This window comes from Sturnira hondurensis, unplaced genomic scaffold (genome assembly GCF_014824575.4).
Source record: "Sturnira hondurensis isolate 20B ecotype Veracruz unplaced genomic scaffold, ASM1482457v3 Scaffold0002597, whole genome shotgun sequence".
Classification (NCBI taxonomy): Eukaryota; Metazoa; Chordata; class Mammalia; order Chiroptera; family Phyllostomidae; genus Sturnira; species Sturnira hondurensis.
The window spans coordinates 1,148,981-1,262,412 of NW_028075228.1; the positions used below are offsets into that span (position 1 = coordinate 1,148,981).

Here is a 113,432-nt window from a genome sequence, read left to right on the forward strand (position 1 = left end):
GTCCCAGAAGAGCTACCCTGAGCCTCTTGCCAGGGGAGACTCCTATACCCCATTGTCACCATTTAAAGATGTATTGTCGGCCCTGGCTGGTGTAGCTCAGTGGATTGAGCACAGGCCTGCGAACCAGAGGATCGAGGTTCGATTCCCAGTCGGGGCACATGCCTGGGTTGCAGGCCGGTTCCTTGCAGGCCAACTCTCAGCAGGGGACGCATGAAAGGCAACCATACATTGATGTTTCTCTTCCTCTCTCCTTCCCCTCTGAAGACAAATAAATAAATAAAATCTTTAAAAAAAATAAAGATGTATTGTCCACACCCAGAGTCTACCATGAAGGGTCACCCTTTTCTCCTAAACCCACTCCTGCCACAGCCCCTGTCCTGTGCGCCACCTCTCCTTCCAGTCCTGCCTCCTCTGAGCCCTCCCTTCCATCCCCACCCTCCCCAGTGAGCATGGAGAGTCCATCCCTCCCAAGAGGAAGGACCACAGGGCTGTACCCAGCCTCCCTCACTCCTAGGCACAGCCGTGTGACCCATGTAGCCAGTAAACTAAAAAGGGAGAACTACCTGGAGGTTCTGGGAAAGATTTTCCTCATTGGATCCCCTCCTTCCAGCCTTGAAAGCAGTGGTCAGAAATCATGGCAGTTGAAACTACAGCAGCCCACTTGGAAGCCTGAGGCAAAGACAGCGCACCAGAAATGACGGAAGGTGGGATGGGAGGAGCCAGGGTCTCTGATGACATTGGTGACTTTCTGCACCCTTCCTCTAGGTTGCCAAATAATTAAATGTCTATGTTTGTTAAACCACTGTTAGCCAGATACTCTGGTACTTGCAATGGAAAGAATCCCAACAGAAATGCAGAGCTTTGTACCCGTGAGCCCCTGGGCTCAACCTGGGCTATTGCCATTCCTGCTTGAGGACCAATGATGGAAGTAGAACATGAGGAAGAGAACAAGATGGCTCTGCCCCTCACGGCCTGGTGACCATTGGCAAGTGGCCCATTCCCTAACTGGGCGTCTTTCTCCATTGGAAATTGGGGAGGGCCCTGTGGCTCCCTAGGGGACCGTCCTCTAGCACACCCCAGTCTGGAACCATGACACTGGGCCATCTCAGAGGGTTTTGCTACCTTAAAATCACCCTAACCTCATGATGTAGGACAGGCCACTTCAGCTGGATGTGGGGGAAGGGGCAGTGCTGGGCATCCTAGAGAAGGGGATTCACAAAAACCACCCAGAACCACATACAGAGGATGGTTTGCACAGGGCCTGCCTGGAGTGCTGAGCTCCGACTTGGCCTGGCTTCAGTGGGAAATGGTGAGGCATGGACTGCTCTTGACTGGAGGAATGTCATTGGTCCAACCTGAGTCCTAATTCTGTGTCCATCTTCCAGGGTTCCCGGGCATTTCTCAAGCTCTGCTGGAAGGAGGCTCAGTCTGGTGGCAGGAGGATGCAGGAATTCAGAGGCCTTTTGTGTGACCAGGGGTGGGGGTGCATCTGAGCCTGTCTTCTTCCTCAAGAAGATGAACCTGCGACAGGCCATCTGGTTTACCCGCTGGGCCACAGGCAAACACCTGGTTCTTCCCCTGATCTGGATCAGAGCCAAGAGTGAGAAAGAGAAAAATAACAACAACACTGCTTGGGGGCTGCCAGGCACATCACTCATTGTGGCCAGCACTGGGCCCACCTCCTTGCACCGCCCTAATCCTCAACACCAGGGCTATAGGCTTGGTCATGCCCCATTCAGCAGATGGGGAAAGTGAGGCTTGCGGAGGTGACAAAGCAGCTGGTGAGACAGAAGGTCAGGACTTAGGCCCAGATCATCAGACCCCAGACACTCCCAGGGCGGGGGCCCAGCAGCCACCAACTGCTGACATCCTGTCCTGTGCATGCCTCCTCCCTGCTGCCACCGTCACAAGGAAGAGAGGCAGCTTGAAGAGAAACCATGTGGCCCCGATTCCCGACTTCCTGAGATACACACAGGAACAGGACCTCATCTCCCAGCTACTCTTGTGGCTGCAAATATTTACATCCAAATACATCCCTGTATGCCATATTTTTGCCTTAAGCAGCCTGGGAGTCTATCCTCACACATTGGGAGGAGGTGAGGCCTGGCATAGGAGGGACTTGCCTTCCAGGGGAGCTGATGACAATCTTGCAAAAGTTATAGAAGGTTGGTTTGTGTGCCTGAGCCAGTCTCCTCCCCTTTCAAGCTGCTGACAAGCCCAAGACAGGATGGAGAGGAGAAAGAAAGGGCAAAAAGGAGAAAACTCTATCAAAGCCCAGATGAGGCTTCTTTCTGTTCTTTCTGAAGCAAACACACTGTGCCCAGGTCGGCCAAGTTCATGGCCTTGTGGACTCGAAGGGAATGCAGTTACAGCCCATCACTAAAGCAAGGGCCGGATGCGGCTTCTCTGCAGGCAGGGCAGCTTGGCCAAGGGGCGTGGGAAACTTTAGCCCAAGGAGTCAGAGAGAAACCAGGAGCCAGGACAGAGTCAGTGCCCAGCGTCTCACCCTACCCCTCCCTCCACCTGGGGCTCCTCAGAGGGAAAGTGTTGGAGAGGGGCTTCCCCCTTTGAAGCATGGCTGATCAAGGGAGCAGAGTGGGCAAGACCCCAGGACCCAGAGGATGGGGCCTTGCAGGCACGTGGTCTGAGGCCAGGCCCATCCCCCACCACCCCCAGGAGTGCTGGGTCATAGGGAAGTAACACTCTACAGCATCCTTCTCTGGGCCTTGGTTTCCCATTCTGCTGAATGGGCAGCCCTGCCTGCCTGCTCCTCCACGAGGAGCTGAGTGACTGGTGAGGAGCAAAGAAATCTAGGGTGGGGCCAGAGGGGTTGTGTGTGGGAAGGTTGGGGTCATCACCCCAGCAAGATCCTCCACCTTGTTATCTGGCCACCCTTCAGGGTCTGGTCCAGATCCCCCCGGCTAGGTCCCAAACCCCAGCTGTCTGAGCAGGTGACATGAGGAGATTGCTCTGAGCTTCTTAGTGATGGGGTGTTAACAGCTCCAGTCTCCTTGGGTGCTTGGCAGACTCAGCGAGACCTCAAAAAGCTATCGGCGCATTTCGGTGCTCAGTAAATTGGAGCTTTACTGTCATAGCTGTCACTGCTAGCATTTTCATTTCCTTTCTCTGACTTGCTCAGGCACAGGTGTGGCACCTTCCCCATGGCTCCGAGTTTGCTCAGCGGCACCCTGAGCTGGGGAGTGGTGCATGAGGCATCCAGCCCTAGGCTGCCCTGAGCAAGAGCATGGGGCAGGTTTTTCCTGCCCGGTCCTTGTCACCAAACACCACCTGATGACACCTCATTCGGGACCTGGACACAGAGTTTGGCTGCCTACTAGGCACTGGGTTAGAGGGTGCTGGCCTGACTTGGCTCACATGGAGCTGCCCAAATGTCCCCATTCAGCCTCTTCCGGAGCTGCCTGGTAACTTATATCCCCCTTGGGGGGCTCTGGGACTCTGGGATGTCACCCCTCTAAAGAAGCACCCTACTCTTTAAATAGGACCGGTATAAGATGTCCATTGCATTGTGTTTCCACTGATGTGTTCAGCCATCCATCCACCCATCTACCTATCCAGCCAGACAGCCACTCACCCATTTACCTATACATATACCCTCCCACCTACCTATCTGTTCATCCATCCACCGTTCTAACCATTATCCATCCATCTGTCTACTCACCCACCCATCCACCAGTCGACTATCCAGCTACCCACACCTCCCATCCACCCACAAATCTATTCATCCCTCCATCTACCCTTCCATCTACCCACTCCTCTACTCAGCCAGCTAGCCTGCCACCCACCCACCCACCTACCCACCCACCCACCCCTTTCTGTCACTTACCCATTCATCCATCCATCCACTCAGTCATCCATCCACCATCATGAACCCATCAACCCATTTACCTATTCATCTACCCAGCAGTCCTGGGACTCCTGTGTGCTTGGAGAAAAAGCAGAAATATGAAGCCCAGTCTGATGGGCTTCCCTGCCCACCTCCATTTAGGGTCACCCCTCCTCTGGCTTCCCTCCAGCTCTCTGACTTTTTTGAACCTTTCTGAAAGCCTGAAGGTGAGACCATCTCAGGGCATCTCTACCTGGGCTCTCCCCACCTCCCTACAGGCAATTTCTAACTGATCCCTCAGTCACATCTTCCAAATCACCTCCACTAACACCCTCATGGGCTGCACCTGTTAGGGGCTTATTGAGCAGGAATAGGGCTGTCCTGGGCCCAGGTATGACCCCAGAGTGGACCCGCATAGTATTTGTAGGAAAATAGGCAGGAAAGGAAAAAGTAGGGGAGGTGGGACAAAAGGAAAAGGGGAGGTCCCTGGCCCTCTTTACTCCACTCCCCCTGCAGATGGCAATGGTCTCTGAGGGAGCAGCTCTCGGACCAAGAGAGACCAGCCCAGGACCCCTTTGCACCACCTCCAGCTGCAGCGGCTTCCTCCTCAGCTCCTTATCTCCCAGGCTGCCCAGCTCCAAAAGCCACAGCCAACGTCTGCTTCCCCACAGACACCAACCGCCTGGCCCGGGGCAGGGGGTGGGGAGCTGGGAGCAGGCAAATACCCCCAAGGAGGCCACCAAGGGACCAGGGCAGACCCCACTCATGGGAAACTTTCTTCTCCTTCCGACCCAAACTCGGGAAGCCCCCATAATTAAAAAACCAGGCAGGACGGAGGACTTATCACAAAAGTGGAAGTATCCCATCTGTGAGGGGTGCTCCCGCAGGTGCAAGACACCCAACATCTGCCCGGAGCTGGGCATGGGGGCTGCCCCACCCAGGCTGCTATGCTGTTGGCTTCACAGAGGGCTTCTCAGTTCCCAACTCAAAAACCCACCCCCCACCCGCCTCTTGAGGCCTGGAAAACAACAATGACGGTGACAAGAATACTAATACCAGCTCTCAGAGTCACAGCTGCATCGCTGCAGACTACGTGGTAGACCACGCTCAGAGTTTCAGTGCAGTGCCTCCTCTCCCAGGAACAATCTGGGAGCTGGGACCACTGCAATCACCATGTCGTGCCAAGGAGGACACTGGCCAGGGGAGGGCACCCTCAGATCCTGAATCCCAGTCTGAGTCAGAGCATGGGAAGCTAGGAAGGGCCATGAGGACAATGCTGATGCCCAGGGGCTGGCCAGGGGGCTCACAGACCCTCTTCTGCACCTGAGCTCTGGAGCCAGGTAGGGAGGCCATGCACGTGGCAGTCCCTTCCAGGAACAGTTTTGTCCCTGCACGGGCTCTAGAAGGATGCCCAAACTGCTGTGACAGAACTGGCCCCTGAATAGTGACAAGGAGGGGAAGTGTGTACTTTTCTCAGTGCTTCCTTCTGCACTGTTTGAATTAGTCACCATGTGCAGGTATTACCTAAAAACTCAATTCAATCAAAATAGCCCAGAAGCCTTCGTGCCAGCCCTGGGTCTACAAATTGCTCACGGTGGCCTGGGTGAGGCCACTGCACCTGCAGCTGTGGTTGGTCCCCAGGGAGTGGGCCACAGGACTAGCAGAGGAGCATGGGTAACAGAGCATATATCTCCTTTGTGAAGGTGCTTCTTATCTGCTGGCTTCCCACAGTGGTGAGCTTTTTAGTGCTTATGATATGCTTCCTCTTTGCCAGTTAGGCGCACAGAAGGGAGGGGACTCCAGGCACCCCCTGGTGTCCGAGTGGTCACAGAGGGCTCTCATGTGGTTTGTGGAGTCCCTCAGACTGAGGAGCAGCCCCAGCTGCCCCAGCAATTCCATCCATGAGCCAGACTTGGCCTATGTTTCCCCAATGTATCTACTGAGATGCGTGTATAAAGGTCTCAAAGGAGCTCCCAGCCAGGAGGCCAGGACCCTCACAATGCTGTGCAGGTGGCCAAGCACAAAGAGGGGGCTCCTGGCAGACAGTACTTCCAGAGAAGTGGGGCCAGCAGCCCCAGGCAGCTGCTGCAGAACCCTGAGTGGAGAGGGGCTGGCCAGAGCACCCGGACCAGACCAGAACTCATCTTGAGATCTGGCTCAAGGGCATAGCCCATGCCAACAGAGGGTTGGCCCCAACAATGGGGTTTAGGAAAAATCTAGCTAGAGGAGCAGGAGGAGAGCCTCTGACCACTCCAGGCTGAAGGCAGGGCCGGGCCAGGGCCAGGCGGGTGGGAAGACAGGTGGGTGGGGCTGGCAGGTGGAGACTCAGTCAGGATGCACACTGACCCCATGTGCTACTCTGAGCCCCCACCTACGTCCAGAAAACACACCCAGCAGGCCAGGGCCCAGGTGGGTGGGGTGTCACCGGTCTGTGGTAGGAGGAAGTTATTGGAAAGTCAGACCGGAATGGCTGAGAGGGAAGGCTGGGCAGGGCCGGGCCCAGATGGTTCCTGTTGAGGAAGCGGTAGGCACAGCTGCATGGTTGCTTCCCTGTCCCTCAGACACACTATCATGGTGACACAGCTGGCTGCCTCGCCTGCAGGCTGCAGGGAGACCTTCCCCCACTGCCAGCCTCCCCAAGCCCGCCCCGAATCACATGAGCCCCTGTGGCCTCCCACCCCTTCCCCAGGCAGGCGACAGCGGCTGCCTGAAGGCCCAGAGCTGACTGGGACACAGAGGCCTCTGGTTCTCAGAAACCCCAGCTGGCCAGGGCCCCTCATCTCACCCTTGAGGCCCCACCAAGTCAGTAAACACACTTACAACTAAGCTTGACCCCAGCCCCACGCTGCCCCTGCTGTCCCCTGGAGGCCTGTCTGCCTTGCACTCAGGACTCAGTCTGCCGGATCTACCTCCAGCTCCATGTCCTACGCATCCCTGGTGCTGGATAGCAGGCTCCTGGCGTCTGCCAGCTGCTCGGTTCCCCAGGGTCCCAGGAAGGGCAGCCAAGGTAAGGGGATGGGGGGAAGGGAGAGCAGCTGGAGCAGGTGGCCGGAGAGGGTGACATCTCCAAGCTGCTGCTTGCCCAGCTCTGTTGACAGCTCCAGCCTGCTGTGTTGACTCACCTCAAACATCCACACAGCCTCCCCACAGGGCACATCCCACACAGCTGGGGCAGGTGGCCCAGAGAGTACCCACCAGGTGCCAGGCTGGGTGTGTGGGTCCCGCCGAGAGGCAGATGCTGGAGGCAGGGGCTGCTGAGCCCCATTAGGAGAGTGGGCTCTGTGTTCCTCACTGGATAGGGTCCTGGATTCGGTGAAAGAGGTGATGTGCAGCAGGCTGGGGTGCACAGAGCCCTTCTCCTGAGAGACTCCAGGATGTGGAGACTGGATGAGGAAACTTAGGCCAGAGGGGAGAGGGCCTAGCCCAGGGCCCCAGGAGCGAGTGGTGGTCCACACTGGACCCTGCCCCTGTCCCTGCCAAGGAGCAGCCCTACCAGCATTCCCTCCCTTTTCACCCAGTGTCAGAAGGAAGTGGAGGGCCACGGAGAACCTGGCCTCTGTCCTTCCTGACAACCCTGACTTTAGCTGTTAAGTCCTTGGGGGCCCTGCAAGACGTCATTCCAGGACGCAGGGGCTGGAAAAACTGCAAGCAGATGGCCCCCTTTCTTAACCCACAGCCACATGACCATGCTCCAAGGAGACTTGGAAACCTTCCAGAGCTCACGGCCCCAAGCCTCACTTCTGCAGTCCTTTCCAGGGACCAAGCAGGCCCCTGACAGCCATGTTCAGCACCCCAACCCAGGGGCAGCCCTCCCTCCTCCGTAGAGAGACCACTTTCCCATAGCAGGTTCTTACCTGCTGCCACTCAGGGGCCCAAGGGCCAACCCTCTGTGTTGGGACTCAGCCCACACTGGAGTGGCCTGACTTCACATACAGTAGCGAGCATGTTAGTTGGCTTCTCCTAATTGAGGAGCAGATGCCTACAAGGAGATGCCAGGTTGCTGGCCTGGGGATGCTCTGGTCCAGTCCCGCTCCTGATCGGCACCACGAGCAGCCATACCTGACCCCTCTGCCCTAAAATTAGCAGCCCAGTTCTGCCAACCGCCGATGTGCCCTGGGCCAAGCTCTCCTCACCTGCGCCTTAGTTTCCTTGTGTGTCAACCCCCATTCTCCTGCTTCCTGATGGAGTGTAGGGGTGGCTCTCACAGGCCAGGGCAGAAAAGAAGGGGAAAGGAGGGTGGGGTGTGCATGAGAACTGCTGGCTGCTATGTCGTTTGAACGGCAGCAGAGTTGGGGGGTAATGACTTGTGAAAGAGTTTGAGGCCCAGAGGTTGCCATGAATCCAGCTGCACTCGCGTCACCTGCCATTTTGGTTGGGCTGCAAATACCTGGGGCCAATGGTCTGGGTGGACCTCTGAGTCAAATTCTCAGCCATGGGTTTATTGACCTCATGGTCACTGTGCATCCCAAGAAAGGCACTGCTTGCTCGGGATGGGGGTTCATGGAGAGGAGGGAAAGCAGTATGTATTTGGCTAGTGGGTTGGGTTGAGGGCTTACCTGAGTATGAAGGTCCCAGCCTTGTGACACTGGCTTTTAGGAGCTCATGTCCCATCTTCTCTAAATGACCTGACCCCAAAGACAGCCAGTGGGAAACATCCTGCCCCCCCCCCTCGCCCCGGGTTCGCCCAGGGGAACAAATGCAGGTCTCTGTGGTGCCTGGAGGCAGCACCAGGGAAGAAGCTGTGGGCTGGGCTGCAAGGAGCCCTCCGGGGGGCTTGGGGTACTAGGGGGCCACAAGAGGGCTTCAGGCTGCATAGCTTCCTGTACAGCTTCCTCAGCCTGCAGTCTTCCCCAGCGTCTATGAAAACCTTTGGGACCCAAAACCACATTCAGTGGCTCCAAACTCTGGAAAGAACAGCAAATCCCATCTTTTAAAGCTGAAGTGTAAGATTCTTTCTGTCTGAGAACAAACATAAATAAATGCTGCCCTGCTGTTTGGTAGTGAATGGGAGAGGAAGGGGCTTCAGGGCTGAAGATGGGGGAACCATCAGACCCCACGGCCAAATGCAGGGCAGCCCCGAGCAGCCTGGCCCCTCTCTGGCCAATCACCTCAGAAACTAGGGTTCTCGTCAGCCCCACTGTGGCAGAGGGTCCAGGACCCACCAGGACCCCACAGTGCTGAGGAGCCGCCAAAGGCAGGAGACAACCTGGGGGAGGAAGGAACTTCATTTAGAAGAGAGTTTGCTGCGCTCAGGTTTGTTAGATACCTACTGTGTTTACTAGGAGCTATGCAGGAACTGGGGGCTTGGCCCCACAAAACCACCTTCCAGATGCGCAGACCGAAGGTCAGGGTGCTGTGTTCCCACAGAATGGAGAGGTGGGCCTCAGGACACCTGGGAGAGGTACAGGGAGTAGAGGCCTTGAAATCTGCTCATGATTTAGCCTGAGGCAGAGGAGGCAAGCGCGTGCGCGTGCCCGTGTGTGTGTGTGTGTGTGTGTCTGTCAGGGGGTGAGTTTGGGGAGTAGTGACTACCCTGAGACACACTTGCTTGGTATCACCTGAGAGGCTAGCATGAGATACAGGTAGCAGAATTCAGCTTGAGCACTGGCATAGTGGGCATCCTGGAGAGTGGGCATCCATAGTACCCACTGGAGAGTGGGCATCCTGCCATCGGAGGATTCCAAGCAAAGGCAGGCTGAGATGTTCGGGGTGTCAGTCTGAATCCCATGGAGGGTGCTGTTCTATGAGGAAGCCCGAAGCTGCCAGAACCCAGCCTTGGGTCACCTGATCCAGAGGCAGGGTTCAGAGGCCACCACAGTCGCCGAATGGCATGGACTTCTCCTCCCACCTTGCCTTCCCTCCCCCACGCTGCTCCTCCCCCTCTAGCTGCTACCTGACCACAGGCTTTTCTCTGGAATGTTCTCTGCCTGGAATGCTCTTCCTGCTGTATTAATTTTCTGGGGCCCTAGAACAAATTACCATAAACCAGTGACTTAAAACAACAGAAATCTATTCCCTCCAGTTCTAGAGGCAGAGTCCGAAGCCTGGTGTGGGCAGGGCCGCACTCCCTGGTCCTTGGTGTCAGGTCCTTTCAGCCTCTTTCCGCTCCTGGGGGCTCCAGGCGTCCCCGGCTTGTGGCCAGTTCACTTGTCTCTGCTTCCATCATCACGCATCCTCTCTGTGTGTTTCTCCACGTTCTCTCCTCTTATAAGGACATGTCACTGGATTTAGGGCCACTCCAATCCAGGTGACCAGTGCTCCAACTGTCCTGCCTGCATTGCAGGCAGCAGGATTGGGGGCGGTGCCCAGAGCCTGCACAGCCCACACTTCCACCACGTGTGGCTAGGGAGTGGGCACATGGCTTCCAGCTATAGGGGAGGCTAGGTGCCTCCCAGGGAGTGAGCAATCTGAAGCCAGAGGAGTCTCTGTCTCAACAGGTTCTGCCCCACTTTTGATTCAGCCCTGGCCCCTGTGGGGGGATGGTCAGCTGTGGATGCTGGTGGATTCACACAGGGAAGGCCCAGAGCACCTGGGATTAGAGCGTGCATGTGAAAGGACGTTAGAGTCACAGCCTCTCTCTGCCATGAGGGACTGAACGCAAATCCCACAGTGACCGTCTGACCTGTGACATGCGAATGACTATCCATCCATGCTGTGCGAACTGCTGTTAGCACTTACTTGACCTTGACTCTACTGCCACTCTTGCCCCTACTCTGCTCACTCACCGCAGGCTTATTCCCACAGTGGCCCACTTCCTGTCCCCTCCTTGTTGATCACACAACGTCGTCGGGGGACCCTCTGTGAGGACCAAAGCTCAGGGCCTGCCAAGCCGCTGTGACTGCCACCACAGGAGGCACTGAGGTTCCTAGGGGCACACAGCAGGCAAGAGCAGAGGCACTACTGAGCCCAGTTCTGCCCACCCCGAGAATGGATGCAGAGGCACGCAGCCTGAGGGCCCATTTAGGGTGGAAAGCTGGCCCCAGAGTCTTTGCCAGACCAGGTGGTCCTGGCAGAAAACCAGTAGTGCAAGGATGGGGCAATAGAGTGTGGACAGCTAGCAGAGGAGTCATTTTCAAAGGCCAAAGTGAGTGGTGGGGACAGCACAGAAGTCTGGGAGGGGGGTGAGTGGGAATAGAGGGGGGGAGCCAGGAGAGGGAGTAAGGCTATGGACGTCCAGAGAGCCAGGGCACTCCCAGGGAGGTAAACTGCAGAGCAAACACCCACCTCTCTCCCGCCCCAACCCCCTACATCTCCCGAAGCCCCTGGACAGTCCCCAGGACCAACTTCCAGGGCACAAAGCAGGGGAGCAGGGGTTCAACTTTGGGACCAGTGAATGTTCTGGGCTAAGTCCCACAGCCAATTCCAAGTACAGAGTCCCCACCCCCGTGTCCTTGAGTCAGGAAGGGGAGGAAGCCTGTGGAGGGAGGACTCTGCTCTACCCCAGACCCTAGGAAAGTGGGTCTCCTTTCCTCCCCTGGAAAATGTGGAGTGTCCTTTCCCTGGGACCTGCAGTTTCTATTGAAACTTGCCCATTACTTCGTCATCCCTCAAATCCTCAGGGCAAGCCTTTGGGTCCAGTCAGCAAGAGGCCACTGACCATCGATGTCCTCCTCAACCATCAGACCCTGAATCTGAGCCTAGGAAGACAGGCCCATAGGGCAGGGTGTCATCCAGGGGAACAGGGTACAATCCAAGCCAGCTTCCTGGAGGAAGTGGTCCCACAGAGGCAGCTGGAGGAGGCAAAGAACACTTTCACTTCTTGACTAGTCCTGAGAAGAGAGGCACACTTAACCTGCCTGCACTGGGCTGCGTGGAGCTTCCTCGTGCACTTTCACTTCCGTGACTGCAGTTGACCAGAGTTGCACAGCCTAGAAGAGCAGCCTGGGGAGAGACCCAACCTGGTCGTAGCTCAGCCAAGACTCCCCATCCAGTGCTCCGTCCTCAAAATGTCCACTTGGGATAGGGCTGGAGGAGGGGAGAGGGCCAGGGGCAGGCATGGTGAGAGAGAAGAGGGCTTCTTCCAGCACCACCCACCCTGTAAGTGCACTCCAGGCCGGCCAGGCATCTGTGGACTACAAGTCATTCATATCAGTTGTTACAGAGCCAAAGCTGTTTTGCTGCAGGCACTAATGAAATTCTCATCCTCAAAACCACGTGCATGTTCCACTGGCATGTGGCTCTTTTCCTATCCCTTGTCCCAGTGCCCCCTTGGTCACAGTGCCCCAGGGTGTCTGGGTCAGAGGCCCATATTTGCACACATCTAGAGCTGGCAGGTCAGCGGTATGGGGTGCAGCCTGCCCTCGGGTGCGCTCACCTAAGTTGACACAACTGAAGGCGTAGACACCTGCAAGCGTCCCTGCTTAGGTTCAGCTGCCTCTACTGCAGGTGGGAGGACTCGGGTGGCATTTCCAGGGGCTCCGCAACACTTGGATGACTAGCAGGGAATGCACCAGGACGCCCGTCTCTCGAACAAGGCAGGTCGTCTGAGTGGGCCATGATCTGCCTCAAACTCAGCAAACCCTGACTGAGGATGTGGGAAAGGGCCTCTGTGGTTGTTCCCTCCACGTACAGGCTGCTGGAGGGGAGGGGACAGGCAGAACAGGACTGGCGATTCCATTCCAGGCTCCTTTCTAGCCCCAGGTATGACTTCCTCCCATCCATACTTCAAGGCATCATTGACTTGGTTGTACAGGGCAGAGCACAAATCAGAGAAGTCAAGGAACCTGCCTAAGGTCACACAGCATTGCTGTTAGGGCTGGAGACCTCCCCTTCTGCTGAGCATCCTCTCCAGGAGGAGATGTAGCGCAGGTGGGACTTGGGATGGGGATCCCTTTTGCACCCACAACGTCTCTTGTAAAAGCCACCCCATGCAGTCCGTACCCGCAGCTGGACCCTCCAAGAGCCTTCAGACCCTCCTTCAGTAGGGTCTGCCTGCTGCACACCAAGGAGCCCAAGGCAGGTGCTGCCTGGTGCCCACAGCTGACACCTGGATTAAGCACATCCCAGCTGATGGGGCCCCACAATCCTTGGGGAGCCCCTGCCCCTCTGCTGGTTGCTGTCTTGAAACCTCTTGAAAAGTGGGCTCACCCCTGCCCAGGCTGAATACCACCCTCCACTGAAGTGTACGTGGTGTTGGAGTGCCCACTCCACCAAGCCGAGAGGGTTCTAGGGGATGGGGCCCTCTGAACTTGACTTTCACTCTCGGTGGGGGGCAGGTGTGGAAATGGCCTTCTTGAGAGGGCCACTTGCCAGCGTGGCACTCACAGCCCTGAGGGACATGTGACCATACCCCTTCCCTGGGTCTGCACAGCTTCACAAGCACGTAGAGGGGATGGAAGGTGAAGGGCAGCCGAGGAGGCCTGAGAGGAACAGGGAGGGTCAGAGGAGGCTGCTTGAGGACGAGACCTTGGGCAGGGTTCTGTGCTCTGGTCTCTGTAGTCTGGCTTCCCTGAGTCTCGGTTTGCTCCTCTGCAAGGGCATCGGGTTGGACCGGAGCCATAGGTGAGATGGGAGGGCTGGGCTAGGAGCCAGCTTTGACACCGACCCATGACCCAGGAGGCTTGTCTGGGATGACAGCCAGCACCCACAGAGGCTAGGGGATGGTAAGGGACACCCCCTTTACCTATACCCACCTGGCCCAGTGCCCAGCTTGCCTTCCAGAACCGCCTTGCTCTCATCCTCATGCCTATCCCTTCTCGGAATCCTGGCTGTGACCCCCTGCAGTCCCTCCCCCAGCAAAGGCCACTTGGTGCAGCTGAGAGGGAGCCCATGGAGAAGGAAGTGGGGAATTTACTCTGCCCTGCGGGCTCCCAGGGCTTCCTCCTTCCTCCCAAATTGTGTACATTTTGAGTGTTGTGGAAAGCCCCAAATTCACAGACCCTCGGAGGGGGGAGTGGAGTGGGAGGAAGGACAAGCAGGAGGGGCAGGAAAGACCTTACACACTGGCCCAGCCTCCAGGCTGCTGGGTCCTGGGATCCGAGGCCATCCAGGGCCAGTCCAGCCATTTCTGTCTGAGGCTCAGGGCTTCCTCAGAAATGGGGCCCCTCTGCAGAATTCTGGGCCTGAGAACCTGGGGTTTTCTCATGTCTGGGTTCTCTTATTCAAAGATTTCAGGTCTCCAGCTGCTGCTCTGGTCAGGGCTGCTGCCAGCCAGGCCATGGGACCCCAACACCCAGAGCTCAATCCAGAGCTCCGAGAGGTTGTAGCTTGCCTGAAGGCCCCAGGCCCCACCTCCCTCTGGACCCCCCTCGCTGACCTCACACCTACTGCTGTCTCAGCCAGGAGAGGAAAGAGTCTTCCTCCCTAGAAGTGCTGTGTAGCCCAACTCCCTCCTTCTCCCCACTTGTTTCCCAGGGATCCTCAGTGCAGCGTGTTGTCTCTGTGTCCTCCCGGCCCTGAACAGACAGACAGACAGATGGAGAGATGTCAGAGCCCATTCTTTCCCCTCCACCACCACAGCATTTTCTAGACCAAGGTCGGGACCACACAACCTAAAAGCGGGTGAGAGTCAGGTGACAAAAAGTGCAAGTCAGAACCCATGTCACTCCCCTGTTTGGGGCCCTCAAGGGCATTGCACCCCGAAATTCTCCAAGGCCCAGGAGGCCAGCTGAGGGGCTGAGCTTGACCCCAGACTCTCAGCCAGGACTTCCTTGTCTGCAGCTGGAGGGACTGTCCCCACCTGGGGGGCTCTCCAGGCGGGGGCTCCACCCAGAACTTCGGGGCAGAGAGTGCAGCTGCTGCAGGGGAGACAGGAGCAGGCAACTTCCTGTCGGAAACTGAAACTGCCAGGTGCTTCCCTCCCTCCTGAGGTGACCCAGAGACAGCTGGACCCGAAGTCCTGCAGCCCCACCCCTCAGGGGCTGCTGTCCCTGGTGGGGCCAGGAAGCTTCCCCTTCGGGCAAGCACCTGTGTCCACCCTGACTTGGCCTTTCACTTCTCCCCACACCATGCACCTCTGAGCCTCAGTTCACCACCTGTGAGATGGACTGAGGTGGCCCCTGCCCCCTGGGGAGGGCAAGTGCCGGAGCCTCGAAGCCCTGCCTCCATCTGGGGCTGCCAGTCTGATTTGCACCACCCTCACGAAGGGTTCCAAAGTCTTCGGACAAAACCCAGGAAGCAAAATACCTTAGTCATTTTAACGCAAACCCTTGCAAAAATGATAGCACTTCAGATAGATCAAATTTAACAGACTATTGAAGCCAGTTTTTGCTTGTTTCTCCTTACTCCTTCACTATGGCTGCCAGAACACGAAACATTTCACACGTGCCTCGGGTTCAAGTCCTGCTCAAGGTGCTGCTTGGAGTCCACAGGACTCGGGAGACAGGAAACGCAGCGCTCAGCTGTCACCAGCATCTGGGTCTCTAACGTGCCCCTTGTGCATCTCACCCCTTTCTCTTTGTGGCCAATCTTTAATTTAAATTATGAAATAGTTCGCGCGCACACACACACACACACACACCAGAAAAACCCCACCAGGGAAGCCAACAGGACAAGCAAGCTGGCTCCCTCCCTGCCCCTTTCTCGTTAAAAAGGAATTTCATAGACTCAGAGCCCCTACCGGGACACCACGCCACTCTGGGGTGGTGAGACGGCTCCGCTGGTGAGCTGTTTCAGGCCGCTCTGCTGGGGCTGGACCCAGCTCAGGGTCCTTCGGTGGGCCTTGGCCACGTGGCTTGGCCCCAACCCCCGTCTCCACTCTCTTGTCAGTAGAGCAGAGCCGGTAACGCTTATCAGCACTCAGAGCCACTCTGTGTGTCTTTCCCGGGTACATTGTGACTTTCCGTGTTTTACACTGTTATACATTCTATGCGTTCTTTTGCAATTTTCTGTTTTCTCTCCTCACAGTCATTTTACAGGGCATTAGTGCCAGTGGCTCCTTCACAGCTGTCCCCATGGTCGTACAAGCCCAGGCGGGGCCAGAGGATGGAGCAATAGGGAGAGTCCCTCCCAGTTCTGGGGGAGAGGCCTTCTGTACAAAGTGTCTAGTAAAGTTTCTGGAGGTTGTGAGCGTTAGCGCGTGGCTCCTGGGGGAGTTCCAAGCTCTCCAAAGCCTAGGCAGGAGGCAGGGCACTGAGTGGGGCACCTCTGAGCACACGAGGGACCTCAGCCAACTAAGCCTCATCTTTTCTGAACATAGGTTCAGTAGTCAACCCAGGTGAGGACGTGGTGGGAAGTCCAGCTTTGACGAGTAGGTGGGAGGGCGGCCAGGGAGACTGGGCACCCAGCCCTCTCTCCGCTCTGTGTGCAAGCACTCACAGCAGCTGGGGCCCTCCATGGCTCCCGTGTGCTCCTGCTGAGGACGGGTTAAACCTGCAGTGCTCTGGGGGAAAGTCCTGGCATCATGAGAGATGTGGCCTTTGAAGCATGAGGCCTCCGAGTGAGCTGGAAAACCCCACTCCACTCCAGGAGGCAAGAGACAGGGTTCCAGGGGGTCAGGGGAAAGGCCTTGGCCCTCCGTGGTGCTAGAAGGAAGAGGAGGCTGAGGGGACTTCTGCAGCTGCTGTTTGCTGGCCGAGCCTGCAAACCCCACCAACAACAGCCTCCTACCCCACCAACAACAGCCACGGCAGGAACGAGGGGGCCTTGGCCTGCCCTAGAAAGGTCAGGAGACTGAGCTAGTGGGAGGGCACCCCTGCCAGTCCCTTGATGAGCCCTGGAACATGTACTAGAGCAGTGTCTCATGCTGCTGGTAGGGCTGCCCCAGCTCCTAGGATTGGGCCTGGAGTGGGCAGCACAGGAGACTGCAGCTGCCTCTGACATCACAGCAGCCAGCTGGGGCATGGGGGTCTGTGGGAGCCAAATGGGGACCCTGTGGGGGTCTAGGCCAAGGTGGCAGTGGTTGTAATCACATTTCCCAGTCACGGAGCTCTTAGGGACGTGCTTTCCTTCATCCTCTGGTGTCTGTGAGGGAGGTGTGTTGGCACTCAGCTTTGCCCCTACACACCAAGACAGCACAGTGGCCACTGGGGGAGGGGGGAGGAATCTGCCACGTGTTGGGCCTCAAGGCCTATTGTCGAGGCCACTGGTTCAGTGTTTTTACTTGGTTTTGCCTGCAGGCCTTCTGACGTGTTCTTGAAAAGCCAAGTCCCCTTTAAGGTGATATTTCTTACAAAATGGCCTCGCTCTGCTCAGTCACACCAAACCCTAGGGTTGCCTCTTTTTTGGTGGATGACAGTGGCCCATGGATACCAGAGAAGTTTGCAAAAGTAACAATGAGCTACATCCCACAACCTGGCCACAGACAGAGTCAGGACTTGGCACTCCCCCACTGTCCCCACGAAGCCCCGAGTTAGCGAGGGCTGCACAAAGCCCACTCCTGTTTCACTCACCTTCTGCCCTGGGGGCAGGCACCCGGCCCACTCAGTATGAATCATGGCAGCGGAAGGGCCCAGGAACCCTGGGGGTCAGGAACTGCGAATATTGTTCTGAACCAGCACCTGGGGGTAGGACCCGTGGCCACGGTGCCCGCGAACCAGTTTGCAAAATCTAAGTACTATTGTTTAAACAGTCACAACAGTGGTGTTGTGCGGTGTGCTGTGCATTTTCTACCATACTAAGCACCTATTTTATGAAAACCTTGAAGCCACAGATTTAGTGCTCTTGATTCATGGAAATGTCGCCACAGAATCAAACTGCCGGGCCGGTCTGCTCTGGAAACCATTCTAACCAGACCGATGCTTGTCTGCTTTTCATTCCAATGAGTCTGTTTTTAAATGATGCAACTGTCTCACTTCGGAATTCCAATTGTGATATAAATGGACGGATTCATGGATGGATGGAGGGGTAGGTGGTGGGTTAGAAGGATGGATGGATTGATGGTGGATGGATGGATGGATGGATGGATGGATGGATGAACTGGTAGAAAAGAAAGAAAGTAGGCAGACAGGCAGGAAGAAAAGTTCAAAGGATACCTTTCAAAAAGGTGAAAAGCGTAAGTCTTACATGAACACGTGTCAAACACGTGTCTCTCTCATCGACAAGGGAACAGCAGAGGGCAAAGTTGATTCCAGGGGGGGTAATCTGCATGAAGACCGGTAAACCAGTCAGTAAAGCACAAACGTTTCTATGGAACAAAAGTAGTTTGCCACTTGTCCATTTCTTACGACTTAACACCTAACTGGCAGAGTCTGGGACCCAATCAGCAATAAATAGAAAGTCAACATAGGCATATCCCCTAAGGGCCACCAACCCTTGGCAGCTGCAGGCTTGACACCAAGAGGACATGAGGAAGGTGGGGGGTGGGGGGCATGGGGGGGCTTGGTGCTTTTTGTGCCTTGAGGCAAAGCATTGTGGTTGGATTTGGGCTGCATGCAGAGAAGAGTCAGGAGAGGCGAGGTAAAAAGCAGAATGGGCAGACCACTGGCCCCTTTTTTCCCAGGGTAATCTGGAAGTCGAGGACCCCTCCGATTCCTTTAAGCTTCCTTGCTCAGGTACTTGGAAAGTCCTGAGTGCAAGCTCATTTTGAAGGTCCCAGAAATAGGGTGAGGGACTTCCTGCCTGCTGCATGGGACAGGGCTGGGTGGCCAGGGTGTGGCAGGGGTTCTCTGTACTCTTTTCACTGGAAAACAGAACCCCTATTCTTTCTGAGGACACCGCTGCAAGCCAACTGCCCTCCATTCAGTGTCCCCTCTTCATGGTGAGGAAATAGGCACTCAGAGAAACGAGGAGCTCCTCAACCTCTGGGCTGGACCCCAAACTCTGCCTGCTGCCTCCCCGCCCACTCTCTGCTACTGTCTGCAATTCAGTGGAGGTATTGTCATGCAGGTCTGCATTTTGCCTGGTCATTTCACTGCCAGAACAGTGAAGTGGCAACATTTGCTGAAAGAATTTGTGAGAACAAGTTGGTGGAAACATGGATGAACCTGCAAAAATTATACTAAGTGAAAGAAGCCAGACACAAAACGCCTCATTCCATTCATACAAAGTCCAGAACAGGCAAATCCACAGACACAGAAAGTAATCAGTGGTTGCCAGGGCCTGGGGGAGGGAGTAATGGGAAGTAGCTGCTGAAGGGGGTGGAGTTCACTTTGGGGACAAGGAAAAGCCCCGAAACTAGGCAGAGGTGACGACCACGCAGCCGTGCGAATGCACCACTGCCAATGCACCGTTCTTTTAAATATTTTTGTATTGTTCTTTTTCAAGTGGCTAAAAGGGTAAATTTTATATTCTGTGTATTCAATCACAATAAAAAAATCTTCCATTTCTTTTTCTAAAAAAGCATGGAAAGGGAGCACTTCATCCAGGCTTCAGGGGTCTCGCTGACCCACCCAATGCGTGTCCTGCAAACAGGGAACAGTGACTTTGCCCCAGGGAATCCTGTGTAACCTTCCCCTCTCCAGGGCTGTGGCCCATTATCTCCCTCCAGCTCTGGGCCTGTGCAGCTTCCTCTAGCTTTCCCTCCAGATTCCAGATTTGCTGTGGGAGGAGCCAGCCCCCAGCATCCTGCTTGCTGCCCTAGCCAGGTGCTTATCTGCCCAGGAGCCCCTCCGCTGCCCTGGGGGGTGCGGCTAAAAAGAGAGGACGCAGAGGCCCCTTCTTTATCTCCTCCTCTGCAGGCAACAGATCACGTTTGATCCTGCCTGTGGTCCAACCTCCCCAAGGCACCTCTGCACACCTGGAGTGCAGGGTGCACACTTCTATCCCCTTCTGAGCAGGAGGGATCAGGGTATACCTGTGTGCAGAAACCAGCCAGGGGGCTGGAGCCTGTGACTCTCAGGGTGCAGGACACCAGGGTGTGTCCTCCCCATTGTGACACCAGGCTTCTGGGGGCATCTGTGTTGGGGGACTGCTGAGTGCCTCCAGCGGGACGAGGAGATGCTGAGCGTGATGGCGCCCTGAAGGGCTCAACCAGTAACACGTCTGAAATGCAGCTGCTGAGAACACTCAGACATCTGAGTCCAAGTCCACCTCTCAAGGGGCCTTGTGGGTGAGTACCTGCACCGGCTGGTCTGAGCTGCAGGTGTGGCCAGTTTGTCACCGTGCATTTCTGCCGAGCTTGGGCGAGGTCACATCATTCTTCACAACACAGTACTCCCTGCGTTGTGCTCCTGGGCCGGGGTGCTTCCTGCAGGTCCCGGGTCAGTAGTCATACACTATCCACAGGGAACCGTTGTCCACCCCCTACCCATGGGTGACTGATACTTTTTAAAATGCAATTAAAATGTCACATCACAGCAAGTTGCCATAGAAGTACCTCTCTCTCCGCTCTCTTTCTCTCAGACTTTCCGCAGTTCTCTTGTCTGAGCACCACCCTTAGTTACTCTGTCCTGGGTGAGGAGTCGCCTGGCCTTTCTAAATCCTCTTTATACACCCCTTATGGCAGCTTTGGTTGAGTGCGGGCCTGAGAACCAGAGGGTTACCGACTCCATTCCCAGCCAGAGCACGTGCCTGGGTTACAGTCCAGGTCTCCAGTAGGCAACCACAGACTGATGTTTCTCTTGCTCTCTTTCTCTCTCCCTTCCCCTCCCTCTGAAAATAAATAAATAGAATCTTTTTTTAAAAAGCGTAGTTTTTAAAAAAAGACAGAGAGCACTAGCGACATCAAGCAGGGTGGAAATAAGGGAGGCCCAGGACAAAGAGGACACAACCCCCTCCGCTCAGGACAAGGCCCTGGGCAGACAGACCTCTCTGGGTTCTGAGGCTTCCTCCAGAAAGAGAGCCGCAGTGGAAGTCAGAGTCCAAGTGAACAGAATTGCGGTGTGAGTACATCCCAACCGCTGACTAGGACACACACTGAAAATTCTTCACTGCTTATCTGAAATTCTAACTCAACGAGACATCTTGTGTTTTTATTTCTTAAATCTGCCAGCCCCGAACATGAAGGATTTGAACCCCGTATCCATAGCAGGGTTGCCTTTAGCTGCAAACAGCAGAAAACGAATAGCAGTATAAACAGGGCTGTTTGGTTTAGCCCGTATAACAAAAACTCAGAGGCAATTCGGTCAGGCTGGTACAGCGATGAAGCCATCTGGTTGCAGGGTTGGTTTGTTTGTTTCTTTTCTTTTTCTTTCTTTTTTTTTTTTTTTGCTCATTCTCTTCTGCCATCCTCTGATTTGTAGCTTTCTAGTTGCAAAGTGGCTACACTCCCTCCAGACATCACATTTGCCTTCCACACAGGAAAAAAAGAGCAAGAGAAAAGGTACAGAAGACAAAAACTGGGCTAGTCAGTCCTTTTTTATAAGGAAACTTGTAGACACCCAGCTCAACAGACTTGCTAGGGTCCCAGTCCAAATCTCTAAGGTCCTTCTCACACCAGGACTTCCTGGCTTCTAACCTCACATCTCCTGAACTGTATTCAAACAGTCCCACACCCATAACCCAGCTGTGGCCCCACGAAGTCAGCATAGCAGGTGACACTATGATCGTTTGACAAGTTGCAGTCCTCACTGAACCTGGAGGAGGAGGAGACACTGTATCGCCTGCGGCCCCTGCTCCAAGGGGCAGTCACCACGCCGCTCTTATCTAAATGACCATCCCAAGAGAGTGGGTGGTGGCAGCAGTGACCTGAGGTTCCCAGGCTCTCCCCTGAAGGGTCACATCTTTCTCTGCAGGTTTCTAGTGAATATCATCCAACGGAGCCGCAGACGTGTCTCCCCTGGAGTTTTACTAATCTTTTTAAACAAAAATCCAGTTGTCTGCCCGCCCTGGGGCTGGGACAGTGGGGGTGGGGAGTGTTTGGATGCCAAAGCTTCTCTTTCCCAGTTTTCTTTCTAGCACCTTCCGAAGCTGCCAGGGAGGAAAGGGGAAAGGTGGGAGCTCCCCTGGGGTCCTTGTCTCCTAACTCTTCTCTTCTTCAACGCTTTCCTTCCACCCTGCTCCGCCCTGGCTTTTCTGGCAGTCACGGCATTGCGTTGATTCATTTCTAGTACATTCTCGCCTGTGACTCAGCTTTAGTGGGGTGGCACGCCCCATGCCGCCCCCTGCCTCTGTCCTCACCAGCGGCCCTCACGATAACTCCCCAGGCCATTAGCCTCCCCTCAGGCCCTGAGCACCCCATGCTCCTTCCAGGCTCGGCTTTGCACTCGCACTCTGTCAGCTGCATCCCTCCCCACAGACCCGCCTTCATCTGCTAATGTGACTTTGACCTCCATCACCAAGGAGGCCCCCTCTGCTCTCTGACGGGGAGGTACCCCCGACTGTCACAGCCCCCCAGTGATCACAGCACCTATCCGTGTGACTGTCCGGTTTCCACCTGAGCAGGGTGGCATCAGTCCCACAGGTCAGCACCCTCGGCACCTGGCACACAGCCTGCCCTGGAGTGTCCGAGAGTCAACAGCTCTGTGAGTGACCCCACCCCTGAGGGAAGGGTCTGGGACCCACTCCTGCTTCGGTCCTATTGAACTTGAATGCTTTTTAAACATGAATGGCAGGAGGTGAGGTTTTTACTCGGCTCACCTTCGGTCTCCAGCCCTGGAGGGTGCCTGGCCCAGCTGGGCACTCAGGCACAGGGGGTGAGCAAGCGAGCACCTGGAGGGCCCGGCTGGGGCAGGGGCTCGGAGAGGAATCCAAAAGGTGGCCTCAGTCTGCGGAAGGTGCCAGCAGAGCTGGCTCTGGCCTGATACAATGGAGCCTGGGGCACCCCAGAAATAAATTTGCCTCCCTTCCTCAGGCCAAAGCAGACTGCTGAAAGGGGACTAAGCTGGACGCTCCATCTGCCCCCGCCCCCCCTCACTACCCCACCTCACTCCAACCCTGCATCTGAGAAGTGGGAGTCTTTCCCCCTCTACCATCAGGATTCTTCCACAAACAAACCCGCATGTGGTGCCCAAGGATGTTCAGAACTTGAGTGTTTCCATGTGAGAAACCTTTCCTCCTCCATCCCCACCGCCATCCCCTGCCTGGCTTCACCCTCACATCCCTCCCTAATAAACTTCTCCTTTCCCTCCAGGAGGAGTTCCCCATTCGAGGCGACCACACCAGCCTCAACTTCTCCCTGGAGTTTCAGGTTCTTAGTTATTTTAGGTCCTCTTCCCCACACGGCCGGCTGGCGCACGGAGTGCTTTCCTCTCCAGGCGGGCATCGTTGCTGTGGTTCCTGGGACTCCTGCTCCCTGCCCCTGGGTCTTCCTTGAGCCTCGCTGCCTGGTGCACTGCTGGCTGCACCCAGTCCCTCCCCAGCCCTCCTCCCTCCCCTCCCCCACCTGTTCCCTGGCTTCTCCCCTTGAGCAAGGGGGAAGAATGTGTGCTTTAGAAGGTGCTTTGGTTCTGGGTGTACTTTGATTTTAAAACTGCTGTCTCGAGATAACTCACATAGCATGAAATTCAGCCATTGAACGTGTACAATTTCTGTGACGGCAGTACAATCCAAGCTGTGCTTGCAGCATCATGATCTAATTTTAGAACATTTTCATCTCTCTTAAAAGAAACGGTGTAGCCTTAGAAGTCACCCCCAGCTCTTGCCAGCCACCCATCTACTTTCTGTCTCTGGGTCTGCCTGTTCTAGACACCTCACATGAATTGGACCATAGGATAGGCAGGCTTTGTGTCTGACTCCTCTCACTCAGCATGATGTTCCCAAGCTCCCTCCACACTCCAGTGTGTGCGAGGGCTTCATTCTCTTTCTGGCTGAATCATATTCCATTGCCAGGACTGTGCCAGCCTTCGAGTTAGCGTTGCTTGGCTGGGGAGCCTGGCATCATGGGCGTGAACCAGCCCTGCCACTTGCACGTTGTGTGCCTCTCTTGCGAGTTACCGGCCCTCTCTTGGCCTTGACTGGCAAGTTGTGTAACGGGGACGGTAAGAACAGCCACTCAGGACTGGCTTGAGGATTTAGTGGGGGTGGGCAGGACGCATGGGGAGTGGCCTACCAGTGCAGGCAGGAGGTGACACGCTGATGCTAGCTGTCATCTCTACCACCATGCTATCAGGGGTGACCGAAAGTGCCCTGAGTTTGCGCTGTGTGCACAGCACTGCTGTCCGCATTGTGTCCCAGCCCCTCAGCAAGTATTGCGTTTGCTGCCAGAGGGGGGCCCAGGGACCAAAGCCATGAGACGGAGGTGTTTTTAGGGAACAGGCACAGCAGCAGTTCTGGTGAGGGGTCCCAGCAGTAGTCTGGGTTTCCTGGCTAGCGAGCAAGCTCTACGACCTTACAGAGCACCTGGGGAGAGTGAGGATTCTGGGCTCCTGGCAGAAACTCATCCTCCATGGGTCTGACCCACAGCTGCCATGGGACACGGTCACGGGGCTCAAGTACAGGGGTGGCTTCCTTTCTGCGGGAAAGTAGGACAGGGTCTCGGACAGGCACTTTAGGCTTCAGATACTGCCCTGGGAGTGAGTCGTGTGTTCTGGGATGTCGGGTTCTGCATGTACACCCTGGCTGATGCGCAGCAACTAGCCAGGAGGTAAGCCCTATGGGAGCGAGTGGGAGAGCCTGCAGAGCCCCAGCCTTTGCCCTGGACCACCTGCTAGGGGCTGCCAATGCTCCGGGGAGCAGGGTGGTCCCTGGGGACAAAGATGACCTCAACATCCCCCAGGAAGAAGCTGGGGGTGCTCTGCGTCCCACGGGGCCAGGAGGCTTTGCTCGTGATGACTTTCTTGTGATGAGGACTGGCATGCACAGCAGGCCCGACTCAGTGATTATCCCCCTGTGCACAGAAGAAATGCAGCCCTGCTCCCCAGGTGTTCCGGCCTCTCCACTCAGAGGGGCTGCTGAGCCTCTGGGGGCTGGGGGCCCAGGCCACGGTCCTCTCCACCACACTGCTGACACCCCAGAGCCCCTCCCCAAATTCCCAGGGGACGGTATATTGTGCTATCCTGACCTGCTGTCTGTGGCCGAGGGGTGGGGCCACAAGGTAGCTCTTGACTGTTAGTGCGACGGAAGGTGGGGGGGTTCGTCCTCATGGGTGAGAACCGTGTCATATTGTTTGGCCTCCACTGTGGTTGGCAGCACCTGTAAGAGGCCTCGGCCACACTCAGGCAAGTGTGAGCTGCGATGCATACAACTATCACTAAGGAACATGACTGTTCAGCTCAGAATTTGGGAAAGAGCCTCAAGCGTGTGAGCAGGGATGGGTGCCTCAGGGTCCTGCTAACCCCCAGTCCCTGCAGGCTCATTTCTGCCCACCAGCACTTGCCCCACCACAGGCAGGCAGCACTGGCAGCCCCCATTAGAATCCCCCTGATGAGCAGCACAGTAGCAGAGAGGCTTCTCTGCCACGCTCAGTATCAGACCCCAGGAAGGATCCAGGTGTTGCCAGCCACCCCACCCTCCACCTGCGGGAGGCCAGAGTGGAGGTGTTTTCCCAATGGCCCTGTCTGGCCAGGGGCCCACCTCATGGCCAGAGGGCAGGTCTGTTTCCAGAAGAAAAGGGGTGCCGTGCCATCTGAGCACCCAAACCCGCGTGTCTCCCCATGCCCAGTGCTGTCTGCACGCCAGCGTAGGAGCAGGTGAAGAGGCGTCCACGTCCCTGGGTGGCAGACAGAGACTGAGGCTTGGAGAGGCGCTGGACTCCACGAGGTCCAGAGACCAGAGAGAGGGTTCCTTAGAACCCTCCAAGGAACCCCACAACTTTATGCCGTTAAGATTTATGAGACTTAATCACAGCAAAACAAACCCAAATATTTATTTTCCCAAGAGGAAATTAAGATTTTAATAGGCAGAGATTCCATTCCCTGAGCACTGCGTAGCAATGGAAGCAGCTTTGCCATCCAGCTCTCACACACAGCCCAAACACAGAGAAATTCACCTGTCAGTGTCCCTGCCCCACTCCCCAGGTGGGCCCCTGTGCCTGTGCTGTCCCTGCCTGGCACTCCCCCTCCTGCCCTGCAGTCAGGTCCTGTCCAGATGCTCTGACTTCCAGGCTGGTCTGGAAATCTGCCAGCCACTGAAAGCAGCATCTCAGGGCAGGGTCCATGTCTCCTCTTTCTGGGCGGACACTGGCCGCCCTGAATCAGCTCTTCCTACACTCATTCTTTCATGCACTCATCCCTGGCGCTGCCTGGCCCAGGAACATGGGGCAGGAGGCAGAAGTAAGGTGTGGTGGTTCGTCTGCTGGGGGTATCCGGCTTTGGGGACCCAGGGCTTGCTTCTGGTCTTTTCCGCCACCCTTTGTCTTACAGGTGCCCTGGCAGGGCAAGGAGAAAAGGAGGAGGGGCCCTTGCCTCTATAGCCAGTCTCTTCTGTTAAGAAAACAGCTTTCCTGGCTGTGCCTCGGCCACAACGGGTGGGTGGGAATGCAAGGGACAGCCTGGGTCCCATGGTCAGACCCTCTGCTGGATGGGCTCCTGTTCCTTTGAACAAGTGGGGGGCCCCATGCCCCATCAGACCCCAGCAGGGGCTCTCCTCGCAGAATTGAGGCACAGGGACTGGGTGGAGGGAGCCGAGACCCCTGGCCAAACCCAGAGTTTCCCTCTCTGAGGCTCAGCCTCCGCGTCTGTGAAGTCAATGGTTTCACCTGGCAACCTCAGGGGTCTCTTCTCCTGTACAAGCCCCCTCCACCCTCCCATCCTCAGAGCCAGGACAGCCCGGCGAGTGGCATCTTTCCTTCTCTGTGTCCTGCCATTGAGGGTCACAGACGGAGGACAGTAGTGGCAACACCCTGGATAGGGTGTTGGGATAGGGACGTGAGGGAGATCTAGGGAGGCCAGAGGACAGGAGGGCGCACCACCAGCACACACTTCCTGCTCTGCTTCCTCCGCCCCTAGTGTTGCTCCTCGGGAAGGGGCATTTTTATGGGCGTATTTAAGGGACAAACGAGGAACAGGTGGCTTTCTCTTTGCCGGCAAGGATGGCCATTCATTTCCTCAGCCACTCATTCAGCAGCAAACAAACACAGCTAGCTCTCTGTGGGTTCAGGATTCTTCATACCCCAGACCACAGTGGAGGCAGTGGAGTCCTGGGGGGACCCAGGAATAGCTGTGACTGGGCTGTTTGAGGGGAGGGCTTGGTGGGGGGCTCTCAGCAGCCCTGGGAGGAGCAGGATGTTTTGGAGGCAGCTGTGTGCTTACCTGAGGGGGCTGGAGCTGGAGAACAGTGAGGTGGGGGACTTTATCTCAGGTGGAGTGACAGGACCAGATTCATCTTGTGGAAAGCTCTCCAGGTGCCCTGCAGAAGGCCCGGAGGCCATCCCGGCTCAAGAGATAATAAACGGCCCTGTCGGAGAGGGAGATGGATGTGGGCTTGGAGATCATCCATCCCGGGGCCTGCCCAGGTCTCAGGCTGACAAATGGACCTCTTCCACCTTGGACCGCAGCAGGCAGGCCTGTTCTTATTGCTCATGCTCACAGAGCTCAGCAGCTTGCAGCAGCTCCCAGCAGCACCCAGCTGCTCCGGCCCAGCGCTCAGTAGGCACAGCGGGGCTGCCAGGGCTGGGAAGTGCCGAAGGGGCGGGGGGCACAAACTACTTCCCCCATAGGGGCTTTGGGGTGAGGTGTGTGTCAGGACGTGTGGCGGCAGGTGACGGAACACCCCTGCTCCCATGTCTCTCAAGGGAGCGCAGGCAGGACCCAGGATCTGAAATGTGTTGGCTGGAGGAACAGGCTCCAGGAAGGGCAAGGATGGGACTGCCTCAGGGCCCCCAGGTCCAGCCAGGGTGCTGCAGGAACACCCTCCCTGCTCTCTCCAAACAGACTCGGCCCAGCGGTTCTAGGCGTGCCTCCTGAACGAAGAAAAGAGACAGGCCTCTGTTCCAGGTCAAAAAATTCCAGAGAAGGATTGTAATTGGCTCAGCTTGGATCAGCTTGCCCTTTTTTAAAAAAATTATGTTTTATTGATTATGCTATTACAGTTGTAGCAATTTTCTCCCTTTGTGCCCCTCCACCCAACACCTCCCCCATGTCCTCAGGCAATCCCCGCACCATTGTTCATGTTCCTGGGTCAGGCATATAAATTCTTTGGCTTCTCCATTTCCTATACTGTACTTTATATCCCCATGGCTAATCTGTAACTACCTAATCTGTAACTGCCTTTGTACTTCTTAATCGCCTCACCTCTTCACCCACTCCCCCACACCCCCTCCCATCTGGCAACCATCTAAATGCTCTCTGTGTTGATCATTCTGTCTCTGTTCTTCTTGTTTGCTTACTTTGTTTTTTAGATTCAATTGTTGCTATATATGTATTTGTTGCCATTTTATTGTTCATAGTTTCGATCTTCTTTTTCTTTTTTAAATGTTATCTTTTAAATATATTTTATTGAGCATGCTATTATAGCTATCCCATTTCCCCCCACTTCATTCTCCTCCACCCACATTGCCCCCCTTTACTTCATGTCCACATGTCACAAGTTCTTTAGATTCTATATTTCCCATACTATTCTTGCCCTCCTGCTGTCTATTTTCTACCTACCATCTATGCTACTGAGTCTCTGTACCTTTTTCCCCTCTCTCCTCCCACTCCCCTGTTGCTAACCCTCCAAGTGATCTACATTTCTGTGATTCTGTTCCTGTTCTAGTTGTTTGCTTAGTTTGCTTTTGTTTTAGGTGTGGTTATTAATAACTGTGAGTTTGCTGTCCTTTCACTGTTCATATTTTTTATCTTCTTTTTCTTAGATAAATCCCTTAAAACATTCCATATAATAAGGGCTTGGTGATGATGAACTCCTTGAACTTGATCTTATCTGAGAAGCACTTTATCTGCCCTTCCATTCTAAATGAAAGCTTTGATGGATAGAGCAATCTTGGATGTAGGTCTTTGGATTTCATGACTTGGAATACTTCTTTCCAGCCCCTTCTTGCCTGTAAGGTCTCTTTTGAGAAATCAGCTGATAGTCTGATGGGCACTCCTTTGTAGGTGACTGTCCCCTTATCTCTTACTGCTTCTAGGATTCTCTCCTTCATTTTAATCTTGGCTAATGTAATGACGATGTGCCTTGGTGTGTTCCTCTTTGGGTCCACCTTCTTTGGGACTCTCTGAGCCTCCTGGACTTCCTGGAAGTCTCTTTCCTTTGCCAGATTGGGGAAGTTCTCCTTTATTATTTGTTCTAATAATTTTCCCACTTGTTGCTCTTCCTCTTCCCCTTCTGGTAGCCCTATAATTCGGATGTTGGAACATTTCAAGATGTCCTGGAGGTTCCTAAGCCTCTCCTCATTTTTTGAATTCTTGTTTCTTCATTCTTTTCTGTTTGGTTGTTCCTTTCTTCCTTCTGGTCCACTCCCTTGATTTGAGTCCCAGTTTCCTTCCCATCACTATTGGTTCCTTGTGCATTTTCCTTCATTCCACTTAGTGTAGCCTTCATTTGTACATCTAATTTGCAACCAAAGTCAACCAATTCTGTGAGCATCCTGATCACTAGTGTTTTGAACTGTGCATCTGATAGCTTGGCTATCTCTTGATCATGTAGATTTATTGGCTCTGGGGGTTTGATCTGTTCTTCTGTTGGAGCCACAATTTTTGGTCAGGTCACACCTGTTATGTATGAGGGGCAGAGCCTTAGGTGTTCACCAGGGCGGGGGCAACCCAGTAGCTGGGTTGTGACAGTGTATGTGGGGGCGGGGTCCGAGAGGAAACAATGGTGCTTGCTCTGCTCTCTCTTGGTTTCAGTCCCTTCTGCCTCTTCCCACAAGCAAATTGGGCCCTTCTGGTGCTGGTTCCTGCGTGGGTAAGCTTGTGTACATTCTAGGACCTTGTGGGTCTCTCCAACAAATTCTCCTGTGAGGCTGGGAGTCTCTCCTGGCACCTTTTCAATCAGTGCTTTTAGGCTTTGTTTCCGGGCACTGGGGCCCTGGGACCCCTCTCCACTGGCTGCCAATTCAACCCCTCTTACCAGTCTGGATGAATGGTTGTCGGACTTCCATACAGTTCAATTTTCTGTCAGTTCTGGTTGTTTGTTTTTGTTTCTAAATCTTTGTTGTCCTTAATTTTGGTTGTGTGAGTAGGCACAATGTCTACCTATGCCTCCACCTTGGCCAGAAGTTCTGATCTTCTTTTTCTTAAATAAGTTCCTCTAACATTTCATGTAATAATGATTTGGTGATGATGAACATAAACTCCTTTAGTTTTGTCTGGTCTGGGAAGCTCTTTATCTACCCTTCGTTTCTAAATGATAGCTTTGCTGAGTAGAGCAATCTTGGCTGTAGGTCCTTGCTTTTCCTGACTTTGAATATTTCTTGCCAATACCTCCTAGCATGCAGTTACTTATGAGAAATCAGCTGACAGTCTTATGGGAACTCCCCTGTAGGTAACTAACTGCTTTTCTCTTGCTCATTTTAAAACTCTCTCTTAATCTTTAACCTCTGGCATTTTAATTATGATTATCTTGGAGTAAACATCTTTGCATCCATCTTGTTTGGGACTCTTCATGTTTCCTGGACTTGCATGTCTATTTCCTTCACCAAATTAGGGACGTTTTCTTTCATTATTTTTTCAAATAGATTTCCAATTTCTTGCTTTAACTTCTCCTTCTGGCACCCCTGTGGTGTAAAGGTTGGAACTCTTGAAGTTTTCCCAGAGGCTGCTTACACCATCCTCATTTTTTTTATTCTTTTTTTCTTCTCGCTGTTCTGGTTGGTCGTTTTTTGCTTCCTTGTGTTCCAAATCATTGATTTGATTCTTGGCTTCGTCCACTCTGCTGTTGTTTCCCTGTAAGTTGTTCTTTATTTTGATTAATATATCCTTCATTTCTCACTGGATCTTTTTTATGCTGTTGAGGTCCTCACTAAGGTCCTTGAGCATCCTTATAACCAGTGTTTTGAACTCTGCATCTAATAGATTGCTTATTTCCATTTTGTTTAGTTCTTTTTCTAGAGTTTTGATCTGTTCTTTCATGTGGCAATGTTTCTTTGTCTCATGTCTTTGGCTGCCTCATTTTGGCAGCCTCCTGTGTTTGCTTCTGTGTGTTAGGTAGAGTGGCTATGACTCTGTGTATTGGTAGCATGGCCTGATATAGCAGGTGCCCTGCAGGGTCCAGTGGTACACCCTCCTGTGGGCTAAGTACACCCTTCTTTGTAGTTGAGTCTTGATTGCTGTTGGCATGTCAATAGGAGGGATTTACCCAGGCCAGTCAGCTGCAAGGACTGACTGTGACCACTGACCACCAACCTTCGCCCTCTGTGGCGGATCAACCATGCAGGAGCAGGGTGGCAGTGCTCCAACATGGCCTGTAGCTGTTCACTGGGTGTGCTGGCCCTGGGGTTTCCTGGGAAGTGTGGGCCAAGGTCAGCCCCCACCTGTGTTGCCTGGGGCTACCCTGCATGAGCTATAAAGCAATCTGAGATGGCTGCTGCGTGTGCTGAGCTTGGAGGTTTCCAGGTGAAACCAAGCTGTGAATTTAGGCTGGCTGCTGCTAGTGCTGGCCTGGGGCCACTTAGCAAGAGGTAGGGGGCTGGCTGTTGTTTGTCAGAGAGGATTTAGAAATTGTGAAGCATGAGGCAAGACCAGCCCTTCATATGGAAAACTCACTGTTAACAGCTTGGGTGAGCCTGTAAGCTGGGTAGAATGGAATCTCAGGAGACCTCCAGGGCTGGGCAAATAATGTTAGCCAGGTTGGTGGAGTCTCAGATACGGTACTCACCTGACAGCTCTGTGGCTTCTTTGGAGGAGGGTTCAGAAAAGGAACAGTGGCCTCTGCCCCACTTTCTGTCTGGGAGAAAGCTGTCCCTCAGGTCTTCTCTTGATGCCAGATACTTCAATTCCTCCCCATATGCCACTGGTGCCTTTCAAGCTGCTATCCTGGTGCTGAATCCTAGAGACAGTGAGTCTGAGTAAGTCCATGTGTGGGTTCTTTAAGGGGAACTGCTTGGGACTCCCAAAGTTTCTTCTACCGACTCAACCTCCACTGGTTTTTGCAGCCTGAAGTTGTGGGGAATTATCTTCCTGGCATGGGAACCCTGGCTGGGGGGCCTGGTATGAGGCTGGGCCTCCTCACTCCTGAGGTATCCCTGCCAAATTTTTATCCACCACATATAGATGAGGGACCAACCCATTCTACATCTGTGCCTCTCCTATCTGTCTTTATGGATGTGGTATCTTTAATTATGTAGTTGTCAGACTCCATTCAACTCCGTTTCTGACCATTCTGAGTGATGGTTGTTCTAAAGTTTAGTTATAATTTTGGTGTGGTAGTGTGAAGAGGTGAGCTGTGCTTACCTGTGCTGCCATCTTGACAGGAAGTCTCCACATGCCTTCTTCTTGGCCCAAGACTGTGGTTGTGGGAGTGGAGCTATGAGACTGGCCTTCTGAGCCCTGGGGCCTAGGAGCAGGCTTATGACCTGAGTCGGGGCTGAGAAGCCCAGGCCTGGCACTGGCCCATTACATACTCCAAGTGCACTTTTAAAACCAGCTGCTATTTTCCTTATTTTAAAAAAATAGAAATAGCTCCTACTGGTGTGGCTCAGTTGGTTAGGCATCATCCTGCAAAGCAAAAGGTTCAATTCCCGCTTAGGGCACATGCCCGGATTATGGGTTTGATTCCCAGTCTGAGCACATATGAGAGCCAACTGATCAATGTTTCTCTCTCACTTCAATGTTTCTTTCCCTCTCTTTCTCCCTCCCTTCTCCTCTCTCTAACAATAAACAAGTAATTTTTGAAAATAAAAAATAAAACAAAATATAAATCCAAATATGCAGATAGGAGGAGAGAAGGTGAAAATAAAACAAATGGGGAATAGTAATACCTCTCAGAGAGTTACATGAAGGTTGAATAAAATCACACCATCACTAAAAAAATGCTCATTGAGAGTGCACTCCTTAAGAAGCCCTGAGGACATGATGGTAGAGACAGGCATGCCCTGCCTGGGGAAGAAAGAAATAGTGAACAAACAAACCACAGACAAGTATGCTGGAAGTGCAATGAAGGAAGGGAGGTCCCACAAACCAGCTCAACGAGAAGACCCCTTGGCCTCTCTGAGTCTGCAGCAAGGGGCTGTGAGAGTATTTTTGGTGGAGGGGGTGGTCTATGCCAAGGCCCTGAGGGAAGTGCAGGTGGGCTGGCAGAGAGGCCACGTTCCAGTGCAGGGGGAGACCATCAGAACAGTAATCGCCATCACTGTATCATGGTCATCAGACCCAGTCCGGCTCTAGTCACTAGTTCTTAAGGGAAGTTTGGGAGGAAACCCTAAAAGTGGAAGTTTATTGTTTCTTTTGTACTTTTTCTTGTAAGATACACATATTAATATATGTCACCCATTTTATCTTGGATGTTTATGTTTTTCTTCTTTGTAGCGATTTTTGTATATAAGTGCTATTAGTCCTTTGCTATACATGCTGCTAATACCCCCTCCCAACCTACCCCTTACTTTTTAGGCTGAATTATGGCCTCTTGGGTACACAATTGTTCGTGCTCATGTAGCCAAGTCTATCTATCTTCCCCCACCCAGGTTTCTGGCTTTCCTCCATTTTAAATGAATATTATATGATGCCCTATATTTTCTTCTAATACTTTTACTGTTTCGCTTTTCACAGTTTATTCTTTAACACTTTAAGTGGAGTTTATTTTTTCCAAATGAAATGAGGAATATATGTTTCCCCCCCCACGAATGGAATGGTGAGTTGTCCCAACAGCATCTGTTAAAGAGTGCCTGCTTCTCCCAGGTCTTTAAATGTCCTTTGTGCGCCATTGACACGCTCTTTTACATGTACACAGTGGTAGAGTTTGCCACCGAATAGCCTGGCTCTCATCTGCAATGGAACAAAAGAGACAAGCGAGAACTCAGAACTCATGTTTGGGCCACCCGACAAATGTGGGATGTGGTCAGAGGAAACAGGCTGAAAGAGCTTTGGTAACTCACCTCCAGGCGCGTCGGGAGAGTGAAGGAAGCGAGGAATGAATGTGACCGAGGCTGCTTCCCAGTGAGGCTGCCTCGTGCTGCAGAAACAACGTGCTGTTTTCTAGAAAAAAAAAATCAAAGAATTCAAGGAACACAAAGTTGGGGGCAAGGTTGGCCCCTTGAGCACAGAGCCCTCAGGCAGTTGGACATCCCCTCCAGATCCTTACGAGGCCTCCACCTCCACACAGATTTGTTCCTTAACCTTCATCTGATGGCAGACATGAGCAAAGCCTAGGGCGCTCCCTTGTTAAGTAGAGGGTGGCATTCCCCACGAGGGACTAGGATTTACCTATCTACGGCTTTCAGGTGGATGTTTGTATGGCTTCTAACTTTCATTGTTACACAGTGCTGTTTACATAATAAACATCCTCTGTAGATAAATCTGAGCATAGAAAAGCTGGGTTGGGATACAGCTCTTGATAACTGTTGCCAAAATGCCCAGTGAGGAAATATTACCAATGAACCTCCCTGCACCGTCACCCACCATGGATAGCTTCATTTTTAAATCTGGCCCTTTCTATAGGTGAAAAACATTACCTGAATGTTTAGCCCATGGTCTTTTGAACTGTGAGGTTCAATGTTTTGCCACACCTTGTGATTCGGGGTCCTTCCTAGGTGAGAAGTCTGTGAAAACCTTCCTTCGCTAACTTCACCCAGAAGCCCTTGGGAGACCTGGGGGTCAGCATGCCACCAGGAGGGCAGGGGTGCACAGAACCAACCGCTGCAGTGAAAGTGTCTGGTCCTGCCCGAGGGGGTGGCCAAGGGCTGTGCTGGAGCTGCCGCAGCTTTGCACGGATAGCCACCCCGTGCAGATGCCACATCTAGGCCTTCCCACCCTCCACACCAGCTCCCGGCCCCTGGAGAGCTGCCTCCTCCTCAGCTGCTCAAGCCTGGTTCCTTTCTGCAATCTGGAAGGGAGGCAAGCCACCTTCCACAGCCTCCTTCCTGGGACCAGAGCCCTTGGTGCGGATGGGCAGGCCAGAGAGGGGCAGGGCTGACTGGCCAGACAGCAGGAGGACGGAGCAGGGTAGGGTGTGCAGCAGAGCAACACAGAGGTATGGGCTGCAGCCCTGGGCAGAGTTACCTCCATTCCAGCAGAGCCACCTCCCTGCAAGTGCTGGGTCTTCTGGGCCTCAGTTTCTTACCTGTTTGTAACTTGCCACAGGGCTTGTTCCAGGATTTGAATGAGAGTGTTTGAAAGCACCTAGCAATGTACCTGCACAGATGGAGACAGCAGGCGGCTGCTCTGCCCAGGAAAGCTCCTCTGAGGCTGCCTGGCTGGAGGCTGTATTTGGCCTGGCCTGAAACTGGGATTTTAGCTGCCCGGTTCACACACACAGTAATTAAGGACTTTGCTGGGAGAACTCGACTCCACGCCTCTCTCAGCTGGACCACCATCCTGCTTCTTTCTTTAGTGTTCCTAACTAATGCTTAGACGTAGCTAAAAACACATGAACTGGAATCAAATGGTTGGGAACCCCAGAGGCGTCCCCCAGGACTTCAAGATTCCAAGGGACACTGACTTAGGTTGGGGGGATCCACATGAAGGAGGACCCAGGAGTCTGGGCTGGTGAGGGTCTGTCTAGGCACTGCTGATGCCAGCTGTCCCCATGCCCCAGCCATATCCTTAGTCCCTGCCCACATGCCATGCCCCAACTTCTGTGGACACCCTCTGGCTCCTGGCCACCTGCCCCTCTGCCCTCTTCTTTGGCTCTCCTTGGCCACTGCATAGGAGGATGCAGGCAGGGATGAGGGCCTGGGCAGCCCTCACTCAGAAGGGGCAGGAGCTACTGCATAAGTACACTTCCTTCAGTCTCTCTGGTGATGGCTCTGAGGGCCTTTCGGGGTCTCTCAGGATCCCCAGAGGATGGAGCTCTAGTAGCCCTAGGAGAATGGGCTGCCTCTGGCGGCTCCCTATCTCCTGGCTCCCTCCCACTCCCCTGCCTGGGCCTCCTGGCAGCACCCACTAGGCACCTACTAGCTTTGTCCATTTCCGCCTCTGGGGGAACCAAGGAAGACAAGTGCCCGGCCACTGATTCGCTTGCTCCCTGCCCTGGATGAGGCATTTCATCTCATCTCCTAGAGCCCGCGACCCATTCCCAGAATCCAGGTAGAAGTTTAGCCCACCTGCAGGGCGGGTGTGAGGGGAAGGGGGAGCCTGCCTGTGAACAGCTTGAGACTCCTTTGGGGTTGTTTCCCAAATTCTGGCCCGAGACCACCCAGAATAACCTGCAAGAAAACACAGACCGATGATTGATTGTGAGAGGCAGGTTCCTGCCCTGCCAGCCCTTTAATCTCCTCCCAGGGGAAGAGGCTGGCAGGGCCAGGCTGAGCCATCTGTAATGGAAATCCTGCCTTCACTTAACGTTTTGATATTTCGCTCATCATGAGTTTTTTGTCATTGATTCTAATATTTTCAGTATTGGGTTTAAATGTGATTTATCTCAAATAGTGAGTTCTTTGGTGTCTCCTTAAATTTTGCTGCGGATCACTTGCCACCCTAGACGCAAACCCGCTGGAGTCTGCATTTCACGGTTGCTCCAGGTAATTCGGCTGTATTATAAAAGTTGGGGACCCTGTGCATCAAGGGTGATAATTAAGAAGTCACAGTGGCCCTCAGATGGCTGAGATCAAGGAAGCCATATTGTCAGGGTGCTTTTGGTTGCAAGAAATAGAAATCTCACCAAGCCATATTGGATAATAAGGAAATTTATTATCAAAATAGCAAATCCAGAAGTAGGGTGAGTTTCAAGCTTGGCTGATTCAGTAACTTGAGCAGTGTTCTGAGAAACCCCATTCTTTCTGTCCATCTGTGTCCCCCACCCCAAAGTCAGCATCATCCTCAGAATAGTAGCCACAAGGCAGTGGCAAGTTCAGGGTCACCTTCAGACACTACAGTCCAGGAGACTGCAGTTTCCTTCCTGCAGGTTGGAGCGAGGAAAGTACCCAGAAGCCCCTCCCCTCACATCTTACTGGCCAGGGTTGGATCACATGCCCATGCCTGAGCCATTCACCAGCAAAGAAATGAACTTTTTTCTGAACAGCCAGAAGGGTGGGAGCTGCCGGTCAAGGGCTGGGTGGAGTCCTAGAGTGGCTAGAGTAGGGAGAAATGGAGACCAAAACCAACTGGGAGTTGTGCTTGCCAGAAGAAAGGAGGAGATAGTGCAGGGTGGTATGGTGCGCCAGGGCCCAGGCAGATAGGGTTCCTCATGGACACCCAAGAAGGCATTTCTGATGAGTCTGACAGCCTATTTCTTGCTTACGAGCAGAAGCACCTCTGTGCACTCAGAGGGAGGTGCTGTTGCTCCTGATGCTGCTGCACCTGCCCTTCCTGACCTGACCGTTGGCTGGTGCAGTACAACTTAATGCTGCGGCTCTGATGCCAGGTGAACAGGCTGATCCCATGACCCTCGGCTCAGCCTTCCTGGTGTGTCTCTGCCTGGGCTCTGGATGGACCTCCTCTTCTGCATAAGGGACCATACCCTGGATCCTGGTTGGGCCAGTCTCGGGCAAGGAGCCAGGGGAGAAAGCCAAGAGATGCTCCTGGGGTCAGGAAGCTTCCTAGCTAAAGACAGGACTTCTGCTTTAAGTTTCTTTCCCTCTATAGTTGACCTAAAGCCCTGGAATCTGATGTCCACACCTGTTGGCAAGGACAGGTGACTGTCCTTTGACTCCCTCCCCCCGTTCCGCCTGCCCCCACCACCACACACAAACACCTGCCTGAGCATTGTCCCTTTTCCAAGAATCCTTTCTATAGTCACCCCTCCCTCACTTTCCAGAAGAACGCCTGGACCCAGCCACGATGCCTCACCTCTGTCTCAGCGATTGCAGCAAACACATCTGTTAGCAATTCTGGAGATTTTCAGGCTTTGCTTGCTCCAAAATCGAAGGGGAATGATGGACTTGTCAGCGGATAGTCATTCAAAATCATTTTATGACCAGTCACCATGTGGTTCAGGGCATTCAACTGTCAGAAGGAAGCCACAGTGATGTCACTAGAGCACAGCAGCCTTTCATCCCGATCTTTTTATGTGATTGAGGTTTCCTGGTTTTTCATATTAAAAATATACCATAGAAGTGGAATTAATGCCCAACCCTATCTTTTCCTAGAAATAATGTTCATGCACAACCATACAAACTACTTAAAAACAAAACCCCTGCCTCATCCATCTTTTAATAAATATTTTCAGTAAAAATATACTTTTTGTTTTATAACTCTCAAAATGCATACTAAATTTACATCATTTGTATCAGTTAAATACTATTGATAATTGTGATAATTCAATTCAAAAGACAAATTTAACATCTGAAAGTGTTTAAATCTTTTTATAACATATTTTATTGATTATGCCATTACAGTTGCCCCATTTTTCCCCCTTCATTCCCCTCCACCCTGCACACCCCCTCCCACCCATATTGCCCTCCTTTAATTCATGGTCATGTGTCGTAAGTTCTTCAGCTTCTACATTTCCCACACTATTCTTGCCCTTTCCCTGTCTATTTTGTCCCCACCGTCTATGCTACTTATTCTCTGTACCTTCTCACCACCTCTCCTCCTCCCATTCCCCTGTTGCTAACACTCCATGTGATCTCCATTTCTTTGGTTCTGTTCCTGTTCTAGTTGTTTGCTTAGTTTGCTTTTGTTTTAAGTGTGGTTGTTAATAACTGTGAGTTTGCTGTCCTTTCACTGTTCCTATTTTTTATCTTCTTTTTCTTAGATAAATCCCTTAAAACATTCCATATAATAAGGGCTTGGTGATGATGAACTCCTTGAACTTGATCTTATCTGAGAAGCACTTTATCTGCCCTTCCATTCTAAATGAAAGCTTTGCTGGATAGAGCAATCTTGGATGTAGGTCTTTGGATTTCATGACTTGGAATACTTCTTTCCAGCTCCTTCTTGCCTGTAAGGTCTCTTTTGAGAAATCAGCTGACAGTCTTATGGGTACTCCTTTGTAGGTGACTGTCCCCTTATCTCTTGCTGCTTCTAGGATTCTCTCCTTCATTTTAATCTTGGCTAATGTAATTATGATGTGCCTTGGTGTGTTCCTCTTTGGGTCTACCTTCTTTGGGACTCTCTGAGCCTCCTGGACTTCCTGGAAGTCTCTTTCCTTTGCCAGATTGGGGAAGTTCTCCTTTATTATTTGTTCTAATAATTTTCCCACTTGTTGCTCTTCCTCTTCCCCTTCTGGTAGCCCTATAATTCGGATGTTGGAACATTTCAAGATGTCCTGGAGGTTCCTAAGCCTCTCCTCATTTTTTGAATTCTTGTTTCTTCATTCTTTTCTGTTTGGTTGTTTCTTTCTTCCTTCTGGTCCACTCCCTTTTTCTAAAAAATTTTTTTAATTTTTATTTTTAATTTTTTTAAAAGATTTTATTTATTTATTTATTTATCTTTAGAGGGGAAGGAGAGAGGGAGAGAAACATCAATGTATGGTTGCCTTTTTGTGCGTCCCCTGCTGGGAGTTGGCCTGCAGGGAACTGGACTACAACCCAGGCATGTGCCCTAACTGGGAATTGAACCACGATCCTCTGGTTCGCAGCCCGTGCTCAATCCACTGAGCTACACCAGCCAGGGCTTCACTCCCTTGATTTGAGTCCCAGTTTCCTTCCCATCACTATTGGTTCCCTGTGCATTTTCCTTCATTCCACTTAGTGTAGCCTTCATTTTTTCATCTAATTTGCAACCAAAGTCAACCAATTCTGTGAGCATCCTGATTACTAGTGTTTTGAACTGTGCATCTGATAGCTTGGCTATCTCTTGATCATGTAGATTTATTGGCTCTGGGGCTTCGATCTGTTCTTCTGTTGGAGCCATAATTTTTTGGTCAGGTCACACCTGTTATGTATGAGGGGCAGAGCCTTAGGTGCTCACCAGGGTGGGGCAACCCAATAGCTGGGTTGTGACAGTGTATTTGGGGGCAGGGTCCAAGAGGAAACAATGGTGCTTGCTCTGCTCTCTCTCAGATTTTGGTCCCCTATGCCGCTTCCCACAAGCAAATTGGGCCCTTCTGGTGCTGGTTCCTGGGTGGGTGCATTTGTGTACATTCTAGGACCTTGTGGGTCTCTCCAACAAATTCTCCTGTGAGGCTGGGAGTCTCTCCTGGCACCTTTTCAATCAGTGCTTTTAGGCTTTGTTTCCGGGCACTGGGGCCCTGGGTTGCGAGGTCTGTCTCACTACCCATTTTTGCCTGGTTTATCTGCACGCGAATATGTGTCTGTGGTCCATCAACAACCTTGCACTCCTCACTGGGTCTGCTCGTTGCCACCCCATGCCCAGGTCCACCAACCACCGCTTTTTCCTGCTGGGACCCCTCTCCACCACCTGCCGACTCCACCCCTCTTACCAGTCTGGATGAATGGTTGTCCGACTTCCATACAGTTCAATTTCCTGTCAGTTCTTTTTTGTTTGTTTGTTTCTAAATCTTTGTTGTCCTTAATTTTGGTTGTGCGAGGAGGCACAGTATTTCCACCTACGCCTCCATCTTGGCCAGAAGAAAAATGTTTCAATTTTGACTTCTGAATTTATTTACATAGTTCTCTGTGATAGGGAGTCAAAGGGCTTTCAAACTAAAAATATATGAGGATAAAATTCTATCAGGTGACAGGGAAACATGCATGAAGAGAAAAAAGGAGCTGTGTGAAAATTCAGGTGTTAAAGAGGCTATTTGTGTGTGTTTTTCCAACTGCATATACCCTTTAAAATATCATTGATATCTCTTTTTAATTTGGTCTGTTGCCTTTTTAAATTAATATAATTTGTTTTTAGAGTAGTTTTAGGTTTACAGGATATTTTAACAGAAATCATGGAGTGTTCCCAAATTCCACCCCCACCCCCCTCAGTTTCTTCTATTATTAACATCTTTCATTGGTGTAACAGCTTGTGATAGTGAATGAGTCAATACTGATACATTATTACTAACTAAAGTCCAGGGTTTACATCAGGGTTCACTCTTGATATTGTCCATTCTGTGGGTTTAGACCAAAGCATAATAACATGTATCCACCATCACAGTATCATACAGATCAGTTTCACTGCCCTCAACACCCTTGTGCTCCATCTACTCATTCCTTCCCTCCCCAGCTCCTGGCAACCACTGATGTTTTTTTCTTTTAGGGAGGGGAAGGGCGATAGAAAGAGATCAGTGTGGGAGAGAAACACTGACCGGCTACCTCTCATACACTTCTTGACCAGGGACCAAACTCGCAACCCAGGCACGTGCCCTGCCTGGGAATCGGACCAGCAACATCTCACTTTGGGGGACAGCCCCCAACCCACTGAGCCACACCGGTCCGAGCAGCCGCTGATCTTACTGTCTCCATAGTGTTGCCTTTTCCAGAATGTTATTCAGTTGGAATCATACAGGATGTAGCCTGTTCAGACTGACTTCTTTACTCACAATATGCACTTAGTTTCCTCCAGGTCTTTGCATGGCTTGATAGCTCATGTCTCTTTATAGATGAACAATCTTCCATTGTCTGGATGGAGCCGAGTTTGTTTATCTCTCTACCTTTTGAAGGGACTTTTCATTTTCTTCCAAGATTGGGCAACAAACACCCACGTGCAGATTTGTCCGTAGACGTGTGTTCAGTTTTTCTGATAAATAGCAAGCAACATGATTGCTGAATCCCATGGTAGGAACAGTTCCGTTTTGAAATTGCCAAACCCTCCTCCGAAGTGGCTGCACTGTTTTGCGTTCCACCAGCAGTGAGTGAGAGTTCCTGTGGCTCCATGTGCTCACCGGCGTTTGCTATTATTAGTGTTCTGTACCTTGGCGATTCTGAAGGTGTATAGTAGTATCTTGTTTTAATTTGCATTTCCCTGTTGACCTGATGTTGAGCATCTTTTCATGTGCTTATTCGCCATCTGTGTATCTCCTTTGGTGAGGTGTCTGCTCAGATCTTTTGCCCAGTCTTAATGGACTTGGTGGTTTTCTTATTGCTGAGTTTTAAGAGTTCCTCATATATTTTAGGTAACAGCCCTTGATCAGAAACGTGTGTTGCAAATATTTCCTCCCAGTCTATAGTTTGTTGTTTCATTCTCTTAATAGTGTCTTTCACAGAGTAGACGTCCCCTCCCCAAAATGGAGTAGGGGGAGGGCGCGGCACTAGATGCTGGTGGAGAGCTGGCTTCCCCTAAGGAGGCCACAACCCAGGAAGATAAGAGGGTAGCTCCTCTTAAGTGACTTAGACTCGTGCCTCTGTGGACACTGGCACATTGGGATGCAGGGGCCAGGCACTCACTCCCAGCTCCACTGCTCTCTGCTGCCACCCGCCCGCTCTGCACCCCTCTGTCCAGCACTTCAGGGTGGTGCCTTGTCTCGATGCTACCTTGCCCATGATTGGGTCTCCTGGTAAATGCATTTTGCCTTGCTAACTAGACTGCATATATCTTTGGGGCAGGGATGGGGTTTTTCTCCCTAAATGTCATCTCACAGTGCCCAGGAGTTGTGACCGGGCCATTGTAACGATATAAGCCAGTCCACGGGAGGCAACAAGGAGACCAAATGGGTGAGGAGGCAGCATTGGTATTCAACCTCCACTCGTGTTGGCTGTGTGGCTGAGAACAGTGGTGCATCCTGTCAGAGCCTCGGTCCCTCCACCTGTAATGTGGAGGTGCCAGTAGCATCTGCCTGGCAGATGGGCAAGAAGTGGGAAAATGAAGAGATGGTGCTCAGCTCAGTGCCTGCCTCTTGCAAAATCTCTTCCATGCTGGACAGCTGCCATCAGGACTCTCCAAGGCTGCAATGTGGCCAGACTGGACTGGCAGTCAGTCTGACCTGCCACAGCAGAGGAAGAAGCACTGCCTCTGTGGGCTTTTTTCTTCCCATCAGGCACCGTTTCCTCGGGTGGGGACGAGGGAGCCCTTCAGATTGACAAAGGGCTCAGGGCATGGTCTCTGTGGTTGCCGTTTTATTCTCAGGGTTCAGTCGTGTGTCAGATGGACATTGCAATCGGTAATTTAGCACAAAGAACTGAGACAATGATGTGCTGTTTATAGGGGTCAAGTTGCAGGGAACCCCTGGCCCAGGTTGGGTCCAGCTTCAGCTAATGCTCATGGGAATTCAGTGGTTGTCTGGGGAGGCGCTTACCTCCTTACCCAGCTGAGATCGCCACCCCCCCCCCGCCCCCGGAAGCTGCTTCAGACTGTTCACCGCTCATCACCCCACCTGGCCCACATTTTTGACATCTCTGAAATCTAGACACATCTAAGGGTTATAACGTGGAGCGTGTTCTCAGTTTCTTAGAGGCACATGAAACACTGGTGCACTTTAAAATCAATGCTACCTCGGAGTCCATGGAGTAAGGGAGTCGGCGTCAACAAACACTGGTGCATAAAGCATTTGGCCTTAAGCAACACGCCCACCCCTTGTAGATTTGCATTCTTCCCTGAAATGGGCTCAAGACCCTCTGCTCTTCTGCAGTGACTGCACTGAACCCAGAATGAAACACATTCTGAAAGTCAGGGGTAACAGTAGATATCAGAGGTTGGTGTTACAATTAAGTCCTTCACCACACCCCCTCCTATTTCTACAAGGACTGAGCCCAGAAGGTCGAGGGTCTAGCAGGGGGCCATGCGACCACTTAGTGACTCAGCTAACCAGACCTTTGCCCAATGCCCACAGGTGGAGTTGGGGGCAGGAGTGGGGGTCAGGAGCAGTCCTCCCCTCTCCCAGAGCCTCTCGGTTGTTTCTGGTCACCTCCTCCACCCAGCTTAGCCTTGGTGGGCGGAGCTCAGTCAGAGAGACCAAGGGTTGGAGAGGACCATGGCGTAAGTCTGGAAGAAGAGGGGCATATTTGGCACACCGCCGTGTTTTTATACTTGAGAATTGGGGACCTTGAACCTTCGCATGCAGATTTATGCCAAATGAGATGCAAATCAAGGCCCTGCTCTTCTGAAGTTCTGGCCCCTCTGTTTCCTAAGACTGTGACCCTGGGACCCTCACTTGCCTCTAAGAAATAAAGTACGTGTGGGTTGGGGAGAAAGGGAAGAAAAAGACAGTGATTTTACTAAAATGTACATTTTACTAAAATGTACAACTGGGCAAAATACATCAGGTATGCCACAAATCACATGAGGTAAAGGGGTAAAGCAGGTGGGGATGGGGAGGTGAGGGCACGCCGAGGAAGAGGAGTGAAGTGGGGTTTGCGAGGTCCCCAGGCAGCAGCCCGGGGCATTTCTGCGGGTTGGCAGTAAAATGAATGATATGGAAATGAGCGCAAAGTACGTGCAGTTGCCGGGGCCTCTGAGGCCTAAGAGCATGGGATTCTGCGCTTCCTGCATTTTCTCCTTGATTAACTCCCGAACCTCCCGCCCCCCACCCCCACCCCTCTCCATGGGGTAAGCAGACCCAGGCAGGCGGCAGAGGGAAGGCGCCCCCTTCTGGCCCAGCGCAGAGGCAACCCGGCTGTTCCTGGGCCACGCAGCGGGCGGGCAGGAGGGCGGAGGAGGGGCGCGTGCTGCTCGCTTCCCTCCGGGACGCCAGACACTAGGACTCCTAAAACTGAGGGGCCGGCAGTCGCCAACTGCCAGAGGTGGGTGTGTGCAGCTACGCGCTCAGTTTCAGGCCCCAGCTCGCTCGCCCGGGGTGCGGCCTGTGGAGCCGTCAAGGGTGGGCGCAAGCGTAGGGCCCGCCACGCACCGCACCTGCGCTCCCTGCACAGCGTCTACAGTGCTACCCCCAAGGCACCTGCGTCTCCCCCGGCAGCACCCCGCGCTCCCGCTCATTCACTCGGCGCTCCCCACTTCGCAGCACTGAGCGCTACTATCGCGGGTGACCCGCTTTGGAGCAGTGCGCATCCCTCTCTCCACCGCACCCCGAGCTCTCTCACTGCAGAAAAGAGCTCCCCCCAGGACCCCGCAGCACCCTCCGAACCCCACCCCCGGCACGGCACCCAGCGCACCAGCACACACACCCCACTCCCACTCGTTGGAGCAGCCCTCACAGGGCCGCCAGCTGTACCCCTCCCAGAGCCCCTGGCACAGTTGGTAGGGCGCGCCCGGAGGTCCGCGGCTATCCCAGGGCAAGGACCGTAGACGCAGCGGGCTGAGGCCCTCCCCCCAGCCAGTGTGCTGCACTCGGAGCCCGGGCCCCTCTTGGGCGCCGGCGCCCTGGGGCGGAGCCGAGTGCAATGGGCGCGGAGAGGGAGGCAGGTGGCGCAGCGGCGGCGGCGGCGGGGGGCAGGGGGCGGAGGCGGAGCGCGAGGGGCGGGGGCCGCGGGGCCCTGTGAGACAGTCGGGCGAGCGCGCGGCAGCCGGAGCCGGGCGCCCGCGAGCCAAAGGCGCGGCTGCCGGACTCGGCGTGGCCGCGAAGGCCAGAGACCGCCTGTGGCGGTGCTCACGCTTTGTTCCCGCTCGGGCAGCCGGGCGGGCAGAGCGAGCAGCCTGAGCCGAGCCGGGGTATGGCCCATGCCGCCGCCCCGCACACCTCGGCCACGCCGAGCGCCTGATTCTGGCAAGGCGGTAGAAGACGGAGCGTGGATAGCCCCCAAGTTACGGAGGTGGGGACCGAGTTCGAAGGAAAAGCCACTTCAGGAGCCAGCTCGCGACAGTGCGATTGCCTCCATCCACAGGACCTCCGGACCGTAAGTGCCCTGTCCATCCTGTGTGCCGCTGTCGCCGTCCCTATCACCATACTTCGCCCGTGGCTGCTGTCCTGGGATTGTCTTGCAGCCCTTCTTGCAACCGCGCCGAGTGCACCGCTGGCCCTCAGCACCCCCCTCCCCACTTTGCAAAGTTGGAGCCCGTGTCAGGGTGGGGCCAGCCCACTCAGCGCCCACCCACTTAGGCTGACTGTCATCCCCACCGCCATGCCCCTCAGGTGAACTGAGAGCTTGACCGCCGGGGATGTGGTCAAACTTAAGGTGGGAACTGTGTTTGGAAGGTGGAGAGTCCCGTGGGCTCCCCTGACATATCTGGGCTTCCTGGCAAAGGCCCTGGGCCAGGTGACAGGTGACTTGGAGGGAGTGCAAAGGGTGACCCTAGAGTGATAGAGGTGCCAGTGACCTGGCTGAGGAGGGTGCTCAAAGCTCTCTTGAACCCTTCCTTCTCTTGTTTTGGTCCCTGGCTCTGTCCTTCAGGAGAGTGGTGGTCAGGAGTTTAGACTGTCTTGTGGTGAAGTCTTCTCAGACACTCCCAGGGGGTCCTGCCCCCTCTGAATGGATGGGGAGGGGCTTGAAAGCTTGGGGGGGCGTCCTGACAGCCCACGTTGCCTCCCGGCAGCCCCGTGGCAGTGATTATGCTCACACCCTTTGGGGCCAGTCCATCTGCGTATAGGGCAGGCTGGGAGCCAGGCTGTGGGAACAGCAGGGAGGAAGGTGTGAGCCGATGTGGGGGGACAGATGGCTGGAAATTCAGCCCTAGATGGGGTTACATGAAGCAGAAGACAGTGGGGCTGGTGGCAAGCCACTGGCCTCTGAATACAACCCCAGCTGTCCCTCCTTCCAGCCCCTGGGAACTGTGTGTGTGCTGGGCCCAGGCACCACAGAGAAGTGGGTAGACCCCTGTGTGTGTGGGAACCCTTGCCTTGCCTTCCCCCCAAAAAACTGTATTCCCCTTTATTAGAGACAGGGCCTGTTCCAGAGGCCAGGGAGAAAAATATTCCCTTTAAGAATAGAGGAGACCTTATGCGCTGGTGTATAGTGAGCTGAATAATCACCAGGCCCTGTCTTTGACCCTGTGGCCAGGATACTGCTTCATTATGTCTAACTGGGCGTGTGTTTCCTCCCCTAGACCCAGAAACAGGAGGTTCCCGGGGCGTCCACCCTCAGAGGACAGGGGTTTGCTGGGAACAAAGGGGGGTAGCTATTCTGTGTCCTAGCATTGCAAGTGGTTGCAAGGTTCGAGAAACTTCTTGAGGTTGAGACCCCAGGAGAAAGATGGGCTGTGCCTGAGAGGGTCCCTCCCTTACCTATGCCAGATGCAAGGTGGCCCCTGGGACCCTGGCTGCAGCACAGGGACAGGAAAGTCCTGCTCTCAGTTCGTGGGCGCATTTGTTCATAGAAAGCTGGCACTGTGACACGCACTGGGGTCAAGCTCTGTCCTTTGCCCCACCCCACCCTTCTATCCTCTGGACAAGGGAAGCTGAAAAACTCAGCGGCGCCCAGGAGGCAGAGGGTCTGTCCTGTGCAGCCCGTGCTGTCGTGCTTGCATAGCAGCCCTCTCAGGTGGCTGTGTGGCCAGGCTGCTACTCGGATGTTGAAAAGGAAAAGGAGAGAAAGAGGATAAGCTTAAGCAGTGGGGACAGATGTGGCATTCCGTGCTCCCCAAGAGCTAGACAGACGCAGAGAGGGAGGAGAACATCACATTAGGGCCAATTTTCTGGTGGAATCCGGCTCTCTCTGGTGGTGCCTTGATCTGTGTGTGATGGGAGGAAGGGACAGTCACGTGCATGGTACTTGCTTGCCCACAAGCCAAGCTAGGGCTGGTGGGCTGGAGGATTTCAGCAAGATGTCTCCCTCCAGGACCCTCTGGGGCTGCCGCAGGCCACCCACCGGCCCTTTTGGTCCCCACACTCTTCCTCTGTCACCAGGTTACCCACATAATTGACTTACCACCTCCAGGAAATCTCTCTGATTTGGCTCCACATACTTTCATTTCTGCATGACTGGAAGAAATTAATTTTCCTTCCTACGCAAGGATCTGGAGACTCTGGAAAGCTGGGTCACTAATCCGAAAGATTCGAGCCAGCAGGGCTGCCACTTCTCAGAGGACCAGCCAGCCGATTATCCCCCAGGGCAGCCGGAAGGGTGGGGTCTGAGCAAAGCATTTCCCTACTTCCCAAACCCTTCCTGGGGCACCCAGCCTACCTCGCCTTTCCCTGTGGCTTCATGAGTGAGTGGTGTTTAGGATCGTCCGATTCATCCTCAACCTGCTGTGGCACCAGGATGCTCAGGATAGTGGTTGAATTCAGCTGACCCGAATTGCCTCCCCTGTTAGCGAGTGGGGTGCACGTGTGTGTGTGTGTGTGTGTGTGTGTGTGTGTGTGTGTATTAGGAGTCCAAAACAGGGATTAGGCTTTGCAATGCACCTCCCTGGGGTATGTTGAAGAGCCAGCTGCGAGTAGTAGGTGCTTCATTAAGGAAGCTCTCAGGGAGGGACCTGGCATTTTCATGGGGCAGCTCTGTCCTGCTGGTTGCCTCCTGCACTCGGCTGCCCACTGCATTGCTCTGACCAGTCCCTGACGTCTGTCTGCCACAACAGCACTGAGTGTAGTGCCTGGTTGAGCGGTGACTATTGGCCAAGCCCCTCTCAGCACTCCCACTCACTGTCTGAGTCTGCACAACACCTGCCAGGCTGGAGGAACCTTCCCTATTTCACAGATGCCCAAGAAAGGTGCAGGTTCTTGAGGCCCAGGAGGGGAGTCTGGGTTCTGACTCTTCCCTCCCTTCCCCACACAGCATGAAAGTGGCCACCTGGCTTCTGACCCCCACTGCTGTGCTGGTTTCCCTTTGCCTGAGGCCCTCCTACCCTCATCCCTGGCCTTCCTGTCAGCATTCCTTCTACACCTGTGGGGACAGGTGGCTGACTGCTTCGTGTTGACAGAGGTTAATGCCTCAGATATCAGAACTCTTACCTGGACTCGCATCAGGCATGGGACGCACAGCTGGGACGCACAGCTGGGACTGACACAGAGGGTTCCTGAGGTCAGCGGGGAGGAAGAGCACCTCTGCCCTGGCCAGGTCACGGGTGCCCAAGGCCAGCCCCCTCCCAGCTGTTGCCAGTTTACACCAGAGCCGGGAGAGAATCATTGCTGTTCAAGACCCCCGAGAGGCCGCTGGACATCGTCTGGCATCCAAACGCAGCATCACATGGATAGGAAGCTCGTCTGGGCAGCTGGTGTCACCTCCCAGACCTGGGAGGAGGCAGGTGGCCTGAACTCTGTCACTTGTAATGCAAGAGTACAGCCTCGCCATGATTTCACTTACTGCCCAGAACTGGCTCCAGGAAGTAGCTGTCACCAGCTGCCCATTCACTGAGCAGACGGTGAGTGAACACCTGTGCCGTGCCAGGCAGGGGCAGAGCAGGAATAACTCGGTACCAACAAAAACTCACTGTGCTGGGCTCTGTGCTGGCAAGCTCCCTGGTATTTGACCTCATAACAACCCTGAAGGGGGTACCCTGGCTGTCTCATTTTTCTCATTTTCCAGTCAGGGATGCTAAGGCCAAAGAGGCTCAAGGGAGACAGGTGTGCAGGCTCCATACTGCTGCTCCTGTAGGGTGGAGGTTGGCCAGGCCCCTGGAGCTTTCTCTGTTTGGAACCCTGAGGGCCAGTGTGGGGCCCCCAGGCAGGTGCTCACTCAGAGCCCCAGGGGATCTGATGTGCACCCACACCCAAAGCCACTGCCTGGTCCAAGTAGGGACAGGAGGAGGCTGGGAAGTCCTGACTGGTGGGTATGGCCTTGAAGGGTCAGGGCTCACTGGGAGCAGTGCAGAGGGTTGCCAGGCTCTTTTAGGGACCATGTAACAGCCTCCAGGAGATTGGGTCTTCCAGGTCCTGGCCAGGCTGGGCAGGCCCCACGCTGTGTATTATAAGAAATCACTCACTCGCTGGCTTATTTTGGCTCATGCTTGCGGCTCTTGGTCTCCTCGGGACTGTTTGGAACAATGAACCACACCTCTAAATCTTTTCCTGGGGTCCTGCCCCTAGTCTTATGGGCAAAAAGAGCAAGTCTGTTTCTACTTCTGTGGTTCCCCAAGGCTGGGACCTCCTCCCCTTGACATGGGGCCCGGATAAGGCTGAATGGAGGGCAGAGACTGCAGGAGAAGGCCCAGCCCCCAAGCGCCTCTGAGGGCCGCCTTTAGCCAAGAACACTAATGCAAGCAGGGCTTTGCTGTCTGGAAACAAATTCCTGGAGTGGAAGCCGCCCTTGCAGCATCAGTGGAAAGACCCAGGCAGAGTCCTGGCATTCGGGATGGAAACTTATGATGATGAAAGTGATAAATGATTGGTACCTGGTTTCCACTTGTGAGTTCACAGCCAGACCCGGGGTGCGGGGCATGGGGTGTGGGGCTGGGCTGGAGCCTCAGGCATTAGAGAACCAGAATGCACTTCCCGCCACACTGTTTGCAGCATGGTTTCCTGCAGCAATAAAACAGAAGTTAAGACTTCTGCTTTTTGTAATTCGTGGGACCTCACGGTGAGCCAGATGTCACTGGAAGGAAAACAAAGATGCGTAATAAGGAAGATGTCTCTTTGCCAAGGCGCCAGCGCCCCCTCTGCTGCTCAGCCACACGCTCTCAGCTGCCTGCCTCCATCCTGTTCACTGTCCACACACACTGTCAGCCTTCCAGAGCCTGAGGTGCAGGGAGCCACCCAGGCTGCCCCTTGGGCCGGGAGTGTGGCAGACGTGGCAGGAGGTTTGGAGAGGATGTCCTAACCCTGGGGCATTCTTCTGTTTACTTGAGCAGAGGAAAGTCCACCGTGAGGGCAGGGTGGAAGGAGGACAGGCAAGACAAAAGGCCTCTGGACCTCTCAGGGGCAGGTCAGGAAAAGTCCTCACAGACCGATGGCCCTGGGTGACATGTGGGACTCACAAGGAAGCTCTCTCCCCGTGGTTCTGACCTGGGAGCAGCCAGGAAAGGGAAGTCCTTCAGCTGCCCTGGGCCCCTCATACAGGCAAGGAGGAGAGATGTTGAGAGGCAAGGGGGGGGGGTCTTCAAGACCAGAGGAGGCCACCGCTCCTGGCTCAGCTCCAGGAACCCCTTCCCCACTCTCTGAGGTAGTGGGGAGGGGAATGGGCAGCATGCTGGCTTCTCTGATTCCCACTGGCTGGCTAGGAACCCCCAGTTCCTCTCCCAGTGGCTGTGTGACTATCAGCAAATCACTCACCTTCTCAGTGTCTTCAGTTTCAAAAGCAAAATGCAGCTACAGGGCTCCTGTCTCCTCAGGTTGTGATAAAGGATGGAAGATCCACGTGTGTCTGACAGGTGATTTCTGGCTCGTAGATGTGGTGTCATGTCTGCTGCGGGGCGGGGGGACACAGTGCGCTGTCCTGGGGCTCACTGGTGGGTGGAGCATGAGATGGCTCTGCCCTCAGCTGCTGCCTCTCCCTCCCTGCACAGCCCAGGCCTCGGTGTCTGCTGACCCACCTCCACACACTTAGGAACACAGCCAGCGCAGGGCCAAGCTCTCTGTGCCCCGTGCCCCCTGAGGACACAAGCTTCCTTCCCTTCCCTTCCTTTCACAGAGAGGACACTGAAGCTGGGGTCATCCCTCCTTATAGCTACTTGGTGGCTGAGGTGGGCTTTCCACTTCGGAACCCGGTCATCTAATTGTAGAACCTCTGTGTTCCTGCCATACCAGGTCCCCAGACAGCTGGTGGTGACATGTCCCCAGGCCTTGGGGTTCCAAGGTCCTAGTCTCTCGCCTGAGGGGCAGCAGCTCCTCCGCGGACCATGGCTGGACTGTCACCCTGGCCTCAGGAGCCCTTTATGGGTGACTGCACCCGTGGGTGTGTGCGAGTGTGAGCGTATGTTGTGTGTGCATGTGCGGGTGTGAAAACTGAGCAGAAGAAGGAAGTGTGGCCTCCACTGGACTGCAGTGGGGTCCTCACAGGAGAGCCCAGGCCAATCTAGGCAGCCAGAACTGATACCAGCCGAAGCTTGTGTGCTGGGTTTCAATCCCCGCCTGCTTGTCCCAGCCCAGCTGCACTGTAACAATATGGCCACATGGTCTAAGTGTGACTGAGGCTCGTGTGGGAGCCAGTACAGAACTCAGGTCCTCAACTCAGACTTGCCCCACCCGGAATCCCGCACCCCAGAGACCAAAGTCAGCGTCCACTGCAGGTACCAGCAAAGGCCTTATCCCTGGACGTCTGTCATTACACCCCCACACGGACATCTCAGGACACCTATCACTACACACCCGCATGGACAGTCTCTGGACATAGGCCACTATATACCCACATGCACAGTCCCGAGATGACTGTCACTACAGAGCTACACAGGCTGTTGCATGCTGCTTGTCACCACACTACTACATGGACAGTTCCCAGATACCTGTCAGTACACAACCAACATGGGTTCTTGCAGGACACCTGTCACTCTACATCTACATGGTCTTTCCCCAAATGCCTGTCACTATACATCTACATGGACTGTCCCATGATGCCTGTCACTATATATCCGCATCACTCTCCCAGGACACCCGTACCCTCCATCTACGTGGGTTTGTTATGGGAGAGCCTTGTTTTGGGGGTCAGATGCCCAAACTCTAAATCAGCTTACCTGCTAGCCCTTGACCATGGCGTTTTAGTGGCTCCTTGGAGCTTCAGCTTCTTCCTGTCCACAGAAAAACCTCCTTTAGAATTTCAACAACCGTGGCTGCTGCGCACCTGGTCGCAGGGCCCACCACAGCAGGTGGCATGGTCTGGTCCGGGCAGCTCCCTTTCTCTTTCTGAATCAAAGTCAGGGCTTACAATGGCCCTGGGAGCGTCCACATTGAGGAGATAACTGTGAAGTCCTGGACTTGGTAAACCTTAAGGTCACGTGGCCAGAGAGCTTTTATCTGATTCCCACAGGGCCTGAGACCCCTTCAGGGGCCCTGAAGCCCTTTCCTGTGTGGTGCACCTCACAGTCACAATGGCCTTCAGCCCAGTTAGACCTCCTGATTTAGGAGATTCCTTGGGCAGACCATCCCCTACAGCCCCTCCCGGCCCGCTAAGGGCATACCTGCATATAGGGGGGGTGTCTTTGGGTAGAGATAATAAGACACCCCCAGCACCAGCCCAGGGCCGCTGCCCTCCCTGCGCAACTGCTTAGTCCCCTGCGGACAAGAGCACAGAACCTGGAAGGGGGGCAGCTGTGACTTTCCCACATCAGTGCTGCCCGCAGGTAGGGTCCCAGCCCCTGAGGGAGGAGGCTCAACCTGGCCCCTCCCACACTTGTGCCCCTCACACTGAGCTCGGGCTCCCCAGTCCCATGCAGTCAGGACACAGGCTCCTGGAGGGAGAGAATGGAGGGGTCATCGCCGGCCTGTCTCAGTCTCCACGCTGGCTTTTTAAAAATTGTGCTAAAATATACAGAACATAAAATTCACCATCTTCACCCCTTTTAAGTGTTTGGTGACAGTAAGTACCTTCCCATTGTTGGGCAGCCATGACCCCCCTCCATCCTCAGACCTTCTTGGCTCCCCAAACTGAACCTCTGTCCCCATCAAACACCAATCCCCACCCCATCCCTGGCCCCCGGTGACCATCATTTCACTTTCTATTTCTGTGGATCTGACTCCTCTCAGGACCTCATAGGAGTGGACTCGTGTGTTTGTCTGTCCCTGGCTCATCTCACTGAGCATAGTGTCCCCAAGGTTCGCCTGTGTCGTAGCCTGTGTCACGGTGTCCTTCCTCTTGGCTGAACAATATTCCATTGTATGAAGGAGCACGTCTGGTTTACCCCTTCTTCTGCTGCCGGACGCTGGAGTTGCTCCTCCCCCTGGCTGTTGTGAATAATGCTGTTATGAATGTGGATGCACAAATATCTGCTCAAAACTGTGCTCTTGATTCTTTTCTGGTGTGCACCCAGAATTGCTGGTTCATGTGGTGGGTAGTTGTATTTCGAATTTCTTGAGGAACCTCCATCCCACTGTTTTTAACCCTCTTGGGGTGTGCCATTCAGTGGCATTCAGCACATTCACGATACTGCGCAACCGTCACCACCGTCTAGTTCCCCGAAATGTTCATTACCCCCAAAAGAGACCTCACACCCATTTGTGCTCACTCCCCAGTCCCCTCCCCCAGTGCCCGGCAGCCACTAATCTTTCTCTGTGGGTTTGTCTCTTCTGGACATTTCCTAGTAGCAGAATCACACCACCTGTGGCCTCTGTGACCGACTTCCTTCACTCAGCACGATGCTCCTGAGGTCTGTCCTTATCACCCGTGTCCGCACCTCCCCCATTTCTGGTGATGGACTGAGCTTCGACGGCATGGATGGGCACGTTTTATGTGACCATCCGCAGCTGACGGCCATCGGGACTGTTCCGACCCTTTGGCAGTTGTGAATAATCTGTTGTGAACGTTTATGTGCAAGTTTTCACGTGGACACGTGCTTAGTTTTCTCAGTTACCACCCTGGGAGAGGAATTGCTGTGTCTTGTGGTCGCTCTAGGCTTAAGTCGTTGTCCACTGGGTTTTGAGGGATGAGTGAAGTGGAGCTACCTGCCCTGATGGCTTAGGCTTCCCTGCATGTGTCGCTGGGTCCTTCCACAGCCTGTGAGGGTGGTCACAGCCATCTTCTTTTCACAGGTGACCACGTCGTGGCCTGGGGTGGTGAATGCAGTTGCCCAGGGTCACTGGCTGGTGGGGACGCCCTTGCCAGGTGCTTGGAGAGGGTTGTTTGAACAGCAGCAGCTAGTCTGCCTGCAAGCTGTCGCTGTATTTAGTTCCACAAACAGTTACCGAATCTCCCTGCTCCCTGCGTCTAACCTCCGTGGCATGAGCAAGACTCTGCATCTGGTCTCCCAGCTTCCATCCTTGCCTCCTCGCCTGGGAGGTAGCTTGGGGTCCTTGCATGGCAGCCAGAGGGGTCCCCTTCAAAACCAGTTAGGTGCGGCCCCTCCAGGGACAGACCAAATTGTCACCGTGGCCTTGAGGTCACGCAACCCTCCCCCGCCCAGTTTTTTATTGAACTCCACCTTTTCTGCTGTTTCCCAGACTCGCAGGCGCACTGCCACCCAGGGCCTTCCCACTGCCTGTAGTGCTTTCTCCCCGACACCAGCATGGCGCCCACCTGCCTCCACCAGGTCTCACCCGAGGGTCTCCTTCCAGTGAGTGCCCGCCCCTGCTGTTTCTCCACAGCACCCCCACTCTCCCTGTGCTGTGCCTTTTCTCCTGCACATCACTGCTCGTCTCCCTCCTAGCGGGTCAGTTCTGTGAGGGCAGGACTTCTGTCTGTGTGTTTGCCCTCATGCCCCAGTGCCCAGACAAGTGCCTGACACAGGAGGCCCAGAGGGACAGGAACAGGTCCCACCTGACCCCACCGCCTGCATGTCACAGTGCTGATGCCCAGGGTCCCCTTCTGATGGGGATGTCCTCACCGGGTGCTTGGAGAGGCTTGTTTGAACAGCAGCTCGTCTGCCTGCAAGCTGTCGCCGTATTTGGTTCCACCAACAGTTATCTCATCGCCAAGTCTGTTTCCCAGCGCCAGCATCACCTCGACATGCCCTCGTGGGGCCACAGAGGGAGGCAGCAGAGGGTCAGCCTGGGCAGTCTGCACACCTGACATTGTGCACTCCCCAGCAAATGTTTCTCAAGGTCTCGGTCAGGCCAGCCCTCCCTCAGAGGCAGGGCAGGGCACGTCCCCACACCAAGTGATCCCAGAAACACTCATAGAACAGGCATCTGCGCTCACAGAGAAGCTGTCCAGTCCCTACTGCTGTGGAACAGCCCACCCCAAGCACGAAGGGAACAACCGTGCACCCACCATGTGCCAGGGTGCTTGGGTCAGCAGTTTGGACAGGACCTGGTAGGGAGGCTGATGTCTAGAGCCTTGGCCACTGGCCTTGGCAGTTGGGGCTACCCGCACAGGAGGCCTGGTAATGCAGGGGGTCTTGGGTTAATGTTGGTACCAAGTATGGTGGCTGTTAACAGAGCACCTCCATATGGCCCCTCCCCCGGCCGCCCAGAACAGGGGACTCCTCATACATAAGGAGCCCATGTAGCATGGGTGGAAGGGGACCAGAGCCCACCTCCTTCAGAGAGATGCCCAAAAAAGTATGGAAACTGTCTGACATGAAATCAGGACAGGACCCTGGCAGTCTGGCCCCCAGCAGCTCCTGCAGCTGCTGTCCCTCTGGGCACCCTGGGCTGACCCCACATAGGACAAGAAGCCTGTGGAGAGGTCCCTGGAGAAGCACAGACGGAGCCTCCTCCCCCAATCTATCTGGACACAGGGAATAATCGGAACACCTAGATCCTGGCCAGAATGCACAGGACAATAATTGTTCATCTCTCTCCACATCTGAAGACAGTGTAGCCTTCAATGTGCAACAGAAACCGAGTCCCTCTTTCCTCTTCTGACCACACGTCACAGTGGGGGTCTGGACGGTGGACCACAGTGACGCCAGTTTCCTACTGTGGTCTCCTCCCTGACTGAGTCCCAGGAGGCTGAATCTGGGGTGGGGGTGGGGGGGAGGGCACCATTACCCAGCCTGTGCGATGCTGGCGAGGAGCTGGGTGACACTTAGTTGAGACGAGTCTCCCGTTGGAATGCAGCTGGTGTGGGTGCATATTTCCCCCTTTCACAAATAGCCATGGAGCGTCTGCCGCTCTCGGGCACTGTGCTGGAATCAAGCATGCAGACCGCTGCCCTCAACGGGCTGCTACTCTGTTTGGAGAGAGACAGATAATAAATGAAGGAGACGGGTGGCATTTTCTCCACCAAGGGCCCCAGGGAGGGTCACAGGCTGGGTGGGAAGTTGCTGACCAGTCAGGTCCAGCCTCCCTGATAAAGTGACCGCGAGCTGAGGCCTGCAAGGGGAGGGAAACAAGTGGCCATCAGGGCACAGCCTCTGTGGCACAGGTGACAGCAGCACAGAGGCCCGGAGGCACGTCTGAGGATCAGCGAGGGGGACTTACGGGTGGGAAGGCGCAGGGAGGAGGGCAGGGAGGTGACAAGGCCAGGAGCCGGGTGTAGACCCCGAGGCCGTTGTCCGGTCAGAGGCTGTACGAATGCCAAAGCCCGGAAAGACCGCGTTTCCTGCGAGCCAGGCCCTGACCTATCATCCCTTGGGGTCCGTCTGACTCGCCTGCCTGGTGACGACGTGGCAGCAACCCATGTCCGAGCGAGACTTCCACTTGCAGCTGGGCCCGCGGGCATCCCGGATGACATCCCCAGCTCGAGGGCCCCGTGGGGACCCTTCGGGTTAAATAAGCCCCTCCGTGCAGGAGCCCATGGCAAGGCCCCACAGGGCAGTCCTGCTGGCCCGTCTTCCACCCCACATCTGGCGGTTTCGGGCCTTACCCCTGTTCTTCCTAAATAGAGCTCTTGGCTGACCACAGGTCATCTGTGTTGATGTGACACGTGGCGAACCTCCACATCAAAACTTTTTCCCTGGCTTGGCCTGGTGACCACTGCCAAGCCAGAGGAGGTGGAGGGATGGCGGCTTGTCCCCTGAAACCTGCACCGCACAGGGATGGGCACAAGGTAGACGTTTCAGAGACCAGGCAGGACCTGTGGGCATTCTACTGGAGTTCGGTGCTGGAGGGGGAGGCTCGATATCAGAGGAGAAATGTGTTACCCCTCTGAGGAGCCAGAATAACCCCGCTCTGCCCCTCAACTGTGGGCATTGGGCATGTTACTCCTCTGATCAAATCCACTTGCCCCAGCTTCTGGAAGCTTTGTGTTCTGGTTGGAGAGTCTTGTCTGAGTGAAGGGGAAAGTGAGCCCTGCAAACACTCCTGGGGCACCCTGCTGCCGGGGACCCTCTTCTTGCCGTGTCAGGGGCCCACTGGCAGGGGCAGGCCAGTGTGAGGACACCTTGGAGACAGACAGGGAGCCTTGCCTTTGCCCGTTGTCCTCCTCAGCCACCATCTTAGAAACAGCCCTATGAAAACTTTCACACATCCCCGGGTAGGGAGGGCATGCGCCCCACAGCCTGGGCAGCAGTCGGGGCCTCCTCACTTCCCAGCCTCGGGCAGACTATCCTTAGGGGCACCTGGAGAAAAGGGTGCAGTGGTCCCAGAAGTCGATATAGCTCTGGAGCCTCCAGAAAAATGCATGGTCCAGTTCTGGACAGTGGCCTGGTGCAGCCTGTCTAGGGTCAGAGGAGAAACACTGGAGCCAGCGGGGTGGCCTCAGGCATGTCCCCACCCTCTCAAAGCCTCAGTTTTTCTTGTTGTCAAATGGGAGATGGCACTCCGCTCCAGCCTCCTAAGCCTCTCACCTTAGGATGACAAGAGCTTGAGGGAGGCAGCCTCGACCCCCACCCACCAAAAAAAAAAAAAAATACCCTGAGGGCTGTTTTGACTCAGCAGATCTCCTTAGAGGTTCTGAGACCATTTGGTGGAAAGAGACAAAACATCCAGAAGGTTCCTGCACTTGGGAGGGAGGCAGTGGAGCCTGGCTCCTCGCTCTTCTCCCCCAGAGCAGCTGCCACCGCGGCTGCACCAGCCTCAGGCCCATCTGCCTGCCTGGCACCTTCCCAAGACTAGGGGGAGGGGCCCAGGCAGGGTTGGAGACAGACCCTCTGCCGCTGGGGACCCGGCCTGCTGTTCTGGGGCCAGGGGATGAGGGCTCATGGGCAAGGCCACGCCGAGTGCCCCCCGGCAGGCCCCTGGCCGCCTGCCACGGGAACCAATGCTCAGGTTCTGCCTGGGGCTGGGGCAGTGTGTGGGTGCTCGGAACTCTGGGCTCCGCCACGGTGAGTGCTCACTGTCCAGTGGCTTCTCGTTTCTCCCAGGACTGCCCCTCTGTTTTACTGTCCACCCCACTGCCCTCATCACCTGTGAGAGACGGAGAACATTATTCTGTGACTCTGGATGAGAAATATTCAGCCAGGGAGGGCACAGGTTTTGAGGTCCACCACCCCTAATTCATTTACTCAACAGGTAAATTCCTTGTGCCGGTTCTTTCACAAGAGGTTACCAGTAAGTCTTTGTCCAAGGTCACTGGGGTTTAACCTGATGGTGTGGCCACCTCCACAGCAGACATGACCTCTTGGGTACGAGCCCCAGCCCTTGACTCTGGGTCTACCCCCATGAGTCCCTGCCCAGCCCTTTACTCCTAGGCCCTCAGATCCCAGGTGGGCGTGGTGCTGGACCCGAGATCCCCACAGTCTGCTCCCTGCAGCCATCTCCAATTTGAAGTCCCAACCAGTGAGTCTCTGGACTCCTCCCTACAGGCGGGAGGCCTTCCTGATGTCTGGACCACCCAAGGCTGTGAGACCTCTAGCAGGGTGTTTCTCACCCAAAGGACAGGCCTTGGGAATGGACTCTGCTCCCTGGCTGCCCCTCACAGAGCCTCCCCGCTATGGACACAGCCTTGGCTTTGTCAGGATGAGTCAGCCCAGGACTGCCGCTCCAACCCGGGGGGCTCCCCAACACACTGTGGGGAGTCCCCTGCCCTTAATGACTTTACTGCTATTGGGCTACTTTATTGCTCAAATTGGCTAAAAGGCTCCAGAGAAACAGGGGACCCTTACAATGGCTGGTGGGTGTTGAGAGGAAACATGCATTGTCCTGTCTGGGTGGTTCAGTTGGTTGGAGTGCCATCCTGTGCACCAGAGGTTGAGAGTTTTCTCCCCATTCATACCACACACCTAGGGTGCGGGTTCAACTCCCATTTGGGGCATATATAGAAGGCCACTGATAGATGTCTGTCTGTCTCTTTCCCCGCACCCCACCCCTCTCTAAAATCAATAAGCATCTCCTTGGGTGAGGATTTTAAAAAAAGAAGAAAGAAAGGAAACGCGTTGCAGAAGGCCTGAAAGAGACTCCTGTCTCATCTAGGTCTCAAGGGGCAAGTCCCCCAGCCATGATTAGGGTGTGCCCACAGCAGCCTGGGGAACCACCAGGCGGCATGCTGGGGTCAGTGTGGGGCCCTGCCTGGAAGGGGAGGCAGGCAGGGAGCGGAAGGCAAAGAGGGCTGCGGGAAAGCCCCGGAATCCTCACACTCACACTTCAAGGCAGGGGTGAGGATCCCCCCATTTCATGAGGAGAGTTCAGGCCCAGCCATGCCAAGGGACTCACTCAGAGCCTGTAGCCAGACAGTGAGTGGACTCCTGACTTCAAACCCATAGTTGTGTCCGCCTCACACCAGCCTGCAGCCAACCTTCACCATCTGGGCATGTTGTGAAGCACCTTTAGGTCTCTCCCTCCCCGTTTGCCAAACTGGGGAGACTTGACATTTGGAGAGACCGCAGTGGGTCCAGGCAGTTGTGTGAGCTCAGGCTGGGGACCCTATAGAGCTATACTGACGGGGCCCAAGTTCCAGCCCTGCCCTCCTTCCCAGCTGTGTGCCTCGGGCAGTTACTTAACCTCGCTGTGCCTCAGTTGTTCCATCTATAAAATGGGAGGGTAACATGTTTCACTTTCTCATCACTATTACTGTGTAACAGAATGACCTCATAGGGCACTTGGGTTAAGTGAGTTAATGTTTTGTTGGCCACTTAGTGCTGGCAGCTCCCCCTCCTCTCTCCAAAGTTGGGACCGAGTTTCAGGCAGGTGCTCACAGCTGGTGTCTGAGAAATGCAAGCAGCCTGGGGAAGGGGTTTGCCCCTGGGGATAGGTGTGGGGTGGGCTCTGGCCTGTCCCTTTGTGTATTGTCGACCCATCCCTCAGAGAGGGACCCTGGTGCAGACAGCCCCCTGAGCAGACACCCATGGGTAGTCAAAGAGGCAGACTGTTCTAGAACACTGTGGGTCTCTGGTTTCTCATCTATAGAGTGAGGGGTGGACTGGAACCTAGTCCACCGATGTGTGGGGTACCTTTCAGGCTAGTCATCTGATGCTCATGACGGGCGAGGCTCGTCCTCCTCTGCCCCCTGCGACAGTGGGGCAGACATCACTGACTGATTGAGGTGCCCCTTCCCCTCTGAGCCTGACTGAGACGGCAGTCTGCTCCTCGGGCCACGCCAGCACCTGCGCGATTGAACTTGCATGTGAGCAGAACTCCATTAGCTGCTCTGGTGGGATGGGCTCTGGGGGCAGCCTGCTGTGATCACTGCAGCACCTCCCAGCTGTGGGAACCCGAGGGCAAGGTGAGGAGAGCGACAACCACTCGTGTCTGTGGGAGGGAGGATGTGCGGATCTGGGCCAAGCAAGGATCGGTAGGTGCTTGTGGAAAGAGAGGCCTAGGGCATGGAGACGGAGCGCCCGCTGCCCAGTGTGGTCCCAAGACCTCTCAGACTTGCAGACTTGAGGGCCTACCCCACACCTAACTCCCAGGGACAGCATTGGCACATGAGTTTGGCCCACTGTGATATAAATGGTGCGCTCACCACGAGCTCTGGAATTGGAGTCCCGGGTTCCAGTCCTGCTCCGGCAGGCATGGCTGATGTGACCCCAGACGGGTTGTTGCCCTCCCGGCCTCTGCTGCAAATGGGAGTGATGCACCCTTGCTGGGTGTTCATGGGCGAGGTGCCTGGCTCACTCAGGGAGTGTGTGCTGAGTGCCTCCTGCATACCCTGGGCTGGGTGACAGTGAAGCAGACGGGAGGCTGAGGGGGAGGACAAGCCTAATGACACACATGTGCGGGGGCGTGGGAGAGGACGCTCTCGGGGAGGCCTGCAGCCCCCCGTGCAACACTGTGAGCACTCGGCAGGCGCTCGGTAGCGGAGGTGCCCGTTAGGGGGACCCTGGTGCCCCTCCCCTGAGGCAGGCCTTCCTGGGTGTGATCCAGGCCTTCGGCCCGCCAGCTGCCTCCCTGCCTTACAAAGAGTGGCCAGGACATGAGTGGGGCCCCCTTGAGGTTCCTCCTTCCACCCCACTGACAACAGGGCCGTAAGGCAGAGTCCTGGGGCTGAAGAAGGCTGAGGGGCAGGAAGAGGTGGGGCAGAAAGAGCATGCGGGAGGGGGTTCCACCCTCTCTGGGTGAGCCAGGACATGAGACACCCTTGACCGACTGGCCTGCTATGCAGGAGGACCCTGGGAAGAGGTGCCCACTCGGCGGCAGCCCTAACCCGGGGAATCCCTGCTGGCACTGTGCCACCACCTCCCTGCCACCCTCGTCCTCCAGGAGCCAGACACGTTCAGGATCCTTGCCAAGTTGGGGGGGGGGGGGCACTCTGCTTCTCTACTCCAGCCATCCTTTCTGCTGCCTGCGTGTAATTAACAGAGTAATTAAAAACAGGATGAGTTAATTGGTATTCATTTATGTGGCAGATGTTTTTAATTGAGGCAGGAAACAATTTACCTGTTTACATAAACAATGGCAAAGGCAGGCTTGTAAAACACGTTTTTTTAATATTTTCCTCCTCCTGCTGAAAAAGAAGAATTGGAACCACTTGGTCTCCCCTGTGCCCTGCCTGGTGTGAGAGCCGAGCAGGCCCCGCCTGGAGGGGAGGCCCGGCTGGGAGAGGTGCGGGAGGTTCGGGCCAAGAGGAAACATCTGTGTAAAAGCTTTGCTTCCAGAGGAGGCTGTTTTCCTTAAATTCAGAGAAAGGAGGTGTTGTTCCCAGGTTATGGGTATGCCAGCAGGGCTGGGAAAGGGCAGGGGCCCCTGTCCTGCTGAGTTTGGTGCCCCTCTGGGAGGGGAGGGGTAGGCTTACCTTTTCCACAGCGTTTTTGGTGGCTTGCTCTTACATGGTGGGGCCAAACCTGCAGAGAGTTATCATATTCCTCCATCACCCACACGGCCACCTTGCTCATGGTGACCACGACGCATAGTGTAGACCGAGGACATCCAGTGTCACACAGTTGGTCAGCGCTGGCACCAAGCTTCTCAGTGACCAAGGAGGTCTGTCGTGCATCCGGGACGTGCTAAGTGAGAACGGTGGGCCCACAGCCTGACCTGCCCTGGCTTTGCAGGGTCCAGCCCCTTTACCTAGGTTCATAGGCAGGATGGGTGGGCCCGTCTGCCTAGAGAGCATGGTGGGGGGCCTTCGAGAAAGCAAGTGTTCAGTGAGGTGCATGTCTCTTTGCAAGCGGGCACTAATTTAGCCCTTGCTGTATGCCTGGCCTCAGTAGTAGGTTTTGCGTGTGTGCAGTCTGCTTTGATTCTCCTATTAACACTCAAGGGAAGAGATCACCATCCCTGTCTCACAGGTGAGGACACAGAGCCCAGCCTCCAGGTCATCACCAGAAAAGACACACGTACTGTGAATCCGGGGTAACGCTGGTAACACAACAGTCTGAGTGGTTGGCACCTATGTCTGCCTGTTCTTACAGGGTGAACCTGCATAGGATTGTGTGTACACAGAAATAAGTGGGAGGGTCCATGAGAACTGTCAACAGAGGTGACTTCAGGAGGAGTGGGGGCCCTTTTCCTTGCCCCCGTCTCTTTCTCGGCTTGGAGGGCATTGCCAGGAGTGGGTTTGCCCCGTGTGACCGTGACAGTTCTGGCTGGGGTCAGGCTGCCAGGCTCACCAAGGACACATTGCTGACTTCTTTGGAAGTTGTTAAACCGTGGGGTTCTTAGGAGAGGTGACACAGGAGAAAACCTCGGCCCGAGATCCAGAGCCCCGCTGTGGGACGGGCCCCCGAGGGCTGCCTTCACCTTTCAGTGCAACAGCTCGGCACTGAAACTGGACTGCGGGGGCTCCTGAGGCGCTCAGTGCGTCTGCAGTGGGGGTGCTGGGCTGTGCCCTCTTGGTGAGGCGCAGTTGGAACTTCTGGGACGTTTGCTGGTCCCTGGGACAAGAGGATGGAACACTCTGGAATCCGCCAGGAAGGAAGGCCCTGGGAAGTCAGTGCCCCAGAGCGCCAAGCTCGGAATGCCCGAAGGGTGTCAGGCCTCCCCAGTGCTGCTGAGGTTACGTCCTAAAATCACCAGCAGCCAAGGATGCCTGAGGAGGCGAGCAGTGGCTGGGGCCAGCAGTGCCTGTGGCATCCTTGGGACTCCAGGCCTGGGCCAGCACGGTGTGCCTTCAGTGAGGGTCTGGGCCTTGCTGGCCATCAGGGCAGTGAGGACAGCGGCGGCCTCCCTGTGTTGTGAGCATTGACCTCACTCACGACTTAGCAAAAAAGCCCCATCGTGGGACGGGCCCCTGAGGGCTGTCTTCACCCACTCTCTGCAAGGGGAAGAGCGAAGGCCAGGCAGGAGGGCACCCTGTGATGACAGGGACAGAAGGGCCTCGGGCCCCCGAAGCAGGGGAGGCCTTCTTGTAGGCCTGGCCTCGTCCCTGGGTGTGCGGGGTTAGGGTGGCCCCTTGTTGGTACCTTCAGTGACTGAGAACTGAGAGGACATGGAGGAGCATTTGGGGATGAGTGTGCCCCTTCCCATGTCCTTGATCTACAGGGTGCTCCCTGAGGGGCTGCCTCAGGCAGCACCACCTGAGGCAGATGGTGCCACAGCTTAGTCCCACCAGCTAAAGGGTCACCCTTATACAAGTAGGGAGGTAAAAGGTGCGAGACTACCCTGGGAGCAGGACCAGCCCAAACCGCCTTTCCACTCCCTTCCTTTCCCAGGAAGTTATTTCTCAAAATCTGTTTCAGGCGCCTGTGTTTGAAGACTTCACATACATCACAGCCTGCGGTCCCTCGGGTCCTGGCAGCAGGGCTTGTGTCCCCCCCTGCCAGGGCAGGACATAAGGCTCCAAAGAGCCACTGTGCCGTGGGTGCCACAACCCCTCATCCACGTCTGTGCCTCACGTTGCACCTGGTGGACGGGGCGGACAGGCCCCACAGCGGAGGGCCCGGGCCGAGGCTGGTGGGAGGGCCATCTGGCACTTGGGAGAGACACGTGCAGGATAGACTGCCAGGCCCTAATTATTATTTAGCATTCATATGAACAGCATTATTTTAAAATTTGGCAGCGTTTCTCTGGAGAGTTCAAGGTGATATGCAGCCAATTTGCACGTTTTTTAAACAATGAAAACATTTTGGGAATTGGTTAAGCCTTCATGGCGCCTCGTTGCCGGCAGAGGAAAATCCTCACTGCTTGGCCTGGTCCTCCAGACCCTCCACAGACTGGCTGGACCTTCCACTCGGCCTGCCTGCCTGCTCCCCACCCTCACCTGAAGGCAGAATTTTATATTTCTGGTTTGTCCCTGAATTCCAACTGCCACGCCTGCGACTGAGCAGTGCCCTCTGCGGCGGGGGACACCGTGTCCTCAGCCTGCCTTCGGGTGTGCAGACTTCACAACTTTCAGGACCCAGCTGCATCACCTCTCCCTAGAAACGTCCTGACGCTCGACTTCCCCCCACCCAGGGTGCGCCTGCAGCTGCCTGTGAGACTTCCCGCCTCATCCCAACTCTGAGCTCAGAGGGCAGCATCCACGGAACCATGAGCTGCTCAGATTTCGTCAATTCCTTTTCTAAAATAAGTAAAGTACACTAATGTGTGTTTGCTAACTTATAAGACAGTTTGTAATTACCTATCTGTTACTTAAAGTGTCTCCTTCCTGGGTGGGAGTGCACAGGGCTGGTAGGCAGCAAGCAATTCAAAGATAAATCAAGGACATAGCTTAAAAGAAGGGTCTGGTACGAAGGGAAGGCCGAGAGAAGGAAGGCTTGCTCCCCTCCTCCCCAGGCGCAATTGCTGTTTCCTTCTGGGGATACTGGGTACATACTAGATCATCGATAAGTATCTCAGGGGTGTTCTGCAACCTTTCTTGGGCTCACATCCCCTCCCTATAGGAAATGTGCACACAGACACCACACATGCACAGGCTTCACATGTGCCATCCCTCTGTCGTAGCCCTTGCGGGGACCAACTCTACCACTGGACTCTGTTCAAATATCAGTGTAGGAGTCTCACTCCAGGAGGCCTTCGCTGAGTCCCCCAAGCCAGGTGAGGCACCCTCCTGGGGTCCAAGGCCCCCAGCTACATGTCCTGGCTGTGTGTGAGCATGCGTGTGTGCACAAAGCAGTTGTGGGCGTTCATTTAACGGGCCCTTACATCATCCTCGCAACGTTGTCCTTGGCGTGCAGATGAGGAAATCGAGGCTCAGAGAAGCAAGGAGCCTTGCCCGTGGCCACCAAGATGAGGTCAGGAGCTGATCTCAGGTTTGTCTGAGCCCAAAGTGGGCTTTTCCCACTAATGCACCGCCCCATGTGGGGGCCTGTGTCTCCACCTCCCCACCATCTCCATCACACTTAGGTCACATCACTACCCATCTCCTCACCCACACACCTATTCATCTGTCTATCTATCCACCCTCCCACCCATTCCTCCATCCCTCTACTTGCCCTCACCTATCTGTCCATTCACAAGTTCATCCATGTGTTCCTCCATCCATCCACCCATCATCTGTCCACCCTCCATTCATCTATCTACCCACCCATCCACCTATCTACCCATCTGTCCGCCAACCCACCCATCATCTCTCCATCCATCAGTCCATCATTCACCCATCATTCAACCCATCCATCCACCTCCTGTTTACCCACTTATCTCTTTCTCTATACCCACATCCCCCTGTGCCCAGCGGCCCGGGCAGCCACACCACCACATTCATTGTCCTAGCCCCATTCACACTCAGCTGGGTGCACCAGTGCAGAAGGGCCACTTCCCCTTGGTCTCCAATGTCCATGGGGGGTCGAGAGGGGACTCCAGAATACCAGGACTGGTGCTGGAAGAGAAGGGTGTCCTCTACTTTTGCTGTCCCTCCCCCAGCCTGGCAGCCCCCCTCTGCAGCAGGGGCCCAGATGTCTGGCGCCTCCCCCGCAGCTCATGGCCCCAGCAGCTGGGTGAGGAATGTGCTTCCTTTGTGTGCTGGCTGCAGGGCGAGCAACCTGACATCTGGATCGTGTTTGCTGCCCTTCGGAGAGCAGGGAAGGGTTTCATTCCAGCACTTTAAGCTCTCCACTCTCCCCCACCTTTTAACTCTTTGCTCAGTGCCAGATGGTGGACAAGCTGGACTCCAGAACCATTTGGGACTCCCGTCTGGGGGACTGGGACATTTGTGGTCCGCCAGAGCTCTGGGCTCCGTGGCTCAGCCCAAACCACACTCTGTTCTTGAAGACACCAGCAAGAACATAAGGGCTCTGACCCGCTTTCTAACCAGGAGTCATGGCTACAGCTTGTTTCTTGTCATTTTTCTGTGCGCATGTTTACTTACAGAATGGAATTACATGCTTTTGCCACCTTTTTTGATTTGCACTAATGGGTTGCTTTTCCATATCGTTAGACAGTATTCCATCTATCATGTATCATTTTTGTTAGTAAGTGGTTATTTGAAATGTAACGCACACAGAGAAAAGTATGCAGCCTGAACTTCATAAACTGTTCCAAATAACAGACATTACCTGCCCTCCCCCCAGGCCCTGATCCCCTCCCTCTTTGTCAGGGGAACACCCCTCCTGACTCCCACGTCATAGACCAGTTTGCCTGTTTCTGACCTTTGTATAAGTGGTAGCATGTGGCATGTCCTCCTTGATGTCTGGTGTCAGCCACTTAGCCATATGTTTGTGAGATGCATCCATGTAGGTGCATGTTGTCGCACCTCTCCTTTTTCTTTGCTGTATAGTATCCCGCTGTGCGTATCTGCCGTGACTTGTGACTCTTCAACTCTTGATGAGCATTTGGATCTTTGTAACAAGGTGGCTGACGAATGCTGTTGTTTCTTGCTGCCGATGCACATGTGTTGCACATCTGTTGGTTCTGGGCCTAGGAATAAAATCTCTGTGTGTAGGGTGTGTGATAGTACAGGCTGGTAGGTGCTGAAAAAATTTCCAAAGCGAATTTACCTACAGCGTGATTTTGAAGGCTCCACAGTGTTGCCTTGACCAGAGAGTTTATTTAACCAGCCCTCTATGGGAGTCATCTTCATTGTTTCCTGTTTTTCATTCTCATAAATAATGCTGTGCTGAGCGTCTTTGTAGGTATATGTCGGCAGTCATCCTGATGGTGTGCTTTGATCGCATTTCCTCAGGTGGTTTTGCTTGTCTGTGCTAAGCCACCACCAAAGTGGGGTGGCCCGATTCAACTGCAATTTGCCATCTGTACATTCTGATTGGTCGATCTCTAAGCTCTCTTGCATTGCTAATATGTTGTAACTCTAAATGCCAAAATGTATCTGCTAGCTACTTCTGTGTAACAAACGACCCCCAAACTTAGTGGCTGAAAACAACCACCATCATTTGGCCCACAGTTCTTTAGGCTAGCGGTTTCGGCAGGCTCATTTGGGTGGTTCTGGTTCCAGCTGGGCTTGCTCTTGGGACTGCGGTCAGCTGTGGGTTTCTGAGTAGCAGCTCTGCTCATTGTGGCCAGGGCTGCCACCTGACTGGGGCCTCAGCTAGGGCAACTGGGACAACCCTACCTATGTCTCATCCTCCAGCAGGAGGGTCAGCAAGAGAGCAAGTGGAGCTGACAGCCAGCCTGTGTACCCAGACTCACAGTTGGCTGACCCTACTTCCGCCGCATCCCATTGGCCACAGCAAGTCCTGGAGCCAGCCCAGATCCAAGGGCAGGAAGGCAACTCTGTCTCTGGCTGAGTAGAACGGCAGTCACATCGCAAGGGGTGTGGGTCAGGAAGAGCAAAGAATTGAGGCCACTTTGCAGTGCACCTACCTCACGGCTGGAGAGGAGCTTAGTAGCCATAACCAAGCTTCATTGCTGAGGGTTAGACTTCAATGGTTCCTTGGTCCTCAGACACCACGGAGGGGTGTCTTACCCAGTTACACAGGGGAGCTGCTTGAAGAGGAAGGCAGGAGTGCCCGTCCTGACCCAAGCCCAGCCCAGGCTCCCTGCCACCACCATGAGCCGAGCTCTCAGACATGCATAGATAGTGTCCAGGGCAGGTAGGAAACACCCTCTTCCTTAGTGGTCAGCCAGCAAGCCTTCATAGAGCACCTACTAAGTATCAGGCAACTCTCTGGGCTCCGTCTGGGGCCAGTGCACAGAGAGACAAGACTATATACCATTGGGAAGACAGGTGGTGGACACAAGGACCCACATGGCCAATGATTGATTATAGGCACTGACAAGTGCCCCAAAGCAGGTAAAAGAGGGTAACATAGCAGGAAGCACAAGGTGGAAACACTTTCGACCAGGTGGGCGGGGAAAGCAGTTCTCAGGAGCGACATTTGACCCCACACCTGAGCACTGGGAAGGAGACAGCCTCGAGAAGGTGGAGGAAGCATTCTTGCAGGTGCAGAGGGTCCTTGCAGGACAAGCGTGTGCTGGGCAGGAGGGACTGTGGGGCAGACAGAGCACAGGGAGGGGCACAGAGGGCATTCTCGATCCACCTTCGACCTGTCAAGCCGTTTTGCCCCATCTTCCCAGCTACATCTACAGGTATAACATGGGCTGTGCATTTCCAGCTCCAAGGGGATGGGGGGACCAGCTGGAGGAGAGCTCTGCTGAGGTTGGGTCTGGTCTGCTTTTGGAGCATCTTGGTGGTAGAAGGGACCTTCCCATCCCGGCAGACCAGCTCCCTTCCCCACTGATGGGACATCATGACGGCGGGCAGCCTGGCCACTGCCAAGTGCCCCCTGTATCTGCAAGGGGCTTCCCTCTGCCCCCGGGACATCCTCGTGGGGACTGCTCAGCACTGGACCGAGGCTTGCTGCCACCCCTCTGGGCAGGTGCTGAGCACATCCCCAATGAGAGACAAGCTGTGCCACCACCAGCTGAGGGTGCTTCGCTCAGAGCTAGACACACACGGTGGGCTCTGCTGTGTGACGGCCCTGTGCCTGGGCAGGTGACGCCACTAATTTGTGCCTCAGTTTCCCCATTTCTAACTCAGGGCCCTAACCCTCAGGGCTTTGTCAGGAGAGCTGAACGAGACAGGGGTTTCAGAGCCCGGGCCCAGAAACAGCTCTTGGCAAAAGAGAGACTATTCAAAATCACAGCCGAGCACACACGCCGAGGACAGACCCTTCCTTCTGAGACCCCGCAGCAGGGCCTCCTCTGTGCCCCACGTATACTGGATGCTTTCTGTGGATTCTCGAGTTTTGCCCCGCCGTCACTTTGTGGGGTGAGGTCTGTTCTCATCCCCACTCTACAGGTGAGAAAACTCAGGCCCAGAACCGAAAAGCCACTGACATTTGGCTGAGAGAGTAAGACGGGTGAGGAGTCAGGCCAGCCAGAACCTGCCCCCGAGGGCGGGAGCCAGGTGGTTTCCAGTTCCTGAAGCCCTTCTGGGTTCCTTGTCTGAGACCACCACCACCCCAAGAAGCAGGTGTTATGGGCCCCATTTTACCAACGGGTAAACTGAGGCTCAGCGGCAAGCTGGGTTAATTTCCCCTAGTTCACAGTAGTTGATCACAGAGAAGGATGGGAACCCTAGTTTCCTGACTCCTGGCCCCGTGCTGTGCCATGGTTACCGGCATCCCTCACAGTCATCACCCACAGGCCTAGGGGTCAGGGTCCAGACAGCCTGGGGTGGCTGAGCACTGTGGGAAGGGTGGTGGCAGGCAGAGAAATAGCCTACTCAGGTCAGGCCCCAAGGACCAGGAAGGGCTGGGCGGGCTGGGCCAATGTTAGGGAAAATACTAATCCTTGTGTTTTTATATTATTACTTATTCATTGGGTGGCGGAGGCCTTAACTGAAACCAGATGTGGGAAGTAATTCAAGTTCCAGTGCCTGGGACTCATTAGGCTGCACCACCCCCAAATCCCCTGCTTTGCCAGGGATCAAACATGAGCGTCCCCCTGACATTGGCCTTGGGGAGTGGGGGTGGGTCCCTCATGGTCAGACCCATCCATCTGGATGTGGGGGCCACCAATGTCCTGGGTTTGCCCCCAACACAGGAGCCCCTCTGCACCCCTTTACTGCCACCCCAGCCTGGGAGCCCCCTGCCATCTATGTACTTGGCCTGGGCGCTACACCCTAACTTTTCCCTCTGTGTATTCCCATCATGAGGGTCCAGAAGAGTCAGGGTGTCCCACTCCCACCAGGAGTTTGCTCTTAGTGGGGAGATCACCGGGCTCCCTTGAGACCCCCAGGGTCCAGGAGGTGTGGCTGGACCACAGGGTCCAGGAGAGAAGCCCCCACCCACCCTGCAGGAAGGCCTCGCAGGGAGGAGGGAAGGCATTCTTGGGGCCTAAGTGAAGGTTTGGAGGCTTAAGCGCCCCCTCCTCTGTGAGAGAGATCTGGCCCCCACTGTGTCCCGCATCTCCTTTGCACCCTGAATTCCAGAGGCTCTGGCGGTGGGCCTGTCTGGGAACTGGCCCTGTAGCCCGTCCCATCCCGCCCTCAGGGGATGCCCTGACCCACGTGTGGCCTCTCTGCACAGCGTGGCCTGAGTTTTCCTCAAACACACTCACTCCTCCTATCTTTCCCATGAGTTCAGTGACGGGCTCACGGGGGTGTGAGGGTTATCTGTAATTAGCAGGGGGCTGCAGGCCTGAGAGGGTCGAGGGCCTTGGTAACACGAGGTCTCTGAGGGAGGGAGGGAGTGAAGGAGCAAGTGGGTGAAAATCCCAGTGGGCACCGCACGTCTAGGAGTTGGAACTCTGAGCCAGGGAGCCTCACTGAGCTGTGGTCTTGGAGGAACACCTGACCTCCCCACCCCTGACACCCACTTGGATCAGGACTTGGCCACAAGAGAAGGTGCCTGGGGAGGTGGCAGTGTTTAGGGATGGACTTTGAGGGAGAGGGGTGAGTTCTCATGTCTGCTAAAAGGAAGCCTGTGGGCTCAAGAAGCGTGGAACAATCTTGCACTGATGGACTGTCTCCCTGGGTCCCCTTGGTCATAATTCAGCAAGTATTTATTGAGCACCTACTGTGTGCCTGGTACTGTCTTGGACTCTTGGTTTTGCATTTGGGCAAAGACATGAAGGATGCAAGCAGACCTCCAGATGTTTAGGGGAAGGAACACTTGGCAAAGGGAACAGCTAGTGCAAAGACCTGAGGTAGAAACAGCTAAGCATGTGAGGGGGGGTGGCAGGAGATGAGGGCAGAGGGGACAGCCAGTCACAAAGGACCCCGTGGGCTCTCAGGGCATTGGCTGAGGTGCAAGGCACCCACCTTCACCCGTCTAGGACTGTGCCTTAGAGGGAGCGCGCTTACCACTCTGGTCCCCAAGAAAGTCAAACAGACAGGTTTGCCTTGGCAAGAGTCTCAGGGGAGTGACCCACTGCCCACTGAGGCAGAAGCTAGGAATTCAGAGGCTGGGGCCCCGTTCCCAGCTCTGCTCTCCACCCACCTGCCGAGGAGATGGTGGGGGTGTTGGGCTGGTCGGTGTCCCCTATTTGTGGAGAGCGTGGTGAGGGTGGTCTTGGCTAGACAGCCTCACAGAGGGGCTTCCCTTCCTTTTGCTCATCTGCACCTTCCCTACAAGGAAGATGCACTCTGTGCAAGATGTAAAAGGAAAATAATTGGGCAACTGTTACAACTTTGGTTTCCTTTCCTTTTGGCCCCCATGAGTCGCAGAGATCGTCAGTGACTGTTCCTGGGCACATTCACTGCTCTCTCCTGATCCCTGCTAGCAGAAGTGGAAACTGAGGCTGGGGGCAGAGTACCCAGAGGTCCCACCAAGCCCCATGTCTCACCAGGTTACAGAGGAGGAAACTGAGGCACAGTGTTCTCCTTCGGGTGCAGGGCCCAGCACTGAGCTCGCTGCCTGCCCAGCAGCGCCGGGAAAAGCGTCTGCTCGTATACTCAGTACTTCTGAGACCGGCCTCTTCATGATGCTGGGGACTTGAGAGAGACCAAAACCTTCAGGGCCCCTCCTCACACTCCCACAGGCCTCAGGAACCCCTGCCTGCAGGTCAGCTCCTGGAAAACGGCCTGGGAGCTAAGGGGGAGCGGGGTGCAGCCTAGGTGCACCCCAGGGAGTGCCTACTCAGTTTCCACACAGGATTGTGTCCCAGGACCCCCACAGAAAGAGTGGCATCTGGGGCCAGACAGCCTGGCTTTCTGGCTTCAAGTTTTCCCTGCCCTGTACTTTGGTTTCCTCGGCTACTCACCTCGTAGCCTCCTGTGGGGGTGGGATGAAGCGGTTTATACAGGCTGCTTAGGTCAGGGCCCTACCTTTGTTACCTGTCAGTACCTGTGCAAAGGGCCTGAGGCAGCAAAAGCTGAGATTAGTTGTTATTACCTGTCATTACCTGCCACTGTCCTACATCCCCCCACTTTTGTAAGAGTCAGATGAGGTAGCCGTAGAAATCAGACTATAAGATCAAAGCAGCAGCTTGTTATCGTGAGACAGTGTGGACTTGAGGAGGGCAAAGCCTGGAGGATGGCCGTGCTGAGGCTAGCAGGTCCTCCTCCTGCAGAGGGTTCTAGAACCCCAGAGCTGGGAGTGCTGGGCTACGGCCAGTTCTCAGCCGGGCACGGTGGGCTGGGAACCACAGGCGGACACGGACAGTGATGGATGGGGTGGCTTGTTCCGGCACATTCTGTGTTCTTTCCCACCAACTCCGCCTGGCCTTGGAGCGCTGCTTCCTCTGTCAGTGGATTAGTGACATTTAGCTGGGAACTGGATACGCCGTCTGGGAAAGACAGGGTGTCCCACGGGCCCTGGGAGCACGGGGTCTGGGAATGTTCCTTAGTGCTGTGAGTGGCGGGGGAGGGGGTGGGGAGCCCTGACAATGCAGCTGGAGGAGGAAGCCCAGCTCCCAGGGGCTGGAGAGGACACCGCCCTCTGCCTACCCCCTGTCCTCTCACCCCCTAGGATGTTGTGAATGGGCTCCTGCACACGCCCACTCAGCAACCCCCATCCCTGCGCAGCCATGGTGGGAAAGACAACAAAGAAAGCCCCACAGGGGCACAGACAGTTGGAAGAAAGGCACCATGAGCAGCAGGCCTTGTGGGTAGTTGGGTGAGATACTAGGTCCACCTCCAGCCCCCTTCTCGGCTCTGAGCTAGGCAGGTCTCTGAGGCTCTCTGTGCCTCAGCTTCCTCGCCTGTAAGATGGACAGGAGCACCCTCTGGCTCCGAGGATTTGTAGGAAGGCTACACAAGGCAGCCGGTCAGTCTCACCACATAACAAATATTCCTTTCCATATGCTCTGGGGCTCCCCGGTGCTGCAGGTCCCTTGCCTCCCTACTGTCCACCCCTGAGCCAGAACCACAGGGTAAGGGGTCCAGCACTCCCGGAGTTGTGCCCCACCTGTATCGGTACAGGGCTACTGTCCTCTGGCTATGACACCATGCAGCACCCCAGAAGGGCTGATGGGACCTACGGTGTCAGATAACAAGGCTCTGAGCTCCCGAGAGGTTAGGCCCTCGTTTCACGAAGCAGGTTTCTGCACTTGCAAAGCTGGGCCTGATGGGACATTTAGAAAGAAAGAACCAGGGTGCCCATGTCAGCAGGGTCCTGGGACTGTTGCCAGCACTGGTTTTATCCCCTGGCTGCTGACAGGCTGGGAGAGGCATGGGGATGCTGGTGGCTGGCTCTCATTTCTTCTTCCCTGGGCACTCTGAGATCTGGAGAGGGCCCTGTGGACTTGGGATGATGGTCCTCACACTCACCTATCCGCAGTCGGGGCACCTGGAGCATCGCCCACTGACTCAGAGCAATGGTGGCCTCCTGCCTCCCACCCCAGGCCCCAGGCCCCAGGCCCCAGGCCCCAGGCCCCAGGCAGCTGCTCCTTCCTTGTTCCAGTCAGCCTCCACGGCGTCCTGAGCAGTGCTGGATCTGAGCTCGGCTGGTCTAGCAGTTGAAGTCTCTGATCTCCCCAGTGACTGCTGTGCACAGGGAGCTTGAGGGGCTGTGGACGCCTGAGGCTCAGGACCCGCTGTCCATCCGGCTCTAAGACCCTGAGCAAGTCCCTTGCCCTCTCTGAGCCTGTTTCCCCAGCTATCAAATGGGCGTGATAATGGATGGGACCTGCCTCCTGCTGTGAAGGTGCCGTGAGTCCAGCCACTGGAATACGGGTTCCTAATACAAGCCAGTTCTGGGGGTTGCCTCACTTTTCCTGACCTGAGGGACGGGCGAGCTGATGTGTGGGGGGCACCTGGTGAGCCCTTCATGGAGGTAGCTGTTATAAATCCATCTTATAAGAAAGGCAGACAGCCAGCTGCCTGGGCCCTGCCCCAGACCTGCCGAATCAGGGCCCCCTAGAAAGGGGGCATATTCATGGGGACCCCCAGTATTGGGTGGAGGGTCTTTGGATACTCAGATCCCCCAGCTGACCCCAGAATTGAAGCCAGGGAATGAGAGTCCTGGGTGGGAACAGAGGGGGCAGTGCAGGCTCAGGGTTCTGGTGGACAAGGCAGGCCTGGTCTGCCCCTCACAGGCAGGTGACTGGGGTTGGCGGAGGGCTGCCAGAGCCTTCTGGGGAGGCTGTGAGGATTCAGCGAGCTACTGTGTGGATGTGCAGGGCACGGGCCCCACTCCAGCTGGGTCTGAGGACATCTGAGAGTGGGCACTGAAGGATGAGGGAACCAAGAATGAGGAGGGAAAGAGTACCTCATGGGGCTCACCCAGGTTTTCTGGGCAGTGCTCTGCACTTGCTGGGAACTCTGCCTGCTGAGCCAGCTCATGCTGGCTCCCTCAGCCACCTTGGTGGGAAGCGGCAACTGTACCCCTCACTGGCACCCAGCATCCAAGAGTAGGGCCCCTGCCTTGCACCCTTGCATTCCCCCAGGCTTGGGCCAGCTTCTGCTTTCACAGGCTTACGGGCACAGGGTCCCTCCGGGCTACCTTGGGCAGAAAGGTTGAGTGAGAGCTGCCAGGGGTCTGAGCCTCCAGGTGGGTCTGGGGTCCCCGGGGGCAGACTTGGCTCTCTCAGTATAAGGCCTTGAAGGGGGTGGGGCAGGAAACCAGCACCACGAGAACGGGGCTACTCCTGTCTGGTGCCTCCTTAGAGCCTAGGGAGGCACCTGCTTTGCCCCCAAGCCACACAAGCCTGTTGTGAAGCCCCACGTTCGTGGAAGCTGCCAAAGGGATTTAGGCCAGACCTGCTCCAGCTGCCATGCAGAGCCTTCCGTGGCTCCCGCTGCCATTCAGTCAGTCCCCCCTCACCAGCCCGGCCCCAGCTGACCTTCCTTCCCGACTGTCCTGCACAGCTAGAGCCCTGAACACTCTCGCCTCTGGCCTTTGCGTTCTCTGCTCCTTGACCACAAGTGCTGTTCCTCACCATCTCCACACCACCTCCGCCCCTCCAATGGCCCTCATCATCTGCCTTCTGGGGCAGAGTCTGTGCTGAGGGTGGCCCGAGGGGCAGGGTCCTAACACGTGAGTTGCCCTATAAATCTTGGCTGGATTTCACTGAGTGCTTGCGTGTGCCAGCCCATCACCTGGTAGTCTCATCTAACCTCCCATCTGCCCAGGGAAAGGTGCGAAGCCTCCCCCGACTGTATGCAAGAGTAGAGAGCCCCAGAGAGGTGCAGTGACTTGCCCCAGGTCACATAGCCAGGAGGCCATAGAGCTGGGACCCAAACAAGATTCAAGGAAGACTCATGAGGTCCCGGGGTGCCCCTGTGGTCCCACCACACTCAGACCCCAGAGCCTCCCCCTGCAGCCTCAGTCAGCTTGGGTTTGAACCCCAGACCTGACACCTCTTGCACAGCGAGAAGAGTGCCTGTTGAAAACAGCTCGTGCTTCGAAGCCCGCAGACCCAGGTGACTGCCAGCATGCTCTGTACTTGCTCTGTGCCCGGTGTGCTCAGCGCCTGTGAACAGGGCTTGGGTAAGAATGAAGGGAGCGATGGCTGTCCGGGGCCAAAAGCAGGACATGCATTCTCTCCTAAGTGAGTGGATGGCCTCGGGCCTACCTCCTTCTCCTTTTCTGCCAAAGGAGGTCACCAGGCACCTGAGGAGCCCAGCCTGCTCCATCCTCAGGCCCAAGCAGGCATTGTGGGATGATTGTGTCCAGAACCTGTCTCTCAAGGGCTGTGAAGATAGTGCCACATGTGGAGTTGGTCCCACCTAGCCCCTCCCTCCACCTCTTGCTGACCGTGAGGCTGTTAAACAAGCGCTGTGGAAGGAGTGCCAGTTCACTGAGGTGGCCCTGGCAGGGTCCCCCCCCCCCTCCTAGGCGGGGTTTTCCTTTATCTGCCTTTCTGGTCTGTTGATCTCTGAGGCTCCTGCCAAGCCCCAGTGTGGAAGGGCTTCAGAAAGTTGGAGCAGGCCCTCATCCCGTGGCCCAGCCTTGCATCTGAAACTCCCTTCCGAGTGCGTTGGTGGGACCACCTGCCCTGAGGTGACCTGGTCAGATGAAGGGCTGGTTGGGACAGCCTGCACCCATGGGGTAGCCCAAGGTCCATGGTGGCCAGCCACACTTACCTTCTTTGGTTGTCACCAGGGGATTGGCCACTGGCCCTGCAACCAACTCTGGTGTTGATGGGCCCCACAGCTGTGATGCATGTGTGCCCGGCCATCAGACTCCTGACAGGCGGGCTGTGGGGGAGGGGCAGGGTGCCCAGCAGAAGGGAGGCCAGCAATTGCAGCTGAGTAGACAGCAGGTGCTGCAAGGCTGGGTGGCTGCTGACTCTGGCTGCTTCCCCGGAGTGGGGCCCAGTAGGGAGGGGCTTCACTGTCACCCCACAGGGCCCTGCAGTGAGGACAACTCTGAGAGTCCCTCCCTGGTGCTGTGGATGGGTGGGCATCTCCACTCTGTGGAGGGGGAGGTGGGGCAGATGAGGGGACATTTTCACAGCACTGGGCATGAAATCATGGGAAATGCCATTTGTTAGCATTATGAATTACCATCCCCAAAGGCAGGCCACCCCAGACACTCATGTGTGTCTGTGCATCTTCCCTGACACCCCCCAATCACAGGACGCCTCTAGGAGGAAAAATGCAGGGGGAGAGCAGAGGGAGCAACTGCGGTCACAGAGAGACTGCTCAGGGGTGTTGCACCTGACAGTGGTTCTGTCCCACCAGGTCCCCCGCCCTGAGTGAGACCCCCACAGGGTTAGCAAGGTGAGCTCAGGGCAGTGGGGCCTGCGCCTCTTCACGTATTAGGAAAAAAACATCCCCCTCAACAGCCCTGAGCAGTGGGGCCACCCAGAATTCCAGCCCCTGCTCCCAGGTCTTTGCAGCTCTCCCAGGCCCTGGCTGACCTGTGTTAAGAGGTAGGGGGAGGCCTAGTGTCCTACCCTCTTCACCTGCAGAGAAGGCCCAGGCAGCTGCTGGTTCAGGGTATGTGCAGCTGGTCAGGTTCACTCAGAGGCCTTTCCTCTGGGTCCTGCTTTGTGAAGCCAGGGGCTCAGGCCCCTACCCAGGCCTGGTTTTGCCACTCCCACCCCTTCTCCACACCTCTGACCATGCAGGACTCTTGACACAGTGTCCAGGGCCACAGCCCCTGGTCTATGGACAACACTTTTAGTGGCCAGGCCTCAAATGGCCTGAGAGTGACTATGTCCCCAGCCTGGCTGCTCCCAGGAATCACTCAGGGTAAGGAGGTGGTTAAATTGAGGTTCCCACCACCCAGACCATCCTGAATGGGGCCCAAACTCGCTGCAGTGGGCTTATCTGGGACCCTGACAGAAATGCAGATTCTTGGGCCCACCCCTCACCTGCTGAATCAAAATTGGGGGTGGGGAGGCCCACACGTGTGTCTGAACAGGACCTGCAGGAAGTACTGGTGGAGGCTGCCCTGGGAGGTGCTGCCCGACCCCCTGGTCTGCAGGACCAGGGCCACCCACCCCTCCAGTGAGGACCTCAGCCCTGTTCTGGCCAGCCCAGGCCTCTCACAGCTATACCCTCCAGCCTATCTGAATGGACTGACCTGCGCCCGCCCTCTGGCCCAGGTGGCTGGAATGTTAGCCACCTGTGAACACAGCTGGAGCTTATCTGCCATTGGCCAGGCCCTGGGACTGGACCTGGCTTTGTGGGCAGAGACAGGAGCCACGTTGGGTCTAGTTGGGTGTCCCCCACTGACCCAAACCCAGATGCTGGTTGTGGGGGGAGAGGCGTTGGTCAGGCACTAGGTTGGGGAGGGTTGCTGATCCCCTTCCCTCTCAGCCTGCTTCACTGACTTTCTCTTCTCTCCTCCCGCACTTTCCCCACAGCAGCAGACAAGAAGGAGAAGGCTGCAGCGATGCCCGACTCCCCCGCTGAGGTGAAGACACAGCCCCGGTCCACGCCCCCTAGCATGCCGCCCCCTCCATCCTCTGCGACCCAGGGTACCACACGGCACCCCTCCTTCACGCCCCACACAAGTGAGTAACTCCAGGGCCGAGCAGAGCAGAGAAGTACCTCCAGGGCCCCTCGAGTTGTCTGAGGCACCAAACCTCATTCATGTGAATAGAGCCAGTGCTGTGGTCCCTCCACCCTGAACCCTTAAACACTCCCCAAGAGGCATGTGAGAAGGAGGATCTCCTCATGGCTGAGAGCCGAAGCTGAGGTCCAAGTCCCAGCCCTTCTGCTCTGCAGGTGTGTGTGCCCTTGGGCTCGCTGCTTAACCTCTCCGGGCTTGGCGTTCCTCATCTATAAAGCAGGGCTGGCCACAGCCTCACCTCACCCAGCTACTGTGAATACAAGTGAATTAACGGAAGTTCTCGCCCAGCGGCCAGCACATCGTGAGCATCCCATTGAAGGTGACTGTTGTATGTGCAGCTCAGGCAGACAGCAGGTTACCAGAGCACATTCAGTCAGGCCTGCGCCCTGCCAGAGAGCCCATTGGAGGCAGCTCTGGCCTTTGAGGAGCTCCATATTGGCTCAGATACACCAGGGGCTCTGCAGCCGGGCCTCAGCAGGTCAGCCAGAAACTGGGGTTAGCAGGGCCTCAGCTACCAGCAGCAGGGTGGGTAGAAGAGACCCTCAGGCAGCGTCTCACCAGCCCAGGGTAGATCTAGGTCGATCATCTTGGCACTCACCACAGCTCTGGGATTGCCCACAGCCACTGCTGGGTCCTATTCCATAGAGTCAGAGAAGTTGGGGACTTGGTGACTTTGGGTGCTGAACAGTTGGGAAGGAAACCCTTGGGCTTGGGCCAGTGTGGGGATGGTGTCCCCTGACCCCAGTGCCAGGGGCTTAGCAGTGTGTTCTAAGGGTTTCTGGTGGGCAGTTGGAGAGAATCCATGTGCCACCTGCCCCTCTGTTCAGAGGCCAGAAGCCCCATACCTGGGAACCCTTCCTCACGCTTTGAAACCCAAATGAAGGTTCTCTGGGGGAGGCAGGAGCCTCAGACTCCTTAGCCTGGGGCTCCTAGTCCCCACTGGGCTGGAAGGGAAGAGCTGCTGCCTCCAGCCAGGGCCCAGAGCCTGGGGCGGGCTGCAGGGCCTAGCCTGGATCTCTTTATGACTGCGCATAAAGAAAGCTGGTTCAGCCACCCAAAACCAGCCCCAGCTTCATTGGGGCCTGGCCTCCCTCAGGAAAAAGGCATTGGCTCTGGGCTCAAGCTTGGCCCTTTGTTTGTAGGGTATCGGTTTAAGCTAGTCTCCTGGCCTCTCTGAGCCTCAGTTTGGTAAATGGGGCGATACTACCTGATTCCACATGTGGCAGCCTGGAGGCACAGAAATCCCAGCACACAGTAGGAGCTTAGTGACCAAATACCCTTCTCTGCTCCTCTGCCTGGCAGAGAAGGCACCAGCTCCCCATTTCTACCAGGTCTGGGCTGAGGTCTCCATGCATCACAGAGACTGGAGCAGGTCCTGGCCCTGCCTCCTGGACTCTCAGCCCGAGGGTCCTTGTCTGCCTGTATCATCCACCCCAGCAGAGGCCAGAGGCTGGGCTTTCTCCCACATGCCGTTCTTGCAAAGCCACTGTGGCTGCCTGGCCATTCTGCCCTCTCTTTCAGAGGAGTCAGTCCTCACCTGCGACTGAATCATAGACAGCATCTCTGTCCACTCAACAGTTGCCACCCCGTCAAGGGCCCCATAGGCAGAGAGGGGAGGCACGAGCTGTGTTGAACTTCCCAGCCTGCGCCTCAGCTGGGGGGAAGAGGAATGAATTGCTCATGACGGGGCCGCAGCAGCTCCCAAGAGAAAATGCCGCAGGCCCCCATCTAAAGTAACAACCCAGCTCGTGTTCGCTCCGCACAGAAGAAACCAGCAGGCACTTGGTGGTCAGGCCAAGGCTCTGAGCTGGGTCTCCAACCCTGACGGGCACATGCGTCTCCCTCAGCCTACTTTTCTTCTTGGTCCAAGAGCCCGTGATCCAGAAAGCCATAGTCTCAGGGCCAGATATTCCAGGTTGGGGATGGGGCCGGGGTCAGCTGACCCTGCCCCTCTGTGTTTGATGAGGCCTGTGAACAGATGTGCGTGTGGGGAGCAAGCCTGTGTGTGGCTCTCGGTCCTCCCTCCACGCCCTTTGCACCCCCGTGCACCCCCATCACTTTGGGCTATGCTCCTGGATCCGAGGTCGGGCTCTATTTAGAATGCGGAGGTCATCAGAGACAAGTCGTTCTTTTTTTAAGCAGACACTTTAGTTTTATCAGGCTGCTGGGACCATCTATTCAAGTGTCAGGCCACCTCCAAGGTGGCCTCAGACGTTTTCCCTACTGAGGAATTCCCTGAAAGCAGGGTGGCTAACCACGTCCTGCACCTGGCTGGTGGCAGCCCAAATAGAAGGTGCCCCTGTGCTCAGCCATGGATCCCTGCCAAGAACCTCCCCAGCTTTCCCAGGACCAGCTTGTGAGCCGAGCTGACCAGAGGCTGGCCTTGAACCAGGCTGTGGTTTTCTTGCCCAGTGACTGCCCTGGACACAAATTCATTTTGGAGTTGAAGCTGTCATGGGGCCAGGGAGGTGGGCAGGAAGACTAAGAGAAGTGTGGGGGGAATGTAAGGGGCTACTCTATAGCTGGGAGCACCCTCAAAGGGCTAACACTCCATTCTGCCCTTGATTACCCCCTTAATAAGGGGCTCACTCTCTGACTAGGGCAGGAAAGTTTGTCTTCTTACAACTTCCACTCACTCACTAACTCCAGCTCAGACACATCAAATCTCCCTTCCTGTTTGGTGCTTTCTCCCCTCCCGGCAGCTCATTTTGGAACCACCCCTGGGTTGTCTGTCAATGAAGACCCCAAGCCCTGATTCACGAGTCAGTTCAGGCTCCGGGTCCCTTGAGGATGGTGCTGAGTGGGGTCACCAGGTGCCTTCCCAGAAGAGAGCTTTTTAAGGACCAGGGTGTCCCACCCATGCAAATGGAGAGGCCAAACCTCCTACAGACCCCTAGCAGGTCCTGCCAGAAATGTCACTGAGAGATTCCACCATCCAGCTTCATTTTACAGAGAAAACTGAGGCCCAAAGAAGGAAATGACTGGCCCGAGGTGGTGACAGTCCCAATCCCCAAAACTGCTGTCAAGAAGCAGAGATGGGTGGGGCCAATTGCAGACATGCTCCCCTGCAGGGCAGAGCCACCTGGCCACGGCCCCTTTCCTCACAGAGTGTTTTTCTTATTTTGCTTACAGATCGAGAGGATGGGCCTGCGATGTCTCTGCCCCACGGCCGTTTTCATGGCTGCTTAAAATGGTCTATGGTCTGTCTTTGTAAGTAAAATAACGAAAACCACAGACCTCGTGGGAGGTTCTCACCTACACCCTCTGCCCTGAGAAGGCTGTGCTACTGGTCCCACTTGCCTGCACAGCCCACCATTGCATCTGCATGTTGGTGAGGCCTGAGCAGAGGTCCGAGGGACAGGCCCAGGAGAGCAGAGCAGTCAGAGTCCTCAGAACCCCAGTCACAGCCCAGCCCTGCTCCTCACGAGCTGTATGACCTGGGGCAGGTGGACACCCTCTCAGTGTTCCCTTTTCCCAGTCCACAGACAGGATGAATATGGCAGATCCCAGAGCTGTAAGAAGGTAAACGTCAGTGCAAGTTCATAGCTCAGCATCTCAAGGGCAGACACCAGGCTGCGGGGAATCCCAGCTCCTCCTCTTCCCAGTCAAGTGAACTTGGGCAGGTACCACCATCTGTGCCTTGGTTTCCCCACCTGGAAGTTATCAGATGCCATTAGTGAAGTCAGCAGGAGGTGTGGCACACACTGGGTGCTCAGTGGGCACTAGTCACTAGTGGACCTTTCGGGCAGAATGCTCAGGCCACATCCAGGGTCCATGATGGGAAGTTTTCATGGAGCGATGCTCAGTGTTTGCCAGCCAGTGATGGGACAGGTACCCGCTGCAAGCCAGTTGGGCTGCACAGCCCAGGCATGGCTGCTGCATGGCTCTGGGCTCCAAGAAGAGATGACCTAACCATTGTGTGGTGCTCATGTCCTGTGACGCGCGGTCCTTCTTGCTGTTACTCTGTGATGCCCGGCCTCGCTCTCGTGTCCAGCTCATCCTCTAAGCTGCAGTGCTCTTAGGACTGCGTGGTTCCCAGCCCGAGAGCCGCCCCGCAGCAGGGAGAGGGCTGGCGTGGAGGCTGTTTTTGGTTCAACATCCCAGCCTGACCCCCACCCAGGCCCAGGGCTGGGGGAGCTGCAGGGGGTGCTAGTGTGTGCCCCCAAACTTCATCCGGGGACACGTGTGCAGTCTAACTTAGTAACACACCTGTTGTGGAATGAAAGCACTTGTGGCTGAGGTTATTTTCGGCGTCTCTTTAGCAAGCTGCTGAGACTGCCCAGCAGCCCGAGGGAGGGAGCACGGGCCAGCGAGGGCAAGCAGGCCTCCGAGAGGACCCAGGCGCCGAGGGCAGGCTGGTAAGGGAGCTGCAGGGAGGCCAGGTCCAGGCCGGGCCAGGGGCCGTGGGTGGGGACCCAGGCCGTGTGGACAGCCATACATCTTAGAGGCCTCTGCAAGGTCCAGACCCCAGGTGCTAGCCCAACTCTACCACAAGAAATGAGTCCCCCACTGCGGAAAGGTCTTCCGTGGCAAGGGGCCATCTCTTGACTTGGCTAGAGTGACTGCCAGTGGCTGTCATCTGTCTTGACCAGGGTGTGTGCGTGTCAGGGTCCGCCATGGGGTTGGCTGGAGCTCACCGGCGGGACAGAAAATTAGCACAAAAGTGGGATCTTCTGGTCTGAGCGTCCTCTAGATGATTCCTCAGACAGGGCGAGGGCAGGGCCTCTTCCCGTCCTGTGTCTGGAGTTTACTCTCCATCCAAGAGCAAGGAGCACGGTCTGGGCGAGGCGTGCCTTTCCTGTGGGACTGTCTCAGAGCTGGCATGTCACTGCTGGGGCCCACACGGCACTTCTGGGATCATCCAGACCAGGGAGGCAAACCGGTTTCAGCTTGCGTGGCAGCTCCCTCTCCAGGGCCGGGGAGGCTGCGCTGAGAAGGTCTCAGGCCTCAGCAGCAGGGCTCTGGGCTCTGTTCCTGTGCCCAACCGTCCCTCCTCAGGACGGAGGTAGCACATCTGTTCTTGTGCAAACCTGGCCTCCAGTCAGTGGGTTCCAGACTTCTGCCAACTAGGGGCCAGTTACTGATGAGTGATCACCCACACACAAAAGCAATCAAGGTCAAGTGTTTCTGTCTCCTTCCAGTGGTGGAAAGCTAACCTTGGTTCTCTAAGCCGCACAAGCCTGGAGTGGAGAGGCCAGGTACCTGCAGAGTGGAGAAGCTCCACCTCTGTTGTGGCCAAGGGCTATTTGCATATGAAGGAATTGGGGGGGGGCAAGCCCCAAGTCTCACCCACATTTAGGCTCCTCCGGCCAGTTTGGGGCCTCAGGCAGGATGTCCAGTCCCAACCCCTGTGCCCGGAGTGCCCACACGTGCAGGACTGGGGACAGGCAGGGGATCATACAAGGGGCTGAGTGTAAGAATGTAAGTGAGCCGCCTAGAGCTGCCTGTGCGGCAGCTGAGGACACAAGGTATGAGAGGCCCCCAGGTTTAGCAGTCAAGCCTCAGGTCTCCCAAAGGTGTCCTGTTTCCCCAACCCTTGGCCCCCTCCACCATCACCAAGGGCCCTGAAAGTCTGCAACATCTGATCTCTCTGTAGACCCTAGAGATCACTGCTAGGTTTTCTGAGGCTGGGGGACTGGCATACAAGTGGTCAGACACAGAGGGCTCCCCGAGACTGCAGTGTGAAGGCCCTGTCACCCAAGGGTGAGGGAGGACATCCTGCCCTAGGACCGTTTCACAGCACCCCTGGCCTCTGCTAGTCCTGGGACTCCCCGGGACAATAGCCCCAGTGGGCAGGCCTGGGCACCTAACAGCACTGTTCCTGGGGCCCTGGCAGTGTGCTCATGGCGGGCCTCTCAGACAACCTGCTCATCCTCCACATATGGCCTGGGGCCCATGTGCACACGTCTGCCTGCACAGCAGCCACACAGCAAGCCAGCCTGGGCTCTCCTGCCCAGCTCCAAACCCACTTGTCCTGGGGTGTCCCTACCCAAGCCTCGGGCAAAGGCACTGGGGTACTTGTGTGGGCAATGGCACCTCTTTAAGGGTGGGCACCTCTCAGAGCTTTCGTGGTGCAGGTGGTGTTACCAGGCCCCCAGGGTGGATGAGTGGCCCCTCCTGAGAAGGGCGGAAGTGGGCCAGCAGACCCCCTAATATTGGAGAAGCCCCTCTGCCCATCCACTGTAGACACTGAGCAGCCTGGCTGGGAGGTAGGTAGATGCCAGGCGGCACAGGGGCCTGGCATCCCCCTGGGGTATGGAGGGCCTGAGCAAGCAGCCCCACCCACTGAGGCCCTGGGGTGAGGCTGCACCTGTTCAGGCCCCAGTCTGTGCATCTGTAAATGGTGTTGGTGCCCCTGTCACGTCCTTGCGACTCTACTTGGGGACTCCAGCTCTCTGCTGTGCTCCTCACGCCTCCCTCTTCCCCTATAGTAATGAACGGCACCAGCCACTCACCGACGGCCATCAACAGCACCCCATCCACGCCCAACGGCTTCAGCAATGGCCCGGCCACCTCGTCCACGGCCTCACTGTCCACACAACACCTGCCCCCAGCCTGCGGGGCGCGGCAGCTCAGCAAACTCAAGCGCTTCCTCACCACCCTGCAGCAGTTCGGCAGCGACATCTCCCCAGAGATCGGGGAGCGTGTGCGCACGCTTGTGCTGGGACTTGTGGTGAGTCCGGACAATGTGCCTCGGAGGATGTGTGTCTCCTGAGCAAGGACACCTGACACGGGGCCTTGCCCAGCCCTGGGGCCTGCTGCCCCAGGAAGGCTGGGGGGATGGGGCTCAGGCTGATGCCTGGTGGTTTTCTCCCCTCAGAACTCTACACTGACCATTGAGGAGTTTCATTCCAAGCTCCAGGAGGCCACCAACTTCCCACTGCGTCCATTTGTCATCCCTTTCCTGAAGGTAACAGCAAACCCTACTCTCTCATCCCAAGGCCTCCCCCAGGAGCCCCAAGTCCATTCCCTGCCAGCTCTGACCCACATCATGCTCAGTCCACAGGTGCCCCAGGGGAACAGCTCTGACCAGGCTGGATGAGTTGGCTACTGAACCAAGTGCTCTAAGACAGATCTCCCCAGTCAGTCCTGTTATCATTGGCCAAAGGCACTCATCTGCTGGACAGCTGTTTCTTGAGTGCCTACTGTGTGCCAGGTACTAGGAGAGGCAACCAACCAGCAGTAGCTATAAACTCTGTGGTGTGTGATGTGAGGAGGGGGCAAATGAGGAAGACCGAGGAGGGATGAGAGGGAGCCTGGTGGACGGCAGGGCACAGAGCTTTCCTTCCAAGCATGTGCAAAGGCCCCGAGGCAGGGTGTGCCTGCTGTGTGAGGGACAGTGAGAGGGCTGTGTAGCTGGAACACAGTGAAGGGGAAAGGGACAGTGGACAGATGGAGGGACAGATGGGTGGACAGACAGGTGGTGGGTGGTTGTGTTAGTGAAAAGGTGAAGAGCTGAATGCTGTTAGATATAAAAAAGGTTGTGTAGTCAAACACGGAGGATGAACAACTGACCAGGGCCTCTCAGCAGCAGTGCCAGGAGCTTATGGGCAATGCAGGTCTGCTGAATAAGAGCCTGCATTTGAACAAGGACAAGCACAGGTCTAGGCCGTGTTTGAACAGTGTCTTCACTGCAGTACTTCTCAGGGGACTTCACTCCCACAAACAAGGTTCAGCTACCTCCCAGAAGAGCCCAGGTAAAAGAGTTCCCAAGTGTATTTTCCCCCAAGACCCTTTGCTGCTGTGCACCTCCCAAAGCCAGGTTTCTGCGGGGCTCACTTGAGAGATGCCAGAGTGTTGCTGGCTTGCCCCTGGGGCTCTCGTTTCTTAGGCCTCTGAGATGTGTCTAGAATGGGCCCTGCTCACTGAATGGCAGGCCCTGGTGGGGCTGCCTTCCAGAGGGTCCTGAGGACAGACTAGATGCTCCCAGGTTTGAGCGATGCCCCTTCAACTGAGCCTCTGTTGACGTGGACAAGGCTGGTTCACCCCTCCATGCCTCAGTTCCTACAGCTGTAAAATGGGAATCATTTTCAGGCTACGGGGAAGATGCATAAAGCCATGCACATGAAGAATTGGCTATCATCACTGGGGATTTTACAATGTTCTGCAAAGGAGGCATGCTTTGCAGATCTCTTTGGACACCACCCCTGCCGACCCCCAGCAGCCCTGTGAGGAGGGGCAGCACAGGCTCAGTTCCTGATTAACAGGAGGGGAAACTGAGGCCCTGAGGTCTCCCCTACTGATGGAAAGATGGAGCCAAGGCTGGAACCTGCAGCCATCAGACTCCACACGCCCTGCCTTTGCGCCTGCAGGGCATGCCCCAGGTCAGCGCCTTGTTCCCTGCACCCAGTGGCCAAAGGAGCCCCACATTGTGCCCCCATATTTGCTTCTTCCCCCCTTTGCTGCCCTCCCACCCACACCCCACTGAGCTCACACCCTGAGCTGGCGACAAAGAGGCTGCTGGCATGGAGTGGGTTTGGGCCCATCTGGCAGTCATTTGCAATTCATTAGGGGCCCTTCCCTTCTCGCTCCTCCTTTCAACTTACTGCTGACTCCACCACTCCCCATCTTTGGGGACACAGGGCGCCTGCTTCTGCTGTTGGGTCAAATATTTACAGCAGATGTCCCGCCTGCCCGCATCAGCTGCCCTTGTTTATCCGAGGAGCAGGCGTAGGGCCAACATCCGTGTCCCCTGCTCGCCGCAGCCAGGCCTTGCCCACTCACTGCCCACTGCCCCATGCACCCCAGCATCCTCCCAGGCACTCCCCTTGAAGTGCTGGACAGGATGTGCCCAGCCTAGCACTGTCTGCTAGAGGTACCTAGCACTGCCAGAGGTACCTCTCTGCCTCAGTTTCCCCTTTGCCCACAACAGGTCCCATGTGTTATTAGGGCATTTGTGCCTAGACTACTCTTCCTGTAGGGTGCAGGAGCCCACCAGGGCCCTGGGTGGACAAGACTGTCAAGGACGCATAGTCCACTCCTCTCATGGACATGCAGCTCCTGGGGTGCAGCCAGTTCCATTTCCAGGGCTTATTGACAAGGCTCTATCCAAGGCTCCAGCCTGGTGCCATGGTTCTGCCCGGGGAGTAGCTCCTACCCTCATGTTGTAGGAGCCCTGGCTGCTTAAGAACGCAGAGCACTGGGGGAGATCCCAACGGGAGTGCCCCCTGCCTGGTCCACTGTGCCCCTCGGTTCCTCCTCTGTGACATTTGCTGGCACAGTGGTAGTGCACCAGGCCTACCATGTGGGCAGCACTGATGCACCCTCACAGCAGGGCCCTTGTAGGGACTGTGGCCGAAAGTGCAGCTCCGGCAGCCACCTGGCTCCAACCCTGGCTCCGACTATGGGCGTCTGAAAAACTCCAGCCTCGGTCCTCTCCCCCGTCACCTGGCATGTGACAACCCATCTCATCGGGCTGAGAATGAATGAGTTAATTCCTAAGAAGCTCCCAGGAGCCCCCTCACACCCAGGATGGGAGGACCAGGTGCTTTTCACAGCTCCAGTTATGGATGAGGCAGAAGGAGGAGTTAAGTGACTTGCCCAAGGTCATGCAGCAAAGCAGGGCTGGCTGGCCACAGGGCCCACAGTCACACAGTCTCTGCGGGTATTAGAGGAGGTACTTGGTGAAGCAGCTGAAACATCATAAACCGTCGTTAAATGGGAGAGTTCAGCTAAACTAACCATTATTGTGGTGGTTTTTGCAAACCCCAATTTCCATCTGGCCGGAGTTCCCATCCGTGAAGAGGGTAGTTCCAGGCTTTTCTGCAGCGTCAGAACCTTCGTTGAGACAGTGGTGTTGAGGCTCAGAGAGCTTTCGCCACCATTTAAGTCTGTCCAGTATCAAAGTGGTGAGACCTCCTCGGCCCCTGGACCTTTGGGGTACAGTGGGAACCGCTGCCTGGGGGAGTCTTTGAGACATGGCTTTCTACAGTTTCCACCCATTTCTTCTGGGCTGGGGTCCCTGTCCCCCCAGTCAAAGACCCTAGGCCTTCTGCACCCTCTCCTGAGCTGAGCACTGTGCATGGCAGAGGGAGGGAGCTTTCCAGAAGCTGGAAGAGGCTGCCCCGCCCAGCCAGCCTCCACCCGTGGCCCTGGCTCCCAGCTGGCCCCAGCCGGCCAAGAATCCAGATGTTTCCACCACCCCAACAGCGACCAGCCGGTGCCTGTGCTGTCCCCACCCTGCTGGGCCAGCCAAGGGGAGGCTGCTCAGGAGAGGAGGGGCCGGCGAGAGAGAGGAGGATGTTTGGCATCTTCAGACCTCCCGGGACCTCCTTTCCCAGCTCATGCTCCTAACATGTTCGACAGATGGCAGGTTGGCCCCCGTTCAGCTATCCAAATAGAAAAACAGGCCTGGCAGCCGGCGCTGCTTGACAAAACTGCATCGGCTGCTTGATTGGGTCCGGGTGCACTAATGGGTTCTGGGGAGGCAGAGGCAGGAGAGGGCTGTGTGGCAGCTTTGAAACATCATGAGAAAGTTGGGGAATTGTATTTATTTACAAATACTTAGAACTCTGGCTCTCCCAAGCGGCCTGCCACTGGGCCTCCATCCAGCCTGCTCCCCCCTCCCCACAGCAGCCCTGGGAAGACTCTTCAGAAGGCGCATGAGGAGCCTGCCTGCTGCCCAGCAGTACATTCTGGGCAGCCCGGAGCCAGGGCAAGGGCACAGGCAGGAGGGCACGGCCGTTGTGCGTCATTGTTATGGGTGGGATCTGTGTTTGAATCCTGGGCTCCCCCCAACATACCATTCCCTGCTTGTGCCCTAGTATCCTTCCCAGGAATGTGGAACCCAGTCACAGTGTCCACCCCCAGTGGTTGTAAGGACCATGGGTGGTACACCCTGGGGCAGTGATACGCGTGACTGCTCAGAGTGGTACTGGCGTGCGTAGTCCAAGCTCCAAGCTTCACTCCAGGCCGTGCAGGGCTTTCCCCGCCGTGCACATGGAGTCTAGAGCAGGAGTGCTGGAGTCCTACTCCCCGCACCTCCCTCTGCAGTCAGCTGCGCGCAGGGCTGTCCCCTGACCCTCTCAGAGCCCTAGTTTCCTTCTCCAAACAGTGGGTAATGTGGTGCCTGCTTCCACAGGGCACAGGTAAGGAATCATTACTGTGAGTCCCTCCTCGTCTTCTCCAGATGCCATATGGAAAAGAGATTGGTGACGTGGAAAAGCCCCGGCCTGGGAGAGCAGGATCTGGGCGCAGGTCCCCTAGCACCCAAATCACTGTGTGCCCTGTGGGGAGGCACAGTCCTGCCTAGCCATCCTCCCTGCCCTCATACCCAGGTTGTAGTGGAGAAACTCAATACCCAGAGAGGTCATGCAACTTGCCCAATGTCACACAGCAAGGCTGGACATCAACCTCCCTGCCCGGTATCAGAGGAAGGCTGTGCACCCTTGTACCCTGACCTCTGTGAGCAGCAAGTCCCCTCTTCCCACCACAGGCAAACCTGCCCCTGCTGCAGCGAGAACTCCTGCACTGTGCCCGCCTGGCCAAGCAGACCCCTGCCCAGTATCTGGCCCAGCACGAGCAGCTCCTGCTGGATGCCAACGCCTCTTCCCCCATTGATTCCTCGGAGCTCCTGCTTGAAGTCAATGAGAACGGCAAGAGGAGGACACCTGACAGGTACCTTGGGGGCTTTCTGTGGCTGGGGAGGGAGACAGTGGAGAGACCAGACTTAACTCTGGTACCGAAGCTCTGCAGGCATCCTAGTTCCAGTGCTGAGGGAATTTGGGCCAATGCCATTGCTCACAGTGAGTGAGCAGGCTGGTAAAGTCCAACCTTTCCTGCAAGGTCCGCTGCACAGGCTGAATCTCTTGTGAGGCTGCTCTGTCAGGCTGTGGTGAGGCCTCCTGAGGACTCAGATGTCCCCCTGGGTGGACAAGGGAGTAAGCAGGAGGGGAGTTGGTCTGGAGAAAATTCCGTGGCCATTCCCTTTGTGCTGGATATGGACCCCAGTGTCTAGGAGCCTGAGGTACGCAGGCACGTGGGCTGGCCCTCACTACGGGCTCAGAGATGGGTTCTTGTCCTGCTGCCAGGAGAGGGTATCTCCCTCCCTTCATTCTCTCCACAGAGGCTCAGGCTTCGTGACCACTGGGCCTGGAGCCTGCACACCAGGGACGGGAATCAAGGCTGGGTCCACATGGACTGGTCTAATCTCTCTCTGTCTCTGTCTCCCCCTTGTTCTTTCTCTACCCACCACCTCTGTCTCCCTCTCACCCCTCCTGCTTGGACCTCTATCCACGGCTCCTGGTTCCGTGACCACTGGCCTCCTGCCCACTCTCTGGGCCAGGACCAAAGAGAATGGGTCAGACCGCGACCCACTGCACCCTGACCCCCTCAGCAAACGGCCGTGCACCCTGAGCCCCGCCCAGCGCTACAGCCCCAGCAATGGGCTGCCCCACCCCACGCCGCCACACTACCGCCTCGAGGACATGGCCTTGGCCCACCACTCCCGTGACCCCTACCGCCACCCTGACCCCCGGGAGCTTCGGGAACGCCATCGGCAACTCAGTGAGCAGTGCTCTGGGGGCGGGGTGGCACACGTGCACCTGTGGGGGGGGAGGGGTCATTCAAGAGCCACTGTGTGCACATGTCTGTCCTGGAAAGACTCAGGAAATGGGGAGAGAGAAAGGATTTGAGTGGGGAACTGGCCCCAGGGCCCAGAGGGCATCCCCACCCTGGCTGGGCTACTCCCAGAAGCCTCTGAGGGAGAGCCACCTTTCCCAGACCTCCCCCTCAGGGGGAGTTCCACATCCTCACCCTCAGGTCCCTAGAGGTCCCTTCACTCCCCAGGGACGTAGTTGTGGATGTCACCTGTCCTGGGGCCCCAGCTGGACTGAGGCAGATACAGATAGGTATTGGGCCTGGGGGACCTAGAACCACTCCATTTGAGGGGCTCTGGCCGTCGGCTGGGCACACAGCCTTTAGTTGCCCTTGGCCCTGCTCAGCTCTGTTCATCTCCTTACCGAGTCAAGAAAAGGGAGGCTGCCAGGCTCTACAGCTGGGGCAGAGGGGGGGCAGTAAATTAGGTTGCTGGGCCCAATTTCCATGTCGAGGGGGTTGCTTCCCACACAACACCCAGCAATTCTTGGACACTAGCATAGTGTCCTACAAGTGAACTCAGTTCTGACACTCTACCTGGAGATAGCAGCATTAGGTGCCAAACGTTTCAGTCCTATAAGACTGCCTACCCCCTTCGAATGCCAGTCACAAGTCCAGGCTGTCACCTGTGCTTCTGACCAACCAACTATAAATCAGAGGTTCCCACAACCTCCACCATGGTGTCAATTAATTTGCTAGAATGGCTCACAGAACTCAGAGAAACACTTACTCACGACAGGGCAAGGCGTGGGGGAAAGAGCGAGGAAGTTCCCTGTCCTCTCTGAGCATATCGCTCTCTCGAAATCTCTGTGTTCCTCAACCCAGAAGCTCTCCGAACCTTCCTGTCAAGGCTGCGTCACGCAGGCAGGACTGATTGAGTCATTGGCCACTGGCAATTGATTCACCCTCCGGTCCCTCTCCCCACCCTGGAGGTCATGGGTAGGACTGAAAGTCGAACCATCTACTCACACGGTCGGTTCTCTGAGCAACCAGCCCTCATCCTGTTCCAAAGTCACCTCATTACCATTAACCCAAGATACCATTTTCACTCTTTAGGCTTAGGAAATTCCAAGGGTTTGGGGAACAGTAAGCCAGGAACCCTGGATGAAGACCATGTGTGAGAGATGTATTTCGGTCATCTGAATGACCAAATATTTCCTACAAGTCACATTTCACAGGTGGGATACACGGGCCAGCCAGGAGGAGACCGTTTGTGGGCAGTTCTAGCATGTGAGGTCCCCACGTCACAGGAGCAGCAGCCCCTGCCTCCAACACATGGCTGGGCCCTCTGAGAGGAAGCGGGGGCACCCTCTAGGACTCATGAACCCTCACTGAGCCCCGCTGACCGACCGACCACACATGCCCCTCCTGCTGTTGGAGAGGTTTGAAAATGAACACAGAAATGCCATGTTCATGAGAGCATGGTCACTGAATGAGCTGTGTGGAGGAGGGTGATGGGGGAGTCCTGGGGAGTGGGTGGAGCAGGGCTTTTGTGGTGGGAGCGAGGGCTCAGGACTGCCCAGTCCTCTGAGCGCCAGTGATTCCCATTGGTCTGCCCTTGGGCCGGTCACAGGACCTCTGTGCCTGTTTCCTCCTCAGTTGGCTGGTTCCAACAGGAGTCTCAGCCCTCAGGGTCACGTAAGGACCAAGGGAGTTAACCTGGTGCAGAGTGGGTGCTGTGAGGCCCAGCTGTTATTGCGAGCAGTGGCAACAAGTCTGGGGTGAAGCACTCACCTCTTGCTTGCATTATTACTCTTTACTCAGTTGTTCAAGTGGGCCATGATACGTTCTGGTACCTGTGTGATCTGTTAGCACACCCACATCCCAGATGAGGAGGCTGAAGCCCAGAGAGCGTAATTGACGTGCCCAAAGTCTTCTAGCCACATCTACCTGACCACTGACCACTGGGGACAAAGAGATGAACAGGACCAGCCTCGATCCTCGGTTCTCCCCGGTGTATTAGGAGAGCAGCCTAGAAACAGACAGAGGCTCAAGGCCCCGGTGAGGGGCCAAGAAGCAGAGTCAGCAGAGATCTCACTCCCTACAGGCTGTCTCCTCACCCCTACCCTGGGTGAGCTCCTAGGGCCCCTGCCTAGGCAGCAGGTGACAGTGTCTGGCTCCCTGTGGCTGGGTCAGGCAGGTGCTATTCCCACCCGCTCCTGCTAATACAAAAATAGACGCCAGCTGTCCAACAGATCTCAACCACTATTTTGGTCAAGGCATTGGCGAAGCCCCCGGCTCTGCAAGCAACAGGGTAGGGCTGTGGAGAGCAGACTGTGGCTGCCACCTCGCACCCCTTCTGTAATCTGGGGAGGCAGTTTGAGTTTGTGGGGCCAGAAAACCCTTAGGAGGAGAGGAAGGCCTAAATAGACCTCAGCCCAAAAGCATCCATGGTATTGCATCACCCAACACAGGCAGGGGCACCCAAAACGGTGAGGGTGAGAGCACTCAGTAGGTCCAAAACCATAAGTGGGGGGCCATGGTGGGGACACTCAGATGCATCTGCCTTGGCATCTGCTTCACAGCTCACGGCAGTTTTGTTTCTTACTGGGGGAAGGGCACCCCATTGTTTAGTCCCTGCAGCCATACCAGCCAGCAGCTGAAGGCACAGCTCTGCTCAGCGTGACCTTGGGCAAACACGTCCCCTTCAGCAGTCTCAGGTCTCCGGTCTATGAATTGCAAGACAGCAGAGCCTCCTTTGAGGTCTGTGCAGGGATGAAGGATGTAAAGCACTTGTCACAGAGCCTGCTTGTACCCAGGCTCTCCCCACCAACATGCATCCTAAAAATCTTCCTATGACCTCTCCCCAAGATAGGCAAGGTAGGGGAACTAAGGCCCAGAAAGGCTAAATGGTGGTCCCAGGACCCATGGGGAATGGTCCTCAGGACTACTGGCTTCCTGGCCTCCTGTCTCCCAAGAGACCAACCACAGTTGGACCAGTTTACTTGAGACCCAGCAGATAAGCTGGCGCACTTGCTGGGCCACAGCTCAGCCAAGGGGACACAGAATGGGGCCCACCAGCTCTGCCCTGTGGACTGACACAGCCTGTTGGGAGTTGGGAGGGAGTACCGAGACTAAACAAGAAAGCACCTATAATTACTAAAGAACCAGAGGTACCTGGGGCTTAAGGAGTTCTGAAGGCCCAGGGGTACTGAGGAAGAGGGTCCTATGACCTGAGTTTTGATGGATGCATAGGAGTCCAGCTGGCTGAGAGGAAGTGGCAAACCTTGGGCTGGAGCCAGGCAGTCATCACCTGGAGGCCCTGGAAGTGAGGTCTGAGGCAGCCTTGGCTGGCAGTAGGGGACAGAAAGTGTGACAACAGTGGGATTTGGAGGCAGGGAGGTAGCGGAAGGGTGGCCAAAGCCAGAGGAAGGGATGGGGACTCAGGTCTTTTCCTCCCAAGCCCTGAGTAGAGGCCAGGCCTGTTTATGACCCCCTCAGTGCAATGGGCAAAGGGCCAGTGCCTGGGGTCCACTTCTTCATTCTCTCTGTCTTACTCAAGGGGGCACAGCATATGAAGGAGCCTAGGGGGGCACAGAGTGGGACTTGCAGGAGTGTGGGGTGGGGCCTGGGAGCATGGGGTGGGGCNAGGGAGGTAGCGGAAGGGTGGCCAAAGCCAGAGCAAGGGATGGGGACTCAGGTCTTTTCCTCCCAAGCCCTGAGTAGAGGCCAGGCCTGTTTATGACCCCCTCAGTGCAATGGGCAAAGGGCCAGTGCCTGGGGTCCACTTCTTCATTCTCTCTCTCTTACTCAAAGGGGCACAGCATATGAAGGAGCCTAGGAAGCACAGGGTGGGGCTTGCAGGAGTGTGGGGTGGGGCCTGGGAGCATGGGGTGGGGCCTGAGCATCCACTCCCTTCCCGCAGCGGTCCACGGGTCACGGCCAGAGGAGGTGATCGACCACAGACTCACAGAGCGTGAATGGGCTGAGGAGTGGAAGCATCTCAACAATGTGAGTGTCCAGGCCCAGGCATGGGTGCCACAGCTACTCCAGGGGCTTTGCCCAACCTATGGGGCTGCGGGGACGGGAGCTCAGGTGGGCTCCCTCTTACTCTGTGCCCAGCTGGGAGGCACACAGTGGGGCCTTGGGGAGCAGGGGCAAGGCCTTGGGGAAGGCAGGGTCTGGGACCACGGGGGCAGGGAGCACCCATCTTGGCCCATCCTGGACTCCCAGTCAGCCCTGCAGAACCTTCCCTTCTCTGCTCCAGCAGAGAGTCTCCCAGAAGAAGGTCACTGGGAGTGGGGGGTGGGGCACCTCCAACCCCATTTCCAGGTTTATCATTGCCCCTGCTTCCTTTTAGGGAGAAAGCCTAGGCAGAAGATGTTGGTCCCCAGGGAGGTAAAGGGGTAACTTTTTTGCTCTGGTCCATGGGGCAGACCATCCCTCAGGGTTGGCAAGCAGGGCCTCAGGCTCCCTGCATTCACTTAAGCCTCCCCCACGTCTGGTTCTCTCTGGGGAGGGAGCAGTGGGCTGTCTCCAGCCCTGCCCCAGCCGGTCAGGGGTCTTTCCATGCAGTGGGGCCGGCCAAGGCCTCACAGTGTGGGAAAAGGTCCCTGCGTGCTTAGGTGACCTGACCACCGTCCGCAGCTCCTGAACTGCATCATGGACATGGCTGAGAAGACACGCCGGTCACTCACTGTGCTGCGCCGGTGCCAGGAGGCTGACCGCGAGGAGCTCAACCACTGGGTCCGGCGCTACAGCGATACTGAGGACAACAAGAAGGGCCCCACAACGACCACCACTCGGCCCCTCGGCAGCTCGGCCGCAGCAGAGGGGTCTCAGCTAGGTGCGTGGTGGTGGGGAGGGGGGCAGAGGGAGCAGATGGAGTAATACAGAGAGTGGCAGGATGGTGCAGGGGACCCTGCACAGTACCTGAAGCGGGTACCCAGGGCTGAGGCAAGCAGGGCTCTCATACAAGCTCTGCATAAAACACCACCCAAGGCAGTCTCACTTGAAAAGGGGGCACCTTGTTTGCTCTGCAAAAAGATGCTGCTGTCCTACTAGGAAGCCCAGACTCAGAGCTCCGGGGGCCTGCAGGTCTCCTCGCATCCCCTGGATAATGATCATGGAAACCCAGAGAGGCTCCCAGTCAAATCTGAGGTCCATCCATCCAAAGCACCTCCTTTCTGGACACTGCCCTGCCCACGCCCTAGCAACTGATACAGCCTTTCCACCCATGGGCACCCTGGACGGCTGCCGAGCACACACACTGTGGCCCTGTGACCCCATCCTGTGTGTGATGCCGCCCCTGTGTTTCAGACATACGTCGGGAGTTCATGCCCAGGACCCTCTCCAGTTACATGCCCGAGGAGATCTGGAGGAAGGCTGGTGAGTGGAGACGAGGGGCTAGGGGTGCAGGCCCAGAACCCCTTGCCCTCTCTGACTGTCAGGAACTTCTTTCTGTCTGGGGTGGGGGGTGGCTCAGCTGGGCACCCAGCGCAGGACAGAGTTCATGGGGCTTCACAGGTGGGGCTCACGGAGGGGTCACAGTGCACTTAGTACGACTGCCACCCAACACCTGCCAGGGAACAACAGCACGCTCAGTAAAACAAGCAGGCGCTCACGTCCGACACACACACAGTGTGCAAGATACTGCACAAATAAGAGAGGCACCTAGAGCTGGAATCTGTGGGCCTTCTGGGCATAGTTGAGTGAGGCGGCAGGGGAGTGCCGTGGGTCATTCATTGCGCTGTGGGAACAGACTGTGGGGAGGGGCTGAGCCGAAGCTAGAGCCCATGGGCAGCAAGCCTCAGGCCGGTGCTCAGAGGCGGTGGCAGTGCAGAGAAGAGGCGGGATCCCAGATGTGTTTTGATTTGTGGGTGGATTCAGTGTGAAGTGTGACTTAGAGGTAGACAATCTCAGGATCTCGAAAGTCAGAGCACCTGGCCCAGAAAGCCAGGGTCCTAGCTCAGAGGTAGAGGCTGAGGGGCCAGGCCAGACAGGCAGCAGCTGCCCAGATCGAGGCAGGGAGCAGACCTGGACTGGAAGACAGGACTCCTCATTTCCCTTGGCCTCTTCCCTTCACATCCATCTGGCCCACAGCAGGGCCCCATGGGACTCTTGGTGACAACCATGAGGAGCTTGGGTAGTGACACGGGGGCAGGTGGCTACAGAGGGCACTGCCAGCAGCTCAGCACACGGTGTGCAAACACTCAGATGGGAGGCCTAAAGGACATCTTTGCCCCTTAAATGGGGGCCCCACTTAGTCCTACCACAGCATCTCACACAGCATGCTGCAGAGCAGTGCTGCCAGGTGAGCTGAGACAGGCAGAAAGGCCGTGAGGGTGGTTTAGTAGCGGGTGGGGCCACGTAGTCCCCTGGGTCAGAGGGCAGGGTGCAATCTGAGCAGGCTGTCTGACTGCAGCGAGAACAGTGGCTGGGCCCTCAGTCGTGAACAGGCAGCAGTGGCAAGTGTGGGGAGATAGCAGAGGGCTTTGGGGGGAAATTACAGTGCATAGCCCTGAACGGGCATCCTCTGGGCTGTTGCCGATGGGCGGCAGAACAAGGCAGACTACCCACAGGGCAGAACAATACAGCTGTGGCTCCCAGAGTGGGTGCTGAGACTGGCAGCAGCAGCAGCAGCACTTGGAACTTGTTAGGAATGCAGATTTTAGGGCCCTCCCAGGCCTCCTGCCTCGGATCTGCCACTGCACGCAGGAGTTCGAGCGCACTGCAGGAGAGGATAAGCTTGGAGACTTGCCCCATGATGATGCTCGCACACCCCTATGGGAAAGTTCCTTTGTGCACAAGCCCCATCGCCAGGGTTATGGGTGGAAGGCCCAGGAAACCTGGGTAGGCTGGCCCATGTGACCATGGGCACATATCCTTTTGCAGAGGAGGCAGTGAATGAGGTGAAGCGGCAAGCGATGTCTGAGCTGCAGAAAGCCGTGTCAGATGCCGAGCGGAAGGCTCACGAGCTCATCAGCACGGAGCGCGCCAAGATGGAGCGGGCCCTGGCCGAGGCCAGGCGGCAGGCCTCGGAGGATGCCCTCACTGTTGTCAATCAGCAGGAGGACTCCAGTGAGGTAGGGGCCCCCTCCACAGCCTGAGTCCAGGTCCAGGGCTGCTCTGCCCCCTGGGTGGCCCTGTGAGCCCTCAGGGCCTCATAGCCTGGTTAAGTGGGTCCTGTGGGTGTCCCCATTGTACATATGGAAACTGAGGGCTCCGGCGGGGGGGGGTGGGCAGTAACTTGCCCAAGTTACTAGGTCAGCCTAGGTCAGCCTAGGAAGTGGCAGAGCCCTTATTTGCATCCAGGCTTGCGGACACCAAAGCGCATGCTCTCTCTAACCTGCGAAAGCAGGAGGCAAGAGGAGGGTGTAGAGACCCCAGGTGGCATCTAAAGCACCTCCTCAGCTCCTGACACAAGTGCACATGCAGGAGAGTTTGACATTGTTGTCATGCTGGTATTTGGACGTGAGGCCTAGAGCATTTCAGGCTGGAACTGCATAGGGAAAAGGGTGGGGTGTCAGGCAGGGCTAATAGCAGTGATACCTGAGCACTCCTGGAGGAAGTGGGCCAGCATGCAGGGGTCAGGGAACAGTGCCATCTCGGGAGGGGGCAGCAGAGACAAAGGCCTGGTGGGGGCTGGGCAAGCTGGACCAATGAGCATTGCAGGAGACCGATATGGTTGAGCAGAATGAGCCGGGGACAGCAGGAGGTGTTGGAGTCTGAGAGGCACCTGGGCCCCTCTCTAGGGGAGGTTTGGGCTTCCTGTCTCATGACCAGGGGCCTTCAACAGTGTCCCCACCCTCCTCCTACTCACATGGCTGGAGTTGTGCAACACAGCAGTGTGAGCCCACTCCCCCAAAATGCCCCAGCCGAGGGGCCGTGTCCACCAATGGTCACCAAAGGCTGTAGCACTTTGGGGTCTTTTTGTCTCACTTGACACCTTGGCTGGGTCCAAGCCAGTTTGTTTAGAGGGTATATTTCCCCATGCTGCAGCCAGGCTGAGTTCTCTGGAGGGGCCCAGCCCTAGCTTACCCCAACCATTTCCTTCCCCCAATCCAGAGTTGCTGGAACTGTGGACGCAAGGCCAGCGAGACCTGCAGCGGCTGCAATGCAGCACGCTACTGCGGCTCCTTCTGCCAACACAAGGACTGGGAGAAGCATCACCACGTATGTGGCCAGAGCCTGCAGGGCCCCTCGGTGGTGGTGGCTGACCCGGTGGCAGGACAGCCGGATGCCACCGTCAGCTTGGGCCCCTGCCTTCCCACGGGTGCTGCCAGCCCCAGCGAAGCTGGCTCCACGGGGCCATCTCGCCCAGGCTCCCCCGGCCCACTGGACGCCGCACCCCGCTGACCCCTCCCAGACCCGCTGCTCAGCCCACAGACATGTGCCCACCAACCCTGCCTGGCCCCGGTTGCCGGATGCTTCGCCGGGTCCTGGGAGCCCGACCATTGGAGTCACTGCTGCTACTGCTTCTCTCCAAAAGAAAACACAGAACCAACAAAAATTGCATTCAATGCAACTTCCTCAGCTACCTGATGATCTCACGCAACAACCTCTTCCAGCACCCTCACAACCTCCCACTAAGCTTTAGACAGCGGAGCAGAGCGGACACCAGCTGGAGAACCGCGGCTTGTCCACTGCCCTTCATCCCCCCTCTCTCTCCTCCCCCCCCCCAATTCCTGTCTTTATGACTTTCACACACTTTCTCTTTAATGAAAAAGAACTTAATTATTTGGGGGCTTATATTTTCAGTGAAGAATTTTGGGGGATTTATGGAAAAAGAGCTACTCAGAAATGGACAAAGAAAACTTTGGGGGTTTCCCCTTCCTGATTAAAAAGGAAAAAAGAAAACTGTTGTTTTATAGCCAGAGATCTGAGCCTCTGCGTCACCGAAACTACCCCAGGGGTATGTGGCCGATTCGGTGAACACAGTGAGAAAGACTTCAGTTTCTGACCCGAGCATTTTTGGTTTCAGGGTTTTTTTTTTCCTTTAATGTCAAACTCTTTGGCTTTAAGTAGAAATCCAAAAAAATTTTTTTTAAAAAGTAAAGGAAGCATACTGTAAACTACCTTGCCAGCTAGCCAGCCAAGGATGCCGCACACACCTCTGCTCCAAAGGAAATCCAAAAAGCAAACAGGAGAAGTCAAAACCCAAAATTTGTTTCTCAACTGCCAAAGGATTTTTTCACCGTTTTACTCCACTCTTGGGTTTGTTCAGATGTTGGTCTTTTCTTTCGATTCTGTTTTTAGACTTTGGGATATTGAGGTTTGGAGGGTTTGCCCAACAAGAAGCAACTTTTGTTTCTTTTCAACTAGACAGCAGCACCTTTCTGGGCTCAGGGTGGTGGGCCTTGTGGCCCTCAGTGCCCCACCCACCGCAGCGAGGCGGGCCCAGCCCTGCGTTCTTTCCGCCACGTGGGCAGGGGAAGATGCCTCTGTCTGTCCTCACGCCCTCTGTGAATTTCCATCCCATTTCATTTCTTCCACTTGTGAAAAAAAGTGCTAACGTGTCCTTCCCAGAGAAAGCATAATTCAGAAACAAAACTGTGACAATCTTTCGGGTTGATTCCTGAGTGCTTTTCAAAGTACAAGGAGGCAACAGCTGCACCTGCACCAACTGCTTCTCCGTGCTTTCTCCTCTACCTCTCCTCCCTCCTCCATGCCGTCCGCCCAGCTCGTCTTTGCCCCCATACGTCACCCACCCCCCGTGTCCCCTGAACCTACTCTTCTTTCTTCACACTTTTGCAGAAAAAGAAAAAAACTACAAACAACAGTCCGCCCTCTCCACACCTTCTGAAGACTTAGTCAGCTGTGTATGACCTCACTCTCTGTCCAGCTGATCCTCAGGGGGAATGTCCCCTCACTCAGTCCCTGTCCCCCTACCCAACACAAGTCCCCCAGCGATCTCAAGGAGGAAATAAAGGAGTGAGGAAATTCTCACGTGTCCTCAATGGGAGGACAGATGGCAGCATGGTCCTCAATCTGGTGTTTCCTTACATCGCTGTGAGAAGTTCCCAGGACTGGAGTGCAATATGGAGAGTGACCAGCTACTGAAACCGGGGTTCCTGGGGGCCCCACCGAGAGGCAAGAAGTCGATAGTGTACGTTAATGTGAATGTATATAGTCCTTGCAGAGGTCCAAATAATGATACTCATGATGATAATAAAGAAGAGATGTTTGCCAAATAAAAAAAAATTTCAGAGAAACTGCAGAAGTATGTAAAGTGTAGGAAACCGACTCTCAGAGAAACCTGAACTGCGGTCCCACGGGGAGCAATGGGTTTGTGTGGTTCCCGCCATTGTTTACAGAGTTGTAGGAATTCGCTCTGTGAGTCTGGAAAAGAAAGACCCCATCTGGCTCCACCTACCAGGTGCCATCTCACACCCCACATGACAGTGAAAACCCAACTCTGAAATAGACCTAACTCCGAGGTAGATCTATCTTATCCTCCAGAAAGTTCCCTATCCCAGCCACCATCTCTGTTGCCTGGAGCATGGGCCCATCAGCCTCTCAGAGGTTTGCTTTTGTGGATTTCAGAAAAGCAAGGATCAGTTTGGGGTTGGGGCTCTTGAGACTGTGGAGGCCCGCCTGTTGTGTTCCCAGCCTGCTGTTTTTCTCTCGTGTAAGTGTTGAACCCATTAAAACTGTAGCTTTGGGTGTGCAGTGAAGTGGGTTTGCCTCCTTGCAGGTGGGCGCTTTGGACTCTGTTCCCACAAGGTTGTGCCAGTAAACGGGGTGTCTAGAGAGTGTGTGCTCTGGTTATGCTGGGGGCCTGGGGGAGAAGGGTTAAGACTCCTAATCACTCACATCCCTGCTATCTGGAGTTAGGGGTGAGGCCGCCAGTCTGAGGCAAGTCATGGAGGAGCCCCTCACCTGGGCAGGCCTTTGTTTCCCTTCCCCTTGCATGGTCCCCTTTGGGGACAAGCAGGTGTGCCAAGGACACTAGCATGTTGACTGGCTGGCAATGTCCAGGCCAGACCAACCTGCAGGGTAGGACTATGGGCTGAGGGCCTGAGGCGGGGCAGCCCCTCCCACCCCAGCTATTGGGAAGAGGGTGCCCTCAAGCCAGCATAAAAGACTTCCTGGTATGGTTCTCACATCCCGAACCCATATACCCAGAAGCACCCCCTTGTGGGGCTGCAGAAGCCTAGCACGAGGGGCTGGCCACAGGCCCACGGACAGAACCCCTGCCAGCTGAGAGCAACCTCAGGAACTCGAGGGCAGCAAAGTGGGGTGGGGCTGGCAGGAAGGAAACCAGGCCCAGAGTGAACGGGAGGGGGGTGACCTGATGAACGCCGCTCCTCCAGTCCCAGGGACTTCTGAGGGAGGCACTGGAGCTCCCCGTCCATGTTAAGGGAGCTGGTGTTTGTCGGTCACGGTGCTCAGGCCCCATTTGGCCAAAGACCTCTTAACCATACATGGAATCAGTAGCTCTGAGGGGAGGACTAGTGACGCTGACCATGAGTGTCCACGCAACACCTGTGTCTGCAATTGGAGTGCCTGCCTTCCTTCTGCAAAGAAGGGATGTAGCCTCCTGCTCTGTCGGAGGCCAGGCCATCTGGATCTGGTACCTCCCAAGTTTACAGATCACTGACCAGGGGCGTGGTGGGCTAGGGCCTCCTCCCCACAGGTAACCACCAAGACCCAACATGCAGGCAACCCAAAAGCTCTATGAGATGCGGCTGCTGGAAGCCCCCTTCCCCACAAATCAGACCAAAATGGCAGCTTTACCTCTCCTGTCCTGGGGCCAAAACTGACAGGAAGGCAGCAGCCAGAGGCTGCAGCCCACAGGTGGGGGACAGCACCCTGGTGTGTGACCCTTAACCTTTCCCATCCCCTCCTCTCACCATCTCTTTATTTTCTGTCCTACCCTAGATGCAGGCTGGTCTTTCTCTTAGGATGTGTCACCACCCCAGGGTGGTGTCTGGGGGGTATTTTGTTTGCGAAGACCAGTGCCTCCCATTCCAGGCATGGACAGGCTGGCGCACCCCAGACCTCATCAGAATGGAGAGGGCTCCTGTTCCCATGGCCCACCAAGACACGGGAAGGCTTGGGAGTTACCAAGGGCAGAAAGGAAAGCTGGAGAAAATCTGAGGGGTCCTGGAGGGCCTGGGCTGTAGGACAAGAGAAGCCTGCCTCCCACGAGGGGGCCACCCTGTGGGCTCGGCAAATGGGGTTACTCGTTGGGTTCAACAGCAGAGGGAGATGGATGGGAAAGGGGCAGGGCACTGTGGGTTTTGGTTTCAGCCCAGCAACGTGGTGGAAAGAGATCATCTCAGGCCCTCACATTCACCTGTTTGCCATCTTTTTCCAAATATATTCTCAAAACGACACCAAAGCCTTGTCTCTGTCATCCATGCATCTTGCCTGACCCAGCTCACTCTAGCAACGAGTCCAGCCATCATGCTGCCCACTCCCTCACGCCATGGAAAATGATTTATTGATCCTTTTGTTTCCTCAGTTCATCCTTCTGACCTATCCAGTCACCTGTCTGGCCACCCATTGACCCACCCCCCCATCCACCCGCTCACTCACCCTTCTACTCATCTGACCTTCCATCTGCCGCCTATCCACGCCTTACCCATTTATCCACCCATGTACTCACCCATCCATTGTTCTATCCATCCATTACTCTATCCCAGCTGTCACTTGATCCCCTCCTCCCCCATTCATCCTCTGACTTATCCCCCTGCCTTTCCACCATTCACCCTTAATACACACCATGTGTGGGTCTGTCCATTCATCCTCTAATCCAACCCACACAACCATGCCTTGGTCCATCCACCCACCCACCTCTGCATGCACTGAGCCCAGCAGCACCACGAACCCCCTCTGAATTCCCAATCTTCCAGGGTGCTTTGGACCCTCCCATGACCTTGGCTGCCCTAAAGGAACCTGCCTGTGGGCACGGCCACCCCCTCCCAGTGCCCCAGTTGTTCCAGTCCTGCTCCAGAGACGGACAAGTGTCTGTTGCAGTCATTATGGGCAGACTGGACCAAAGTCCTAGCAATAGCTCTGGCTAGTCAGCACCTGCCATGAGCCAGGAGTGTGGGTTGAGAGGTAGCCCATACACCTGCTCAGGACCCTGTGGCCAGAGCCATCAAGTCAGGGTGACCACATTCCCTGACAAAACCCCATCATTGTGGGGTGGGGCTGCCTCTCCTCTCCTTGCCTCCAGGGGTCACTGCACCCAAGGAAGTGTCCCCAGGAAAGGACGGGAAGGGAAAGAAAAAACCTAATGCTGGCCTCCCCCCAAGACACCAGCTCCTGGAGGCCCTCTTCTCCCTGGTGCTCATGGTCACACTGCCCCACTCCTTCTCGCATCTTCCATCCTGGGGCCCTGGGCAGATGGGAATTCACTCCTCAGAGCTCTGGATGATGCAGGAGCAGGCCCTGCTCAGGCTGAATTTGGCTGCTGGTGGTAGGTGTTCCTGGGAACCAAGAGGCCCAGTAGAGGCCCCCTGCCCAGCTCTCCCCAGCAGCCTGTTTCCACAAGCCCTCAGGCTGCCATGCAGGGCATTTTCCAAAAAATGGGGGGGGAGGGGGTACCAGGATCAAGGTCCTGGATCACACCTCTGCTGGCAGGAGAGGAAGGAGAAAAGGAAAACAGAGGGGGTATGTGTCCACTCCCTGGATACCTCACAGATAAGGCCTGAGGGAGCTGGGTATCCGTGACAGCCCCTGTACTGGTGCCCCAAAGTTCCAGAACACACCATCTTGCATGCTTCCATTCCTCCTGTTTCAATTCAGCTGGCCCTGGAGTTTCCACCGCAAATGCCCCTTGTAGCAGGAATGCAGTGTTAGGACTCCGGGTGGAACCTGGTTTTTAAGTATTAGAATGAAGGCATCGGGTGCCCTCGCTCCCAGCCTGGACAGGGGGCTCAGCCAGGCCAGCCGCCAGCTCACCCACTGCGTCCTTCACGGGCCAAGGGGTTCAGACCATGGGAACGGGGCTAGGGCACAGCCTCACACAACCTCTTGGGGAACACATTGGTTTTCCACTTCCTCTTTCCTCTTCCTCTTCTTGTTTTTTTTTTAAATTCCCCAAAAGGAGTTGGACAGTGAGTGTTGGGCCATTTTCCTGTGACGGGTTTCCCTCGCACTGTGCAGGATCTGTGGCATGCCATCCCTACCGCGTGTCCTCTGATGTACTCTGTTTGACCCGGATGCTGTAAGGTGTTACAGTTCAGGTCACGTCAGTTACCTCTGTGTTGTGAAATAAAGCCCAACGTTTGCCACCCTGGCTCTGCCTCTCCTTGCGTTCCAAGCGACTCTGGCTAGGCCCCATTTCACACATACATTCACTAAACGTGTGTTGGGAGCTTTCTCAGTTCCAGGCAAGAAACACAAAAGCCTGCTCCACGTGGGTGAACAACCGTGTGACATAAGTTGGAGTGTGAATGGGACATGAGCAGCGACCCCTGCTCCGCCCACCCACAGTCTCTCATATGGTACACTTCCCAATGTTGTGTTCTCAAAGTGACCTAGACAACCTTAGACCCCAGAGGACACCCATGGCTTCATGACCGCCAGTCCCACTGCCAGTGGCAGTGCTGGGCACTTCCCACAAGACCCTGAAAGTGGACATCAAGAGAAGGGACACTTTGACCCCCAAGGAGCCAAGATGTCAGCCATGGGGTCCTGGTTCCTAGGACAAGTCCTGTCCAGGGTGAGGTACCCAGTACTCAGTACCCCTGCTTCACAGGCAGACCCTGGGGGAGGGGTGTTATTAATACGCAGGCCCAGGCTTGGAACATAGTGTATTTTGAAAGGCATCATTGCAAAGGCCAGTGTGGGGGCGAGGCTGTCCCCACGCCAGGCAGCTGGCAGGAGCCCCAGCTGGGCCCAGTGTGCTAGCAATCTCAGCGTACAGCAAGATGACCATGTTTTTCCATTGCACAGGTCTGAGCTCAGAGGCAGGCTGGCGGAGACTGGGCCTGAGTCCAGCGGCTCTCGCCTGGAAACAGCTCCATGGTGCCTCACCTCCCATGTGGAGGTAGAGGAAAGGGCCCTGACCAGAGGCCCTGCATGGGGCCTCAGACCCACAGGAGGGCAGGCACCAACTGTGTCGTGTGAAGGAGAAAGACGGTGGCTGCACTTCCATCCTTGTCCTGCCAGCCTTGAGCTGAGGCCCCGTCCTCAGTGCAGATGTGGACACTGCCCTTGAGGCACTCTGGCCTGCCAGAGGAGACCTGGAGATGTGCCACTTACACGCGACAGACAGAGGGTGAGGCCCAGGAGCAGTGAGCACAAGAAGGAGAGGGAACCACCAGGGAGGCTCCCTGGAAGCAGCAGTACTGTAGCAAGTGTCCCGTGGAGTCGTGTACATGTGAGGGCAGACAGCTATGCAGAGACGGAAGCGGAGAGGTGAGGAGGACCTGCATTTGAGCTGAGAGGCCCGTGCATGCAGGACCACAGCCAACTGGAGGCCCTGAACTCTGCCTGGAGACCGCCTTTCCTCGAGAGCAAAGAGAGAGAAGCTCACTCAAGGCTAAGGCAGCAGTCACAATGCCCCCACTTCCGGGACACTTGACTTGCCCTCCCACAACCCCTGGGGGAGGAATGCTCCCTGGCTCTTGGCTCACAGTCCAGCTCCACTGTGGCTTGCAACTCTCTGCCCCAATAACAAGTTCCCAGGGAACAGCCCGTGACGGGCCCAACTTGGACCTACCAGCTATGGCTTGGGGTGAGCAAACATGCTAGAGGGGTCCCCTATAAAAATGTCAGGATGACAGAATAGCCACAACAGGAGCTCCACCGAGACTGAGCCAGGCAAGGCCAGATGGAGGTGACCAGGGCAGACAGGGACACGGCCTTGCAGCTGCCCTCCATGGACAGCCAGAGGGGAGCCATAGAGGAGGCAGAAGCAGGTTTCACAAAGTGCCTTCAGGACCCCAGTACCCACTGTCCGATCTGCACTTAATTCAGCCATTTTGCCCTGTAGCCTGAGCAGGGTTCGAGCTTCATTTAAGCAGCTCCCACCTAAAAGCTGGTCCAGAATGAGAATAGGGAGGGAAGGGTCCATAGGGAATGGATGGAGGGGTCAGGAGAAAGGACCAAGGTAGATCTCTGACCCCTGGGCACCCACCCTGTCATCACTACTCCAGGCCTTTGCTCAAGCTGTTCCCTCTGCCCAGACCAACCTTGGCCCTGACTACCTGACCCCGTCCATCCAAGTTAGCTCAAATGCCGCCTCCTCCAGGAGCCGGCTCTGAATCCATATGTCATTCTTCCTCCTGCACGCTCAGATCATTTGCTCATATCTGTGTTGCCTGCCACTGGTGTGTGGACTGGTGCCTCCAGTGAGCTTCCTGAGCTGTCACTGCCCTAGCTCAAGCCCCGAAGCAAGCCCGGCTCAGCTGAGGTAGGGGAGGCCCTCCTGGGCTCCACCTCAGCTACACTCCTCTCTCCTCCTCCAGTGTCCTGGAGATACCTGCCCCAGTGAGGAAGAAGTGGGCAGGGGCAGAGGTCCACGGCCTTTGGCTCCTCTGGGCCCAGAAGCCAGGGCTGGAAGCTTGGCTGCAGCTGGTGGCCTTTTAAGTGCTTACTGGGAGCAGCTGGCCTGGAGGAAGGCTTAAAATCCAGGGAGGGCGCCTGTAGGTGCTAGTGTGGAGGCAAACACTGGAGGCCCCACCTGCCTGTCCCCTCGTTTTCATCCACCATGTGGCCTTTCAGTAGCCGTGCTCTCTTCCCACCTCCCGCCGAGGCCTGGCTCCAGAGGGTTTTGTTGGACCCCAAGGCCCAGGGCTGGGGGGGCCTGGAGCCAGAATGAGAAAACCCCTCTGGAGCCAGAGTGTGGAGACAGGAAGGAGGAGGAGAAAAACGGGAAAGAAGAGGACAGTGAGGAAGACTCAGACTTTCCTCTGTTTCTGCTTGAGAGAGAGAACCTGCCCAAGGACCTGCCCAAGGACCCGGTACCTGACCGGGTTAACAGCCTCCTGGAGCACAGCTGCTCAGAGCATCGGGAGAGGGCCCGCGGGAGACCTCGGGCACCCTGTGTGGGGGCCTGAGGTGGGGGCAGGGCATGAACTACTGCAGCTCGGACCTCAGAGCTGTCCCCGACCTTGAAGAAGGGAGTGGGGGTGCTGCTGTCCCCTGCTTGGAAGAGGGTACTTGGGGTGCCCAGCCCTACACAAGCTAGAGGGAGCAGGGTGGCCCCTCTGGAGGGCCCTTGCTGTGTTGGGGGAGGATTACAGGGACTTCTCTGTGCCCCAAGTCCCTGTGGCCTTCCCGTTCCCCTTGGAGAAGCCCCCAAAATGTTCCTGATGGGTCCCCAACCCTGAGGATCACTGGGATCAGGCCTGTCCGGCTCTTCCCTCCCTCAAGAGATGCTGGGGCTCAGCCTGGGGCTATGTACTGGCAGGAGCCGGAGGCCTACAAACTACACCTGTGGGCAATGGAGCACGCCCAGGAGCCGGAGCTGCCCAGGGCACAGGGCCAGGTAGGAAAAGAGAAGGGAGCTGGGTCTGTGCTGGCTCCACAGCTGCTGGGCCCTGAGACAGGTAGGAGCCAGCAGACCAGGCAGACCCCTTCCTTGGGAGGGCGGGTGGCTCTGAGCCCCCTTCCTGCTCTTTATATCAGGGGAGAGGCCAGCTCACAGGGAGTGTTAGGCTGGCAGGCGACAGAGGTCCTTCCAGAACAGGCCCAAGGAGGACCTGTCTCCCCAGGACTGAGGAATGAGCCATAAACATGAAGTACCTGCCTTAGCAGCTGCAGAGAGCACCCCCCCACCCCCGTCTGTCCTGAGGCTGCTCTCTCTGCAGGCTACCCTGAGGCCCCTGTGAAGGTGGAAGTGGACCCCAGATCCATCTGTGTGAGCAATGTGAGTGCAGAAGGGGAGTGAGATGGGGTCTCTTCAGAGACAACCACAGGTCTGCTGCCTCCTCCTGACTGTGAGGATTAAAGGAAGGGACACGTGTGGGGCACACTCAAAGGCACACGGGCCTGAGGGGAGAAGCAGGAGGGCAGGTCTGAACTTGGGGGGGGCGGGGCAAGGAAGGGACTGTGGGCCCCCATTGTTAAGTACTCTGATTCCCCAGTGAGCTGGGAGTCGGCATTTCCACATGAAATCTCCCAGGTGATCAATCATGAGCCACACATTCCACTTTAAAAAGCCATACACTCTTTTGCACAGGCCAAATGAACACAGGATTGTCACCTGACATGCCGGGGCAGTGGGGGGGTGGTTCATCTCAGTCTCCAGTCCGCCTCCAGCAGGGGTAGGGGCAGAGGCCTCCGCTACCCCCACAGCCAGGGCTCCAGTCAGCCCCTCTCTAAGAGAAAACGCGCTGCAGGAGGGCCCCCACCAGGCCGTGCCTCTGCCAGGTGGACTTCGAGAGCACTGCCGAGGAGCTGGGGGCCTATTTCAACCTCTGTGGGGAGGTCCAGCAGGTCAGCATCCCGTGCAACAAGTTCTCCAGATACCCCAAAGGGTCAGCACAGGGTCTGGGGGGGCTAGGTGCCCCAGTGCACCGCCCTGCGTGGGTGACCCAGGCTGGCACTCACCAACCCTTGTTGCACCCCAGCTATGCCCACAGAGTTTGCTAGCGAGAGCTCAGCCCAGGCTGCTGTGGGGCTGAACCAGAGCATCTTCCAAGGCCGAGTCATCAAGGTGTGTGAACCCCGTGGGTGACCAGGGCACCCTGAGGTGGGGGTACTGGGGTGCAGGCTGTGTCTGAGCTTCTCCACATTAACCCATTCACCCCCGAGGTGCTGGGAAATGCAGGCCTAGGGAGGCTGACAGAGGGCCCAGAAGGCTGACAGAGAGCCTCCTCCAATCTCCCAGCACCTCTGGACACGCCTGCTGGGCAGCAGGGGGTGGGGCGAAAGCCTCCCGGAGTCCAAAGGGCTTGGCTTATGTGTGGCACTGGGGAGGTTCCCCTCCCAAGCTGGACCCCACCCCACAAAGCGGGAGACGTTGGCTCAACACGAACAGATCACGTGCCCACTGCCGTGGCTGGACACTTTAGACCTAAGTGGGGATCTTGACGAGGTTGAGAACAAGGTCCAGATCTGATGCCTCAGGAGGCCCCAGGCCATGGGGGCCTAGTGGGCTCTGGGGCCACCACCTGTGGGCCTCTAGCAAAGAAACCCAGGGAGACTTCCTGGAGATAGCCTTAGTCCTAGGATCTGCCCTGGGGAAAGGATTTGGGCTGCACTGAAGAGGAGGATATGAGAACAGGGGCTTGGACCACTCAGCTTATGATTCCAGGTAATGCCCCAAAAGGCCTACTTACCAGGAATCAGCTCCACAGACCGAGGGGGCCTACAGGGACACTCAGGTTCCAGGGGGACACCCCGGGGCCAGGGGGACACCCTTCTCCCACAGCAGCAGCCTCTGGGGCGGGGCCACTTCAGAGAGCGAGGGCAGAAGAGGCGAGTGCTGGTGGGAAGGAGTTGGCCCAGGGTGGGCGAGGCTCTGGGTGGGCACCCACATCCCATTCTCTCCTGCACAGGGGGCATGGAAGAGTCTCACCATACTGAAGGAAGGACCGGATTTTGAGAGTGTGGCTGGATCAGGAGTACACAGTTGTGCTCCATGGGGGACCATGGACTCTGGGGGGCGGGTCTGGGGTGCTGTGGGGTCACACAGCAGGCAGGCAGGAGAGCAGCAGCAGGGAGAGAGCATGAGGCCAGAGGAGAAAGGAGGGGGTCAGTGGAGAGCTACCTCCACGTCCAGAGGAAACCACCTTGCGGGAAGACGGCCTGGCCCATGAGGGCCACGCATGATGGCCCAGACTGACAGCTAAAGCCACAAGTCATTAACAATGTACAAGGGTGGGGCCGGGGGAGAATAGGACTTGGAGCTTTGTAGGGCACTGGGCAAGCTGCAGGCAGGGGAGGCCCAGGCAGTGCTGGGTCAGCTCAGGGCTGTCACACTCAGGGCTCCTCAACTACTTCCATTTAAGAAAAAAATAGAAACGTGGGTCTTAATGGTAAAGCATTAACTATTAAATTTGAGTGATTTTTGAAAGCACGTACAACAGACCTCCCTTTATTCATCTCTCACGGACACGCGTTCACTCTTTCTGAGGTGCAGACGCTACAGAGAAAGGCAAGGGGTAGGATGCGGCTGTGAGGCCAAGGTCCACCGCCACCCCACTGCACGGCTAAGAGCCAATGGGAAGTGCTGGGGCTTACAGTGTTGCCACGCTACAGGGGATACAGTAGCTAGTTCTGCCTTCACGCCAGGTCTGGTGGCCTGCAGGACACATGCTCCCCCCACAGCGAGTGACCCAGACACTGGCCATCGTGTATCCTCACCGTGAGGGAGTGCAGAGGGGCACGCACCTCGGGCAGCCAGCACAGGTCCGGCCTCATCAGCAGTGCAGGGAGCAGGGGGAAGGTCTCCGTACTTCCTGGGCACCCTGACTGCTGTCCTCTCTGATACGGGCACACTGGCCTTCTCCCTGAAGATGCAGCATGTTCTCGTCCCCTGACTTCATTCTGAGCTGGGAAAGGAAGCTTGGAGCCAAGTGCCCACACACTTGGGTCTGGCATGAACTACTGAAGAGCCCTCTCTGAGCTTTTCAAAGGCAACTCTCTCTGCCTTGTTATGTTTATTTGATTATCAATTCCTTAAGCTTCAAACAGAAACGTCTTGTGCTTCAATCTACAGGTGGGGCCACCCAGGTAGTCCTCAGATGGGTCGGTCCTTGTCTCTGTCCCTGGCTCCCACTGTCTAGCACTGGCGAAGGCAGAGGATGGTGGACTGCCTGCCTCTTGGCTCTCCACCCTCGTGTCTTTAACTTCCTTCTCCGGGTCAGGTTCACTGGTCCCTTGCAGTGGAGTGAGTGATGGCTTTCAAGAAAAAAGATGTCCACATCCTAAACTTCATAACCTATGAATGTGATCTTATTTGGACAGTGGGCCTTCCATGATCTTGAAATGAGATGGTTTTTCTGAAAAGGTCCTGCTGAGTCTTCTACCCTGAGCAGTTAGTTCCCCTTCAGAAGCATTTTCCTAATGCCCTGTGGGCCCACTTCGAGGAGAAAGTGGGCCTGGGAATCCCTCCTTTCCAGTGGATCTCAGGCCTGAGCAGGCCAGAGTGTAGGGGGCCGGAAAGCACTCCTGGACGGGGCCACCATGTGAGTGGCGGGGGCTCTGAGCAGTGGGCCACTGAGCAGACCTGAGTGACTGTGCCTGGAGAAAGCTGAGACACACGCTCCCCTTGCCCCATCTGGTCAGGGGCTGAGGAAAGGGGGAGAGGCACTGATGCCCGAGGGAGGGCTGCCTGACTGCTTGCAGGAACTTCAGCCAAAGAAGTTCCTGGAACAAGTCGGGGGCTGCCTAGGAGATGCACCCACGGGGCTCAGCCGTGGGATGGCAGGGGACAGGCAAGCAGGAGGGCCGCAGTGAGGCCACCTCCTGTACAAAGATGTAAAAAGATCATGTGAAACTGCCATCTGACAGTTCTGCTGGCAGGACCAAGACTAGCAGATTAGTTCTAACCCTTGATTTCCTCAGGCTTAATACGGTAATGCTACCTGACAGTGTGCGTGGAAACTCCCTAAGCAGAAAGCATTCATGGGTTGGTCTGGCTGCACCAACAGAAAAACCCGGATAGCAATGGATTCAACCAGGGTTTTTGTTTTTTACATAAATTGCTGAACACAAGTAGCCCAGGGCTAGTGTCCCAAATCAGCTCCTGCTAGCGTTTTGCTCCCTGTCCTTAGTGGCTGAATCTTACCGTGTTCTCAAAATGGCTGCCAGGTCTCCAGCCATCAGATTCAAGTTCTAGGCAGGAAGGAGGGAGAAGACGAAGGAGGAAGGGGACTCCATTTGCCAGATGAACCCCTCTGAAGCACCTTTCCTGCAAGTCCCTCCCAACACCACCCACTTACATGCCATAACAACCCATCCTGTGTACTACGAAAGGTAGGAAGTTACTTTTCGTCCAGGCAACTGTCCTCGATTAACACTGAGGAAGTTATAAAGAAAGCAAGGAAGAGCAGATGTTGAGGCAGCAACTTGCAATCTCTACCAGAGCCACTACTCAGGCAGGAGAGATCGCTACTGGAGTCCCACCCTGGGTGAGGGTGTCCTAGGGTCCCCTGGCCCCGCAACCAGTGCCCGCTTGTGGGTGCTTCTCAGCCCTACTCTAGGTCCCCCAATTCCATCCGCAGTTGAGAATGGGGAACGGGGGGCTGGAACTTGTTCTTAACTCACACTCCTACTTGTTTTGTTTACTTCTGTAATTTAATAAATTACTCCTGTGCTTGTTAGACAGGAGGGAATCCCAAAGAGGCGTAGAGAAAAGTTCACCCCCCCAGTTTCAGCCCCAGGCTGACCAATGCTCCAGTAGCCTTTCCCACTCCCCAGAGGGACCCAGGCCACCCTCTTCCTGGTCAGAGACCCTCTCCCCAGCTACCAGCTGCACTGAATACAACACAGAGCGGACTGTGCAGGTGGAGCGCAGGCTCAGTAGGTCCTTGTTTCACGGGGCACAGTACCAAATTGTAAAGGGTGTTAGAATCTGGGCTGCCTGACTCCAGAAGGGGCTGACACCTCAGTCACGGTCAACTCTTAGGACCCCAAATCCTCTAGATTTGGCTGAACTAGCTTCTGGGGAAGCAGAATGCAGACAGACACACAATTACATCAGTTCCTCCTCAAATGTAAGCCCCGCCCCACCCAGGCACCTTGCCCATGGGCTGGAGGGCAGCAGGGGCCTCATTCTCTAACCCTGTCTGGCCCTC

The 113,432-nt window shown here is 55.8% G+C and overlaps 1 protein-coding gene across 4 annotated transcripts; it reads left to right on the forward strand.

Annotated features, from left to right (window-relative positions):
• Nucleotides 1–6,525: 6,525 nt before the first annotated feature.
• On the forward strand, nucleotides 6,526–103,961 carry CBFA2T3 (CBFA2/RUNX1 partner transcriptional co-repressor 3). Of its 4 annotated transcripts, none has more exons than XM_037040167.1 (12): nucleotides 6,526–6,851; nucleotides 77,984–78,133; nucleotides 81,325–81,402; nucleotides 84,624–84,865; nucleotides 85,013–85,102; nucleotides 89,627–89,808; nucleotides 90,476–90,696; nucleotides 94,652–94,737; nucleotides 95,374–95,572; nucleotides 96,046–96,114; nucleotides 97,621–97,811; nucleotides 98,794–103,961. In XM_037040167.1, the coding sequence occupies exons 1-12, from the start codon at nucleotides 6,764–6,766 to the stop codon at nucleotides 99,082–99,084; spliced, it is 1,887 nt and encodes a 628-aa protein (XP_036896062.1). In that variant the 5' UTR covers nucleotides 6,526–6,763; the 3' UTR covers nucleotides 99,085–103,961. The 4 variants fall into 4 exon arrangements, with proteins under 4 accessions (XP_036896062.1, XP_036896063.1, XP_036896064.1 ...); XM_037040169.1 differs by lacking the exon at nucleotides 6,526–6,851 and adding an exon at nucleotides 44,770–45,128; XM_037040170.1 differs by lacking the exon at nucleotides 6,526–6,851 and adding an exon at nucleotides 44,770–45,128 and having other exon boundaries at nucleotides 77,987–78,133.
• Nucleotides 103,962–113,432: the final 9,471 nt, after the last annotated feature.

Coding starts and splice junctions, on each gene's coding strand:
- CBFA2T3 (XM_037040167.1), top strand. CDS start 6,764: ATGTCCTACGCATCCCTGGTGCTGGATAGCAGGCTCCTGGCGTCTGCC. Junction 6,852..77,983: donor TCCCAGGAAGGGCAGCCAAG/GTAAGGGGATGG, acceptor CTTTCCCCACAG/CAGCAGACAAGAAGGAGAAG. Junction 84,866..85,012: donor CGCTTGTGCTGGGACTTGTG/GTGAGTCCGGAC, acceptor TTCTCCCCTCAG/AACTCTACACTGACCATTGA.